Source organism: Microcebus murinus, chromosome 7 (genome assembly GCF_040939455.1).
Source record: "Microcebus murinus isolate Inina chromosome 7, M.murinus_Inina_mat1.0, whole genome shotgun sequence".
In the NCBI taxonomy this organism is placed as follows: Eukaryota; Metazoa; Chordata; class Mammalia; order Primates; family Cheirogaleidae; genus Microcebus; species Microcebus murinus.
This window is the reverse complement of record NC_134110.1, coordinates 65,146,398-65,290,576: the sequence shown is the minus strand read 5'-3', so window position 1 is coordinate 65,290,576 and position 144,179 is coordinate 65,146,398. Positions and strand designations below refer to the sequence as shown.

Genomic DNA, 144,179 nt, shown 5'->3' with positions numbered 1-144,179 from the left:
AGGATTGAATGAGGTTTTAACATGCCAACAGCAAAAAAAGAGTTGGCATGAGCTTGCTGGGAGGTTTAGCAGGGTTGAGGAAGTGAAAATAGGGAATATATAAAACAATTAGACAACAATCAATGACAACTATTATTTACAAATAAATAATATCAATACTTACATCAATGGTTAGTTTTTATTAATTTTTATTTTAAAAATTATACGGTAAACTTGACCTTTTTCTATGGTGCTTAGTGCTGTGAAGTTTAACATATGTATGGATTCATGTAATCACCACCACAATCAGGATACAGAATAATTCCATCACCCCACAAAACTCCTTCATGCCACCCATTTGTAGTCACCTGGCCACTGGTTCAGTTCTCTGTCACTATAGCTTTGTCTTTTAGAGAATGTTTCATGAATGGATCATACACTACATGATCTTTTGAGACTGACTTCTTCACTCTGCATAATTCCTTTTAAATTCATCCAAGTTGTTGCATATATTAATAGTTTGCTCCTTTTTATTGCTGGAGTAATAAATACAGTTTATTCCACTGTATGCATGTAACACAGTTTTTATGCATCCACTGTTGAAGGATATTGGCAATTTTTGGCAATTGAGAATAGAGCTGCTATAAATATGTGTGTAAAGATTTTGTATGAATATGTTTCCATTTCTCTAGGGTAAATATTCAGGAATAGGATTGTTGGGTCATATGGTAAGTCTATATTTAACTTTTTATGGAAGTATCAGAATGGATGTACTCTTACTGGCACTCAGTATGGTCAGTATTTTTTTATTCTGACCATTGTACTAGGCGTGTAATGGTATCTCATTGTGATTTTGATTTGTATTTCCCTAACACTTAAAGATGTTAAACATCTTTTTATGGGTTATTTGCCATCCTTATATGCTCTTTAGTGAAGTTTTCTGTGAAAGTTGTTTGCCTATTTTTAATTGGTTGGTTTTCTTACTGTGGACTTTTGAAGATTCTTATATATTCTAGATATAAGTCATTTGTGGAATATTTAATTGGCAAATATTTTCTCTCAGTGTGACTTTTCATTCTCTTAACAGTGTATTTCACAGGCAAAAAATTTGATGAAGTCTAATTTATGATTGTCGTCTTTTATGAATCATCCTTTTATATCATGTCTAAGAACTAACCCCAGGTTATATTTTCTCTTGTGGTTTTTTAAAGTTTTATCATTTTAGGTTTTTCATATAGATCTTTATCTACTTTAAGCTTTATATAAGGTATAAAGTTAGGTCAAAGTTCATTTTCTTGCCTATGGATGTCCAATTATTTCAATACCATTTGTTGAAAAGACCATCCTTTCTCCACTGAATTGCATTTGCACCTTTGTAAAAAATTAATTGGCTATATTTGTGTAGGTCTATTTCTGGACTTTTATTCTCTTCCATTGATCTATATGTCTATATTCTTTCACCAATACCCCACTGTCTTGATTACTGTAGTAAGTCTTAAAATCAAATAGTGTGATTCTTCCAACTGTATTCTTCTTTCTCAAAATTTCAGTGAGCTCATTGTCAATGAGCTTTTGCTATGAATCCAACATCATGCCAAACACTTTACATGAATGATCTCACTTACATCCTCAAAATTCTGCTGTGAAGATTATATCAGTTCAGGTCCACTAAGAAGCAGGTGGATTCAGCAGTGCAATGCATTAATCAGAGGAAATGACTGTGGAGGATAAGGGGAAGGGGGAGTTGGGCTAAGCGGGGAAAGCCTTCAGCTGGTGAGGCTGATCTGACACCAGTGAAAGGAGAGGTGACAGAAGAGAGTTCAAGTAGGAGGAAACTTAGACTGTAGCACTGCTCTGAGACAGCCTCAGCCAAGGTTATAGGGGAATTCCAGAGCAAAAGTTTCCCATTAGAAGAGTTCCATGTTGGGCAGGACTCACCAGGCTTGGTGAGTACTCACTGGGCTTGGTCATTGCCTGCAAACAGTCTGGGGAAAGGATGGCTTCGATATAAATGCTACAGAGAAATTAAAATCCAGATCTATGTGATTCTATCAATATTTACCCAAATGCACATTTCATCTCATGATTAGATATAATTATGACATTACAAATATGTAAAATAATTTGAATCTTCCTGGCTCAAAAATGAATATATTAAGTATAAGTAATCTAGAGATGATTTAAAGTATACAGGAGGGTATGCACAGGTGCAAATACTACCCTATTTTATATAAGGGACTTGAGCATGCATGGATTTAGGTATCCATAGGAGATCCTGGAACCACTGTAGCTCAATATAGTGTTTTTGTGGTGGAATTTAGATCAATTCCCCTGGACAGAAACAGTGAACTGGACTGAATCTTTTTCTTGTCCTGGATCCTTGTTAGTTAATGTTTTTTTTTCCTTAATATTCTTGCTCATTCCCCTTCTTCCTTTCTTATCCCTCTCTATAAATTTCTCCAGAGATCAAAGTCATCATCCACTCATGTCCTCCTGTCTGGTTAACAGAGGCCAGCTGTCTTCTGCTTTATTCAAATGCTACATTCAGAATCTCTTTAATCAACGGTCCCATTTAGCGTCTGTAATAAAGTGCTATATTCTTGCATAGACGAGGCCTCCATGCAAAGCCTATCACTGGCAGCTGTTTCACTGCCCTCTGGTACTCTAGGCACATCCTCATTACACATTTTACAGCATCTCAGTTTGTGTAAGATGTTTTTCAGTGTGTCCTAAGCCTGCATACTGACAAGCAGCAAAGAATCATTTCTCCATTGATTTTTCACTGATCTTTTCTATTCTTTGAGAAACAGTGACAGATTTAAAAGGTATTCTTTTTTTTTTTTATTTTGGCATATTATGGGGGTACAGATTTTAAGGTTTTAATAAATGCCCATTTCCCCCCTCCCCCCAAAAGTCTGAGTCTCCATCATGACCATCCCCCAGATGGTGCACATCTACATCATTATGTATGTATATACCCGCCCCCCTCCCCCCTCCCACCTCCCCAATACCCTATTACTGTAGCACCTATGTGTCCACTTAGGTGCTACTCAGGTATTCTTTTTAGTAATAACAATAGCATCAACTTAAATGTATATAGTTCTCTTTATTTTGGAATGTATTTCCTTCTTTTAATCCTGAGATGAGTCTGGGAGGGAGGCAGGACCAGTGGTATCACTCCCTTTGTACAGATGAGAGAGCACTATTGCGCAGAAAGTTCAAGGGACACGCAAGGCTCTAATCATGCTCTCCTCTCTACACACGGAAGCCTGTATACAGCATCATAATATGTAAACATAGAAAATATACAAACCTTTAAAAAAGGAAATAGTTGACAGAAGGGTTTGAGTGTTTGTGAACATGGAACACGCTAGGCATATACATGTTTACATAGGAGCCCTGTGACTCATGCTAAAGAGAGAGTGACCCAGAGGTGTTCACTCTCTGTGTGGATGAGTGAATGAATGAACGAGGGACTGCTCCAGACCCACAGCCACGGCCAGCATAGGGGGTCAGAGGGTAACTACAGGGTACTGCTGTTCCAGAACATCTGTTCCTGTGTCACGATCTTACCTTTCCCTCCTACTTTCCCTGAAAGCCCTGCAAGGAAGCCCCTGCTAACAGTCCAACAATGTAGGTAGAGTGTTTTCCCCAGCCGTAGACAAAACACACTTTGTGATCTGGAAGGAAAGGAAATGGTGGATCAGCCTTTCCAGTGAGCATATTTATGGCCATTCAAGTCATCCAGAAAATGTATTGACTTCCTTCTACCCTTTTCCCTGCATCACCACCCCTATCGTTTAACTTACCACACTGCCTGGGTGTCTGTCTCCTTCATCATTTACTGATCAACATGATTATAGGAATGCATTCACTCATCTTTATATTCTAAAGGGCCTATCACAGTCCTAGTGCAGTTGGCACTCAATAAGGAATTGTCCAAATGAAGAAATAAGAATTATATGCTAAGTGTTAGGGCTATATATATATTTAGCATTCAGATGAGGAGGAAAAGCAGGAGGAAGAAGAAGAGGAGAAAGACAATATCATAATAAATATTTATCAGAACTTACTATACACCAGGAACCCTGCTACATTTTTTTACATACATGATCTTACTGAATTCTCATACCAACTCTCAAGAGGTAGGAATTTTTATTAGTCACATACACATGTTAGGAAACTCAGGCTTATTGGGCATACATAATCTGCCTGAGTATGTGGCAGAATTATGTCTGTTGGATCCAGAGAATATAGTCTTAACTTATATGTTATTCTGCTGGCCAACCTGTCCATTTTCAGAAAGCTGATGCATGGTCCATACCAAGATCTTTCAAAGAGGACAGGAAAGATTCCCTGGAAAATCTTAGAACCAAGTCACTTACCTATTGGGCAGCAATCTTAAGTAAAAGGCAGAGTGCCATATTCAAAAAGCTTACAGCTGTACTAAGGAGATGAGGCCTGCACACACATTAATGAAAGAATGAACATGAAACTGTCTAGATATCCACTCATTTATCTAGACAGTGGTCCCTCTACCAGTTGGTGAGTGTAACCTATGTGTCCCATGCTAAGTGCTTTACATCTGTTATCTTAATAATCCTTCCAAAAATCTTTAAAGTATGTATTCTCAATTTACAAATGAAGAAATTGGAATTGGGAAAAGTAAGTAATTTGCCTCGGATCACAGAGGTAAGAATGAGTGGTGGATTTGGGCTTCCAAGAAAGGCCACGTGACTACAGAACCCAGCTCACACACCCCATCCTTCCTATACTCTGAACCAGAAGGAGTGACGGAGATCTGGCAATGATGCTATAAGAGGATAGTGTCTCCAAAACATACTGCTAAATGGAGACATCTTTATGAAAAATGAGGATCCTTAGCAAAGACTTGTGGATCTGGTATAGATTAGCTTTTTCAGAATAGCCAGTAATTTAATCAGAATCTTATGGCAACAAGACACAGGTTAATATTTTATCTTCTGTCCAAAGATGGTAGGCCTGTAAAAAGGCCACATGAGGCATGCTTTGTAAATGGGGTGATGAACTATGAAGGGATTGGGGTACAGATGGTCTAGTCCCATGGGCCCTGGAAGTTTGAAGGGAGCAGGTCTACAAGTGGAGAGGGAATGATGAAGACCAAGTCTATGTTTCACCAGGGGCTGGCTCTGCCTAAGGGAGTTGAAGAACTGTATCTTAGAGACTTATTCTGCTTATTTTATCATAAAATGTATTTTCAACTTATTATTTATAAATGCATAATTTTTTAAATTTATAAATATAAAATTTTATGTTTTTATAAAATAAGCACAATATTATCTAGTAAATAGCTAACATTTGAGGCACTTAACATGTGCTGGGCCATGTTCTAAGTAAGCTTTACATGAATTATACCTCATTAAATCCTTACAACTATTAGGGGGTTGACTCTCAACAAAGAAGGGTTGAATAAATGAGTACTATATGGACTAATCTGTGGCTTTCTTTTGATTTAACATAATATATTTGGAGCTATTTCCAATAGCTCCAAATGAGGATATAGTGATCTGCTACATTCTTTCAAATGGTCACACATTATTCTGTAGTATCAATGTACCATGATTTATACAACCATTATCCCATTGTTGGATGTTTAAGACATTTCTATTTTCTTTATACAAACAGTAAATCAATGAATATCTTTGTTCATACAACCCTGTGTACATTTGCCAATATTTCTATAGGATGGATGCCAAAAGTGAAGCGTCATAGTTCTTTTTTAAAAAATCAAAATCCAGGCTTTATTAATTATTGAGTTGATGAACTCAGTAATTGAACTCTAACTTCTGATCTATATTAGCTTTTGAAACATTATTTTTCTGGTTTAATGTAAAGATGAAAAATATCTTTTTAAATATAGGAGGTATAAATTACAGGCCTTCTCTTTGAGATAATAGACCAAAAAGCTATGTGTAATCAAAATTCAGCCATAAAATTCTATTCTTTTTTTAGCATGAGGCAAATAAAAATTTTCAGAGTAATGAATATAATTTTGTATGTTTTGATACCAACTTCAAGCTTTATATTTCATAATAATGCTCTTCACTACCCATATTTTCATTTTTTTGTAGATTTGTTTTTTCCACATCATACCAAAATATGGGAAAAATGTACTAGCAAAAACTCAAGCACTTTTATACCTTACTTTGCCTTACCTGTGCATGCATGGATTCAACTATCCTCTAAATACCCGAATATGCCATTGCAGAATTAGAATGCAGTTGGTGGGGTGGGGAGCTATTTGGAGATGGAAAAATAAAGGGCTGACCCAAAATGTTATCTGTGGGGCCCTGCTCTTGTAAAGAAGGCTCCTGGACTCTGAAAGAATTACAGATAAACAGACCAAGTGTCCATCAATGGATGAATGGATAAACTAAATGTGGTAAACACATACAATGGAATAGCGTTCAGCCTTAAAAAGGAAAGAAATTCTGACACATGCTACAACATGGATAAGCGTCAAGTACATTATGCTAAGTGAAATAAGCCAGTCACAAAAAAGGAAACTACTCTGAGTCCACTTATACTCAAATTCATAGAGACAGAGAGTAAAATGGTGGTTGCTAGGAGCTGGGAGGAGGAGGAAATGGGAAACTCTTAATGGATATAGGGTTTCGGTTTTGCCAGATGAAAAAGTTCTGGAGATCGTGTGCACAAAGATGTGAATATAGTTAACAGTACTGAGTTGTATACTTAAAAATGGTTAAGATGGTAAACTCTGTTATGTGTATTTTACCAAAATTTTTAGAAATTCCAAATAATCTGACTCGAATGACAAGGAATCTGCTGACAGAGATGCCTTGACTTTGGGTAACTGACCTCACCTGAGCACACCTTTAAATGAGTACACTGAGCACACCTTTAAATGTGTGCTCACATTTAAAATCGCATTCTCAAATTTAGTTCTATCAGTTGGGGTAGCCTACATCTCAGTAGCAAGTTGGCCCCCAAAATTAAAATGGCTAAAACACAATAGAAGATATTAATAATTTCTCTCTTATGGTACACTCTATGGTATGTGGTAAATAAATGTGTACTAAATGAATGAATGAATAAACAAATGAATATGGCTTATAAGACATGTATACATGCCATAGCACCAGATGTGAACCTCAAGTTACCAACGCATATGTGAAAGAAATGTAAGTTTATTCTTTCATAATTAAACTTAAAATATATTTTGACTCTTCCTTCTTCTGGGTCAAGTGGCCAAAATTAAATGTGAGACAACTTGCCACCCTATGGTAGGCAAAAGATTGGTCCCCCCCCCCAAAGCAGTCCACATCCTAATTCCCAGAAACTGTGAATATGTTACCTTACATGGCAAAAGGGATTTTGTAGATGTGATTAAGTTGAAGATTTTGAGATGGGGACATTATCCTGGATTATCCAGGTGGGCCCGATACAGGTGCAAGAGCTGGGGAGATAGATAGGAGAGTCAGAGAAGAAATGACAACAGAAGCAAAAGTCAGAGGCAGAAAGATGTGAAGATGCTACACTGCTGGCCTTGAAGGAGGAGGAAGGGCCCATTAGCCAAAGATTGCAGGCAGCTTCTAGAAGCTGGAAAAAGCAAGGAAACTGAGGCTCTCTTAGAGCTTCCGGTAGGAACAGTGTCCTGCTGACACCGTGAGATTAGTCCAGTGGAATCCATTTCAGACTTCTGACCTTCAAAACTGTAAGACAATAAATCTGTATTGTTTTAAGCCACTGTGTTTGTGGTAATTTGTTGCAGAAGCCACAGGAAGCTATTATACACCCCACCCTCACTTTCTTGGCCATGGTAGCTGGATTCTGGATCAGGGAGGAAATAGGGAAACAGAGGCCAGAGAGTGTAGGGACTCGGAGTAGACACCGCCTGAATTCAAACACACCTGCTTGTTTGGTGTGTACCCTTAGTGAAGTTACATGACCTCCCTCTGTGTTAAGTTCCTCATCTGTAAATTGGGAATAAGAACAGTAAGTACCTATCTCATTGTGCTATTGTGAGGATTAAATATGCTTAGTTAAGTAAAGGGCTTAATACAGTGCTGGCATGCAGTAAGCACTATGTAAGTATTAGCTATTGTTGTGGTTACTCTATTATCATCTGGTCTTAGGCCTTGATTAGTCTATCCTAGCAAACTCTGTTCCTTAGTCACAAGCCCATGCAGGTTTCTGCCAAGTGTACCCTCACCCCAAACCATGGGCGGTCTCAGGTCTGCTTGTATTTCAGTGAATGCTGCTGCAGAAATGCTTCCCCATTCTGGAAACATGATGCTGATTCCCATGCAACCTGGAGGCAGATGTTGCTGCCCCATCTGTATCCGGTGGAAACCCTCTTACTTGCTGTTGGTTGGTGTGTCTCCCCCCACCCCCCAGCTTTTGCAGATGCTTTGGCTGAAGGCTCATGTTGCAGCCATGGCCAGGGGATCGCCTTTTGGCAATGGAAGCTACCTTGCCTAGAGTTGACACATCCTGATCTGTGTTCAGGAACTGCTGGGGGAGGATGTGAAAGTCCTGCTCCCTGTCTGAAGGCAGCACAGACAGTGCAATTTATGCTCCAGAGCGTAGGAGGACCTGGTGGAAACTACACTGTTTCCCCACATCCTGCTTCCTTACTACCCTACAGGTGTCTCCTGAGACAGCTTCCTTGATAGGTCACTTGCACAAAAAGTTTTGTTGTGGGATCTGTTTTTAGGGAACGTGACCTAAAACATGGCCTTAGAGGCCTCAAGACACTTAGTGGGAGCTGTTTAGGCTCATGATAGGTAGCCCAGGGGACAAAAGGGCCTGCAGGATTGCAGAGGGGAAGGAAAGATTCGGGCTGAAAGGAGAGATTTGAGCAGGGAAAGCCTCCTGGAATGGGCTGAGCCAACATTAGGCACAGGTGTGCACACCTAATCAAAAACACACATTTAGACTAGGCTTTGTTCTTTCGGCCACCTTCAGATGTCATTGTGTCCTATGGACACAGAATGTGTAATACTATTTTCAACCCAGCCTTAATTGTCACAAAGTTAATTTTTTCCTCAAAAAAAAAAAAAAAAAGCAATATTACTTCTACCCCTTCAGGCCTCCTTTTGTCCTAGATCTTAAAAGTAAAACTTAAAAGTTCAAATTTTTGGTGCACTTAGAAACCCAATAAAAAGTTTCTAAGAAAAGTAAAATTATATTTGTAGTTTTTCCTGAAGAGAGAGAAAAAGAAAAAGATCAAATAAAACCATTACATTTGAGACATCTCAGCAATTCATACTATTATCTTTTTGTTTTATTTTTCCTTTAGGTGATATACTGCTTAATATGTAAGCATTTACTGCCATAGTGTCTCAGTACTTTATGATTTGACTTCATTACATTTTCTGTAGTCTATGTGTTTATGTTCCTTCCTGACTTCCCCCACTATTCAACTCATGCCCCAATTTCAACTCTTCTCTCTCACATCATCCATACAAATGCTGCTCCTCCTTCTCCCCTATATACCTTTTTCTTTAAAAAACAAAAACAAAAGCAAAAGAACTATGGCCATTGGCAAGCTACCCTGGGAGCTGTTAGAACATCACTTCTTGGATTCACTGAAAAATTGGACAGATTCACTGAAAAGGACACTGACTATATATTCCAGTGGGGGTTCAGATAATAGATCTAAGGGACAGCATCCGCCCCAGGATATAAAAGTGTTTGAAGAAAGGAGCTACCGACAACAACCATCATCTGCCACTGAAGAGGGCAAGAAAAATGGTAATTAGTGACTCCCTACCACCCATTCGCTTTTTACCCCCTTCTTTTCCACTGCCTTCCTATCTTTTCTGGACAGATGCCAGGAATCAAACACAAACCAAACTGAACTGTGGGAGCTGTCCTGAGCTGACCTGGGGAGGGACATGGCTCCTGCAGGCCTGCCAGGTGACCAGGGGCGACAACCCTGCCTGGAGAGGCTGCCACAGTTAGGGTGGCTGAGGGGTGCCAGTCCTCCCGGGGACGGAGGTGCCCATGCATCAAAGGTGGAACTTGTAAGGGACGAAAGAGAAGTCCTGCCCTCTGTCAATTTCCAACTTAGAGACACACTGGTATATTTGTTGACACTTTTACATCAAAAATCCCCATTGTGTCCATCCCCCAAATGTTGCACATCTTACTCATTGTGGTTGTATATACCCCCCCTCCTCTCCCCCCTCCCACTCTCCGGACACCCGATAAATGTTACTCCTATATGTCCACTTAGGTGTTGATCCGTTAATACCAATTTGCTGGTGAGTACACGTGGTGCTTGTTTTTCCATTCTTGGGATACTTCACTTAGTAGAATGGGTTCCAGCTCTATCCAGGAATATACAAGAGGTGCTATATCACCATTGTTTCTTAGAGTTGAGTAGTACTCCATGGTATACACATACCACATTTTATTAATCCACTCATGAATTGATGGGCACTTGGGTTGTTTCCACAGCTTTGTAGTTGTGAATTGTGCTGCTATAAACATTCGAGTGCAGGTATCTTTTTCATAAAGTGACTTTTGATCTTTTGGGTAGATGCCCAGTAGTGGAATTGTTGGATCAAATGGTAGATCTACTCGTATCGCTTTGAGGTATCTCCATATTGCTTTCCACAGAGGTTGAACTAGTTTGCAGTCCCACCAGCAGTGTAGAGTGTTCCTCTCTCTCTGCATCCACGCCAGCATTTGTTGTTTGGGGACTTTTTGATAAAGGCCATTCTCACTGGAGTTAAGTGATATCTCATTGTGGTTTTGATTTGCATTTCCCTGATAATTAGAGATGTTGAGCATTGTTTCATATGTTTCTTGGCAATTATTCTTTCTTCTTTTGACAAGTTTCTGTTCATGTCCTTTGCCCATTTTTTGATAGGGTTATTTGATTTTTTTCTTGCTGATTTTCCTGAGTTCTAAATAGATTCTAGTTATCAGCCCTTTATCAGATATGTAGCTTGCAAAAATTTTCTCCCATTCTGTGGGTTGTCTGTTTGCTTTCTTGACAGTTTCTTTGGCACACTTGAAGCTCTTACTCGAGGGGAGAGGGGGGCATGGGCAATATATATAACCTTAACACTTGTACCCCCATAATACACTAACATAAAAAAATAATAATAAAAAAAGAAAAATCATTTCATTAATAGTATGTTCATTACACAAGTAAAAATTTAAAAATAAAAAAGATATGCTGTCAATATATATATCTGTTGTAGATTTTGAATAATTAGTATAAAAAAAGAATGTAAAATATCTGAAAAATTTTAATATTGATTACATACTGAAATGAAAATATTTTCTACATATTGGCTTAAATTAATTATATTAATAAAATTATTTTTCCCTGTTAAAAAAAAATCCCCATTGTAATTATTTGACTTTTGCCTTTTAGAGTATAAAGTTGAAATTTGAAACAAAGAAAACTCCTTCCTCTCATTTCTTTCTTTAAAATGTACAGTAATATATGCTTTGGGGCTTTCATTTACAGAATCTTCTCTATAATTCTTTGCTTTACCCTTTTTAGTTCTGAACTGAGAATGGTGATAGACTAGACCCCAGATGCCTTACAAATTGCTTCAAGGGAAATGAGGAATTGCACTAGTAAACATAGCATTTAGTACTTAATCATACCAAACTATTTTTACTTCTAACAAAGGCTTATAAAATATGTCGGTAATCTCCATTTACTATATTAGCAAAACAGAATTAAGACTCATCATATTCATGGCATAGGGCATAGGCAAAGATATCAAGAACTCTTTGATCTGAACCCAAAAGAGCTTATATAGCTTCTAATTTAAGGGGGGAAAAGTTGTGAGTACACATGTTTGAACATAAAATGAAAACAGAAATATAACTTCTAGTCCATTGACTAATTCTCAGAGAATATAACCTTCAGTGTTAGAGTTTAAATCTATTTCAACATTTGAATGGTTTTACCACCAGCCTCAATTGAGCCTTCTTTTAAATTGACATTAGCAACATTACTGTAAAAGAAATTTTCTAACAAAAAATAAATTAAATGCTTATATATCTCCTTCTTCTCCCTATTCCTAAATGTTCATTACTATTTCCTATTGTACATAAAAGCAATAAAACCATCATCAACAATTTCTACCTACACTGATGAGTGCCTTTATGATTCACCTCTTGGGTATCTACTTTGAGCCCACTAAAGAGGTACAGAAGAATTCTAACTGAACCCCTACCCTTTAAAAAAAAAGTACCCTTTAGCCTGCAGACAAAGGGTCTGTAGTAAGAATGTTAAAGGCAAGCAAACTGAGAAAGACTAAGAAGAAAATCTTACCAGGGAAGAACATCAGAATATATGTAGCAGGAAGAGATGAAAGAATTTATGGCCTTTCCTAAAATTATCACGTTTGGGTAGGTTTCCAGGCTTATGTTTATTTTAATATTTTACAGATAAGATATTTATCACATTTATTATCAGATAAAATATCTGTCCAAGAGAATGATCTCGTATTTAAGTTATAAGAAGGGCTGCTTTTTCTATTTTTGGCATGTAATTGGTTAAAATAGAACCTATTTAATTATTTTTGCCCCTTCTTTTCCTGTTATCTAAAAACCTATGAATTCAATTTAAATTCATAATTTGTAATTCAGTTTTTGGTTGTCATCGCTATTATTGTTTGTTTCTGATTCCATCAGTGTATTCATAGTCTTGTCTAGGTTCATTATGGTTAAAAATAAGTTGGGTTAGTCTTAAATAAAATTAAACTGAATGTAATATTTTTCACTTAAAAAAAAGAACCACCTATATTCTCTATGCTATTAATGACCCCTACTATCAGCACATCAAAGCTATGACATAGTCCAAAAGAGAAGTAAATGTTTTATAGGCCAGTAAAAGTTTTTATGGAGTCAGGTTCAAAACCTTTATCTGAAATAATTTAAACTAAGGTGAATTTATTATCTTTGGAGATAGTGTGATACACATGCAAATTATTATTCCAATAAATTATTTCCCTATAGGGGTTAATGTAAAGGAAATGAGCATGCTTTTATGACTAGGCAGAGAGGAAACTTTCTAACAAAAACAATCAAAGGTTGGAATGAGAAATCTTTTCCCAGTGACATCTTAAAATAAGTCAGATACTTATTTGTCCTGAGTGATTTAGTTGAAGCTTCTCTGGAGGCTGAGTGATGAATTCGGTAACTCTAAAGGCTCTTCCCATTCCTACAATTCAGTGATAAATCTCTGGATGGTACATTAGATTTGTGTTCTCATAGATGGATGACATGGCCTTCGCCCCTTTGACTCTAATGAGAAAAATATAAATTGAAAAGTTTCCTTCTTAGGCTCTCTGTCACTCTTTCTACTTGAAAGGAAAGAAGACAGACACATTATTTATAAAGAAAAAAAGACAATAAATGAAATTGGATCCCTACCTCATACCAAACACAAAAATCAATTCTAAATGGATTAAGGATTTACACGTCAAACACAAACTTTAAAACTTTTAGGTAAATACCTTTCTGACCATGGATCTTTTAAACAATATATCAAAATGTGCTGGCCATAAAATAAAAGCTTGGTAAATCCAACTGCATTAAAATAAAGAACTTCTGCTCATCAAAAGAGACCTTCCAAACATGAAAAGCAAGCTACATGCTGAGATAAGGTTATTTGTAATATGATAGACAATATTATTGTTATAGTATATAGAGAACTCTAAGTTAATAATAAAAAGACAAATAACATAATAGAAAAATAGGCAAAAGAAATGAACAGGCATGTCACAGAAGAGATAATATACATGGCTCAAAAACATTTGAAGAGATACTCAAGTTTATTAGTAAAAAGGGAAATGCAAATGAAGACCAGGGTAAAATACCATTTTATATCCTTTCAGTTGGCAAAAATTAAGAAATCTAACAATACCAAATATTGGAAAAGATGTGAAGTAACAAGATTGCAGGTAGGGCTGTATATTGCTACATCCAATTTGGAAAGCAGTTTGCTAACTAACAATGCAAAGTTGAACATTCTCATATCTTATGACCTGGCAATTCTACTCCTAAACATGTACTTGTGTACTACCTGAAGATTCATATTGCTAGGAACACCAAAAACTGATCTTTACACTAGCAGAATAAATAAATTATTCTGTGGCATATCCACCCAGTAGAATGAATGAACTATTGCCACCTACAACATGTATGAATTTTATTAACATAATATTGAGTGAGAACAGCAAGTCTGAGATATAAATAAAACTAAACAACATATGGTTTAAGTACATACAAAAAACTGATAAGCACAAAACTAATGATGGTGGTGGTTTCTGTAGTTCAGGAAGATAGCATATAGGTAATTCAAAATCATGAGATAGTTATAATTTCAGATTGAATGGTAGGTTCATAGGTTTTAATTTAATAATTAAACAAAAAAAATAGAAAAATAAATAAATGGAAAGAAGAGACAGCTTACCTGGACCAAGGTGATGTTTGGGAACCAAGAATTGATTACAATTAATATAATTTTGTATATGTGAGGTCTTCCTATATATAATTCCTAAGAGATAAATAAAAAAACTAGTGATCTTATAATTGGTTTATTTGTGCTTTTATATTTCAAGGACTATTAAGTATTTTACAAGTTTTAGTTCATAAAAATCTATGCTACTTGAAGTTCTTGTACCCCTTTCCCCTGCTTTTTCTGTTTTTCCTTTTTGGCTTATGGTTGAAGAAAGAGGCAAAAAAAAAAAAAAATGCTTGAATGTTATCCTCAAAAATCAATGGTAAACCTAGAAAAATGACTTCCTAAGCTTTTATCTCTGTACCCAATAATTCACCAGTGCATATCTCACCCTAATAGCAGCAAGTGACATGCACAGGTTTTTTTTTTTGTTTTTTTTCTTTTTTGAGTTTTTCATTTTTGCCTGTGGGGCTACTTAGATTTTAGCTTGTTTCCTCTAGGCTCTGACATTTACCTTACCACTAGAAATCAAAATGGTCTTTGAAAGCTGTTGGTATCTGAGGCACTATTAGGACTTGAAGAGGTCATTACTAAGACTTGGAGGGACTAGACATAGCAAAATGTTATATTTTGAAGCTTAGTGGCTACTGCCTCCCAACCTTCTACCCACTGGGAACTGGGATGGGACCCAGTCTGGCACCTGACTCAGACTCCAAAGGCAGGCAGGTATTTTACCTGCAGCAGTCTGAACAGGTGGAGCAAGAGGTGAGTAGGATCCAGGTTTTCAGAGTGTCTTACACAGTCAAAATTGGCAAGTCTGAGTTCAGCCACCAAATCCAAGGCTGAATGGAACCAAAAGAAAAGGAACACAAAGTCAATAGCTCAGGAACCAGTAGAACTCAGGTTGGAAATAAAGTTAGAGTCCTGGACCATCACAAGGAAAAGGGTTAAAGTACCCTAAAATGTGAGAATGAGTCATTTTAGTTCAGTTTAGGTTAGTTTTGAGGCATAAAATTGGGGCTGATATTAACAAAACACTCAATGTTTTAAGTAAATTCTCTTAGTTCCCTTTTCCAGGACTGCTTATCAACATAATTCAGACCTCGATTAGCAGCTAGTTTTTCATCTTCAAGTATTTCCAAGCAGACGCCATTGTATATGAAAAGAGGAGGGAAGATTCTATGATTGAAGCAAGTTAGTCAGGAAATACTAGAAAAACAAAAAATGCTATATGGACTCATGCCAATGCTTCAACCAAATATTACATTGTTAAGGACCATTTTGGGACATATATTTAATTTTTCCTAGGAAAAGAAACTCTCAGTATTCAAAGAAAAATTAAAGGTAATTCACTGTAAGCATTTAGACAAATATCCAATGTTTCCAACAGCAGTGTGAAGGTTCTGACTTATTCACATCCTCACTAACTCTTGTCATTGTTTGCCTTTTTGATTGTAGCCATTGTGGTGGACACCTCATTGTGATTTTGATTTGTATTTCCATAATGATTAATGAAGTTGCCTCTTAATGCCTTATTCCTGGTTGTCTTAGCCTGCTATAACAGAATGTCACAGACTGGGTGGCTTACAAACAACAGAGGTTTATTTTTCATAATATGGGGGCTGGGAAATCCAAGATTAGGGTGCCAGCAGATTCAGTGTCTGGTGAGGGTCCACCTCCTGGTTCATAAACAGCAGTCTTCTCTCTGTGTCCTTACATGGCAGAAGAGGCAAGGGACCTCTTTGGAGTCCCTTTCATAAGGGCACTACTCCCATTCATGAGGGCCCTGCCCTAACGACCTAATCATCTCCCAAAGGCCATACCTCCAAATACCACCACACAGGGGATTAGATTGGAACATATGAATTTTGAGGGGACACAATCAGTCTATAGCACTAATCTTAGAAGGAAAGCACTTAATATTTCATAATTAATACTTGTGTTTGCTGAAGGTCTTTCAAAGCTATTGTGGCAGATATTTTTCAAAGATGGCTGCAACAATATATTTTTGTCCTTCATGTTTTCCCAGAACTCTGCCACTTTACCAGTAAAAGGTGGAGTTTATTTCCCCTTCCCTTGAACTTGGGCAGCCCTTCGTGACAGTCTCAAGTAATAGAGTATGATGGAAGTAAAGGATGTGACTTCTGAGGGTTGGTCATAAAAATGGTCATGCTCTTCTCCCTTACCACTCTTGGGACACTCATTCTCAGAACCCCACTACCACGCTGTGAGGAAGCCCAAGAAGCCAGTGTTGGGTTCCATGTGGGAAGGAAACAAGGCCCCTAGCTCACAGTTCAGCTGAGTTTCTACAGCCAGCCAGTAACAACTTGAGAACCATGTGACTGAACCAGCTTGAAAGAAGAGCCCCCAGCCTTGAGTCAAACTGCCCCTGCTTACATTGCATGAAGCAAAAATGAATCATATCCACTGAGTCTTACTCAAATTGTAGATTTGTGAGTAAAAAAAATTGGCTGTTGTGTTTTTAAGCCAATGAGTGTTGGGGTGGTTTGTAATGCTGTAATAAATAACTGAAACAATGCTCATTATTATACTGAGAAAGTTACTTTCTATTGTTCATTTGCTGAGAGTTTCTATGATAATGAAGATAATAATGATGGCTATTTTACTTAGAAGACATATCCAAAGAACCTGCTTTTAAAGAACTGATTACTATTACATCAGAAAGTTTATCTTTAGCTCTGATTTCCAGCTTCTCTCCTAACTTGCATATGCCAATCAACTTATTTTATTAGCTTTTTTGTTTGCTTGTTTTAGAATAGTATGGGGGTACAAATGCTTTGGTTACATAAATTGTCTTTGCAATGTATACTTTAATTATTATTTCAGAATACAACAGGGCACTAGCATTAAATAAATAGTTGATAAAAAAAGATAAATTCATATTTAAAATGTATCAAATACTTTTGCTTCATCTATTGAAATGATAAAATGTTTTTCTCCTTTTTTGTAATAGGGTAAAATGTTGATTTTTTAAAAATATAAAGCCATCCTTGCATTCCTTATTCTTTTATTATATTGCTAGATTTAATTTTCTAATATTTTGTAAAGATTTTTGTGTTGATATCATGAGCAATATTGGTTTGTAGTTTTCTTTGCTTGTAATATCTTTACTGGGTTTTGTTACCAGGAATATTCTAGCCTCATAAAATGAGTCAAGAAATGGTTCCTTCTATTTTCTTTTATTTGTTTTAATAAGACTGAAATTTTCTGAGTTTCTATAAGATAGATATGAATTATTTAAAGGTTTGATAACATTTACTAGTCAAACAATCTAGGCCTGAATTTTCTTTGTGGGGAAGTTTTTTTTTTTTTTAATTTTGTAATAATTCAATTTCTTTAATAAATATAGGCCTACTCACATTTTCTCTTTCTTCTTGAGTCTATCTTAGTAACTTGTTTTTCAAAGAATTTTCTTATTTTTCTAAATTAATGAATTTACTGAGATAAAATTATTCATATTTTCTTGTCCTTTTATTATCTACAGAATCTGTGGGGTACCTTTTTTTGGGGCCATTTGTGTTTTTTTCTCTTTTTTTCTTAATCAATTTTGGTAGAGGGTTAATATTTTTACTTGTCAAAGAACTGATTTTTTTGCTTGTTAGTTTTCTCTACTGTTGTCTATTTCCTGTGTTACTAATCTTGACTTTATTATTTCTTTCCTTCTACCTATTTAAGTTTAATGTGTTTACATTTTTTTAAGTTGGAAATTTAGGGAGTTGATTTGAAACTCTTCTTTGTTTCTAATATAAGCATTTAAAATTTTATAAAGTTTAATATAGTATTTTCATTTTCATTGAGTTCAAAAAACTTTCAATACACTTTATGATTTCCTCTTGATCTATTGGTTATTTAAAATTATGTTGTTTAATCTCTAAATATTTGGGCCTTTTCTAAGTTTCATACTTGTTGTCACTTTCTAATATATTATTAGTTTCTAATTAGTTTCTTCTGTAATCAGAGAACATATTCTGTAAGATTTAAATCTTCTAAAATTTATGGAGGCTTATTTTATGACATAGCTTACAGTATACTTTTGTGAATATTCCATGTGCACTTCAAAAGAATATGTCTTCTAGAGTTGTTGGGTGCAGAGTTCTATAAATGTCAATAAAGTTAAGTTGATCAGTAGTTTTGTTTATATCTTCTATATCCATACTGGTTTTTAAAATCTATTTATTAATTACTCAGAAAAAGGTATCCAAATATTGTCTTCCATAAGTTTTCTCAGTATTTGCTTCATATCTTTTGAAGCTCTGTCATTAGGTGTATATATATTTAGCATTATTTTATATTCCTGATGAATTGACATTTTAACTTACAAAATTCTTCTTTTTATCTTTTGTAATACTTTTTGTCTTGAAATCTACTTTGTTTGATATTACTATAGTGATACAAGCTTTTTTTGGCTGTTTATGAGGGTTTTTAAAAAAATTCTTTTACTTTCAGCCTGTTCGATTCTTTATATAAAAAACTAATTTCTTTAAACTGCATATAGGTCAGTCTTGTTTTTTTAATACAGACTGACACTTTCTGCTTTTAATTGCTACAGGTAGTCCATTTGTATTTAATGTAAGTATTGCTATAATGAGGTTTAATTCTACCATCTTGCCAATTTTATTCCATTTGCCTTAAATGTGAGATGGGACAACCAACCATTCTGGGAAAAACATTGGTCCTAGGAAAACGATCATAGTTAGTCTCCCTCAGATCACAATATGCACCCTTACCTTATAAAACTCTAATTCAAATTAATATGGTACAACTTTACATAAAATGTAAGAAGCTTTCTGTAATTTCATTTACTTTTCCCTTCATTCTTTTTTCTATTGATCTCCTTGATTTTACTAACACATACATTATAAACTCCAAACTAAAAATGTAATTACTTTTTCTCTAAATAGTCAGGTGTCTGTTTTAAAAATTAAGAGAAGAAAAAAAGTTGTTTTTTTTTTTTAAATTATGTTCCCACTAAGATCAGGAATAAGGTAAGATGTCCTCTCTCTTCACTACTTTGCAACATCATACTGTAAGTCTTAGCTAATATAAGAAGACAATAAAAGGAAATATAAGGTGTACTGATTGGGAAGGAAGAAATAAAATTTTCTCTGTTTTCAGATGACACAACCATCTATTGAAAAAATCCAAAATGTTTGACAAAAAACTCCTGAACTAATAAGTGATTATAGCAAGGTTGCAGGATACAAGGTTAATATATAAAAGTCACTTTCCTATATCCCAGCAATGAATAAGTGGAATATGAACTTAAAAATATAATACCACTTACATTAGCACCCTAAAATTAAATATTTATGTATAAAGTTAGCAAAATATGTCTAAGATCTATATGAAACTCTGATGAAAGAAATCAAAGAAGAACCAAATAGGTAGAGAGATATCTTCCATGTTCATGGATGGGAAGACTCAATATTGTCAAGATATCATTCTTCCCAATCTGATCTATAGATTCATTGAAATCCCAATAAAAATCCTAGCAATTTATTTTGTGGATATTGACAAATGATTAATAATTCTAAAGTTTATATAAAGAGGCAAAATACTCAGAATAGTGAACACAATATTGAAGGAAAAGAACAAGTTGGAGGACTGGCACCACCTGACTTTAATACTTATGATAAAGTATTTAAGCTACAGTAATCAAGACAGTATGGTATTGGCAAAAGAACAGACAAATAGATAAATGAAACAGAATATAAAGCCCAGAAATAGACACACATAAATACAGTCAACTTATCTTTGGCAAAGGAGCAAAGGCAATAAAATGGAGAAAAAATAGTTTTTTCAACAACTGGTGCTAGAACAACTAGACATCCACATGCAAAAAGAAATGAATCAGGTGTAAGACTCAGGCCTTATACCTTTCATATGAATTAACTAAAAAATGTATCACAAAACTAAATGTAAAATACAAAATTATAAAACTCCTAGACAATAATATTGGAGAAAATCTAGGTCTGTGGTCCCCAACCCCTGGTATCAGTTCATGGCCTATTAGGATCCAGGCTACACAACAGGAGGTGAGCAGCAGTGTGAGCTAGTGAAGCTTCATCTGTATTTATAGCCGCTTCCCATGACTTGCATCACTGCCTGAGCTCCACCTCCTGTCAGATCAGCGGTGGCATCAGATTCTCATAGGAGCACAAACCCTACTGTAAACTGCTCACGTGAGAGATCCAGACAATGAAATATGATGTAGCACTAAAAAGAAAAGAGCTATCAAGCATGAAAACAGGTGAAAGAAACTTAAATGCATATTACTAAATGAAAGAAGCTAATCTGAAAAAGCTACATACTGTATATGATTCCAACTGTTTGACATTCTGGAAAAGCCAAAACTATGGAGACAGTAAAAAAAAAATAGTGGTTTCTAGGGGTTGCAGAGAGGGAAGGATGAATAGTCTGAGCACATATGATTTTTAGAGCAGTGAAAATATTCCATATGATGCTATAATGGCAGACACATGTCATAAATTTGTCCAAATCCATAGAATGTACGATACCAAGAGCAAACTCTGCACTTATTTTTGCTGCTTTTCTGTAGGACCTGCAAACTGCCTTTATGCCTCTTTCTGAACCACAGCCAACCCCAGCTGCATCTGGTGCTCCAGGTGAGGATCCATTATAGATATATCCAAGAAGAAAAGAAACATCACATAGCAAAGATATGCTGAGTTTATACCTTAAGATACTCTTTTGCTCAAAACACACAGTGATGCCAGATAGAAATATCAAAATTATGTTCTCTAATGGCAATACAAGTCATTTAGCATGTGATAATAAAAAGATTTAAAAATCTACAACTGGGGAAACTAAAAATCACATTATAAAACAAAACTGGAAATACCCTCGGTGAAATATTTATAAATTTTGCTTGAGCCTTTAAAAAGCTAACAGGTAGGTAATGACTCCAATTTCTGACCAAGAAGGATTTATGGAAGAGATTTCAGAAAACTTTTAAAGCTCCAGATACATTGGCTGGGAATCTTGGCTCTAAAACTGACTAGTTGGGTCAATTGAGGCAACTCCCTGAGCCATAGTTTTTAGTGCCTTAAATGCAGACATTCTTTGGTTTGCATAGGTTTTCCCTGATGTACTCACCTTACAAAGGATTCTTGCTATTTGCACTTTCTCTGTTCTCACTAAATGGGCTTCAAGCCCAGATCTATTTGTCTCAGTCCACAGCCCTTTCCATTCACCCTGCCATCATTTTGTTAGTGTATTTCCTTTTTAAAAATATAAAATAAAAGATAGCTTTGAGGGGTCTACAGTAGTGGTAGTCCTGAGCACATCTCCCTTTCCCCCCCATGTATACCTTTGATTTCCCTAACAAAGATCCAGAAGAGAAATGTGCCATGGAGTGTCTATGACGTAGGAGACACTAAATCTTCTTGAACCCCTCTGCAAAGCCCAAGGAAGGGCAAATGTTCCCTGCCCTTGAGGCTGAGAACCTGGGAAGGGAGAGGCTTTCTCCAGGTAACTGGCAGGGAGGCAAGAGAACTGGCAGCAGACCTGCTTATTGGGGCAGAGACTCTTAGGAAGACCCCCTTTGCCATACACCACCTGTGCATCCCATCGCAGGGACACTCCATCAACCAGATCTGAGACCAGATCAGTCAACAAAGAAATATGACACATCATCAGATAGTACCCAGCAGAGAGAGAAAAAACAGAACAATTAGAACACACAGCTGGAGAAATAAAAGTGCTAGAGGAGACAAATGAAAACATAAGTTTAAAGAAAAAAATACAAAGCCAGGTGCAGTGGTTCACAGCTATAATCCTAGTGCTTTGGAAGGCCACAGAGGGATGATCCCTTGAGGCCAGGAGTTTGGGACCAATCTGGACAACACAGTGAGACCTTGTCTCTACAAAAAAATAATTTTTTTTAATTAGCCTAAACAAAATTTTAAAAAATTTTGCTGGACATGGTGGCATGTGCCTGTAATCTTAGCTACTTGGGAGGCTGTGGCCAGAGGATTGATTGCTTGAGCTCAAAAGTTTGAGGTTACAGTGAGCTATGACTGAGCCACTGCAATCTACCCTAGGTAGCAAAGCAAGACCCTGTCTCTAACAAATAAATAAATATAAGCACTTAAAAAGCCCAAGTGCATCTACAAAATAAAGAAATAAAATTGATTCATTAATAATAAAAACCCATGATTTCCCATAAAACAATTCAGAAGGTTAATTAAAAGAGAGAATGGCCAGTGCTGTTAAGATCTGAATTAGTGGTGGGGAAATTCATGAATAGGATCAACAAATAATATGAGAAGTTGGAAATCATGACAGAAAAGATAGGAGATTTGGAGGATATCTATTCAGGACATTTAACATACAAATAATAGGAGTTCCAGAAAGAGAAAAATATATTGAAGGAGAGAAAACAATTTAAAAATATTAAACAAACAAGAAATCTTTTACTTGAGGGAAGACCTGAGTCTAGTAAACTAACAAATAAATAGTCATATCATAGTAAAACTCCCAAAGTCTAAAGATAATTGGAATATATTAAAAGCCCCTAAGCAGAAAAGATACATTATCTACAAGGGAAAATGCATAGCCTCAAATGCTTTTATTATTAAAGAAAGACAAAATTAAAAGGACTTGCAATTTCATTTAAGAAATTATAAAGAGATCAATCTTAAAAATAGACAAAAGGAATAAGAATTAACAAAGATAAAAGAGAAGGCAAACAAATACAAAAAGAGTTAAGGATAAGTAAATGTGAAAGCTTCTTTTAAAATAGATTAATAATAGAAGAAATAAATCCCTCAGGAGCTTGATGAGAAAGAAGAGAAAGACAGTCAAAGAGACAAGGTAAGGAATGAGGAAAATATGCAGAATTAAATAAAAAAATAGAAGAAGATTTATCTCTCTAAAAGCAGATGTATGACAACAAATTTTAAAGCTTAGAGGATAATAATGATTTTCTGGTAAAATACAAATGGCTAAAATTGATCCAAGAAGAAATAATAAACTTGAATAGAGCAATTACGACAGAAGAAAGAGTAGTGAAAGAGCTACCATTTAAACAGGCACCAAGACCAAATGGGTCTCTAGGCTGGGTGATCTCTAAAGAACTGATCATTGCAATGCTATTCAAATTAGTCCAGGACAGAGAGGAAATACAGATAACTCCCCAACTCATTTTATATAGTCAGCATGACTTTAATGCCACAACCTGATTTAGTAGAAAACAGAATGAAAAAAATTATAGACCTATGTCAGTTTTAAGTAAGATGCAAAAAATTCTAAACAAAATATTAGCAAATAGATCTCAAAGTTCTCAAAAACCGGTGTACTGAGATCAAGCAAGTTTTATTCAAGGAATGTGGGAGTGACTTGCTGTCAGAAAACCACTCTCAGTTAACATCAACACAATCTATTACATCAACAAACTGAAGGATAAAATCCATAGGATTATATACCACTAGATTCTGAAAGGGCTTTGATAAAATTCAACAACCAGTTCTAACTCAAAATAAATAATGAAACTTTTTAATCTAAAGAATATTCCCAAACCAATCATAACTGTCATTGCAAATTATAAAACACAATACACTAAACCATTTCCATTAAAACCAGGAACTTGTTATTAAAACTTCTATTATTAAGTAACTGGCATAGACATTAGAAAAGATACTATAACCACATATTTTGCTGATGATGTAATTGTATACTTAGAAATCTATGAGACTCTAGTAAAAAAAAATGCACTTGATTCATTAAAAGATTTGGGAAGATGGTAGTTTATGAAATACATATTATAAGATAGACAGTTTTTCTTTAGCTATAAGTTCCTAAATGAAAATGTGGGAAATTCACTATTTACAATAGTGACACAGTATATATAAATAATGGGAATATATTTAATAAGAAGTTTATCGGATCTATAGAAAGACTATAAAATCTTATGAACAGACATTTCAAAAAAATATGTGAACAAAGTTGAATATAACATTTTTTTGGTTTCAGATGACTTACTATCATAAAAAATGTGACTTGTCCCCAAACCAATACATAAACTTAGTTTAATTCCAAACTGAATCCTAAAATAGTTTAGTTTAATTGTCTAAAATATTCTTAGAATTTGTATGCTGAAAAAAAATGCCCCAAAATATCCAAGAAAGGCATGGGAAGAAAACAACAATAACCAGTGCATGGTTAGGGGGAGCATGGAGGCTGGTTTTGCGAATATCAGAGGGTACTATAGAGTGTGATAATCAAATAGATACTCTATGATATGGAAACAGATCAGTGGTTACAATAGAGAATTGGAAATGACTGCAGTACATATAAGAATATAAGATGTATTAATAGAACAATAATATTAATACCCATCCTATAAGAGCTCTTCTAAAAAAAAAGGTCACATTACCTTGTAGAAAGATGAGGAAAGGATATGAACAGACAATTCACAGAAGACCAGCTCCAAATATAACAAACATGTGAAAATATGCTCTAAAGTACTAGCAGTCAGGAAAATGTATATAACACGAGCAATGAGCTGTCACTTCATACTCACCCAACTGGCTGACAAGAAAGCTAACACCTGTTGCTGATTGGGTTATGGAGAAAGGAAGAGGATATTCTCAACGTCACTGGTGCGAGTGTGAGAACTTTTTGTTGTTGTTGTAAAACTGTCAAGCAACATCTCATAAAATTACAAATATTTATACCTTTCAACCCAACAGTCCCACTCTTGGGAATCCAGCCCACGGAAAGAAAATCACCAGCAATTAGGGAAATATGTAAAAAGTATTTCCTGTAATACAGTTTGTAGTAGGGGTGGAAAATCTCCACTGGAAACACAAGGGATGCTCATTATAGGGAAATGTCTGGATTGAGTATGACATGCCCATTCCAAGGGGTATTTTACCATTAAAAACATGAATGAAGCTCTGTCAGGTGAGTTGGAAGAACTTCTACAAGATGAAGAAAGTGTGTTCAAGGGAATCTCATTTTTGTAAAACAAGAACAAAGCAAGCATAAAAGTTCAAGTGTGTCGCATATGTGTGAGCGTATACACACAGGGTTACGGAGGAGAGAGGGAAAAGGGGTCAACTCATACTGGGCTGTTCACTAGGTCACATTGGGGCGTGGGTGTGCCTGTGGTGGACAGGGATTGGAAAGTGTGGGAGAGACCTGTTTTTATAATGTCACACTGGAATAAAGTGTGACTGTCCTTTGTCATTTGCATTACTAATAGCTACCAGAAAAAGAGCAGAAAAAGTGGACATTTTGAGTACTGATTTCATGATAGATTATGTTTTTCCTTCTCAGAAGCATTTTTCCTCTTTCTATCTGAACTCAAAGGTGTGTTTTTGTTGTTGTTGTTGTTTTAACATTTCCATACTCTTTACTGCTACTTCAGAATTTGCCATTTTGGAATTTTATACTCTTTTCTGGGTTTTTATTTGTGTTTAAACATGTTATGGTGCATTTTTTTAAAAGATAGAATGGTGTGTATTCTTGTTTTCTTTGCCCTTCCTAATGCTATTCAGTTTTTTATTTATAGTTTTAGCCATAACAGAGTTTGTTTCTAAGAGCCAATTTGACAATGACTGAAATATTCTATCCTAGGTTATAATTAATAGGTGAGAATTATCTTAAAGGTCTGTAGTCCAGTCTAGGAGGACCAGGGAAGGCTTCCTGGAGGAGGTATGCAACACATAGTAGATGTTCAGATATTTGCTAATGAGGACACTTAAACTGACATTTAAGGGACAAGTAGAAGTTAGGCAGGGAAAGAGAGTTGAGAGAACACATAGTTATTCCAGGCAGAGAAAATTCTAAACATAACTGATATTTATAAGTGAGATTTATTAATAGAAAATACTAATCACCACAACTGGCATTTATAACAACTAGCATTTATGATTAATAAAAGTTCACTATGTGCAAAGTAACTTGCTAAATACTTTATATATATTATTAGCTCATAGGCTCCACATGTTAACACTATTATCTCCAATCTACAGATGAGGAAACTGAGGCTTAGATTTAGTGGCCTGCTCAGGTGTCAAGGCCTCTAAGAACACTATAAGATGTAGAACTGGGATTCACACCCCAGTCTGTCTGTTGTCAAAGCCTACAGTTTTAACCACTGTAGGGCACAGCCTGCCCTAATAGCAGGTGTAAGAGCCTACATTATGGCTCACTAACATATTGGGTTACTTAACAATTCACCCAGGCATGACCATCCTACCTGTTTCTCATTTCACTAGCTGTAAGAATTTAGTAACATTTTCACACCTGGTCATTTGTGTACTTTGCCTTTTCCATCTTTTAGAAACATGTTCAATGAAGCAATTTCTGGCATTAGCTTGTAGGTGTTGTTAATACTATTTTATTAGGATATTCTTAACATCACAGAGTATCCTAATATGCTATTTATACCATTTTATTCAGAGAAGTATCTATGTATTTTACTCTGCTTTTAGAATTTTTAAGATACCTAACTTTACATGGAAACCATTTCTCCAAATGTAATTCAATAATTAAGTCATCTTTTTCTTTAAACTTTTTTCCCTGAAAATCTAAATAATTTTAATAGAAGTTTATTTCATTAATTCTCTTCTGTACCAATATATGCTTCATAAAGTACTAAATGGCAAGCTTCCCATTCTACCCAGAGTAAGGATAAGGTAGTCATAACTCTTTCCTTCATTTTCATCTGTCTTTGTCTGGGATCATTTGTTCACCAGGAACAAAAGCCCTCTTAAACTAGCTAAAGAAAAATGAGGAATTTACCTTAAGGATACCAGAATATCTTGTAGATCCTAAAGGAAGAAAGTTGATCTGGGTCTCAAAAGAGGCTAGAAAAAGAACTAGAAAAAAAATATCAGAACCCTATACTATTCTGCAGTCACATGCCCTCTGTTGCTGCTACTGTCTGTTCACATGCTTTACTCTTCCCACTGCAGATCAATCTTTCCTATTTCAGCACACAAGTATCCCTTCCCAGTTTTGGATGATTCCCAGGTCAACATACAATCGAGTTAAGACTCCGAGTTCAAATGATCTGAAAGGTGAATCTCATTGGCCACAGGGCCGCTCATAAATTGCCTCCTCCACTTCCAGCCCTGGTCTACATAACTGTGAACAAGGAGGTATCAAACCATTTAGTATGTAGCATGCAGGGCTCCCTTCCACGGCCTTGGAGAGGACAATTTGCTAAGAACACTGAATGAGGTTAGAGCTAGCAGCCATTAAAGCAACAGTCTACAGATAGTAGTAATAAGAGTAGTACTGTCCATCAACAGATGAATGGATAAAGAAAATGTGGTACACACACACACACACACACACACACACACAAGGAATACCATTTATCCTTTAAAAAAAAGGAAATCTTGTCATTTTTTATGACATCGGTAAACCTGGAGGATACTAGGTGATATTAGCCGGGCACAGAAGGACAAATAACACATCATCCCACTTATATGTGCAATCTAAAAAAGTTGAACGCATAGACTCAGAGTAGAATAAGGAGTTAGGGGTGGGGATTGGGGAGATGTTGGGGAAAGGATATAAAATTTCAGTTAGACAAGATGAATAAGTTCAAGAAATCTATTGTACATCATAGTGATTATAGTTAATAACAATATATTGTATCCTTGCAAATTGCTAAGAGAATAGATTTTAAGTGTTCTCACCACAAAAAAATAATGAGTTTGTGAGGTAGCGCACATGTTAATTAGTTGATTTAGCCACTCTACATGCAATGTATAAATATTTTTAAACAGCATGCTATATACCATAAATATATATAATTTTCAATTGTCAATTTTAAAAAGTACCATTTTACATAAAATCAATCAAGATTAGATTTTTTTTTCTGTTTAATTGGATATATACAAATGCAATGCAAATAACTTGAAGATACCTCTGTGGTACCTTCCTAAATTTATATATCCAAATGTTTGATGCCCAAGAACAATGTTATTCTATAATGTTTTTCATTAAAATGTATCTGATTTTAGGATGAAATTCATCATGTACCTTAGTCAAAGACTTATGATTTGAGAACAACTCAGGTTAAGAATGTATTAAATCTAACATGTCCAAGAAAATTCATATGCCTACCTAGTGAGAGTACCTGGCACACAACAGGTGATTCATACACGTTTGCTCATGGAATGAATGTCAAGTTTTGTCAGCCTTTTAAGAACCATATCACCTGGTTATATGGTTATGTTGAGGAAACTGATGTCAATGTTTTGTCTCTTGTCTTATTCAGGTGATAATTTATGTATTATACAGTTCCTTGACTTTCCTGTCTGTGTCCTGCTGTCCAAAATGTGACAGTTTTGTTCAACATCACCACCACGGCAATTTATAAAACTCAAATAGGCCAACTTCCCCAGCAAAGAGTTGATGGAGGGGAATAAAGAGAACAGTGGAAAGTCTGAGGCTAAAAAGGTGTTTTTGGATTGCCTGCAGATTTTCATCATGGCTTCAACTCACTTGCCATTATTAGCAATGGGTCATTAATAGTTGGCTTGCTGGATTTCCTCTTACTCTCAGGTGTTATCATCTTTCAAGTGAATTTAGTCAGGGCTGATCCTACCAAATTGATTTCTAGCCTAGACCCATAGTAACATTCCAGAAAGTGGTGAGTGGAACAACAACCAAGAATAGCAAAGTGGCATTTTTTTCCTTTTGCAGTTTCCCCTACTCTGACAGCTCACCTTGGGACAAAGCACCTGCTTGTCCATGGTTATAATGTGATATAATTAGATACCATAATGACAGAGTCCAATATGTCTGCTTAGATTAAAAACTGTCTTCAGTAGCTTTCATTTCTATTTTTTTATTTGTCTGGTCCTCTTTAATTCCTATTTTTTTTTTTTACATTTCTCCATCTTAGTCTATATTCTGTTCAATTTTTTTTACATTTTCTTCCTAGAGTTTTGAATTAGGGTGTTTATTCTTTCAGCAATCAATGAAGCTATTCAGGGAGTGATTGGTTAAGCTGTACCCTTGAAAGTGAGGCCCTCAAACTGGAGGACATGAAAACATATTAGCAAAGAACCTTTGGTTCTAGGCACAAGCTGTACTTAGCGTATTAGATATACTCTACAAAATTCTACCAAATTTTGGTGCCTACCAGTTTTAAAAAAATTTTCCAATTAGCAAAACACACAAACAGGATTTTTTTTTCCTCTGTCAAATTTAGACATATTCCTGACCAACACTAGTGGCCATCCCCTGCCTTCCACTCTCACCCCTCTCGGCAAAGGTGACCTATTTGCAGCCAGCTCTTGTGTAAGTACTTTTTACACTGACGGATTATCCTTCTTGCCACACCTGTTAATATGTCTGAACATTAGATCTTGAATATTTATTTGTTTTCATACACTTGATAATGTGTGAGTTTCAAAATGGTACCAATTCCCTTATTACATACACTCTCGATGATGCATCTTTAAAGGACACAAGTCACTGAGAGATTCATACCCGCCAAGAACCTAGGGGTATGCCTTCAGGGCAGCAGACAGATGCATCCCTCCAACTCTTGTATCGACTTGTTCGTTTTTATCACTGTCTGCCCAAGCTGAATCAGAATCACCATGCTTCTTATTAGGTGTATGCCTCAATAAACAGCAGTAACTGTGAGATTCAGCGAATGAGTGCGTTTTCCTGTTTTACTAGAATTCTAATTTATTTGGTGAATTCTTCACTGCTGGGGACCACGAGGGTGTGTGTGACCTTGCCTGAGGGCTGGTGAGAAGACCAGGTCCCCTCTGGGAATAGAAGGCACATTTTGTGGTTCTTTGCATTTCTCCCAGATTATTCATTTTCCTTTGGAACCTCTTTCAGAAGTCTTCCCATCTCATGAAATGCTTCAACCCACCAAAAAATCCATCTTAAAAAGATGGCCATAGTTCATTCTTTCAACAACCAATCGGAACTCACATTAGCACATGTGCCAGCTCACTGTCAGTGGAAGGAGGGGCATCCACTTGATCTTACAGCTCCAGCCTCCTGCTCTTTTCTTAGTTTCATTCCCCCTTTGCCCACCCTTCTAGTTCTCTGTTTTACCTTTTTGGTTGTCAGTGGCACTTGCAGATTTGCTCATGTGCACTTGTAGCTTATAAGTTAGCACACAAAACCAAAGAGCTGGATATCTCTAATTTTGAGTTGTAATTCTCCAGTTAAATTTCTTTCTTTGAGATTTATTACAGTAATAGGTTACTAAGACATTGTAATTCTCACTTAGGGTACAACTGTATTTTATTCTAATACTGAGTTCAAAAATTACCATGGCCTCATATCTATATATCTAGATTTGTGTTTTAAAGGCTCACAACTCCTATTTCTCGTATAGATTGAGCCTTAGAGAATAATTTATTCAAGATATATTTATTGTGTGTCTTTACATACCAGGTATGCGAATACAGCCAGCGGTGAACAAAACAGAAAGGTCCCTAGTCTCCTGTAGTGGGCATTCTAGGAGTAGAATAGCTCCATAATTTATTCCACAAGTCAGAGGAAAAAAATGTTGGTAGAAACTGGAAGGGAATATGCATTTGCCATGTTCTATCCTATGTCACAGACAGTGAATTGAAAGAGGACAAGTAACTTCCTAGCCAAATATTTCAGATCAGTGACTTCCATCCAGTAAATACATGTTCATTATTTTCTTCAAACTAGAAATTACTTTATCCTTCTTTTCTTTGAAGTTCTCTTAAATCTGTCATTATTAGGGGTCTCTATCCAATTTCTCATCAAATTACCCCATTCATAGCTTCCAAACGTTAACACTTCTATGCTGAAATGGAGCCTATAAAATGCCTTTGGGGCATAAACCACATGTGAGGCAAAAATGGTATTTAAGCCCTGATTGAAATTATGAGCTTTGAAACTGCTGTACTTGGGTTTATGGGAGCCTTCCTCCACTTCCCTTTATTTTGGGGGGTGGGGAGATTCAGAAGGGTGGAAAATAGTCTTACCACACATTCGCTACATTTATTGTCTTCTCTTTTAAAATGCAATTTTCATCAACTGGCGGTTTATGAACACCGAACCCTTCACATGGCTTGAAGGCATCTATAAACTTTTTTTTTTGTTTGTTTTTTTCCCTGAACTCACAAAGCGGTTTCTTTCTACTGGTCTAATTCTCGAAGGCAGAAAGGGTAAATATGTGTGCCGTTTCTTCACCACTCTCTTCTCCAGAAATGTGAAAATGAAGAAAAAGAGAAAGAGAAAAGAAAATAGGGAAGAAAAGAGCGTGGAGGAAGAGAGAGGAAACGGGGGAAGAGAAGGGGGAAAGGGAGCAGGAAAATGAAGGCGCACTGGTTTGCGGATGAGCAGACCGAGAGCAGCCACCGCGCGGAGCCGCCGGCGCCCACTGGTCCTCGGCGCTGCCAATCCGGGGTGTAATCCTGTAGGAATTTCTCCCGGGTTTATCTGGGAGTCACACTGCCGCCTCCTCTCCCCAGTCGCCCGGTGGAGCCCGGAGTAGCAGGCTCGGGCGGGAGGAGGGAGGGAGCCGCCGGAGGAGAGGAGGAGGAGGAGGAGGACCCGGGGAGGGAGGCGGCGGCGCGGGAGGAGGAGGGGCGCAGCCGGGAGCCACTAGCCCCGCTCGGACGCGCTTCTCTCCAGATACTCCAGGAGCTGCAGCCGCGCGGATCGCGCGCCCCTCCGCTCTGCCCCCAAACTTTTGCCGCAGCTCCATTTCAAGCCATCGATTTTTATTCCTTAAAATCAGAAACTGAGCCGCCGCACGGAGAAGGAGTCCGTGGAGGAGTAAAACCACAGCAGAGCAAGAAGAGCTCCAGCGAGCAGCCTCCCCGGAGCCCCAACTCCGTGTCGGGAGTGCAGAAACCAACAAGTGAGAAGGCGCCGCGTTCCCGGGGCGCAGCCGCGGCCGGCGGGAGCAGGCGCAGGAGGAGCAAGCGAGCGCCCGGATCCCCCAGCCCGAGCCCCCGAGCCGGAGCCGCAGTCGTGCGGTGACCCCGCTCGGGATTGCTCTGCGCGTGCCGCGCTGAGCGCTAGGCAGGAGGCTTCGTCTCGCCCTCGTCTCCAGCAAGCGGCGGCTGGGAGCAGCCGGTCCCCGGGGAATATGCGGCGCGCGTGGATCCTGCTCACCTTGGGCTTGGTGGCCTGCGTGTCGGCGGAGTCGGTGAGTGGGCCAGGCGGGGGACGTGCGCGCTGTTTGGGGTGCACGAAACCACGAGAGGAGCCCGTGGCGCCCGCGGGGGACCGAGGAGCGCCACCTGGGGGACCCCCGCCCCACGGCACTCAGCCCCGGGGATCTGCCGGGACAAATGCGCTCACTCTTCCACCCCTTTCCCCCTTCCCTTCCGCAGAAAATTGCTGCTCGCTGGAATTGCCCCGCGGTCCCCAGGGATGGGGGCACGAGAATTACAGTTTTGCCTAAACCGCAGAGGCCCCTGAAGTCACTCCCAACTTCTTCGTCCTCGGGGTGGGGGGGTCTCGCAGCTTGGTCCGGGAAGGATGGAGGGGAAAGGGTGGCCGGGGAGGGAGCCCGTGAGGGGCTGCGAGGGAACAGCTCCGCTCTGCGCGCTCTGCGAGCCCCAGGGATGACCTGGAAACTTTGGGACCCTTCCTCCGCACACCTTCCTTCCACGTCAGCTTTCCCAGTCGACTGAATGCACATTCTGGGGAAATGGGGCCCTGATTTGAGAGACTCGCGAGTGTTCGGAGAGAAAAGTTTGCAAAAGTTCTTTTGTTTGGTGCTCCCCGTGGCTGGGGCGAGGTGGCCGACACTGCGTGGAAACGCAGTCCGCGGTCCCCGAGGGCGGCGCGGCGGGTGCGCGGAACGTGCCCGAAAATGCCGGGGCGCGGGCCGCTGCAGTCCCAGTCCTGCGGCTGCCCCTCCTGGATGAGGGGCAGAGGGCGGCCCGCGGGGCCCTGGGGGCAGGAGGACATTTTACCACTGCGCGCGGCGGGCAGGGCCGGGCGGTGCGTGGGACACTGCGCTCGGCCTCGGGCCGCGGGGCCCCGGAGGACGGGGGCTTCCCTCCCGCCACTCGTGCTCTCGGGCCCTGGCGGGGCGCTCCTTGGCCCCGGGCAGTCTCTCCTCCGGCGGGGCCGGCTCCGGGCACTTTGCTTCCCTCCCCCGCTCTGGCAGTGAGAACTTGATTTTTCCTTTGGGTCGCGTTTCTGGGGCCAGAGCTTGTTTCCCTGCGTCGCCCAGTGAGCGCCCTCTAAAGGGAACTGCCTCCTGGGCCTCCTCTCGTCCGCGGCTGCCCCTACCTGGTCGCCGGGAGCTCTGTCCGGCCAGGTGGAAGCCCCAGCACCCCCATTCCGTCTGCAGCCTCTGTGCCCTAACGGGGTCTGGGTTAGGGAGTACGGACGGCTGTTTCTGCCCTTTCTGGTTCCCCATGTCCCTCCTTTTGCCACCTAATAACGTGTCCATTGCTAATTAACTGTCTCTTCCAAGACAAATTATGTTATCTTTAGGTGGTTTTGTTTGTCCCCCCCCCTTTTTTTAATTGAGGCAAATTTAGGATTGGGAAACCTCTTTGGCAGTGAGCAGCAGAGGGGCATTTTTAGTCAATGTGGGTGTCTCTGTGTGTGCTAGCAGGTCCCTATACGTTGCTTGAGGTTGGAAAGCACGTAGAATTGGAAACTGTACGGAGGAGGTGAGTATTTGGATGCTCAGGCTGTAAAATAGAACCCCCAGCCTTATCAGTATTTCTCTTTGGCAAATGATGGTTTAATCCGTTGGGATTAGTAATCTACCAGCCAGTTTATGAACTTTGGCCTGTTGGACACAGAAAGGGAGCGATTCTGTGTTTATTTCAGAAAAACATTATTGCTCATCTTCTTGCAAAACAGGGCAAAGGGACAACTTTTATCTAACAAATTTCAAGAGAAGCTTGCCTAAAAAAATGTGTAGGGTTAAGGAGGCCCCCCCCCACTCCCCAGTCTTGTTTGGGGATTTGCTAGGAAATGTTACTGTGTTGGTATTCTGGAGAAAGAGTCTTGTCTTCTGCTCCTCTGGGTTTTCACATAAATCTGACAGTGCTTCTTAAGGAAGTTTTTTGGCTGAACTGTACCTGTCCTCCCTGGTGACATCTTTGCCATGAAATGTGTATCTTTGGGCTTCTAATATTTCTCACTTCAAACCAGAATTGGGTGCTTTCCGAGTGAACTGCTTCATTGTGGTAGATACCGTTTTTGGAAATTGGAATATTATTCAAAAGGGTGATTAGATATTTTGAAAATGTCAACTTGGAGACTTGCAGAGAGCCTTTGTTAGGCAGTGAGTCAGTCTTTCTCAGTAGAGGCTGTTTCAAGGCCCTGGACGGCCAACAGTCCATTTAAATTGCTTTTCAGTTTCTATTTGTTTCATGTATAGCAGCATAAATATACATGAAGTTGAAAGGCTCAATTTTTAAAAAATTTAGCCCGTATAGAATATTGTTTCCAGTACTTTGCATTTTAATTTGAAGATGGCAACTGTTTCCTGGGGTTAGAAGTGTAGTGATCTGTGTTTAAAGCCTCTCTTTAAAAGGAAGAAAGGAAAAATGCCTGCAGTTAGTGAATTCTTGAGTTTTATACTTAGCTCTGGGGAAGAAAAGAGGTTCTCAGGGACTGAGGCTCAAAGCTGCCTGTGAAAAGGAACTGGTAGCCCTTTCTCTATGGATGCTGTAGAAAGCCTGTTCCTAGTGATCCATTCATACTTTCCACTGGCAGGTTAGGACTTTCACTGCGGGAGTGCCGGGCAAGGGGAAAGACCGACTGAGTGTGGCAGCAGTGATATGTTGCTGGTTTCCTATCCATTTTTTTACATGACTGTTTATCTTTAGAAATAATATATTGCAGACTGCTGTAAGCACATTATTTGAACTGGAAATATGTTTAAGAAAAGGAAGCGTTTTGAACTAGAGGAATTTTATAAACATACTTAGATGTCTGTGAATTAAAAGAAAACTGTCAAGTCATTTGAACCCATGCATCATCTCTTCCTATGTTATGAAAGGGAGCTCTGGAAAGTTTGTATTAGAAGGGGTAGTGAAACTGAAATCATGTAACCTTTTGCAGTTTTTTAAAAAAATATAGTTTGGAGGCCGGGGCTGTGGCTCATGCCTATAATCCTAGCACTTTGGGAAGAGGATTGCTTGAGGCCAGGAGTTCAAGACCAGCCTGAGCAACATAGCGAGACCTCCTCTCTACAAAAAATAGAAAAATTAGCCAGGTGTGGTGGTGCCAGCTACGTGGGTGGCTGAGTCCGGAGGCTTGCTTGAGCCCAGGAGTTTGAGGTTGTAGTGAGATATGATGACGCCACTGCACTCTAGCCTGGGCGACAGAATGAGACCCTATCTCAAAAAAAAAAAAAAAAATGTATATATATAGTTTGTTGTTTTCTAATAATGAAATTACTTTTGGTAGGGAATTTTATAGAAACAAGGGCTCTCTCTTAGTTGGATATTAGCAGTACACAGACATCATTTAAGAAGGAAAGATTTTATAAGATCAGGCTTGCATAACACGAGTGTCCAAGAAGGAATTTGAACATGCCTTTCAACTCCTGCTTCTGGGACCTAGTATTATCTAGTTCTGATGGTATCCACCATTCAAAGGGCAGACTGTTGGGGACTGTATAACATGATCATTCAAATGGCACTTTGGATAATCATTAGTTCGGACAGGATTTCAAAAGGTGAGCTAGTTTTTCTTTAGGCAGAACTAGTTTTCAAGTCTTCAGAGACCTGATTGGCCAACTAAGAGGTGGTTTGGAGTCTCCTTAGGTGACCCATCCACCCAGAGCCTGAACAGTTCTGTCATTAATGTTTATAGGGAGTCTAGTCAAGCCACAGTGCCATTGGCATGTCTGCTGGCAGTGATCCAGTGGGACCTATGAGAAATGCCATGTGAGTTTAGATTCTCACTAGATTGTCCCTTCTCCATTGCCAAAAATCAAACTAAGAGATCTCGCCCATCCTTTTCTTCTTCCCAAGTCAGAAGACCTGCCATTCATGCCACTGTCAGCAGTGTATTCCAATATTTCAAAATCACCTAATCATTTCATTGACTAGAAGCCAAAATAAAGTCTTAGAGAAAAGCCAGAAGTAATGAAGAAGAGCCTTTGCTGAAAATAAGCCACTCTTTATCTAACTTTTTAGTCAACTGTGCCAGTACTGTTTTGTTTTGTTTTATTTTATTTCTAAATCTGTCATGAGACAGTACTGTTGTTTTAATTCTGGTCCTTTGGATTTGAATCTTGAAGAAATCCTTGACTCATTCATCTTTGTTGACTTCCATGTCCAGCCTCTAAATCCACCTGTGCGTTCATTCCGCAAGTATTTATTTAGCACCTACTAGGTGCTTGGGGATAAAGCAGTGAGCAAAGCAGGCAAATCCCCCCTGCCTTCTTAGGCTTGCATTCTGGTGATCTAGATAGCTTTCCCTTCAGTTTTTTCTTTCTTGGGGACTTGCCAGCTTGTGGCTCTATGTCAGTAGCCCTGTAGATGTCATTCCTAGCCCAGATGCTTGCCTGCTGTTTGGTTTGTCCCCCGCTACTTTGATCATGTTGCCCATGATCCAGAAAGCACTGTATATCCTTGTTATCATGGTGTGGAGTCTGTATGCCTCTGCCGGATTTGTAAGCTGCTCCTTAATAGTGCTCCTTTCTGATTATCCCTTCAGTCACTCTCCATCGTGTCTCCCAGCCCCTGCTGACTGGTGTCATCGTCATGAACACTCCTAGTCATAGCCACCTTTTCATTGTTTCTCCTTTTAATTTCTGTTGATTAAATCCAAGCTCCAAATAGCTTTTCATGGCTGATCCAGCCCCCCCCCCTTTTTTTTTTAATCTTTCTGTAAATAGGCACACTGATGATCAGAGTCACTGGAAGTAGGTAAAATTATAGATTTCAAGCCTTATCGCAGACCTGTACAATCTGAAGCCTGAATGGGGCTGGGAGTTTGGGGGGAATCTGCATTTTTATAAAGCATCTAAGATGATTCTAACGAATCAACCACATTTGGGAATCACTGGTCTAGATGATAATGTTACCTCTTATGTTTGTGCTATTGTGTATTACTGCTAGGGCCTCAGCAGTAGCTAGGCTGAGAGCACAGAGGGCTTGGGCTTGGGAGTAGACAAATCTGGGTTCAAATGCTGGTAATTTGTCACATAATGTGTCAGAACTTGGGCGAGATACTAAAGCTCTGAGTCACTTAAAAATATGTGTGTGTGTGTGTGTGTGTATAAATTGGACTCAGGAATGCCTTTATAACACGACTGTTGGGAAATTAAATTGAGAGAGCATATGAATGGTGTTTGAGACACAGAGGTACTAAATGTTTTTTGTTTATTTTTTCTTCCTTTCCCCTCTTGGCCTCTGTTTTTTGGTAATGAAATGAGGAAGCTGTATAAGATGTTCTTTAGGGCCTCTTACCCCTCTGACATTCTAGAGAGGTCATTTTTCTCTGGCAACAAGACTGACGCTGAGGGAAGGGACCACCCCTGGCCCCTGTGCAGTGCTGAGCCCAGGTCGGGAGCTGGGTGAACACCTGTTGGCGCAGGTACCGGTGGCCTGGGGCAGTCCAGGGTGGGCCGGCACTCCTGGAGAAGCTCAGGTTTGTGTTGAAGACCACTGAAGGCAGTATGTATGGTCTGGAGTCCACAGAATACACCAGCCTCCAGTGAACCTGGGCTAGTTTGCCAGTTTTGACACCTCTGGAACGCAGTCTAGTCAACATTGCAGGGTTGGTGTGAAAAATAAACAAGATGTTGCTATAAAGTCCCCAGCACATCAGCAGGGCACATTCTTGCTTTCTCCTGTTTCCTGCAGCTGGGTTGAGATTCTGGCCCATTGGAAGGAGAGAGTTTAGGTCTGCATCACGTGCTGGCGTGCCACTGGTCATCTAGAATGGGTGGCAGGGGTGGTACCTGAATGTTGGGGAACCTGGGGGCAGAGAAAGGGAGTATTTGTATTTTTTTAAGGCAGAAATACATGAAATTTCTCCTTTTAGTCATTTGAGCTTCAGGGCTTACTCTTAAAAATCTCAATCGCATTTTGATAAGCCTGTTTCTAGGGCAGCATTAGCTTTAGCAACAAGGCTAGAGGGGTGACTCTGCCTCTGAATAGGAAAGAACACTGTTGAAATAGAATTGTGAATGTCTGTTTTTCTTGAGTATCTCAAAGAATTGGTGTGACTGAGAGAAGCCCTTAAGTCTTTGGAGATTTCCCATTTGAATTTCACATCAGTGAAGTGAGGCCATCTAGCAGGCAGCCAGTGATGGGATAGCCAATCCCTGGTCTTGGACTCTAAGCTGTAGAAATGTGTTATTAAAGACAAGATAACATTTTCACATTTTTTCCTCTACCATTGAATCTATTTCATGAAAAATATCACAAAGATGCAGTAAACATGCCCTTTTATGAAGCTTTTTTTCTTTTTTTTTTGAGACAGGGTCTCACTCTGTTGCCCAGGCTGGAGTGCAATAGTGTAATTATAGCTCACTGTAGCCTTGAACTCCTGGATGCAGGCAATCCTCCCACCTCAGTCTCCTGAGTAGTTGGGAGAATGGGCAAGCACCACCATACCCACATAATTTTTTTGAATTTTTTGTAGAGGTGAGGTTTTGCCATGTTGTCTAAGCTGGTCTCAAACTCCTGGCCTTGAGTGATCCTCCCACCTTGGCCTCTTAAAGTGCTAGGATTATAGATGTGAGCCACCTGTACCTGGCCCTACAAAGCATTTTGATGTTTATTTTTCTTTCCTTATGATTATACAGGTATGTTAAATACAAGTAGTACTGATATTTAAGAGGTATGTGCAATTAATAGAATTTAGTCTCATGGTAAGAATGACACATGAAACAAGATATACAATTATTAAAGGAAAATTGTTTTTTCAAGCTCTAAAAAAGGAAAAGTTAAATATGTATTTTTATGTAATTTATTATTAAATATAAATACAGTGGAATAAACGTACAACATTTTAATTCAAGGTAAAAGTATGATTTTACACATATAATTAACTGTCTTAACCCTTTTGGGACCTCAGTTTCCCCATCTCTCAAATGATGGAGTTGAACTAGAGGAACTTTCTGTCTTTAATATTTACTTTTTCTGTGCTTCATAGTATGGTTGGAGAAATGTTAAGATTAACCTAATCAATAAGTAATTATGAAGCCCTTGTCAAATACTTCTGATTTTATTATTGAAGCAAGAAATTCATTCACATTAAAGAAAGGCTGATCATTTCTAAATGCTGTTGGTAACTTGTTTTCTCGAACTGGGTATTCATCATGTACTAGGATCATATGCATTGTTGTGAATATCCACGATCTAATGTCTAGTGTTTTCCGGTATCTTTTCTGAGATAAGCCACTGTAGCTTCAAGAACAGTTGATGTCGTGCACTTCTCTTTCACTATAGAGAGAAGACAATGTGACTTGTTGATGTCATTGGGGGGGCTTTTTAAGGCATCAGTCTCATAAAGCGTCTAAGGCTCCTCATTTGGTTTCTGGCCTGGACCTCCATTTCCAGAGTGGAGGTTTAAACTGGTGGCTTCCATTTGGTTCCTCTCCAGAGCACTGGAGCCTGGTCTGAGTGCTGTGGAGCCCACAAGATAGTGTCTAAATCAGCAAGGACTATGGTAGTGTTGTCTAAGTTTGAACACACTTACTGCGTGACCCTGGGCAAGTTTGTTTCTTAACCTTTCTGGGCTTAATTGTCTCATATGTAAAATGGAATATCCTAAAATAAGTTCTTAGGTAGGATTATGTAAGAGAAAATAGCTAGGGGTTTTGGGCACAATGGCGTATTCCTGCTGTGTGTCACATGTTAGTTACGATTCCTGGCTTTCTGCTTCCCTAAAAGAGTAGGTGCTTGGCACATACAATACATGGTTCATCAGATGAGCTCTAGCCCCAAGGGTGGTTTAGGATATATGTATGATAGAGCCTGCTTTGTCATATCTGGAGCTTTCTTCCCTGCTTTGAGGTAGACTAGCTCTCTGTTCAGATAGTGGACATATGTTTGTAGTCATCCTTTCTTGAAAAGTGGGTGATGTGAGAAAATACACCATTTATTATTTCTGGCTGATGAAAGGTTCCTTACAGGGACAGGAAGAGTCTGTAAGTGTTAAGATGTGAAAAGCTCATCTTTTCCAGTAATTTTACCTCTACAAATCTGTCCAAAGGAAATAATCATAGCCAGATAAACAGTGTTTATAAATGTATTTATTGAAGCCTAACTTAATGATGGTTAACAAAAGGGGAAACAACCTGAGTGTACAAGAATAGAATAATGGTTAAATAAAAGCTTCTAATTCATATATTAAATATCATATAGCTGTTAAAAATGTATTTGAAGGATATTTATAGCTTGAAAATGCTTTATAATAGATAAAAAGTTGGATATAAAACTATATAAATATATATATAACAATATATAAAACCTTGGTTATATTAAAAAGTTTACATGTATATATATGTATATACAAATGTAAACCTAAAGATAATATGTATATGGACACCTGCACCTGTGATAGAATTGTGTAGAACTAAATACACACACAGACACACACATATGAATACAAGTAAAACTGGGAAACCATAAGAATAAGATTGGTGGATTGTATCAATGCCACCATCCTGGTTGTGATATTTGCCATGGTTTTTATAAAATGTTACCATTGGGGGAAATCAGGTAAAAGGCACAAGAGATCTCTCTGTATCATTTCGTACAACTGCATATGAATCTACAATTACCACTGTAAAAATCTCCGTTAAAAATGGCACCTGAGCTAGATGGTTTTATAAATAAGTTCTGCTGATCCATCAAGGAATAAGTAATTGTTGTTCCAGAACTTAGAGAATGATAGAAGGCTGTTCCTTTTCATTTTATGTGGTTAGCATTACTCTTTGTCAAAACCAGACAAAAAGAGAACAAAAACCAAATCTACAGGATAGTTTCATTTATCATAGATGTCAAAATGTTAAATATATAGAGTATTATCAAATTGAATACAGTAGCTTATTAAAAGAATAATAATAAGTCCAAGTAGGATTTATCCAAGGAATGCTTTAATATCAGAAAAGCGATACAACTATTAACAGTTTAAGGGAAATAATAATATGATTGCCTCAAAAGATGCAGGAAAAACATCTGATAAAAGTATATGAAAGTTTAATATAAAGGTCCCTAAATTCTAGTTAACTAAAATTTTACTATATTAGGGTTAGTACATCTGTGCTGGTGACTCAATTCACTTGACATGTTTAGGAACCAAAGGCTACTGTTTACCGAGTTGTTAGGCAACAGTCTCTAGTTGCATGGGTGACAGGTGTGTGACAGCCCAATAAAGTATGGGTCATAACATATATAGATTCCAATTCACATGGAGTTGTAGTTCTAGTGTTGCCAAGGTTCAGTTTTGTGCCCTTCCAAATTAAGATAATGCAGGTGATGATCTTCAATATTTCAGAATTAGGTAAATTGGGGTTCAGTTTCTGGTATTACCACTTAAAAGACATGTGACCTTGGGGAAGTTTCTTGTCATTTCCAGACTTATTTCTTCAAATGTGGAGATTATAATATTTTGCTTTTTGGTTGTGTTAAAGATTAGCTTCATAATGACTAAAAATGTCTTACGCAAAGCCTGACCTGACCCTTAGTAGGTGTTTTAAACATGTTTCTCTTTTCTTCTAGCTTTAGGCTTTGTGATTCTGGAATATATTATGTGTGTGTGTGTGTGTATATATATATATATAAATATGTATGCATATGTTTTGTGTTTCTCACTTGCATTTTGACCCTTGACACCAAGGGATATGTATTTTAGGACCAGTTTATTTTTTAATCAGGCAGAGTGTGATGCTGAATTACACTTTTTCTTTCTCACATCACCCATATTTCCTGGGTTACACTTAGCTAAAACTTGCGTACAAGTTGGAAATTTAGGTAAGACTGGAAAATCTGTGGTAGTACTTGGGACTGTAATTGTAAAATCCTTAAAAATGTCAACATTGAAACCATAAATGATGAACACCCATTTAAGTTTACTAATGAATTCAGATCTTAACTTTATGTATGTCATACTTCTGAACTCATTTAGTAAGAGTGGTGTTTTGATTTGATTATATTAGATTTGATTAGATTTTGTACTTATCCTGATTAGTTATTGAATTAAGTTTTATGTTCAGTAAGTCAGTTAACAGTTGGCACAAAGCTCTTTGCTGTTCTTTCATGTTAAAAAAATTATTGCATGGTACCTACCTTCAGGCAACTGTTATCTATCTTTTGATTACTTAGGGTAATTGAAGATGTTTTGGGCCCATATTTAATACATGCATTATATATAAAGTCTGTGTTGGTTTTTCCCTGAATCTAGTTGTTCATATCTGCAATCAAAACTGCCCCCAAAAAACTACAACTGAGGAGGATAAGAAGAGCCCCTTGTAGAAGAGAAGTCACTGCTTTCCTGGAGAAACAAAGACAAATTCTTCCTGGAAGTGGCATGGTGTGTTAGAGAAAAATCAGAATTCTATGGATGACTTGAAAACATTCGATTTTCATATTTTTGTCTTTTTCCCTATCTGCTTCCCAAGGAAAAACTTCAGAATAGTAAAATATACAAAAGGTACAAAGAACAAGTACTCGTTTAGTAACTGAATAATCTGTTGATGTTTATATCAGGGGAGAAAGAAACCTTACATCTCTAGTCTGATTCTCCATATTCTGTGTAAGCTTTGGGCTCTTAAGGCTGAGAACCAGCTCTCACTTGCTCAGTTAAGATCAAATAGTTTTAGCTGAGGAATGAAAGCAGTATAAAAGTGTTGGGATAATTCTCGTATTCTTTTGGATTCAGATTTTTCAGGCCTTCTAACAGTGGATTTTAGAGCTAGAATTGATTTTTTTCCATTTTTTTTTAAAATTTCAGCATATTACGGGGTTACAAATGTTTAGGTTAGGTTCGTACCCTGTGGGGGATGGACACACTGGAATTGACTTTTAAAAGGAAACACATCCGGAGAGGTTAAGCGATTTGTCCAAAATCACATAGCTAATTAGTACTGGCAGAGTTATAAGATAGCTTAGGCTATCTGATGTATTAGTATATTTTTGACCATAACACATTCCTTTTCAGGGTCCTTCTTCTTCCTCATTCCCCCCATTAATGATTAGCACATAATACACTTATTTCTGGCACATGTTTTGTGAATAAATGAAATACCAGATGGAGCATACAATATATGGTACACACTAGCATCAATATGGTTCATGTGTTTAACACAAAATGACTAATTTAAGGTAATGTTTAGATCATTTCTCAATTTCTAGCAAAACTGCTCCAGCTAATTCCTTTACTTGTTCATGAACCCTCTGGCTAATTATGGGAGGAGAGCTGAGCTTGCTGGGAGTTGGGAGACCCAGAGAGATCAGGACTGAAATAAAGTTGATTTGTAAATCTTAGGAAGATTGTGGAGACTTGTAGGCAGAAAAGGAGATAAAAAGCTTCCTGGAGATAAGAATCAAGACTAGAAGCAAAATACTCACAAATTAATACTGCATATTCTGGGAGGAGAAAGGCTGCTATTGTAGATTGAGGGAAAAAGAGCATTCCTTGGATTTTTATACTAAAAATATATCAGGGCCTTCCAGGAGGAGAGTCTGGGGCACTTGTGGCCCAGGTAGAAGTGCTTTTTTTGTCCAGTCCTTTTGCCAGCATTAGATGTACGTTAATCTTTTCTCCCAAAAGTTTCCTCTTGAATACTGCTTTTACAAATCTTAGCATAATAAATATATTTGAGTCTAGCTTTTTCAGAAAAATAAGTCTATGGGATGAAATTTTTAAGAAAAGAATTTTATTAAAAGGCAATAATATTAGAAATTACCATACTGCTTCTCCTACTATGTAGTTAGAACTATGATAGGCATTTTCCATTCATTATTTATAATTGTCTCACAACTGCTAGATGGTATTACTTGCCAAGGCTGCATTTTATGTAGCCCAGCACAAATTAGATCCTCAGTTTTTCTAGCTTTAAATAGTCCTGCCATGATACTATAATCTTTCAAGAGGGCAGTGAAAGTGTTTAATATAGCCTAATGGGGGCAGCCCCAAATAATGAAGTGTCAGTCTCTTCCTTTGCATTGGTTGGGTGTAATACTCCAGGCTACTCATATTCTGATTTCTTTACCAACATTTAGCATATTGCTTTGAGGGGTTCTCTCTACAGGCTTCAGTCTGGTAATGGGAGAACCAAGGGGTAAAATTAATGGGAACCTTTTTAAATCCCAGCTCTCCCAGTTTCATGGTGTATGACTTGGGCAGGTTATTAATACTTAATCTCTGTATGCCTCAATTTTCACATCTGCAAAAAGGAGATTAGTCATAGTAGCCACCTCATGGAGATGGCTGTGCGTGTTAATGAGTTAACGGGTGTCAGCACTTAGAAGAGTGCCCAGTATAGAGCCTGCACCTTAGTCTCAGTGTTCACGATGATCGGAATGGATGGCTCATTAGATGTGCTGATCAAAGAAGACAGGGTAGTCTTTCGAGATTTTGAACTTGAGAAAGAAGAGTGATGGTGCCACTGACCAGACAGTAAAGTCAGAAAGAGAGGCTGAATTTTTCTGTTTTTTTTTTTTTCATTTCTTTTTGTGGCTGTTATGTTTTGGTAAAAGGAGGAAGCATTTCAGCCTCTCTGGCTTTCTCACCTGGATAGTGGAGGGGCTGTTCTAGATCAGTGGTTCTCAACCCTTGCTGCAGATTACATTCACCTGGGGAGCCTTCAGAACACTATTCCTGCCTTGGCCTGGCCCTACCTCAGGCTATTAAAATCCGAGTCCCTGGGGTTGGGGGCCCAGCTGGCTGTAAAAGCCCCCCAGGTGATTCTGCCTTCCAGAAGGTTTGAGAACCACTGCGCTAAGATGTCTTCTCCAGCTTAGAGAGCTGTCTAGCAGGTAAAATTTTGTATTCCTAAAGCATCTCTCTGTTGCTGTGGCCAACCCCCATGGAATGACTTGGCTTTACAGCACTCATTTGCTGCCTGCCACAGTAGAAGCTGTGTAGAATTGGGAAATGTTTTCTCCTTTCCGGCTTCTTCATTTTTACCCTACTCTCCAATCTCTTTTCTGCTGGGTCATACTTTTTAGATAATTATTTTGGTGGATTATGATACATTTGAGAGCTCTTCAGACAAAAGACTATATTCTATAAGTTTATCTGAGGGTGTCTTAAAAAAAAACATGGAAACATTTCCCTTTCCGAAGGAAGACTTTCTTTAGTGGAACAAAGGATACTTGTCCTCTTGGTCTGGTTGCAGAAAAGCATGTTTGGTCAGCTTATTAGATTTGCCTGAGCTCATGCTTTGAACAGAGAAATTGTGTTTTACTGACTGGGAATGTATTCTAGGATTTGTCTGAATTTAGTGATCATGTGTAGGTCATACACATGTGTCTTAATGATGGCTCTCTTATCACATCTGCACTTAAATTTGACAATTTGGGCCTGGTTCAAGTCGCATTAATTCCATGGAGCTATATTGTTTCTGGTTGAAGTAGGAAGAGAGAGCGCTTTAAGCTGTCCTGTGAACAAGACATCTGAGTTGTCTTTAGTTCATGCTTAAACAAAAAAGCAGCAGCCCATTGTCTAATCTATTCATAGTTTACTTTGTTCAGATATCTAATTTGGGAGCATGTTTGCCTTCACTCAACTCTAAAACACATGATTTTCCATCTGTTGAATAAAGGAGACTATCTTTAATTGACTCAGGGAACAAAGCCTTGTTGAAGAATTCTGGATTTCCCAAAGCTTTTAAAAACTGCTCTGCAGGATAACATTAAAATGCTGACCCTTTAGAAACTGCCACTCAACATGTATCTGTCCTACGATAGAATCAGAAGAGGCATTATTCTGAAAAAACTGTTAAAATGAACCATTTGCTATGATTCATAGGCTTTTAAACCCTTCAAATCTGTAATATCTGGAAAAAAATTCAACATCACTGTTTATTATTTTGGTGATGATAGGGTTAAATGTGTCTTTACAAAGCATTAAGCATGCACATAGACTAATCTTATAAATTAAGAGACTAGAAATGTGAAACTTCTCCCCTCTCCTCCCTGTCGGGAGTGTACCCTTGGTAGATAAATATTCCAGAGTATTGATATAATACAATTAGTAGATAGAAAGTGTTTTCTCCATGGAAATTGAGGTCTATTACAAGAAGTCATTAATTCTAGCATCAGGCCGATGATTCCCAAAGTGTGGCCTGATCATCTTCTGCATCACCTAGAAATTTGTTAAAAATGAAGATTTGGGGCCTCAATCCAGATCAGCCATTCAAAAATTCTGCAGGTGGGGCTCTGCAGTCTTGAGTTTTAAAAAGCCCTCCAGGGGATTCTTTCGCATGCTGGAGTTTGAGAACCACTAAGCCATGTTTTTCATCTCTGACAGCACAGGCACTATTAAATCAGAGTCCCTGGTTGTGGGGCCCAGATGTCAGTATTTGTATTTTTATTTTTTAAGCTGCCTTGGTGATTCTCATATGCAGTTCGGCTTGGAGGCTGCTGCTGTAGCACGTTGCTGCTCAAAAGCTGGGCCCCAGACCAGCAGCATGGACATCACCTGGCAGCTCATTAGAAATCCGAGTCTAGGCCCCACCTAAGACTGAATCATAGTTTGCATTTTACCAAGATGTGACTCGTAAGCACATCAAAGTTTGTGAAACACTGATTTATAGAAATAGTGAGTTTCCTTTGTAGAAGTCAGTTGCTAGAATGCCCTTAATTGAAAAGTTTTGTGAACAGCTGATTGGGCTTCTGCCTGGTGGTGACTCAGGGAAACAACTTTGAGGGGAAAGGGGCGGCTCCAATAGCTAAGGCTTAGAAGGACTCAAGGTCATTTGGCATAACAACAGCCCCCGTAAGCCATCAAGTGAGTGATGGCAGTTAAGACACTTGTACAGATCCAAGTAACAAAAATTCCAACTTAAATTGGCTTAAGCAATAAAAAGAAACTTTTTGGCTCAGATAGTGGAGAAGGTCAGGAATAGATCTGTCTTCAGGTCTGGCTGCATCAAAGGGCTTATGTGATTTTTATGAGGCCTCAAGTCTTACATAACTCTCAGCTCAACCCTTCTTTGTTGGATTCACTTCCAGGCCTTATAGAATGAAGGTAACAGTTGTTATTAAAAGGAGATCCCCGAAGCTAGTGGTTTACAATGGATTTTTCTTAGACTTAACAGCCCCAAGCCAGGACTGGTGGGATAGCCCCGACGTGCTCACATGCAGCTCTTACCTGTCCGTCCACGGTGGCTTGTCCGCCCTTACTGTCATCCAGCCAGGAGAAAGACAGTGGGAGAACATACCCACTCCCTTTAAGGCCGTAACCCCCAAGTGTGACACATCACATTCAGGTATATCCCACTGGTCATGTGGTCACACAAGGTGCATGCAGGCTAGGAAATGTCTCTACATGGGTGGGGTGTGCCCAATTAAAATCTGGGGAGGTTATATTTACTAAAAAAGGGAAGATTTTAGATACTGATGACAGCCAGGAGAGACTTCTACCCTGGTGGTGGCGAGATGGAACTCCAGGTTAACAGCCTGTCTTCTCAGCAGTTTTAGTAGAAAGAGCTTCTCTTTTCCAACTCTTCCAGTAAGAGTTTCAGAATAGCTTCCTGGTTCCTAAGAACTACAGGTGGGTGGAAGAAGCATCACCTGAATCCCATGGACCAATTAGTAGGAATGGATTGGTTTCCCAAAGAGAACTATTTGGTGATACATTAAATAGCAGGCATAGTACCGAAAGGGTGTAACCTTGCTCCTTTGTTAATTGGCATTTAGAACTACACAAGAAAGGGAAGTGGAGAGGGTGGGGGTGCTAAAGCCAGGGGTGGGGGTTTTGGGGGGTATTTACTATCTTTCGACTTAGATGACTAAAGAATATTTGAAGATTATTGGTACATTAGGTAAAAGGCATTTAGGAACAAATTTATTTGTAGAGTTTAATAAACATAGATTGTAGCAGTGTACTTTTGATCTTCTGATCTTACTTTAATGGCTGGTAAATATGCATAAAGTAAACGATAAATTTGTTTATCTTTGATTGGTAAATGCTTTTTAAAAATGTTGTAAATTAAATGGTTTGTATCTTTAACTGCTAAAGATTGTCTAGATGCCTGCAGTGCATCAAACGATGAGTGTTAGAGAAATTTACTGAATGTGTTTACCATCTCCTTTTCAAGATTTTGTTTCCTTTATTATGTTTTTTATATCTTATTGTACAGAGGATTTGAGGTGATTTCTAAGATAGAAGACCTTTTCCACAAACTTTAGAAGAAATGATGTAGATGATGGAATTATACTCATGCAAACAGCATTCTAAAAGCATACTAGGTAATGCCGTTTAAAAAAAGTTTTGAGTCTTACATGATAGAAAAATAATATGTAATATTCAAAACAACATGGTGTTTCCAAGCCTCTCAACTGAATGCCTATTGTCCTTTTAATAAAAATGGGGATTGTAGGCACATCTGATATAAATGTATTAAAATTCATTTGCCCAGAACTTTGTGTATTCCGGTAATAAGATTTACCCAAAACACTATTGTTGGCTTAATAAATATTAAGAGAGCATTTGTGATATGCCTCCTGGCGTTTCTCTTCTTTGAGCATTAACTACTCTTGTGAGTCTTTACTAAGCTGCTTTTGTTGTTTTGTGCCTTGAGGTATAAATAGAGACAGAAAACCCAGAAGATTCAAACAAATTTCATGCTATAAACTGTTTACAGATGTGTTTAGTATTCATTTAATAGGACCTTTTAGTTTATTTAATATAAAACTATTTTCTTTTAGTATTCTACATGTACAAGGAGTTCAGTTCTTATTTTACTGAAAATGTAAAAACAATAAAAACATCTTCTGGAAGTATCATCATCTGACAAGCAACAAGAAAGAGAATGACTTGTATTTGACCCTTTGTCTTCCTGGATCTTCTTTTGGACAGTCAGAAGGGGCGGGGGTGGGATGGGGTGGAGAGGGGTGGAAACTTTGAAGGAGACTGATTTTAATTGATTAAAGGGAAGACCTGCCTTGAAAGGCAGTCAGAGGTAGAACAGCCGCTCCAGCAGAAGAGAGGACCTGTGCCTAGAGGTAGGCAGCCATGTGTTTGGATGGCCGTGTTTTGGGGGATCTTTAGAGGAGCTTCATACCATCACCTAGTTGGGGAGATTAGGTGACCTTTACAGTTTTCTTCTAGCCTTAGAAGATTGTCTTTCTTAATAATATTTTGGAGTGCTGAGCATCTTAAAATATATTTTCTTTTCTGATAACTTGGTTTGACTGAAACTAGAAATCTTTTGTTACCTTTAGTTGAAGGAGTATGGCATTCTAGGACCAATTTCCTGTTAAAATGCTGGCAGAACCTACATTTGTCAAAATTAGGGGACTATGTAACCATTGCCTCAAACTTCAAGGGAGCGTGACAGGTACTTAACCAGATAGAGTAGCCAACTTGACTGCCTGGTGTGAACTAGAGAGGGGTACCTGGAAGGAGGAGGCAAAGTCAAGACTCCGGCAGTGGCCTTGAGGGGGCAAGAGGAGAGCCTTCAGAGGAGGAGAGGGGGCATGAAGAGTATAAAGGGACAGGGGTCACTGTCCCAACCTGTCAGGTGTTTGGGAGGCACTCTTAGTTTCCAAAGCGTTCCCTTATCCACACTTTGCTGCATGGACTAGGTAACCCTTCTTAGACTGGGCAGGGATGGTCTTGCCATGCCTTGATCACCCATGACTCATGGGTCATTGTGCAGAGCTTTCCTCATGAGGCTCAAGTGTACCGGTGTGAAAAGCACCACGGAAACAATGATAGGCAGAAGGATTCGAGTTTATAAACCTTTTCCCCACCTCTTTATTGTTCCCCTAATAGCACTCACTTGCACGTTTCCTTCATCATTCTGGGTGAGGCTAAAGAATGGTAGAGAGATAATCAGAAGACTTGGGTTCTTAGAGGCTGGCCTTTTGCTGCCAGTAGCCAGCTGTGACTTCTGACAAATCCCTCAATCTTTTCCCTCAGTTTCCCTATTTGTAAAATCAATTGGTGTCTGAAGTCATGCATTTTTTTCTTTAGAGACAGGGTCTCACTCTGTTGTCCAGGCTGGGGTGCAGTGGTATGATCATAGCTCACTGTAACTGTAACTTCAAACTCCTGGCCTCAAGCAGTCTTCTTTCCTGATCCCCCAAACTGCTGGGATTAGAGGCATGAGCCACCACACCTAGCCTGCTTTATCTTTTCTTAAGGAAATAACTATTTTTTTTTCCTACTTTCTGCCTATTGCCTGGGAATAAAAATTTTTAAATTCCAGTCCAGACTTCAACATTGTGCACTGCCCTCCTGTCTTCTCCTTTGCCAGCCAAGTAAGTTGGTTACAGTTGTCATTTAGAATGCAGTAATCTTTCATGACTAACCATTTCCTCTCTTATGGATGCCACTTCATCTAGCTGCCATAGCTCAGATTTCTTCCTCCCAGATAGGAGAATGGAGCTTGCTTTTGGTATGGGAAATAGAAGTAGGAGAAGGAGGTAAAGTTCTCAGTGTAGAGGGAAAATGTCCACCTGTTAGAGACAGGAAACAACTGGGGTGTGAAAGACAGCTGTCCCTGTTCTATAGATGAAAATTCCCAGCAGATTTTTTTCTGCACTTTAGGCTCTGAATATTATACATTGGGTACATGGTCTTGTTGTCCAGGAATCTAATAGTTTGCTTAAAAACTAGGCAAGTGAATGTACTCCAGAAAGGTCATGAGGCCACAAATGTTGTATTCTGCAGGTCTTAGGAGTTGATGAATATCCTCTTTCAAAGGCTAATATTCCACCTAGCATGATCGACCCAGAAACTTTTAAATTTGAAAATCTACCAAATGCCTGTGAGATTGATGGCAAGAATTATTAGAGGCAGGTGAAAAATGCTGCCCAAGTGTGATCATGACACTCGACAGCTTAGGGGCCCATAGCCTCAGGACTGACTGCAGAACTTGGCTCTGGGCAGAACCTAGCTCCCTCCAAGCCCATTGATGGTTCTCCTTGCCCCAAGAGCTGTCCTCACACTGCTGTGTTAGGTTGTCTTGGGGCAGGCTGGTTTGTTTAAAAATGTACATTCTCGGTTCCCAACCTAGCCCCTGCATTTTAATGTAGCCTAAACATACTGAAGTTACAGAATCACTGCTTTAGGGTGAGAAACTAGAAAGCTTGGAATGACTTTCTGTGGATCCCACCTCTCTGCTAACCTCAGAGTTTTTAGTTCCAGCTTTAAGGACCTCTATAAAATGCAAAACTTGACGCTGAGCTAAGGGTCAAAACATACCTAGAATTATCTGGAAGTTATTTCTTCCTCTAAGAAATTAGTTTATTTAGTCATGCAATAGGGCAACTGTTAAATAATATTTTATGGTACTTACAGTTGATGTATATACATGTATTAATATTTAATAGCTTTGAGATATAATTCACCTACCATAAAAAGTCACTATTTAAAGTGTACAGTTCAGTGGTTTTTAGTGTATTCAGAGTTGTGAAATAGTCATCACGGTCCAATTTTAGAATACTTTCATCACCCCTCCCCACCCCTCAAGAAAGCCTGTACCATTAGCAATCACTTCCCATTCCACCCCCCACCAGGTCCTAGGCAACCACTAATCTACCTTCTATCTCTATAGATTTGCTTATTCTGGACGTTTCATACAAGTGGAATCATATAGTATATGGTCTTTTGTGATTGACTTCTTTCACCTAGCATGTTTTCAAGGTTCATCCATGTTGTAGTATAGGACTTCATTTCTCTCTATTTCTGAATAATATTTCATTGTACACACATATACCCCCTTTGTTTATCCATTTGTTGATGGAAATTTGGGTGGTTTCAACTTTATCTATTATAAATAATGCTGCTACCATAAGCATTCATGTACAAGTTTTGTGGGGATATATGTTTGTATGTTTTCATTTTTCTTGGGTATATACCCAGGAGTGGAATTTCTAGGTCATATGGTAGAATAACTCTGTGTAACATTTTGAGAGACTACCACACTGTTTTCCAAGGTAGCTGTGCCATTTTTCATTTCCAGCAGCAATGCACAAGGGTTCCAGTTTTTCCACATCTTCATCAATACTATTTTCTGTCCTTTTGATTGTAGTCATTCTGTTGGGTATGAAATGGTATCTCCTTTGTGGTTCGGGTTTTCATTTACCTACCAGTGATGTTGAGCAAGATGTCTGTGTGTGTGTTTTATCAGCCGTTTGTATTTCTTCTTTGAAGAAATGTCTATTCAAGCCCCTGGCCCATTTTTAAATTGGGCTATGTGTCTTGTTAATTGAGTTTTAAGAATTCTTTATATATTCTGGATAAAAGTCCCTTATCAGATACATGAATTGTAAATATTTCACTCATTCTGTGGGTTGTCTTTTCATTCTCTTGATATACTGTCCTCTGAATAGTGTCCTTTTAAATTTTTATGAAGTCTGATTTATCTGCTTTTTCTTCTGTTGCTTGTGTTTTTGGTGTCATATGTAAGAAACACTGTCTGACTGAAGGTCGCAAAGGTTTATTTCTGTTTTCTTCTAGGACTTTTATGGTTTTAGTTCTTGTATTTAGTTGTATAATCCATTTTGAATTAGTTTTTTTGTATATATTGTGTGGCAGGGCTGCAACTTCACTTATTTTTTATTTATTTTTGCTTGTGATATCCAGTTGTTCCAGTACCTTTTCTTAAAAAGTCTATTCTTATCCACTGAATCATTGAATTGTCTTAGCACCCTTGTTGAAAATCAGTTGACCGTAAATGTAAGCATTTATTTCCGGACTCTCAATTCTATTTCATTTATCTCTATGACTTATATGCAGTACTGTGTTTACGTGTGTGTGTGTGTGTGTGTGTATAAAATCTTGGTGATTGGCATTTTTCCCTTGGCCTTAATTTAGGTGGTTAGGGAAATGGGACAAATTAAAAAATAGGAATTTGAGACTGCATCAGGGATATGTCCATGAGGTCCCTCCTACCTCCATTGAACCCACTTATCAGGGATATAAAGAGTAAGTAGTCGTAGTCATTGGTTTGCTGTTAGTTTTTGTTCTTTTTCTCTTCCTCCCAGAAATGGAATGCATTACGGAATCTTTTGGAGTGGAGCACATTTGAGATGTCTCTGGTCCTTGGCCTGGCCTGCTAGTAAAGACTTGGCTAAGTTACTTAATGAGTTTTGAATGTCCTCCCCCTTTACGTGGCCAATTCTCTGAGTTATTTAGTTTCATGGTATGAAAAGCCTAGTCTTGATCTTTGTAATGTTTCCTGGCTATTTTAATTTTTAATAATAAAAAATGCATGACATAGAAAAAAATGCAAAACTTGGCTATGACACTGCATCTGCCTGAGAAACATAGTTGGAGAGACTGCCTTACCTTGAGAGCCTTTAGCTGTTGATAAATAGCTGCAACTTCTCACAAAAATGTCTTAATTTTATTCTTGGATCCGTGGGAATTTAGAAATATAGGCTTTTAATTGTTCACAGCTGGTGCATGAATATAGCGGTAATAATAATTAGGAATAACATGGTTCACCTCTTAAGCTGTTAGTTTTAATCCACTAAATTGTTTTGATCTGAAGTCTGGCAAAGTCTTCAAGTGAAACCATTTGGAGGAGGTCCATGCTAGTTTTCAATCAGGAAGTGTGCAAGGCTGTCTTGTCCTGCTAATTTGTTAGAATGATTTCGATGGTTTGATTTTAATGTCTTCCACCTAAACACACACACTCAACCCACCTACTCTCAATCCACCGAGTATCCTCACTGCAGAGCCCTTGAACAGAAACAACTAGACCTATCAGCCTGCATCCAGCCTTTTAGGGAGCTTGCAGCCTCTGGCTGGCCCTCTGCAGGGAGAGGAGCCTTGTTAGGGGGAGAGGGTGTTTGCTCTGAGTCTATTGTGAATGGAGGCTGAACAAGAGTGCGGTGCTCACTGGAATTCCCCAGATTGTAGTCATGGAAATCTTAAAGCTGATTTGTAAAGTTATTTATTTCCCCTCCTCCACCATTTTTTGGAAAATTCTCAAATTTCAAAATATTAATACAATTTTTTTTTTGGTGGAGTTTATGTACCATGGTTTCTTAATGCTCTACAATTTCAAAATGCTTCATAGTAATATTTATTATAGAGTAAGTATAAAAAAAGATAGTGTCATCACTGTCTTGGAGAATGATTTGAATGGAGGTTGTATTCTGGGAAACTTTAGCGACAACAACAAAATAGATGTGATATGAGAACATGTATTTATATCAAATTATTAAAAGATACCTCTATTCCCTTAGGTAACCTGGGTAGGAAAAAAATCCTAAATTTACACTTTAGGTGGAAAAAAAAATTAAAATCTCAATTAACTTTATTTTGTAGAAGTAGTAGTATAAAGTTAATGATATCAACAAGTTGATAGCTTCTTATAACTTACGCTAGCAATGAATTTGACTAATTTATTAAACATTTGTTACCTGGAACTAAACAATTCCCAGCATCCTCTTCGACTTTCTCACAGGACTTGGAACAAGGTTACTTCTGCCAGGTATAGTGGATATAAAAACCTAGCCAGGAAAATTTTGCAGTGACAACCTTTTTACTTTTCAAAGTATATAATGTAAAGAGCTTTCTTAAAACTGCAGATGAGAACCCATTCTACTAAAGGTAGGCTGTCACATTGTAGTTCCAAGAAAACATAGTATAATTCTTTTTACTTTAGAGGACCATGAGATTGAAGTGGAGAGAGGTTGTGACTTCATGCAAACACCAGATCAGTATTAGAAGTTACTGTGAGATCTATAAATTTGCCAGTTTCTAAAAGTGATTTTTGGTGCTTCACTCGCAGTTTCCTGAAGTACTGCTTGTCAGGGGAACAGAGAAGTGGTAATAATTCTGTTACTAGGGAGTCTTACATCCCTGCCCCTCAAAGAGCCTCTTTTCCCATCCCAGGCCGTTTATGCATGACGTTCAGCATGTGCACACCGTGAGTGCTTACGTTTTAAGTATTTGCTTCTGGAGAGCCAGCTTGAAAAAGCAAAACAGAAAAATCCATTGGCATTTTGAGAGTTGAATCCACAGAAGATGTTGTTTGCAATGTGCCGAAAACATAAGGTCCAAACAGCCGGAACAGGCCTGGTGCCAGGCAATTTCACTTGGAGAGAAAGAGGAGGTCTAAAGCAGTCCTCTAAGGATTATCTCCAACTCAGCAGCTGCTGTCTGAGTTTGATTATGCACATCCTGCTCTAGGAGACCTGCATTAACCCTTGGGCCCCTGGGGAATTTAGGGACTGTCTTTTAAACAAAAGACTCTTCCCATGGACACCCAGGGGCAAAAGCCAAAACTGTGTGGAGGTTAAAAGAAGGTGGTGCTCTTGAAGACTGGATTTAAGGGAACAATCTAGGAAGGAAACCGATTGCACAGTTCCCTAGTTGCAAGTGCCTTTTAAGACCCTTTAATTTTATAGATCAGAAAACAGAGGCTCAGAGAAGTTAAGTGACTTGCCCAGAGAGAACCAGCAGGACTGAAATCCAGGTCTCCTCATTCCCAGCATGGAGCTGTTTTATATAGTACCACATCCCTGATGGCACGATTTTTATATCACTTGTAAATATTAATAGTATGTTGTATGTTTTTAAAAATCAAGCCGAGAGGGAAGAAACTTTAAAGAAGCCTTTTGGAAATATGCGTTAACAACTTTTTATAGACTGTCCAGGCATTTGAGATTTTTCATTGAAGTAGTGTTTTATCCGTGTATAAATCTTAACAAGTGACCAGTAAACAAATCATTCCAGTACATTCTCTGTATGATTTTTTTAAAGGCAGAACTGGCATACTAGGAAGGTGTTGGGAGGGAAAGCTTGAATCTAGGAACACTGCTCTGAAAACAAGGAAGGGTGTTTATGGAATGAACTCTTTTGTTCACCCACGGTGGTGTCTGGATCAGGGCAACCTTGGAGGATTTACGGCCTCCAATCTGGAGAAGGTAGGTGGGCTCAGTTATCTGTGTTGAAGAATGTGTGTGGGGTCTTTGAGCCTAAGGCTGTCCAGGTAACAAAAGGCTTTGTCAAAGAAGCTGTCTATCTAGAGGAGTACTTTGAGAGTAATATGTTGCTGTTTATTTCACATCTTTGTTGGGTATTGAGAATTTCCTTGCTTTGTGGCTGTAACAAGATCCCCAGCTTTCTTCCTTTTAAAGCAGGCGTCCTCAAACTATGGCCCTTGGGCCACACGTGAGTGTTTTTGCCCCTTTGTTTATTTACTTCAATATAAGATACGTGCAGTGTGCATAGGAATTTGTTTATAGTTTTTTTAAAACTGTAGTCCGGCCCTCCACCGGTCTGAGGGACAGTGAACTGGCCCCCTGTTTAAAAAGTTTGAGGGACCCCTGTTTTAAAGGTTGGGATGCCGATTTCTTGTAGGAAATAACCTATTAAATCCAAGGATATCACTAAAACATGTGTGCTTTTCTCTTTTTTGCCCAGTTAAAGGATTGAGCTGTTAGGGTTTTGTTGATATAATGAACATTGTTGACCTGAAGGGTTTTGACTAACCGAGAGAGAAAAATCAGGATGGTCTTATTCACTAAAATTTCAAGGAAATTTGGAATCTAATTTTATACTTTCTAATGTGGGATTTTTAATTGCTTTATTCATTTTTAAAGGTTGAGTGTAAGCTGAGTCTGTATCTTTTTCTGCAGTCCCGTGATCCTTTCTGTGAAACGTAAAAAAAAAAAAAAAAAAAAATGCTTCAGTTAGGATGCTCTATTGAGACACAGTGGAATGTCTTTCTTTGATTGCAGTTATTCTTTTTCTAAGATTTTGGTTATATCTATGGCTGTAAATAAAGGGGAAAGCGGGGCTTTGAGCACACAGTAGAATGAGAGGTCCCAAACAGGACAAAAGAGTCTTCTCTTAGAGCTATGCTTTGGAAGTGGTTGTTTTTTTTTTTTTGTTGTTTTTTTTTTAGTAGCCTAATCAGGACATGCATGTGTCTGTTTATTGATTGATGAGCTTTTGAAGTACCTGTTGCCTGAAAGTGATTTTTCTAGTGGTTACCTGATTTTTGTCTCTAGAAAAGTTAGGGCAGAAAGAAAAAGCTTTGCATTATTTTTGTAGTTCTTAACTAAAAACATAGTCTTGGGTACTTTGGAAAGAAGGTTGGTAATCCCTTCCTCCTTTTTTCCCTTAATTGGCGGCAGTGTCTCTTCACCCCACTGAGAAGCACTTTCTTAATGCTGTCACTGTGCCGCGATGACATCAGAGAAGGCAACTACAGTGATTTTCTCTGTAGGCAGTTATTCTAGTTTATGTGTTGTATTATGAAGCTTTTGGGGGAAATCACTGTTTGGACTGCTAAGGTAAGGAAAATAGCTTAAGAATCTATGATCTATATTTGAAATAGGTATTAAGCTATGTCATTGGATTTTTTGAGTGTAAAATGAGCAGGTTCAGGATGTAAAGTATGAGCTCCTTTCAAATTGTCACGTCGACTAGAAGTAACATTCCTCAGGTGGTGGCTTTATCTAGAAAGGGGATATGTCTATTTCTGGATTAGCTTCACAGAAGTGAAGTGTATTTCCCACCTGCTGCTTTTGCCTGGGGTTGGAATTTTTCCTTTTCACTGCGTGTTACTTGGTGTTTGGATGGAAATGTTGTCTCCCTTTCATAGCCAGAAAGTTTCTATGTGATTCATCAGGAAAAGTTCCTCTAAGGAGTTATTAATCCATTTGCTCCATAGTAAATGGCTCCTACTGCAGTGATAAACCTCTGGATTTGACATGTTTTTTTTTTTTTTTTCTCAAATCTTTTTCTTCCAGCAAAAAAATGCATACAATGGATTGCTGAGCATCTAAAATCTCACACTGTTTAGCACTGTCATTCTTTGTAATCGCTTTTAAGCAGATTTGGTGTTGTTTTGCTGCTTAAGCTTAAAACCATGTTAATATGAAGTTTAGACTTTTGTAGTGTAGAAGTAGCTCATGAATAATAACGGGGGGTCTTTCAGATTTCTTTGAAGAAGAAAGATGAATGTATGGTGAATATATATGCATTTCAAGTATTTGAAAGTGTTACTTACTAATTTTGGTTGGAAGTTAAGCTTGTCCCTGATGGTTTGGGCTTTGTCCAGTGGTAGCTCTTGGAGTCCTAGGTGCTGTTGGAGAGGAGCCTTTCATTCTCTGCATTCTGGGGGAGATTTACATCTGTAAGCCGGATAAAAATATGTGGAAAGGTGATTAGTTTAATTGGCCCACTATTATAATTATTCAGTAGGAGGTGACTGTGGGACTACTATTATAGCCTTAAATGCCTGGTAGGAAGGGGAGGAGACTCATTGAAAGTAAATAGCAGCAACATTAAAAAAGTTGATGTAAACGTGTATTTAATAACACATTACAGGGAGGAGGGGAGGCAAGGGCAATATACGTAACCTTAACATTTGTACCCTGTTCATATGCTGACATAAGAAAAAAATAAATAAAAGGTAGATCTAATAACAAAACAATATATAAATAAGAAAATAACAAATTACCCTGGCACTTTAAAAACAGAGGAATTTCTAACTATTTGGTACAAGAATCCATCCAAAAAAGGCAAATTTTTTTCTTTCTTTTTTTTGGGAAATTCTGCTAGTGATTTCTTTTCTCTTAAAATATTATAGGGGAGAACAGGATTTAGGTAGATGTAAACTCACCCAGTATGTTTGTAACTAAGTTTTTTCTAAGGTTGTTGCTATAGACACTCAGGGTGGCCACAATGGTGGTGGTGGTTTAGCTTCTTTCAAAAAAGGAAGACCAGTCCAGGGTATCATTGTAAAGTGGAGTATTTTTCTTTCACATCAAAGGGCAGGGAATGTTTTACAGACAGTGAGCTAAGAAGTAGGGCACAGGCATTTCAGTACTTGCATTGGGAAACTATGTGTGGAATGTCATAGTTCATGGACCAGAGACCCTGAAGTGAATCCAGGTGCCTGCACGGTGCTAACTTTTCTTGCAGCGAAATGACTGTAGGCAGAAGTTGCAGCCAGATGAACCCAAAATAAAATTGATGGCTTTATTGGACATTCTTTTCATGAGATTTAACTTTCTAATGTGCCCATATATCACTCTGGGGATGTCATTATAAATGGCTGACCTTTTGTTTATGAGAGCTGCTGCTCGCTGCCTGTGTAGCTCTGATCAGCTCAGCTTTGATTCCCACCCACATCTGTTGAACATGAGATATATATATATATATAATTTTTTTTCCACCTCTGTAGCACACTGACAACTGGCTAAAAAGATTCAATGAAAACCATTCAGAACTAATTTCAGTTAGATATTCCAGTTTAGGATATCAGCTTGTATGGATTCAGAGGTAGAGGTTAAGGCTTCCTAAAAGTCCTTGTTTGTTGAAGGCAGCATCAGGAAATCTCCTTGGGCAGGGCACTGGCTTTCTTTGTCTTAGCTCCCCCAACTGCTGCCCAGGGTTAATGATTGTAGGATGGCTGGGAATAATGAACTAGGGCTGCAAAGCTTGTTTTCAACATGCTCAAGTAATATTTAAAAACCATTCCTCCTCCTTTTTTCCCTCTTTCCAAGAGAAGTCAGAGCACTGCTGTGGTTACACCTAATAAATACTGCAGGCTTCATTGAGCTATTTAATGGGACCTAATGTAGTGTCATTTGTGCACTTCAATAGGTGGTGCCTATTTTTTTTGTGTGTGGTTTACTGCTCAATCTTAGAAAGATGTGGGATTTGAGGACTTTCCAGTTATAGTCTTTTATGGAACCAGAATTTGAGACAGTTAAGACTTTGGCCATTATTGAATAGGTAACCTGGATTTCCATGTGAGCTATGAGGCTACTGGAGGAATTGGGTCACAATAACATAAAATTGTACTTTGCCCCTCCAGCTCATTCCAGAGAAATAATTGGAATCGCTGCTCTCCCTCCCTTCTGCATGCAAAAACCCAGTCATGATTTCAGCCTCTGCCCACGGGTTCCTGAATGTTCATGGCTGCCCACTCACCCTCCCCGTGGCATTCTCTAGCACGTCTTTTGCTGTTCTGGAGGTGAGAAGTGGTGAGGCTTTTGGTCATTGTGAGATGTCATTTAGGGCAGAAGATGGCACTGCCTCGATCCTGATCATCCTGGAGAAGCTCCTGTGCCTATTCTTGGAAAGCCACCCTGCTTGGTGCTGCTGCAGCCTCCTCTGCTCCTCTTCCAACACCCCCCCCCCTTCCTGTGGTCACTTTAACTTGCAGGTCTTGCTTCCTATTGCACTGGAATGCTGTGCATGTCACTGGACGCATTCCTTATCAGATCCCATTCCTGAGGGAGTGAGGCTGCACCCCAGCCCAACTTTTCCATCCTCCTTGGGCTGCCATTGTTTGTGAGCTGGCAGAGGGCATGGAGAAGGTTCTTGTCCTGGGGGCTAGAAGTTAGGCCCAGTTCCTCCAGTGTTTATCTTCTCCTATAAAGCTTTTTGGTGACAAAACCTTCCTCAGCTGGTCTACCCTCCAGGCAGGTTAGTTGAACTCAGACTGGTGCTTGGAAGGATTAGAGGACTTGTGTGAGAAGGTACCTTACCGGTGAACTGTTAATACATTGCTAAGTCTGTTGATTTCTGAGGGCTTTCTCTTGATTTGTTGGATTTTTTTTTTTTTTTTTGATCCTTGTAAAAGTACTTCTTGGACTCCAGTTTCTCTACATGTAAGATCAGAATAAGACCACTAACTCATGTAATTTAAGGATTAAGGGGACAGTCCCAAGAAGAAAACTGAGATGATGAGAGCCTCCAAAGGAAAGGATCTGGGATGACATTTTTGGAGCCCTTTCCATACATTGTCAGGGTTGGTCTGCACAGTAGGCCTGTAGGGCAGGCATCATTGGCCTACTTCACAGATGATCAAAGTAAGTCCCAGAGGGGTTTATGGGGTGCCCCTTTGAATGCTTAATCAAAACTAAATATTCGGTTTGAAGTTTGCTTAGTGTCAAATGATAGAGGTAGTCATGGCTTTTGGATATGACTACCAGACATATTTTTGCCTTGGGGTTCTTTTCTGATATTTTGGTCCTATAGACATCCCCAACATGGATTTGTACCTATTTTTGTTATGGATTTAAGGAGGTTAGTATTCTGTGAATATGTACTAATTATTTGTGATTCTGGATTTAAACAGGCATCATTAAAGGTAATGCAGACTTTAAGTTTTATAGTAAATGAAGCTTCAAAAATTTTACGTAGGCAAAAGAAAATAATTAGAAGTTTATATACTTGATATATAGAGCTGATATCCTTAAAGCAATTGTAAAAATTACTCAGTTATAAGAATATTGCTTATTATGTAGCATATTGTGAGTAAATGACAGGACCAAATACTTTATAGTTAACAGAAATTTCTCTTCTTTCTTTCTTGAAGTTTAAAAAGGTGGATCAGATGTCTCTAGCGTATTTTCAAGGAGTTGGGAGGGACACAGGAAGGTCTTTCTGGATTGCAGGAGTGCCAACATAGGTTGTGGCAAGAGAGCTATGGAAACCCTTGGAATGAAGGAATTAAGTGAGTGAAAAATGAAAAAGGCCTTTCCGTCTTCTTTTTGAGAATTTTTAAGGGTCTTCATAGGTACTTGGTTACCTAAGCAGAGAGCACGTGCTGAAGGGTCAAGTCAGGGAACCAAAAATTGAATCCTGTATTGACCCCCGTGTAGCTGAGGCCAGGGCTCCTGATTTTCTTCAGTCTCCAGTGATCCATCTGAGAAACCAGGACAGTTGATGCTGCTGTCTGGTGTGGGGCTCAGACCTGCAGGGGAGTTAGGAGACTGGTCACTGGCCTGCAAGGGCAAGGCAAGTGCTCTCTATAGTGGGGATAGCTTCATGTAACAATCTGTTCCCAATGTCTGGGTGACTCCCTTTGCCATTATTTGGCTCCAGTTTTGGATGTCAGGGTCATATTCTTCATTCTTTATGACTCCTACTGATTTTTGGCATTGACTCATACAGGATTTATTTCAGCAGCTAGCATGGCGCCTGGCCCATAGTAGGTGCTCAGTAAATACTTGTTGAATGAATGCACCCCCTGGGGGAAGAGGGCAGGCTGTTTTACCTATCAGCATGGTGGTGGCGGGTAGTGGTAAGAGACCATGCTCCAGGGACAGGTTCGAGAACTTCATTATTTCTGCCTTGGGAGCATGAATGTACCCTCTGTTGCAATAGGGCAGTGCTGCAACATGATAAATTCCACTTGAATCATTCTTTGTTCTTCATCATCACTGCCTTGTCACTGCTCTTGTAGGACAGACACTACAAGAGACTCCTAATGTTCTCCCTGCCTTTGGTGGGTGCTTGGGCACTGACCTAGCCTTCTAGTCTCACAGCTCTGTCTTTCTAAAAGAGAAATCTGATTGTGTCACACTCCTGCTGACATGCCCTTCAGTGGCTCCCCAGTGCCTTCAGTAAAATCCATACTCTTTACCGTCGTGGTGCACAGAACCCGCCATGATCGGATCCCGCTTGCCTCTGCAGCGGCAAGTCCCAGGGCCTCGTTGTCCAGGCTGTTCAGTGGGGTGTCTTAGCCTACCAGATGGAGTTAGATTTGTTGGGTTTTAAAACCAGGCTACTTTGAGTTGGGTCTTCAAATGAGCTGAGAATCAACATGTTTGGGACAGATCTGCGGGGTACATTTAAAAAATGGCAATGAATGTTCAGAGTAAGGGTGTAACAATTCACATTAAATAACCAGAGATAATTGAGGTATTAAGGGATCTTTGCATATAGTTTTTAAAAAAATCAATTTAATAAAGTCTGTTTTTCAACTGACTCTGTAGTTCATGTGGATAATATCTGAGGTATATAGCACATACATTGTATACTCACCTATGTATGATATGTATTAATTTAGAAAGGAAAAAGAATGAGGCAGAAACTTGTACTACAAGAGGTTAAAACATATTATAAAGCTATGATAATAAAAGATGATGATATAGGTATAAAAAAATAAGCAAACAATCCAATAAAACAACACTTTTCAAATTTTCTAATGTATTGAATAATTATATGATGAATCATTGGATAAGGAGCAGATTATTTGCTAAAGGGGGTTGTCAAAATGAATATTAAAAAAATCTATTTAGATTCTTCTCTCAGATCAGATACCAGAATATCATCCATGTGGATTGGATTTAAATACATATATTTAAAGCCCTAAACTTAAGAAAAAAAAGCGGAGGATATTTGATTTCCAAAAAGATTTTTTTAAAAGACCTGAAAGCAAGAAATTATAAGTGATTGTTCAACTTTAGTACATAACAGTATTCATTTTACTGAAGAATTACAAATAGCTAATGATCACTAGAATAAAAAAAATGAAAAATAGAAAAACCCTCAAATATTTATTGTCCTATCATCAAATTAGGAAAGACTTAGAAAATGCAAATACTCAGTGCTTACAAGGATATGGTTAGACACTCTAGAAAGAAATGTGAGTTAAAATACATATTAAATACAAATATTTTTAAGTAGTTTGGTTTTTACATATACTAGAAAAACTTAACTGTTTAAAGACTAAATTATTTTAAAATGAAAATAATCTCTAATTTTAGTTTATAATCTTGGTCTTTAATCTTTGTTTCTTTTTTTTAAACAAACTTTTAGTCTTTGGGCTGTACAGAATTATAGATTACATATCTATAATTTGCTACTTTTAACCACACAGTTCTCCATTTAAAAAATGACTGATAAACTGGGAAAATAGGTTCTATGAAGGGGATGTATTATCCTTAACATCCGGGAAGACCGTAATGAGGCATTGTATGTAAAAGGGAAGTGATATTAGACTCCAGTTTCTGAAATGCTCAGATTGTAATTCATGGTGTGGCTTTGAAGAAGCTACTTTACCTCTCTGGGTCCCAGTGTCCACATCTGTGAAATGAGAGGGTTGAGTCAGACCAGTTTCCCAGCTTAGATGTCTTGGCACAGCTGTGCCAAAATTCTGATGCCCCATGGCCCTCGGGTCTCCTGGACAGAGCCCAGGGTGGAGGCCCCAGGTCAGTCACTTCCAGCCAAGAGCAGCCATTTATTTTCCTCAAGAAGCTGTGAAAATACTACCACAAATCACATTCAGTGCACTCATATGCATTGAGTTGTTTTACTCCTGAATTCAAGAGGTAAAAGCTAGGTGAGAGAGGAGATGATTTCAAATCCCACTCAATATTCAGTAGCTGTGTCGACAAATGAATGGAAGAAAAGACATCAAAATGTTATCAGTAAGTAATTATCTCTGGTGATTGGCTTATGGATCATTTTCATTTTCTTATTTATAATCTGTATCTTTCAGATTTACTGTGCTAAGAATGTTAGGTTTAAAAAAGGAGTGTTATTAAAAGTAAATCCTCCATCGTAGCCATCCTTGCATTCCAAAACTGGAGTACAAGTGACATTGCGGTTGTCTAACAAAAATAAAGCAGCAAACGTGGGCCCACTTCTCCTCCTGGAGATGACCTGGGGCATTTCCCTGGGGGGTTCTCCTCCAGTGCCTGTTTCCAGACCGGTTGAGGTATGAGGAAGGACCTTTGAGCAAAAGGCCTGTCTGTAGGGTGAGTCACCTTCTTACTTGGGAAAGCTTATTCCCAATGTCTTGTCTTTCCCATTTCCTTCCCTAAAATGCTTTCATTCCTCTTTTTCCTTCCTTGTGATCCCTGGAATTGCTGAATAATTTTGTTCTTCTCAATCCCCTGTGTGTACATAGATGTCCCTGATGCCCACTTATCTAAGCAAGGGAGATTCTGTTTTTAACTTGCTCTTCTCATATGCCAGCCTGTCTGGTTCCTTGGTTATTACTGTTTTTTCCCTCTCCCAGCTCTCTCCTGCTTATTTACATCTTTCTGCTAGCAAGATGCCTAGAACTCTCCAACCTATTAGTTGAAACTAGATTTAGAAAAAAGGTGGACTGTTCTGCCCTTTGTTGGTTTTGTTTTATTTTGAGATAAATATACATTAAAGGTGTTTAAACCCCATTTCCTCTGACTTCTTAAGGGATTACCTTTCATTGACTCCTAACATTTTAATTCTCTGCAGTGCGATTGTTTTGTCTAAATGGTGGGAGTGGAGGACATGTGGAGAATTAGAAGTGCCATTATAATTCTTCAGCAAAATCGTAGAATGATTAATAGCTAGGTTAACATGTCATATAGTAATTACCTATAAAAATCAGAGTAATACTACAATATTGTTAGTATTAAAACTGTGCTAAACATAGATTACTTTCTTTTATGTAACACTTCAGGATCTCACAATGTGCCTTAACATTCTGAGCGTAGGTAATAAATTAAGATAATAAGTAATACAAATTTCCAGTTGTTAGAGTATTAGTCAATAACATTGTAATTATATGTTTAATTTTTTAAAAGTAATGTCGATTGCTTAGTGATGCCATTGCAATTAGAGCCATCCTAATGAATTTTTGAGTGCCTTATATTTATAAAGCACCATGCTCTACAATACAGATGATGGAACCACGTAGTAGTTGGCCATGGGCAATGTCTCCAGGAAGGCTTACAGTTATAAAGTGACAAAATGTCAGAGCTATGACCTCAGGGTCAGAGTATGGACCTCAGGGTCACCCAATCCAGTGCTTCTCAACCATTTTCACATCAAGGCTCACATTGAAAAGTTGCATAGCACCCTGAGGGGAAACAAATGGTCACTCTTGGCTAGAAGTGATGGATCTGAGACCTCCATTGTGAGCTCTATCTAGCTGCCTTGATGGCTGAGATGTATTAGAATCTTGGCACAGCTGTGCTAGGGCATTCTAGTTGGGGAACTGAGGACTAATCCAACCCTCACATTTTACATATGAGGCACATCTGTATATATGCATCAAGACCCAGAGAGATAAAGTAGCTTTTTCAAGTCACACAGTGAATTAGTGATGCTATAGTAGATAGAATTTGAGCATTTCAGAAACTAGAGTTTAATATGACTTCTGTTTTCTATGATGCCTCATATTGTTCTTCTAGGACATTAATGTCATAAACCCCTTTTATGGGGCATGTTTTCACAAAAGGTTTCTCTTTGCCATATTTTATATGGAGAAGTGTGTGATTAATAGTAATAAATTATAAATATCTCTCTTTTGGACTACTCTTTGGAAGAATAAAAAGCTGTTAAAAAAACAAAATTTAAGTTAAAATTTAAGATTACAAAGCTAAAAATAGTCTAGTATATATAAAAAGAAAAAGTAGAACTATTTTAAAATATTTTATCTACACAAATGAAGAAGGTACTCAATCTATAAAACCTGTATGCTTGGAGTTGCCTTGCTTTTAAAAATTCAAGAGGTAAAAGTAAGATGGAAAATGAGATTAAAATTTTAAACATCTTAATTGTACCATCACTACACCCATTCTTAGATTTCTTAGCCATCAACTATTGAAACCCTTTAAGAATACTAGGAAACTGGTCACTTGGCATGGTTTTATAAAGCAGTTCTAGTGACTTCTAAATTCTCATTCACCCCTATGATGATTCACTGATTCTAGTATAATTGTGGCTTGCTTCAGCCTTACATTTGTATACCAAGATCAAGATGTGCATGGAAACATGGCATCTTATCTTTAGTTTTCTGTTTGAACCATAAACTTTATGTGCCAATTCAGGACAATTATAGCGTCCTAGGGTTGTGACATCAAATTGACTTGTTCCACCATTACCTTAAGGTAGGTAGGTCTAGACTAGCATCACCTACCATTAGCAGCTGTGTGACCTTGGAGAAGTTCCATAATCTCTTTCTTTGCCTTCATTTTCTCATCTGTGAATTGGAGGATAAGAGTACCCATCTGCTGAGGTTTTTGTGTGTATTAAATATATTAATAATAAATGCAATGCCTTAATAACATCTGGCACAAAGAAATAATACCTATAATAAATGTGAGCCATTTTCATCATCATTGTTAATAGCCACCTTGGGTTGTCATTGGGTATGGGGCAGTGAGGGGTTTTCCACATATAGCCAAGACCAACCCTACTTTGCCAGTGTCAGACTTAGATCTTTTATAAAAACAGTCACCTGAGTTCTTGAGGTGCCATGGACTATGATTATTACCAGATGTCCTTGAGTCTCTGCCTATGGAAGGGGCTTTTTGTTGACCTTCTTCTTTGGGGGGGGGGAAAAAGAAAGTCTGCCCCCTGGGCCATGTGTAAAACATTATTTTTTCCCCTTAGTTAGCATTAAATTCTAATCATACTTTTGAAGAAATGTTGTGAAACAGAAGGGAGGGATAAAGATCCCAATTTTGGACTTCAGACTAAGATTGCATGTGATGAATACCCAGATAGCGTGGTGCTTACTCAGTAACATCCCCTCCCACCTTTGAAGCCCCCCAAAACCAACCACAGTGCAAAGAAAAGAGCAGGAGCTGTGAATGCAGCCAGACAAGCTGGGTTTGGCGCCTGCACTACACTTAATGGCTGAGTGCGTCCTGGGCTGTGCCTTCACCTTCTCTGATAAGTTTTCTAGGTTGGAGCCAGCTTCCAGAGGTGCTGCGGCTGCCAGGGATCTTGTATAAGAGACTGGTGAGGTGCCTGGAACCTAGGCCATGATGTAAATGTGCCCTTCCTTTTCCAAGTTCATCTTTGCTAAAGGGATTTTTTTTTTTTTTTTTTTTTTTTTTTTTTTTGAGACAGAGTCTTACTTTGTTGCCCAGGCTAGAGTTAGTGCTGTGGCATCAGCCTAGCTCACAGCAACCTCAAACTCCTGGGCTCAAGCAATCCTCCTGCCTCAGCCTCCTGAGTAGCTGGGACTACAGGCATGCGCCACCATGCCCAGCTTATTTTTTCTATATATATTAGTTGGCCAATTAATTTCTTTCTATTTATAGTAGAGACGGGGTCTTGCCCTTGCTCAGGCTGGTTTTGAACTCCTGACCTCAAGCAATCTGCCCGCCTCGGCCTCCCAGAGTGCTAGGATTACAGGCATGAGCCACCGCGCCCGGCCTAAAGGGATTTTTTAAAGCCATACTTCAGGCAGTTTCTTGTGGCCCATTTGAGGCTGTTTTGAGCCAGTGGTGTTTTCACTTTCGATTATTGATGGTTCCCAAGCTTGACCCTTTCTTCCCTCCTTTGGGAACATTTTAGCATCCCTTTATTTCAGCTCCTTTAGTTTTGTCACCCAAGTCTTGCTCCCCACCCCCATCACAGTCCAAAGCCGTGCTGTGCTTGCCCTCTCACTGATGCATTAGCCTTTTTTCCTTCCACCACAAACAGGGTTGCCAGGTAAAACACAGGATGGATGCCCAGTTAAAATGGGATTTCAGATAAACACCAAATAATTTTTTAGCATAAGTGTGGCCTATACATTATTTGGGATATACTTATAGTAAAAATTATTTGTTGTTATCTGAAATTCAGATTTAACTGGGCATTCTGTATTTTTAAGTCTGATAACCTTCTAAATATCTATACCAGTTATACTATGAAAACTTTTACTTCTACAACAGCATGTTTTGGCCAAGAGGAATAAGAGAGGCTTCCCAGGTACTTCCTAAAGTCCTGTTTTGACTAACTTAAAAAGACAGTGCCTGCAGGTTAATGGAAGATTCTGACAACTGAGTGGGATTTCTGTGATTTCAGGGTATGAGATATATATTGACTTTGATTTGGGAGATCACTTGGTAAATGTGAGGTGTCTGCATTTTAGGCTGAATTGTCAACTCTGGAAGTAGGTGAAAGTTAACAGTTTTATATCCACATACCATTCCACATTCATTCAAAACTGAGAAAAATCTTGTCTTCTAAACATAATTCACAATCCTGATGATCAAGCATTAACAGAACAGAACAAAAAAATCTGCCTTTGAAGTATGTTTGAATGAGTCTTGGGGATGGAGACTCGAGACACAACATCAAAAGGTGCTCATACCAGTTAAGTAAAACATTAGGCAGTTTTATGGAATGTAGAAATGGCTTTTTCATGCAGCTCAAAGGAGGCATGATGTTGAAGGGGAAAACCCAAAGAGGAATGATTTGTGTTTGTCAACCCACTAACATTTATGGAAAAATGTCCATGGGGAATACCGAAGTAATCGGATGACATGGGCTTGCCCCTGGAGGAATTAATTTATGGGTGAGAAATTTGAAAATAGAATGACTTATCTCAACTTTTCTTTTCCTTCCTTTTGTTTCTTTTTAAAATTTCTTCTGTGAAAGAAATAGGCGTGCCACAGCTGTAGATAGGAATAGTCAAGTGAAGAGTGACAATGACGTAGATACCCCAGGGGAGGCTGCACTGATGATTCAGTAGTATTTTTTGAGCACCTTCTAGAGTGTGTAATCATCATATTTGAGTGCCTTGTGTATGCCTGGCATGGTGTTAGGTGCTGAGGATGCAGCAGTGAACCACACAGGCCTGGCTGTGTGTAGCTTGTGCATTGTCATTGTAGGTAGGTACTTTGAGAAATACAAAGATAAACCAGGTAGGAAGGAAATTCTGGCCTTTAGGAGCTTACTTAGGGTTGATTACCTGTGCTGTTTCCCCCTGATGATTAGAGACACCACCTGCCGTTGGCCAGAATATTGGATACTTGGCAGATGACCGTGCATTATTACTTGAAAAGCTTATCAGACCTCAGGTCCGCCATTGAGTTTTTATATCAGAATCTTAAGTAGCCAGTCCAAGCTGACAGTGCAAGCTTCAGTATGTACCTATCTTCATAAAATCATAAAGGCATGCTCCATCTCATGTCAGATAGAATGTCTCCTAATACGGGTGCACTTTCTATAGCTTTGGGGGAGCTGTTATGAAAACTAGTAGAACTTGATTAACCCTAATGATATTTTGATCAGTTTTAGGCGGGGTAAAAAAAGAATGTACTATGGCAGTAAGATTTTTCCTCCTTTCCAAAAGAATTTATATTAATAAATGGTGTAGAAAAAGAGGGAAGGCTAGTGGTTTTGGCAATTCTGCTTTAAAAATAATAGTAAGGAAAACACCCTGATTCTGAAACCTCATAGTATTTGAACTCTTGCTTACGTTGTAAAAGCTGCTTGCGTTGCTTGGGATCCCTAGCCTGACATTTATGGGATGTCATAGTGTCTAGGTATTTGAGAGCAGTCATAAAGTTCTCAGAAAATTCTGAATACAATATATTTAAGGAACAGATGCATTCAGTGGAGTATTCTTTAGGGGTAGCAGTGTTCTCTTTTGGGAAAAAATAGTAACTCAGACATTAATGAGGAATTGTGTTTCCATAACAATCAGTGGCTTTAGGTGTTCAGAGAAGTTAAAAGAAATGAATAACTTTCCTTCAGGGTTTTTGCTTTGGGATATTTTGGTTGTTACTTTTTTTTTTTTTTTTTTTTTACTGATTTCAAATGCTGTTTTAATGAGCACATTATTTTGTGGTGGGACCATGAATTTTAAGGATAACATAGAAAAACATTCATTCTTCTATTCCTTAAGGGCTAATGGACTTAAAAATATCTGTCAGCTTTGTCTTTAAAATCTTCTTATTTATAAGCATCCCCTAACATCAAACCTAATTGGCTCATGAGAATTTATTCTTGAGGCATGGCCATAACACAAATTCTTATTTCCTGTCGGTTGTGTTATATATAAAGCTTGTGTTATATATTGGGCTTCCATTCCTGGAAGTCTGTTTTATAATATAAAAATAACAAAGTCGATATGAAAATGTATGAAAAATATAAATGCACTTTTTTTTTTTTTTTAAAGACAGGCTTTTGCTCTGTTGCCCAGTACAGTGGTTTCATCATAGCTCGCTGCAACCTCAAACTCTTGGACTCAAGTGATCCTCTTGCCTCAGCTTCTCAAGAGGCTGGAACTACAGGTGCACGCCACCATGCCCAGCTTATTTTTAGTTTTGTTTTTGTAGAGACACAGTCTCACTATTGCTCAGGCTGGTCTTGAACTCCTGGCCTCAAATGATCCTCCTGTCTTGGCCTCCCAAAGTGCTAGGATCACAGGTGTGAGCCACTACGCTTAGCCCAAATGCATTTGATGCAAATATTTATTAGATACTTCAGACCAAAGATACTAAAGATAAAAAAGTTACTGTAAATGTTACTTTTGGGGAATTTTTTTCTGTTAGGCCGAATTGACTGTTGTTAAATCTCCCTAAAGCATATAAAGGTATTTTTTCTAGTGTTTTGAGGACCTTCAAATTGTGTTAAATAGGGTTATCTGCTTCAATTCTATTGAGTATAAAAGTGTAGAAATAACTGCTAGGTTTCTTAATTGCTGAAAGTTGAAGGAGGGGCAGTTTCCATGGCAACTTCTTCAGCAACTCATGCTCTGATATTTCAGAAGGATCTTTGCTGAGCTGTGAGTGCAATACTAAGAATTCAATCAAGTCTTCAGAATGTGAAGAGCAATTGCTAAAGAAATTCATTTGCCCTAACACAATTAGAGCAAACAGCTAGCTGTGTCTGTACTGTCCTCAACTGAGTCAGCCTTGCTGGTCCACTTACCAAGGCATTACCTTTGGACATAGTCCTTAGTTGGTCTGATAGTTACTTGGTTTGAGTCATGTCTGTGAAAATCTTATATAAGAGAGGCAGTCAGAAGTTGAGCTTTTTGGGGTTGGTTCTGATACCTGAACATCATACATTAGGGTGTATTACTTTATATGTGTTTGGAAATGATTTGTTGGTCTGTCTCAAGAAAGTAAGCAAAACATAAATTTTGGCTAAAAACTCAAATTTATTCTGTAATCCTTTTCTGGTTTTCTTTTTAAATAAGGGGACAGAGCAGGACCTGACATTATCTTGCAATAACCAGTGGTGACCATAGACTTTTATGTCTGTCTATGCCTACACGAACTGTAGGAGTTCCTGCAGAAATAACATTAAAGGAAGATCTTTTATCTCCCATGTTTTCAAAGATGAAACACATCTAAGTGTGAATGAGATGATATGAAAGTATTTTCTTCAAACATTTTTGGATAGTTATTTTTTCCTACTGATCTTCCCAACTAGACTTTGTGCTTTGTAGGGTTGCATACATAGTAAAGTTCTTAAGTATTTGTGGATTTGTAATTTGTCCATTCTTAACTCATTTTCTGGTTGGATTTGTATTTTTTAAAAAATCATTAAATTGTGTTGAGAAAGGAAGAGAAACAGCAATCTTGCATTATTCCTAATAATCAGATGAACATCAATCTATAAATCAACACATATTATTAAGTACAGTAGGTACTTGCCTAGCACTATACCACAGGGATCAGAGGTAATGTAGAAAATAATCCCTGCATCTTTAAGTTGCCTTATTTTGTGACCACTCATTCATGGTTAAAAAGCAGTATGATGGTGAGTTTAATTGGTTTTCACTACAATGCAGTCTACTCACATTTTTTTCATTCATTCTGTATTCTTTGTTAGATAACATTTCTGGTATTTGTAATCTTTGTTGATCCCCTTCTCAGGTTTTCCAATTTTCTAAAGGTCATTTCTGGAGCAAAGTATAGTTTAACCCTCTCCTATCCTTAGAACACCTAATGATAGAAATTAACACAAGCAGTTCTGGCCAGTTAACTTGGTTGGGAAAATGGGACCATATTGACAGAAGAAACAAATCAAGCCTCCAAGAAGTTCCAAGGAACAGGAAGAAAAAGTGTAGTGTTCCTTATAAAAATCATATGTGATTATGCCTTTCTGATGCCTGTTCAAAATCTCAAGATTAGGAGAGGAAGGAAAAGAAAGCCACTATGGGTACAGCCTTGACTATCAGAATTGTACAGTGACTTTTCTAGGGCCTACCTGTGCTCACCTGCCCATCTTTGGGAAGTCACTCTTGTGGAGACAGTGTCTGCCCTAGGTCTCCTGTCTTCTGCACACTTTTTTTTTTTTTTTTTCAAACCTCTGGGGTTATTGAAGCCAGAAATCAAAAAGATTTAGCAATGTTTTTTCATCATATAGTGTTTTTCTCTTTCCAGATGAAGAGGCCTATCCAATTGGCCTTTATGAAGTAGGTTTTACTACAGCATTGAAACGGAAGCATTAAAATATAAGCTGATAAAAAGCAAAGTATTAATAGTTTACCATAAAAATTTCAAGTCACACAGGCCAAGTAGGTTATTTATTTTTATTTATTTATTTTTTTTTTGAGACAGAGTCTCGCTTTGTTGTCCAGGCTAGAGTGAGTGCCATGGCGTCAGCCTAGCTCACAGCAACCTCAAACTCCTGGGCTCCAGCGATCCTTCTGCCTCAGCCTCCCGAGTAGCTGGGACTACAGGCATTTGCCACCATGCCCGGCTAATTTTTTTTTTTTATATATATATATATATCAGTTGGCCAATTAATTTCTTTCTATTTATAGTAGAGACGGGGTCTCGCTCTTGCTCAGGCTGGTTTTGAACTCCTGACCTTGAGCAATCCGCCCGCCTCGGCCTCCCAGAGAGCTAGGATTACAGGCGTGAGCCACCGCGCCCGGCCTCAAGTGGGTTATTGACGTAAGCATTCTCCTTGAGTGGCAGGAAATAGAAGAGAGCCTTGTGGAAGCAATTCTTCCTTGATTTTTTTTTTTTTTTTTTTTGAATTGTCAGTTCATCTGTGTTTCTCTAAGATTTCAAATATTCCAATCCAAGAGAGATTTGAAATTCTGTCAAATTAAGGAGATGGTGTTTCAGTCTCTGAAGTATAATTACTTCATTGATAAGGTATTTATTATGAATAAACAAAAGGGTATTTATTATAGACATATACAGATATTTATTATGGATACATACAATGAAATATTTTTCAGCCTTAAAAAAAGGGAATTCTGACATATGCTACAACATGGGTGAACCTTGAAGACACTATGCTAAGTGAAAGAAGCCAGGCACAAAAAGACAAATGTTGTGTGATTCCGTTTATATATACGCTACCTAGACTAGTCAAATTCACGAAGGCAGAAGGTAAAGTGGTGGCAACCAGGGGATGGGGGGAATTGGGAGTTAGTGTTTAGTGGGTACAGGGTTTCAGTTTCTCCAGGTAAAGAGAGTTCTGGAGATGGAAGTGGTGATGGTTGGACAACAGTGTGAATATACTTCATGCTGCTGAGCTGTAGACTTAAAAATGGTTAAGATGGTAAATTCATGTTACGTGTACTTTACCACAATCTTTTAAAAAGGTGTTTATTGAGCATCTGTTTTTTGGTTCCAGCTGGAGTCCAGGGACTGAAACAAAAGCCCCCAGGGAGGGAGCTTACAGGTCCGTAAGAGGTGAGAGTGTGATGCTGCTGGAATGGGTAACACAAGCTCATGTCATGGTGAAGGATCCTTTGGTTCTCAACGCAGGTGAACCCACACCTAGCCATGAAAAAGGGCCAGAAATGGTTCTCTTTGTAACTCTCACTTCTACCCAGCTTCCTCATCACAGTATGGAGTTCCCGCCTCACTGCTGCGTCCCAAAGCCAGTGCCTTGGGATCTTTTTAACCAGCTTCTCCTTGAACTGGCTTGTCTTCTGCTCTCTTCCCAAATCCAGCTCTGCTCTTCCTCCTTGGCCTGCCCTTTTTAATCCCTTATTTGATGTGTGTATAGCTCCCATTTTATAGACCACATCATTTTCCATCTTGAACTATAAATTTAGAGAGGACGTGGGCTATGCACTTTGACCTCTGCAGCACCAGCACAGTAAATCATACTTAATGAACGTTTTGGACGAGGATGAGGCTCTGAAGTTGGAAGCCGACATGCTAATGCCTATTTAATTGAAGGTTATTAATGCCTCTTTAGCACTGAAAGATAGTCTTCTGTTTACATCAGAGGACGAACAAGCCCTCAAGCTTTTTCCAGTGGTCCTGAAGAATTCTGAGTCAGGGATTGCCACAGTACACACTGACCTGGACTCAGCATCCCAGACAGAATGAGAGAGACGCTTGGAGCATTGGGGCAGCTTCCATAGAGAAGACAAGGGTCTTTTCCTCTTATGCATGGTTCCAAGGTGGGAGTTCAGGGCTAGGGTAAGGCAGAATATTTAAATAGTAGTTCAGCTTATTAAATAGGAGATTTTCTTTCTCTTCCTCAGTGAATAGACTTTGCCCTCAGCCCAGAGTAATAGTTGTAAGTGGGGTGACCATGCATCCCAGTTTTTAATACCCGTTTGCCTGGATTAATTATTGATAGCTCCCCCTTTCAATCTCAAAAGCACCCTGGTTTGGATTGGTAAATGTTATTGCTACCCGGGTTATAAGAGGAACATGTAGAGAGAACCAGTTATAAGCGGTGGGTGGGGAGAAAGTGCAAGGGAAACAGGCTACTAGAGATTGAGGAAGTAAGGAATTTCATAAATAGCGGTATAGTCTGGCGTGTTAGAGATTCTTTGGACAGAAAAAAATTGTTTGGCTTTTAAACTATAAGCATCCTAGTCTATTGTTAGAATTTGAAAGTCTTGAAAGCTGCATGGTATCGAAGATTTATTTTAATTAGTGTAGGATCTTTCAGCACAGGTTAAGAGGTTAATATATTTACTTAGAGCTTCAAGTATTTTTATGGCTAATGGCAAAAGAGTTCACCGTAAGGTACAAATGTGTGTATATATCTTGCATTTGTTTACAAAAATGAATTTGGTCTCTTAAAATTCTGTTTATGTGTATGTACTTAGATAATTGTATGGTGGATATTCAATATTGATTAACCTTGGCTATTAGGAAAAGCCACACTGGTAATGAAGGAAATTTGATAGGACCATATAAAGGGAACATCATATAATCTGAACAAAATAATCAAGTATCATTAGGAATTTTTGTGTTCAAAGTTTCCATATAAACCAGTTTGAGCTGGTTTTCTGTGAAGGGCATGTGTCAGTTTAAATAAATGGAAAGTCTAGATGTAGGGTGCTTTTAGGGTTAGTTCTTCCAGCAACCCAATAATCCCAACCTCATCCTACATCTTTCTATTTCTCTGGTCTGGCACCGCTGGTATCTGCTTCAACCAGAGCCTACTGCTCTCCTTGCTGTGGAGAGCCATCACATTTGAGTTTGTCATCACAGTATGTGCGTGTGAGTATGTATTATGTGCATGTGTGCGTGTATCACTTGTGCACTTAACTTTTGAATTATTTTTTAAATATATTTTATCTGGTGATACTGCTTTACATTCTGAAAGAGCTTTACAGTTTTAGAAAGGACTGCTTATCTCACTAGATCAGCAAGTAGTTTTACAGAGTGGAGAAATTGTCATTTGTATTTTGCATGTGAAGGAATAGAAGTGTGAGTGAGTGACTTGATGTGTATTAACACCAGCAGGATGAACTTGAACACAAGCCCAGGTCTTCTGATTTGATGTCCATTGCTCTTGCCATGATGTTGCCTCTCAAATTTCTTCTTGCCCAGTATATTTCAGAATTTTTTTCCCCAATTTCCTTTTTATGTAGGCTTGATTTGAGGTGGTGCCACACTATTCATCATTAGGAAAGAAAGAATCTGGATGCCTTTGGGCTAATTGGACATGGCTTTCCTGTTTGCAAAGTGTGCTTACTGATGCTGAATTATCACCATCTTACAGGTGTACCCAAGAAAGGACGAAGGATTCCCAGTTCAAACATCCTTTTGACAGCTCTATCCCAGTTGCCATCTCATTACATTTGCAGCGTAAGAATTTTTCTGTGTTCCTTAGCTCGTGGCCTTCCTTTTATGTTCAGAGTTTCCATGTAAACCAGTTTGAGCTGCTTTTCTGTGAAGGGGATGTCAGTTTAAATAAGTGGAAAGTCTAGATGTAGGGTGCTTTTAGGGTTGGTCCATGCAGCAACTTACTGACTGGCTTCTCTATTCTAACCTCCACTTGAAAGACGTAGGCTCATCTCTCAAGAGCCAGCTGAAATGCTGCCGCCCCAGTGATGTTTTCTCTATTTATTCTAGTAATTGCCCTTTTTTTTTTCCCTCTGAGTTCCTGTAGTACCTCGAATTTCTCTTATGGCCCTTATCACACTCTGCTTTATCCCAGAGCTATTTGTCTTTATTATATTCCTACCTACAGGATTGTGGTGAGCTCCTTAAAGGCGATGACCATTTCTCATCCGTCTTGGTGTCCCCTTGGCACGTAGCACATTGCAATATTCCCTAGGAAACTTTGCAGTCCATTTTTTTGAATAAATGAATGGGTTTAGAAATGTTTACACTCACTTATAAGATACGAGGCGATTGTAGATTTTTTTTTTTTTTTTTTTTGGCACGTGGATATTACTGGGAACTTTGTATTGGTATAATTATCGCCTGGTTTATGCATAATTAAAAAACGTAATTGTATATTTTTATGCAGTAGGTTATCATGTCCTGTTTTAAGTCTGTACAGTTTTTTATGGGCCTACCATTTAACTAAATTGCATGGGCGCTCTTGAGAAGGCTGCTGTGAGGAACTGCAGAGCGGAGATCTTTCTCGGAAGCTCCGTGAGTGGGCTCCTCGTGCTGTCTGTCTGTCCTGTTAGGCTAAGCCGCAGCACAGCTGTCCCCACTGGACTGGCTTTCCTCTTGTAGCTCTTGCTGCATTGCACTAGCTGAGAAAATAGGTTTTAAGATTTTAACTCTTCTCTGCCTAGCCTGGATGTCAGAAATATTTTAGAGGGTTTTTGGACAGTCGAAATTCAATAGACATGACTTTTGGGTTTTGAGAGTTTTCTTTGGGTTTTTTTTTGTTTGTTTTTTAATGTTTACATTTCACTCCATTTTCTTCCAGTTCTGTAAATCTTGGACTGGCCTAGGAGCTGGCATTTTTATTAACCTTTTCACCACTCCCCGTCCCCAACAAGGTACTTCTGATGTCAGGGGTCCAGAGAAAACTTCATGTCACATGACACCAGAATAAATCAGTGAGGGAATGAAGGATTTTGAGATTGGCCCTTTATTTTATTTTATTTTTTTTTTTTGAGACAGAGTCTCGCTTTTTGTTGCCCAGGCTAGAGTGAGTGCCATGGCGTCAGCCTAGCTCACAGCAACCTCAAACTCCTGGGCTCAAGCGATCCTCCTGCCTCAGCCTCCCAAGTAGCTGGGACTACAGGCATGCGCCACCATGCCCGGCTAATTTTTTGTATATATTTTTAGTTCGCCAATTAATTTCTTTCCATTTATAGTAGAGAAGGGGTCTCGCTCTTGCTCAGGCTGGTTTCGAACTCCTGAACTCGAGCAATCCGCCCTCCTCGGCCTCCCAGAGAGCTAGGACTACAGGCGTGAGCCACCGCGCCCGGCCGAGATTGGCCCTTTAAAATGAACAAGATTTAGGCAGGTGGAGAAGAGACTATTTCCTTGTAGAGGTAAGAAAAAATAGCAAAGTCGAAGGTGAGAATGAGCATGTAATGTTAGGAGGGAAGGCTGGCAAGGAGGATCCTAACCAGGTTTCAGTGGAAGATTACTTTAGAGCAATGCTCTCAAACTGTGGGTGCATTAGAAGTGTCCATTGAGCTTGTTAAACATCCACATTCCTGCATTCTACCCCATCCTGAAATTCTTTCTGTTTGGGGCGTTCTATATGTTTAGGGTATGGCCTGGCCATCTGCATTTCTAACAGATACTCAGTTGAACTTGGAGTGATAGACTTCCTGCCTTATGGTTACTCTGACAAGGCGGCAGGGTTTACGACTTGGCACCCCTTAGATTTGGATAAGGTTTTTGGATTTAAGATGGGGAGGGTAGAGCTCTAGCTGGGGGATCAGTTCCACCGCTGCTGAGTGATTCTGGTGAGATGCATGCAGTGAGGGGACAGCTATCAGGAATTAAAGGGTAGAACTTGGATGAAGGTACGGACACCTGAGAAAGGAATTTATTTACTCTTCTGTAAACTGCTAAGAACTTGCAAAGACATTTTCCATTTGTAGTCCGCTGACATATTTAAGAGAGGTAACCTTTTTAATCCACCCCTCTAAAGGCCTGACAGTGGTCCCTTGTAGACATCCAAAAGAGCCTCAGATCAGAGTTGGTCTAGTTGGAGGGTCTCACTTGGGATCCATGGCCGTGAATGGATTTGGGGGCTAGTGAACCAGCTCCCTGAAACTGTAGTTTCTGTGGACATGTGTTCTGGAGAGAAAGTCCATGGTCTTGACCACATCCTCAAAGGTGCTTTTACTGGGATTTAGGATAAGATGATTTAGTACTTGGGTGATTGGCTGGCTTGCTTTCTCACTCTTTTAACAAATCCAGAACAAATTCTTTTTAGTGGGGAAAAAAAAATACCTGAAAGTACAAAGACAGCCCCAATCTATAAGATGGAATAGTAAAAGAGCCCTGGATTTCCCTAAGAAGACCCTTCGTAGGTTTTTGCATGGTGGGTGTGCCATCAATCATGAACTGGGGGATCACTTCTTGGCCTTTTGGCTAAGACCAAGTGTAATAATAAACTGGGGAAATAGGGGATCAGGAAGCTTTTTGTAGGATGTGTGATGAATTTTTGTTTTGTTCCTTGTGGAGCAATTTCAGTGATCTCTGCTGAAGTACACACAGAAGGGCTATTTTAACGGCAAAGGGGTAAATTACTAGTTATTGCTACCAAGTTTGGAGCTGAGGGGAAAAGCCCATGAGTGAAACAGGACAACGTGTGAATGGATTTCTCAAGTGTTTCATTACAGCTTCTTCAGAACAGCTAGCCCTCTAACCCTGCTATAGTCTCTGGCTTCTGAGTCCTTTGTGGAATTAAAAATGCTCTTGGGAAGAGGGGCTAAACGAGGCTTTTGTTTGGATTTCCATCTATTGATTAATGGACCCCATAGAGCATCCTGCTGTGAATTTAGTCTGCTGATGGTGACCATCACAGTGAGCAAAGCTTTTCCGAACTGGCACTTTCCATGTAGCCTGTAGGCTGCTACATTAGGTATGACAATTTTTAAACAGCCACAGTGCTAGAACGAAGACGGGCCATTTCTAAATGGCCAATTGACTTGGCAAAATCTTTTTGTGTCAGATTGATGGTTTCATATCTGAGTTAAGGAAGAAAATGCAGGCTATTTTAAATTTATTATTATTGTGTTTTAGAGGTTTGAGTTAACAATGTTTTGGTGGTAGTGTTTACCTCCTGTTGAAAGGTCTACTTGCATCTTATGCCTTGGTTATACATGTAGAAATCTGGTTCATTAGCTTACACTATAAAAGACTTGCACAGCTCCATTTAGTGTGAGTCACAGTCCGTAAATATGGATCTAGAAGGCCTAATTATGACTCAAGCTCAGCCATAAACTTGGGGACCACCTCCCCACCAACGCTCTCCACCAGGCTATTTATGGAATAAGTCACCAGGAGTTGGGAGGTGGCTCTGTGTGCCTGGCCGACAGGGTCTGTATTCATTTGCTTCATCACAGTGTTCAATCTTGAAGCTAGTGTGGGCTCTGCAAAAGAGTTACAGATGGTAATAAACTGTGTCTGGGTGTACCTGGGGAGTATATGTTTTTGCCTGCTGATATAGGATATCACGATAGCTCTTAGGCAAAAATCAGGGGGTCTGGGTTTAAAGGATTTTTTTTTTTTTTGGTCTTAATATCTGGGCTGACTTGATATGGGTCCTGGTTTGCTTTTTTTTTTTTTTTTTTTTTTTTTTTAACCCCTTGATGCAGCTTTTGTAGCTGTTTCTTAACTTTCAATAATAATGGTGAATAATAAAGGTAGTTGAAATAACTACTGTTTGCTAGATGTTTCCCCAAACTTGAAGGATCAAAGGGAAAGAAAGTTCTAAGCATCATAAATGCTTTTTGCTGCAGTTATGTGATATGATTTATATTGACAGAGGGATTCTTCTCATTTTCAGGAAATCCTCAGGTAAGAGAGAATGAGGGGGCCACCCTTTTAATTGTTTTTTAACTTGTATTTTACTCCGTCATTTCAGTACTTCCTTTTACTCTTGTTGAGGTGTCACAAATCTTAGTGAAAGGTGAGCTAGAAATAGCTCTGACCAGAAATGGACCCATGTAATTGCTGGTCTGAGCCTTCTGTTTAAACTCCCAATGTTGACATCTAGAATCTGTTTTGCAGTGAATGTGAAACAATGAATTTGTAGCCTCGAGGGCTGTGTGCTTCACTGACTTGATGTTGGTGGTAGTGGTAAGTAGAACCCTGGCAGTAAAAAAGCTTTGACCCCAGATTCTGCGTGAGACAGAACTTCTCGGAGCATCCTAGGAAACTGCATGCAGAGTAGACGCCATATTTAATGCAGCGTAGCAGCATGTTAGAACATTCCCTCTGACCACTGTGTTCCAGTAAATTGAACTCCAGTGTGCCCATGTCCTCTTTATCTCTCGTATAGCAAATTGTATCTGTCAGAAACATTTCTTGGGTAGTCTGAGTATAGGAATCTAAAAACTGAATGTTTAACCAGAACACTCTGTACTGAAATTGAGAAATGTAGTTTCTCAGACTTAGGAAGATGTGTTATTTAAAAACGGTTTTGGGTATTTCTAAACTTTCCCATTTTTTTCTCCTTTACATTTTTTCCCCTCAATCAGAGGTCTTGGCTTGGAGAAAATAAGCAAACAAAACCTTTGTTACTTATATTTCCTACTCTGGAATTACAGCCCCTCTGGGTGGTTGAGGCTCCCCTGCAAGGTATGGGATAGGTAGAGGGTAAATAACAAAAACCTTATCATGTTGATGGCCCTGCAAATGGGACTGAAGTCTTTATCTTTGAGAATTGTCAGTGGACTGCTGTGAACTGAGCTGCTTTATCAGAAATGAGTATCCTCTGAGCTGTCGGGAAAGGGGAATGTTTGGTCCTAGCAAAACGAACACCATGACATACTGATGCAGCTGATAGAGCCAGTTGTCCTTCACCTAGGAGACTAATTGTGCCAATAATTTGGGGGATATTTATTAATTGGCCTTGGTGTGTTTCTTTGTTTAGAGTAACTTGATCCAGCTATCTTACTGTGACACTCCCATCAAGGAAAATGTGGTTTAAAAAGACTTTGTATCAGTTTCTTTTCCAAGGGTAGGGAATAACAACTCATATGTGTGCATACCTTCAAATGCCTTTTTTAGGGAGTCAGTAAATATTCACTATTGAGTTTTAGTTTTTAATTGAATGAACATGTTTAAAACAAAAATTATTTCCTTATTAAAAAAAAAATTGTAGAGATGTGGTGTCTTCTATGTTGCACAGGCTGGTCTCAAACTCCTGACCTCAAGCGACCCCCTGGCCTCAGCCTCCCAAAGCATTGGGATTATGGGCGTGAGCCATAGTGCCTGCCCCTTCCTTATTTTGAACCAGAGCCTAGAAACTGTTATAATGAAGTGACATATATACTCTTCTTTTAGCCGAAAAAATAGTTAGAATAACCTTTTAAATTCATCAGTTTTGAGTGTTGAACCTGAAATCCAGCTCACCTTTGAGACTGCTCTCTCTTCTACATTTAGAATTTTAATCTTGGAATTTTGGGGTCTTCCTAGTAGTATATAGTACTTCAAAATATAGACAACATAGGTAGGCTGGTATCTCTTTTTGAAAATGGGAACTCAAAAGTTTGTCAAATGTCTCATATTTACAAATGAGTAAGTATAATGTAAAATGTAAAAATTAAAATCAAAATGAAAAACAAGATGGTTGCTCCCGTCTCAATCTAGAATTTTGAGTAGAATACAGTTACAAGTTGGGCATCCCAAATCCTAAAATCTGAAATCCAAAATGCTCTAAAATTTAAAATTTTAAATGCCAGCATGACACTCAAAGGAAATGCTCATTGGAGCATTTTGGATCTTGGATTTTTGGATTTGGGATGCTTAACCAGTAAGAATAATACAAATATTCCGAAATCCAAAACACTTCTGGTCCCAAGCATTTTGGGTAAGGGATACTCAACCTGTATAATCCAGGCACTTGACAGAGAATGCTGACGGTCATTCCCAGAGGTAGATGAATTCCACTGGAAAGTTTAATGACTTGACAGTATTATCATTGCTGACTCATCACTATTGTCCAAAGTGCTCATGAATCGAGGAGTTCTGATATTCTCCGATGAGTCCATTGACTTTAGTTGGTTCCTACCCAGCACACAGACCCCCAGAACGCTGGGGAAATGATAGTAAGGAAGCCCAAAATAAGATGCCTGGCCTCTGTTCTCTAGGCACATTTTATTAACAAATAATTTTTAAAAAATGTATGTAGCATAGGATGCTCTGTGAAGTTTTCTCATGTGGAATTGAGGTCTCTGGATTTGGGCAAACAAATCACTTTAAATGGTGCCCATTTAAAGTTTCCTACAGTGATTCTTAGATTAACTGATAAATCCTGACAGTCCAGTGCCCTTCTGTGACTGTCATCAGCATCTGGAGCCCCAGGGGGTGACAAGTTAGATCACAGCCCGCTGAGGGGTGTCCTGATCTTTTTTTTTTTCTAGGTTTGGTATTATCAGCTCTTGGTTCCTTCTTGCAGTCTCTGTGATCATCTGTCTCGAAAGGTCTCCGGGTGCCCCCAGCTCACAGTTACTGTTGAGGAAGATCTGAAGCTTGCCCCCAGCTCAACCAGAAATTAGTGTGTTCACACAAGTCCCCACTGGCAAACATGGCTGCCAGGTTAGTAGGTGGCTGTCCCTGGGAAGCTCCACCTGCTCCATGCAACATTATACTGTGGGGAGGATTTCTCTGGCCCACACCTGGGCAGGTTGGTGTAGGTGCAGAGATAACCGTAATGCTCTGGCAATGGGTTGCATCACATTCCTACTATGAGCCCCAAGAAGTTCACTTGTCACCTACTAAATGGGATTGAGAGAAAATCTGTCCATGATTATAATTTTCCTGGTCAAAACCCACCTCTTCTTCAATAGGACAGTTTAAAACAGGCCACTTCCTCAGTGAATAATGACTAGTGACTTATATATTGCCTCTGCTAAGCGCCAAGCACCTATTCTAAGCATTCTGTGTATTTTAAGCCAGTGAGTCCTCACGGCAAGCTCCTGAGGCAGGTGTACTACCTTAGCCTCGCTTTACCAGCCGGGTGACCAGAGACACACAGAGCATTTTAGTAACTTGCTCCAGGTCACCGGGCCTGTGGAACCATGAATAACTCATCTTGCCCCACAGTCCTGCTCCTAACCTCTCATGCCTCTCTTCACTGAATATAGTAATGTTGGATTCTGATACACTTTTCAGGTGAATTAATAATTTCTGAGAGCAGGCAGGTCATTTTCTAAATCTGTGGTAGACATATACCAAGAAAGAGACCTTGCTAACTGAGTGCATTTGGCAGGTCTCAGTATTCTGAGACTTTCTCTGCTTCCCCTGTGTACTTGGGTGGGTGCCACATCCTCTTGTGCCCATTTCCTTTTTCTTGGAATAGATTTTCTCAGATAATCTCAGTCTTTCTCCCAATCTTTTCTTCTCTTCCTCCTTCCTTTTCCTTAACACGTTGACTGCTACACTAGAAACAAAAAATTTTTCCCCTAGGGCCACAGTGTTTTATTAAAACAACAATTTTTTCTAATTTGTTGTTTTTTGTTGTTTTTCTGTGCATGAGTTATATGCAGTGCCATCTGCGTTTTTAGAATTAAACTGTCAATATTAATTGTAACAACGAGAGCGTCAACAGTAAGACTTTCATGAACCAGCTGCAGGGTTTTGCTTTGTGAGGCCCTGGGGTCAAAACTAGCATGAGTTAAATACAACTCACATGGCAGTCAGTGTTTTAAGCCCAGCCTGTTTATTTCTGGGGCAGGGTACATGTACCCGAGAGTCCAGGACTTGATTGGCAGGCGAGGTACCAGTTCATGCTGCCTCCCTGGATGCCTTGAACTTAAATGTCTCTGGATTTGGGCAAACAAATCGCATCATTCTACAACAGAAGGAGCAACACATTGGTGTGCATTTGTCTCACATCTGATTGCTCTTCTCTCGATAGGTTGGCCAAAACCTCTGCTTTACCCAGGTCATGTTGGAGTTAACATCTCAGCCTCCAGGTGAAATGAGGAATGAAATACAGATTCTAGTATTCAGTATAAAACCATAACTTGTTTTTACTCTGAGCTCTATCTTGGAACTATATTCTTTCCAGAGACCCTGAGGGACTTCTCTCCCTCCTTTGTTTTGATATATTAAAGTTCTCGAATTATATCCCGTATTATTGATCTTGGCAATTGTGGGTTACAAAATTGAGAGAGAAGTAAATGGTGCTGTGTTGTTACTGTGTATTTGGCTGAATTCTATTCAACCTCTAAAGGAAAGGAATTATATCGGGACGCAAACCGCAGCCTTTTAACATAAAATCAATTTACACTTTGCCTTTCAAAAAATTGATCGGTTCAGTACATTTGATGTGTGATGTGAGTTTACTCTGATTCAGTATCGTTGTATAGTCCTAAATTTTACTTCAACAAAAATTTTAAATCACTTTCAGACTATCTTCCTCTGTATTCAGGACTGAAGGGGACAAAGGAGTTTTTAGATTTTTGTCACTGATATATAGCATATAATTAAAGTAGTTTTATACTGTTTTGAAGACTCAGTTTTTTCTTAGTTATATTATTCTTTTAGAGGGAATTTTTTACAATCATTTAGTGTATTTAACTATTCATATAGAGTGGTATCTACCTCTACCCCCTCTCCAAGCTAGGAGAATGAATGATGAAATTCCTCTGGTGTCTTGAAGCATCTTGTTAGAGAGTAATGTTTCTCCAATTCATTAAGCTTCTAAGAGTTTTCTGGTATTGAATGAGAAAGAATTGTAGGTATTTCAGGAATTCCTGAATAGCTGTTTTATAATCAGACTGATGAAAAGAAAGCAGTTTTAGGCATGAGATTATATGTAATACAAGTTTCAAATTTTAAAAATGATGCAAAAGTCTGACACTTATTTTACAAAATGCTTCTTTACAATGAGGGAGAAATTGCTGAAAGACATAAAATTTCATCTGATAAATATTTGAAATAGAAATGTATTTGTGAAGCATAACTTTTAAAATAGATGCAACCCCTGTAAACCAATATTTCTGTTGGTACTAATGTCAGAAAATATTAATAATAGTCATCTGATTTTGATAGCTGATCTATAAACATATATTGTATCCATGCAGGTTGTATATAAGAATGGATTTTTATTTTAATGAGAACAAATTTTAGTATTTTATTTTGATTTTTAAAACAATTTCTGAAGATTCCTACAGTATATTGTAACTATAAATGACTCAGAAGTTATACTTTTTTAAAAGAATTTTATTTTATGGTTTTTGGTCTACTAAGTTTGATTGCTTTAATAGCTTCCTTTTAGGAAGAGATAAGGGTTAATGACAAGTTGTAGAAATAAGCTAAACTTGTACTAACATAGGTTTTAGAGCACCTCTCTGGCTCTTTTTTTTTCTTGCTATTTTTTGGCAATAAGACTGCATGCACCAATAATCTAATAGATAATACAGCAATTTATATATCTTAAAGAACCACAAGTGTTATTCTTTTCTTTATGCTTTTCTTTATTCAACTTCAGAATACTGCCTTGAGACTGTCAGAGCCACTTGTACTTGTGTTTAATTTTATATAAAGATTCTTAAATCTGTCTAGTATAGCTCTAAGCTCTATATAATAGATGACATACAGTTCTAGATTAATGCCACGGATAGTTTTTTGTCTTAGGAAGTTTACATGGTGATTACTTAAAATATAAGATTCTGATATATTGAAATATGTAAGCATCTGAGAAGCCTGCCATCTGCAAAGTAATAACGCAGGTTGACTTCTAAATTTTAATAAAGTTTTGCATTTTGTGAATATCATTCCCTTCGGTGAGCTCAAGTATTAGGGTACTCTTAAAACTGTGACTGCTTTGGTCACATGTTTTTTAATTTGCCTTTTACTTTAAAAGGAAAACAGGTTTTAAGCAGGTCATGATTTATGTTCCAGCATTTAGTTAAAAAAAAAATCTGTAAATTTATAATGCTATTAATTTGCTGAACACTTTATCTTTACAAAGCAATTTCACATACTTTTTATCTAGTTCATTCCTCACAGCCAGGCTCCGAGCAGGGTATTACTATCTGCAGTGAACACACTGCTGGGGTGAAGATTGGGCCTAAGGATGCCAGGCACCCGTCAGTGGTTGAACTGGCACTTGGGACTCGGGCTCCGGTTTTCTGATTTGGGATCCAGTCCACTTTGTCCTAGGTCACAGCTAGCTTTTTGGTTTTATTTTCCTTTTTTATTTTTATTTTATTTTTATTATTTTTTTTTTGTAAGAGTCCCACCCTCATAACCTATATTTTCCTTTTTTTATGGTAAGATAAAGACAAGTCCTTAACTTGGACTGCAGGTCTGGCCACTGCCCGCTTCTGCTCCCGCTCTGTCCTCTCACTTGTGTTCCCTGACCTCCTGCCTTCTGCAGCACAGGCTGCTTTGTGGCTTTGCCCCCGGGCCCAGCTTCCTCCCTCCAGGGGCTTTTGCTTACGCTTCTGTTACTGCATGGAACTCTCTTCCCTCCTCTTACCCTTCTTCCTTCCTTTCCTTCTTCCCAGTTTAAGCCTAATTTACCCTCAGGTCAAAGCAAAAATCTTCATGATCCATCCTCGAGCTTCCCACACTGCACATTCTCATGACTCTATTTCCCCCTCCTTGGAAGCACTTTTTTCTGCAGTTTATTTTTGTGGCACTTGCTGGTCCCCCTCACTATACCATTCTCTGGAAGGATGGGGTCTTTGACCAGTTTTTCTCCCATTGTATTCTCTGCCCCCAGCGTGATGCCTGACATGTAAGAGGTACCTACATATTTGGATGCATGGATGATGCAGATTCTTCAATTATACAGACTTAGTTTTGTCTCCTTTCTTAGACATTAGAATCCTGGGGAGCCCTTGGAATTCAGTTAGCATCCATTAAGAGTAGCTGGTATAGCACTGGGCTACATTTGAACAAATTAGGAATCCTTTGTTTTGTTTAGTTCCAGTTCCAATCAATTAACCAATATTTATTGAGCACAGGGCAAGGCGTGAAGTGCTGTAGCTCTGTTGTCTTTATTTCTCTATCTTTCATGTTCACAGAGCAGTAAGGATGATTCAAATAGCTGTTGGAAGCCACCAGGTCAAAGTGCACAGATAATAAATATCAGTACAAGGGGAGCTACACAAGTATTTAACACAAACTGTGTATCCTCGGTAGAATTTAATAAACTAGGCTAGATTTACAGTCTCTCCCTTTGTGTAATGCTTCACGGTTTTCAGAGTTTTCAGAAAATGGAGCCACTTCTCAGTTGTTCCAGATAAAACTTACTCTTCAAATGTAACAGCATTTTCTTCACCAATGTCTTTGCATTGTTCCTCTTCAAACTCCCTTAATTGACCCTGGGTGCAGACTGAGGCACCCATATGAATCCATAGATTTAACTTCTTTGCCTGCTGCAGGGACGGTTTGAGATGGTGTAAATTTTCTTAGTCTAAGAATAGTCTGTTTCTAGCCTGAACTATAATAAATTGGTAAACTTAGTGAAAGTTAAACCTTTCAACTTCTTCTTTAGCTTTGGTTGCTAAAATATGGCTTGTTTGGAGTGAATTCTCAAAATATCACATATACACACACATGTAAAGGTGATAAAATGACATACTTGAAAGTCAAACTTGAGTAAGTTTATGATTTGGATTATTTTTTTCATGTTTTTTCCTATTTCCCACCCTTATATTCCCTTCTTTGGGGCTGATACTTTGAGAAGTTATCTAATTACATGTTAGCTTTAGTTAGAAATTTTATTATGTTTAAAAGAAAATAAACATAGAAATTATTCCTCCTTAACACCCCCCCCCATCACTTTAACGAGTTTTAGGATTTTATAAATTAAACATTTTGCCACATGTCTGGTCAGTTGGTGTATTTATATAAGAATGATGCCATTTCTTAGTGACCAGTATTTTTATCTCTTTGATGACTTGCCCTAAACCAAGGAACACACTGTTGTGTAGTCGGAATGTCCTAGAATGCCAGGCTGAGGATTTTTTTTTTAAGAAAGATAGATGTGTACAGCAGGAACACACGTACATTAAACTCATCCTGAGGATAGATGTTAGGGTGTGTCTAAACCATGTCTACATTCAGGGTACTTTGTAAATAAAGCCCATAATTGGTACGCATGAGTAGTTAGAGCAGTTCTAATTGCATGAAACCCGTCTGAGAGAAGGATCCATTCTGTTCTTGGCGGTTGAGAAGATTATAAGTGTAGGGTAGAGCTGTGTGTCATTTAGAAATGGTTTGGTAGGGTTCAGACATGCTGTTTTTCTGGTGGGTGGAGATGGGGTGGAAGGAAAGGAGCTGAATTTACGCTGGTTCTTGGGAAAGGAAGGGATTTGTGATTCTGGCTCAAGATTTGGGTAACCAGGAACAATGTTTAAGCAAAGGAGGTGTGGCTAATGGTGGTTTTGTGGCAAGCAGGTCTTCGTTAATAGGTATGCTGCCTTTATAGGTGTTTTCAGTTACATCTTGAAATATATGGAGAAAATCTTTTAAAGGTAAACCTACAACAAAGAACTTTTGAATTTCACCTCTTGAGATAGGCACAGGGTTCTATGACAAAGTTCTTGACACCTAGTAAGCACTAAGAAATAGTTATTAAATGAATGAGTAAATGTGACTTTTAAATGGATTAAGTCCCTGTAAATCAAGATCCATTTATGAAGCATTTTAATAAATCAGAGCTTTGGTGGCAGGGCATGGTGGCTCATGACGGTATTCTCAACATTTTGGAAGGCCGAGGCAGGATGATAGCTTGAGGCTAGGAGTTGGAGACCAGCCTGGAAAACATAGACCCTCTCTCTGAAAAACAAATTAGCCAGGTATGGTCGTATGTGCCTGTAGTCCCAGCTACTTGGGAGGCTGAGGCAGGAGGATCTCTTGGGCCTAGGAGTTAGAGGTTATAATGACCTATGATTACACCACTGCATTCCAGCCTTGATGGCAAAGTGAGACCCTTTCTTTTAGGAAATTTTTTTTTTCGATAAATCAAAGCTTTGGTGAACCAGATTGTGTAATAGTAAACTAAGTGGTACACACTAGTTAAGTACCCGAGTGAAAATCTCTTAATGCAAACATTATCTTAAAAGTCATAAATGAAGATAATTTCCAGATTATTCATGGATTGTTAGTGGAAGAACTGGCTTATTTGGGACCTCTTTTGCATAGTGTAATTAGGGAATAAATTTACAGTAATTTACTGACTCAGTCTACTTTCTGCTCACTTCTGGGCTGGGTGCTTGCTATGTGGGATCTCCCCAAGGATTAATGATGGAAACAAAATTGCCATATTTGATGCGAGGACCAGTGGGGACTGTGTGGGATGTGATAACATGAGAGAGGAGAGTCAGGGCTGAGTGGTCCAGCAGGTGAAACTTGAGGAAGGGCTTGAAAGATTTAGAATTTCGACAGCTAGAGGAGAGAAAGGAAGGGGTTGCTGGGGAATCTCCACTAACCTGGAGTTGAGTGGGAGACAGAGAAGTGGGTGACCCACCTTGTGGAGGAAGTCTGATGGTAAAGGGTGGGAAATGACATGGGGTTGTGGGGCCGGGCACAGGGCATGGGGTCTAATAGAATAAGTAGTAATAGGAAGCCATCGACGATTTCTGAAGAGAACAATGAAGCTGTAGTTTAAAGAAGCTTGATTCGCTATGTTCATGAGTATGTCTCATGATATTGGTATAATTTGCTATTTACATAGCCTGTAGACCAAATAGTGCTTCCGATAGGCCTTGCCCCTCCTACCTTGTTTTAGTGGACAGCCAGTGATGATTTAGTGATGAAAGCTTAAGTATTAAGTTTTGTCTTGATTTTTTTTTTTTTTTTTTTTTTTTTTTACCTCTGTGAGTTATAGAGTGCTAGTACGTATTGTAATCCCCATTCTGCAGAAAGGGATAGATGAAACTCGAGTTCTTCAGCAGAATTCTCAGCAAGTTGGAATCATTCCAGGGTTGGTAAGCCAGCTCTTCTCTTCCAGGTAGTACTGAGCTTCCTAATGGGAAATGAATTGTAAATACCTGGGGCAACAAAACACCTAGGCCCAATGTTTGAGCTGATATTACTACTTTTAAAGATGACTAAACATCGAGAATTTATTTTCCCCCTCAATTTTCAACTGATTTTTAAAATAGATTTATTGATGTAATTTACATACCATATAGTTCATCCATTTAAAAAGGGTACATTTCAATGGTTTTTAGTATATGCAGAGTTGAGTGACCATCGCCACAATATAATGTTAGAACTTTTTCATCACCCCCCTGAAAAACTTGTGTCCATTAGCAGTCACCCCTCCCTGCCCTAGGCCACCACTGATCTAGTTTTTCTCTGTAGTCCAACTGGTATTTTTCTAAACTGGTATTTTACAGAATGTAACCATGGATTTTGGCATCAGAAGATGGTTCAAACCTCAGCCTGCTAGTACTGTGACCTTGAGAAAATTTCTTAACTCTATAGAGTCTGTCTCTGTATTTGTACAACATAGATGATATTCAGTTTATTGTGAAGATTAAGTGATATCTATTGAAAAGTGTTTTGTTAAGTGCTATGACTTAATTGTACCATAACAGGTATATAGCTGAATTATTAAATGATCTTATAGTGGAACATAATAAAATGCATAATAAATGTTTGGATAGGAAAGGACAGATTTTATGTTTTTAAGACCATGGTTTTATTATGTATATGATTTTTATGGTTTGACTTTTAAGATGGAAGGAGTTTTTCAGGATTTCCCTGTGGAACTTAGTATAGTCGTATTTATTGCTATTTATAGATCATAAACCCCCTTGAGAATCTAAGGAAAGATATAAACATCCACTTGATTTAAAAAAAAAAATTAGGAGGTTCGTGGATCCCTTGAAACTATACCTACAGTCCCTATACCAGGTCAAGAGCCCCTTGATCTAAAAAGAGAGAGAAAATAGGAAAATAGCTCTCCAAAACTGGGCCAAGCAGTTCCACACATTGGCAGGAAAATACAGCCAATCAGCCTGAGGTGTGTTTGTTTACTCTTTAATCTTCCAGTATGTCGTGTTGTCTGTGTAAAAGTGTGCCCAGTATGTGCTTGCCCAAGCAAAGGTGATTTTCTTCTAGGCATGAAATTGTATGTATATCTAACATGCAGGAGACATGAAGACTGGTACCCCTTCACAACAGAGCTGGAGAGAGGAACACATAACCAGGGTACCTTTCGTGCTGTGGCAATACCCCCGGGCATGCACATTGTGGAACCCTCGTATAAACAAGCACTGGGTTCCCCAAGGACGTGGGGGAGTGGGAATTCTCAGCAGCCTCACTGCATAGGGTGTGTGGGGTGGCCTTGATTGAGTTTATTCTCCAGATGGCTGTTGTTCACAGGCCACTCGATTACCACCGTTGTTTATTTCATAGTTGTTAAATGGCCCAGCGGTGCAGCATCCCTTAATAGATATGACAAAATTGTTCTAACCGTGTCTAAAAAGCAAATTTCTTCCTTACCAAATCTGTTCTCCCAGTTGTTTCTCTTAATTTGAGATGCGTTGTTGTGGGAAATATTTGAGTGTCAGTGGTGAAAGGATCCTGTAAGAGCAAAGCTCATGGGGCTGGGAAAGGGAGGAAAGATGAAGCGAAAGCCAAATAAATAGTAGTTAGAGTGGCCAGGTGGCCTCATCAAGTAAGAGGGCAGACCACCTGCTATACAACCTTTGGAAAACAGTTCTTTGTCAAATATGTTTTTTGCAAATATTTTCTCCAAGTCTGGTTTGCCTTCTCATTTTCTTGGCACTGTCTTTTGCAGAGAAGTTTTTAATTTTAATGAAGTCTAGTTCATCAATTATTTCATCCATGGATTGTGCTTTTGGGATTGTATCTCAAAAGTAATTGCCATACCCAAGTCATTTATATTTTCTCCTATGTTCATTTCCTAGGAGTTTTATACTTCTGCCTTCTACACGTGGGTCTCTGATCCATTTTGGGTTAATTTTTGTGAAGGGTGTAAAGTTTGAATCTAGATTCACTTCCTTTTTGCATGTGGATACTCAGTTGTTCCAGCACCATTTGTTGAAAAGACTATCTTTTCTCTCTTGAACGACTTTTGCTTCTTTGTCAAAGATCAGTTGTCTGTCCTTGGTCCACAACCTATTTGTGACTTAAGGATGCACAGAGGTGGCCTCTTTTACTGGAGCTGCCTCCCTTGCTTGCCCTTGGCCAGTCTTCCGAAGGCCATGGTCCGCTGGGGAAGACTGGCTGGCAGGGAGCTGGCACAGAGGGCTCTCCCGTGGGTTTTGATCACTGTGGGAGTGAGCACTTTTCTCATCTTCTCCTCTTCTGCAGCCTCCTCATTTCCAACACGCTCATTCTCACTGACAAGGTAAAGCAACCTTTTGTGTAACTACTAGAACCAGGGATTCCACTGAAACAATTATGATTGGTAATCCCCACCTTCAATTCTTAATTCTAGTGAAAACTGGATTAAAATCAGTATTGTTTCAAGCAAAGGTTTTGTGCTTAAATTAACCCATTTCTCTTCCATAACTCCATGCTAACCTATGTTCCTTCCTGATTTCCCATTTGGGGATGTGGATGGTTCTGTTGTGGAGGCCACGGTTAATTTAGGGACAGGGTAGTGACTGAGAGAGGAGATATGTTCACAGTAGAATTCTGTTCGTTTTTTTTTCCCCCTTTACATTCTTTCCCTCCTGGCAGTGTCACCCGACTTCCTGGCTTCAGACTGTCATTTTCACACACTTCACCTATAATTTGTTTTTCTGGCTCCCTGTCTTCTCTCTGTAGTTACTGTCCCATTATTCCAGCCACCTGATGGACAGTTTCCTTTGACACGTGTTGTTGGTTCCTCATACACTCCAGTGAGATGTCTGTGTTGCCAGGTCCTGGTGAACATTCCAGTTCGAGAACCTCCCGAACCCCTGCCTTGGCCGTGTGCAGCCTGCTCGGATCAGCTTTATTCCACCTGATCTTCCCAGCTCTTCCTAACCCGCCATTCTGACAATTTCACTTCCTGCCTCTTTTCAGGAGCTCCCAATTTTCACTTAGAGTTTGGGCTTCCCAGGCTAGCACTTAATGTCTTGAATTTCCTGGCTTTTACCTGCCTTTTATCTTTATTTCTAGTACATCCTCTTACACTCTTTGTTACCTAACTAAGCTGAGTGCTCTCCATTCCTTGTTTCCTATAAATATCTTGTACTTTTCCACTTGAATGTCTTTGTTCTCAGACTTCTAAGCTAGCAGTCCTCAAACTTAAGTATGTATCACACTCCACCTGGAGGGCTTGTTTCCATACAGTCACTGGGCCCAACTCCCAGCATTTCTGATTCCTTTGGTCTGGGGTGGGGCCTGAGAATTTATATTCCTACCAAGTGTGCAGGTGCTGCTGCTGCTGCTGCTGCTGCTGGCCCCAGGAGCGCCACCTTGAGAACCATTCATCTAAGCAATTCTCTTCTGGTGCATTTTGCTTAAAAAGACACATCAAATTCATAAGGAGGCCATTGGTTATTCATACCTGTGCAATGGATTTATGTACAACAGTGCTAAAATTGTTTTGAGCATAAATACATTTTAGTTTTTTTGAGATGAGTTTCGCTCTGTTACCTTGACTAGAGAGCAGTTGTGACATCTTAAGTTCACTGAAACCTCAAAGTCCTGGGCTCGAGCCATCATCCTGCCTCTCAGCCTCCCTAGTAGCTGGGACATCACCATGCCATGTCTCTATTTTTTGTAGAGAACGGGGGTCTTGCTTTTGGTTAGGCTGGTCTTGAACTCCTGAGCTCAAGCTGTCGTCCTGCCTTGGCTTCCTGCAGTGCTAGGATTACAGGCGTGAGCCACCATTCCCAGCCCACAAATTTTGAGCTCCTATTTTGTGCCAGCTGACAGGCCCTTTATTTGTAAAACTAGTGTTGAATTGAGGGTTAAACTTCTATTTCCTCTCCGCATGTTGGATGAGGACACTTACCATATTTAGCTATGAGCCTCTGATGGCCACACTGTTATTACAGACCAACAGGCCCTACAGCCTGTCAACTGCCAATTACCAAACTACAGGCCTGTATTCCAAAGGCAGTTGAGCCAAGGCATGCCAGCATCTTGGTTGTTCCTGCTGTTACCAGATCTAGACATAGTCTTGTAACTTGATGGCTTGGTAATTGTACCCTTTTAAAGACTCAGGTGTCCCCAGTTATACTGGTGGAAGGTTTTACACTTTCGTCCTACTGTTCAATGTAGAGATCATTCCCTCATCCCATTCAAAATGGAAATATTGGCCACATATACCATCAGTGGTGGTAGGGAAGGAGGAGTGGGAAGTCATTGTGGACATGGCCTCTGCCCAGGCCTATAGCCTAGTAGAGGCACTTTAGTACTTTTTACTTTGCAAGGGAATGGAATGCCCAAGGGTGAATGTGATTTGAATAGGGCATTGGGAATTTTTAAATAAGATAATCATTACCTAATAGATTTTTCACTTCTCATTGTGCTTACATTTTGCTAGTCTAGGCTGTAGCCCGTTGAGCATAGAGCTGTGTTGGTTGCAGGTGGATTAGCCTCAGAGAGAGAGGTAAGGGGCCTCTAATTTAATGGAACTTCTCTTGTGAAGGATTCAAAATGAAAGTGTGTAGAATGCTCTCTGGTGACTGCACCTAAAATGTTTTCCTACATACCTCTGAACTTTTTATGTCTGACTTGAAATAAAACTTTCCAAGGAAATGCTGTGAGATTCCAGATTTTTTTTCTGCAGTTCATTTTAAAAGTGTTGTTCCTTCCTATAGGTAAGTGATGAAGTCTGCCCTTGATTGGAAAGCACCTTACCCACTGTTTTGGGAGTTGAACTTTGTGATCATTTAGAAAACTAACTTAATTGTCTGCTGTTGCATTTTAGTCAATCTCTGTACAGTCTTTACTTCGCTTCATAAATTTTAATAAGTTAGCAACGGGGTATCCCTACCGGCCCAGGCATACATATTTATTCTTTAAAAATTGTGCATTGAGGAAAGTAATATTTAGGAAAATTACAGTATGTTAAGCATGTGCATTAAAGGCATGAAATATAACAAGTATTTTAGTTACAGTTTATTATCCTCAAATGAGAATACACATGAATACATTTAGCTCTTATTTCTAAAGTTTGTTTTAGAAATGGGATATCTGTTTACTATTAGCCTGGTTAGGTGAGTTTATAAATGTCGTTTGTGAATTAATCAATTTTTAAAAGTTAACTATTTTTGTAAGGTAAAAACTTTATTAGAGGTATTCAAGTCCAATCTCATTGTATAGGTGGAGTACAATGAGGTTCTGATAAATCACACTATCACTGAGGCCATCTTAAATCTGACTTAATCTTTGATAAGAAGGTATCTCAGGGTCTTACAGGATCATTGTACCGAAAAGAATCTTCTGTATGCTGAAGAAATGAATTTAGTTTGAGTCTTCATAGGGTTTTAGATAAATATTTTAACATACCTAAACCCTATATGTGTCCATGGTCTTGTATTAGGGTAGAAACATGGTGGGAAGTATTGTGTGGGGGGACAGAGAATTGAAAATCTGGGACCCCAACAGCAGTTGCTACCATGGCTATAGTGTTGACCATGTTACCTTTGTGTTTGTGTCTCAGTGTCCCCTGTCACTAGTCATACCTACATTACACGTAGATTGAGAAGGACTGCATTCCCTTTTGTAAGCCTTGCTTATCTGATTGGAAAGGCTGCAGTGAAGAAATTAGATACAATCTGGATGCAGTGGCCTTCCTCCTGGGGTGGGAGTTGAAGGGTCCAGGGATAGGCAGTTGAGTGATCAATGATCGGGGAGTTGTGGTGTTTAGAGTTTTGCAACCAGATGACAAAGCTGAGTTGTTAACCCCACAGAAGATTGATCCTGTTAGTGGACGTGCCACTCAGAAGACCTGAGTTTAAGTCTTCCTCTTTTCCTGCCCTACACACCACTTACTAGCTGTAAGGTCTTGGGCAGGACCTTAAACTCAAAGTCCTTTTCCCACCTGTAAAATGTTGATGATCACTGCTGCCCTGCCTGCCAAGGAGGCATTAACTGGGATGATATGAAAGCATGTCCTGGATGGAAAGCAACAACTTGAAAGGTCTGGTGATTTATCATGGTTATTGTCCTTGTTGGCCGACTTTATCGTGGACTTCTTAGATGCGTCTCTTAAAGAAATGTAGAATTTAAATTTGAAAATGCATGTCATGTAAGCACATTGGAGTTGACCTTGGGAAATTCATGAATTTAAACACTTAAGCTCTCTCATGGCCTTTAAATATTTTTTAATTATTTAAGAGTGTTTAATTTGTTATAATGCTATGGAGTTATAAGACCATTAATGGTGTGATATTTCTGGAAGCAAACACTACAGCTAATTCATTAGAATGATAAGGAATATTGTGCAAGAATTTTCAAGCATTCTGTGTACAACATATCTGGGCAAATAATGAAATGTTAACCATAACAGATTTTATTGGGGCATATTTTCATGTCTAAAGGAGCTCTTGGGATAACTGTCTTACTTTTCACAGTTTTATGTGAAATACAACTGGTGAGCATATATACATACCAAAAATATTTTGCTGATTGTTCTTAGTTTCCCTATGATTGGTCTTTTTTTTTTTTTTTAATCACTCTGACCTTATAATTTGAGAAGCATGGGCCCTGTTTTCATACTTTAATCCCATTTTAAGCATTTGTATTGTATTTACGGAGGGTTGTATTTATGTGTATGTTCAAGTATATCTTTATTTTATGTGTATGTTCAAGTATATCTTTATTAGTAAGCTTTCATGGCTGTAACAGTTTCTATTCAAAATGTAATCAAAGCCAAACTTCAAGAATTCTGGTAGCAAAAAGATAAGGAAGGCTTCTCATTTCTCAATGGCAGTTTGAAGAGAAAATGGCATCTTATTATAAGAGTCTTAAGTTTTGGCATGTGCTGCCACCTTTAATCTGATTAAGAATTCACAAGACTAATTTAGTTGTCATAGATATTTTTTCCTAAATTTATTTTTACTGTAAAAGCTTCATTACCCACCGATTATCTGAGAAGTGAAGTGGAAGTCACGTCTGTTGAGCACCTATTGGGTGCCAGGCCCTGCTGGACACATACTGTGCCCGCAGTTGCCATAACCACCATGGAAGGCAGTGGCTATTATCTTCACTTCTTAGAAGAGGAAACTCCTATGAAGTGTTGATGTTGTTCAAACCCAGGTCTGGTGCACATTAGAAGGTCCATATTTTCCCCTGTGTTTCCTTATATTAAATAATGACTGGCTCCTTACCTAGTGCATGGCAGTAAAGCTTATTGTTGTGTTTTGGCATTGGTGAACTTAAAGGAGAATTGCCTCAATTTTGTTTGTTTTGTATTACAAAGTTAGGCAAGGTTTGAGCCAGGTAAATCCTCTGTCTCCAATAAAGCCTGTGGGTTTTTCCTCTCTTCCTCAGAAGTTCTTAAATTGTGGCGAAAGAATATATATCTTGTGGGGATGAGAAATGAAATGCTAACTATAATGAATAAAATTGCTGGCCAACCCCAGATTGTTCATTTTAAACAAAAAGGAGGAATAGCTTGAATGAATCTTGTTTTCATAAGATTCCTTTAAAACATAACCAAAACCTGTGAGAGATACTATAAGCAACTGTTCGATTGTTAAAATGGTTGCGTTAGGGCTTGGTGATGGAGTCCCAAAGCTCTGTATGAATTAGCTAGATAGGTAAGGTAGTTGGAGGGGTGATGGATGTGAGTCAGAGAGGTGCAGTAACTTGCCTCGTGATCATACCTCAAACTCCTGGGCTCAAGCAACCCTCCCACCTCAGCCTCCTGAGTAGCTGGGACTTTGGATGTGTGCCACCATACCGAGCTAATTTTTTAACTTTTTGTGGAGATGGGGTCTTGCTGTGTTGCCTACGCTGGTCTCAAACTCCTGGCCTCAAGGGCTCTTCCCACCTTAGCCTCCCAAAGTGCTGGGATTACAGACGTGAGCACCATGCCAGCCTTGCTTGGAGTTCTTGATTCATAGGCAAAAGTGAATACCACAGAGACAAAGTTAGGGCCATCCTTTCTTGTATCTGCAAGTTTGGACAGTGTGAACTGGTCAGACACTGTAAACTGAGCGTGGGCCTGCTGAATCTGGGAGTTGATTAGCACAGTCCTGGTCCCAGAGCTGAGGCCACCATTTTGGATATGTGAGTCTTTAGTCCCGAGAGGAACTAGGGAAAGAGTAAATTTATTCAGTAAACACTTACTGCTTTGTGGTAGGGGAACAGGTAAATGGGGAGCTGTCAGGCACACACAAGTCAGTACAATTCAGGTAAGAGGTATGAAAAGTCACTGGGTGTCAGGGAAGGAAAATTTCATATGGCTGGTAGTTGGGTAAGAGTGACAGAGTGTTCTTTCATGCTCACTCCACCTTCTTTCTTCCTTCTTGTACTCTCAGTCTAGATAACCTTTCCTCCATGAAACGCCTTCCCTGAGCGCCACCCCAGAACTGGATTATGTTCCCTTGCTGTGGGGTCCTAGAGTACAATGTCCCACCCTTAGTGGAGCATCTCCCCCTGGCTTATTATTGGCTCTTACCTGTCTCACCCACCTGACTGTAAGCCCCTGGAAGAGCAAGAACCACATAGACACAGTGCTTAGTAGATAGTAAGTGCTTAAATATTTGCTAAATGAATTTAGGTGAAGCTATAAAAGTTGAAATCCAGTTGTGGAGGGCCCTTTAATAATACTGGATGATGTTTATGGAGCACTCACCATGTGTTAGCCAACGTGAAAGTACTTGGCAGATATTAATTTTTCAACAACCCATGAAATAGGTACTATTATTACTCTATTGCATGGGTCCTCAAACTTTTTAAACAGGGGGCCAGTTCACTGTCCCTCAGACCATTGGAGGGCCAGACTATAGTTTAAAAAAACTATGAACAAATTCCTATGCACACTGCACATATCTTATTTTGAAGTAAAAAAACAAACGGGCAAAAACACCTGCATGTGGCTCGTGGGCTGTAGTTTGAGGACGCCTGCTCTATTGTGTAGGTGAAGAACCTGAGGCATGGGAAGGTGTGTGTCTGCTCACAGGTGTTCACTTTACTCCCTGCCTCTGGCTGCCCTGCTGGGGTGGGGGGGGTGGTTCAGGCTGGGTCCTGGAGGCAGTGAGGGCTGTTATGCTATAGAGGGTGGAGGTGGGGTGGACATGTGTGATTCCTGGGAAAGGAATCCTGACGCTGCTGTGTAGATGGACTTGTACACAAGGGAGAGCTGCCCACAGCAGTACAAAGTCACCCTTGAAATGGCAACAGGAAAACATTAGTGTGATTTATTGATCTGATGAGCACTCGGGGCACTTAAGTGGTAGTTACTGATCAAAGTATTTTATAAATATTAACTGATTTAATGCTCTTGGCAGCTCTGTGAGGTAGGCACTATTCCTATTATCCCCACTTTATAGATGAGGAGCCTGAGGTTCAGAGAGATCCCACAGATGGTAAGTGGCAGAACCAGGCAGGTCTGGTGCCAGGCTCTCAAGTCCTGTCCCAAGCTGCTGCTTAGTCTTCCTGTACAAAGGGAATGATTACTAATAGCCTGCAGTGATGCTTCTGTTCAGGATAGTACAGGATCACAGGGATATTTTGGAGACGGAGCCATTTCCGAAAGCATCTGCTTTAAAGACATTTGTTTAGAAATATTTATATGATTATACTTAATACATGCTTGGCTTAGAGGAGGGGCAAAGACACTCACAAGTTCTGCCCTTGGGGAACTTACAGTTGGCTGAGGGGAGATAGAGAGGTATGTAGACGTATAAAGAAAAATGCCATTTCAGATGGAGAAAGGCAAACGAGGAAAACAAAACAAACGAATGGAACAGACCTGTGCTGTCCACTGGGATAGCCACTAAGCCACATGTATTCACTGAGTACTTGAAATGTAGTCGGTCCAAATTGAGGAATGTAAAGTATAAAATATATACGGGGACTTGAACATCATATGAAAAATATAAAATGTCTCATTGATAATTTTTACAATGAGTACATCTTAAAATAGATTTGTATGTATTCAGTTAAATAGCATTCATTTTGATAATATATTCTAAGTAAAATAAGCTAGACACAAAAGAACAAGTACTATATTATTCCACTTATGAGGTACCTGGGATAGTCAAGTTCACAGAGACATGGGATGGGGGTTACCAGGAACTGAGGGGAGGGAGAATAGCACATTATGGTTTCCTGAGCACAGAGTGTTGGTTTGGGATGAGGAGGAGGTCTGCAGATGGGTGCTGTTGGTGTTGCACAACGTGTGAATATACTTAATGCCACTGAACTGCGTGCTTAAAACTAGATAAAATAGCCGGGCGCGGTGGCTCACGCCTGTAATCCTAGCACTTTGGGAGGCCGAGGCGGGCGGATTGCTCAAGGTCAGGAGTTCGAAACCAGCCTGAGCGAGACCCCGTCTCTACCAAAAATAGAAATAAATTAATTGACCAACTAAAAATATATATACAAAAAAAAATTAGCCGGGCATGGTGGCGCATGCTTGTAGTCCCAGCTACTCGGGAGGCTGAGGCAGTAGGATCGCTGAGCCCCGGAGATTGAGGTTGCTGTGAGCCAGGCTGACGCCACGGCACTCACTCTAGCCTGGGCAACAAAGTGAGACTCTGTCTCAAAAAAAAAAAAATAAAAATAAAAAAAAAACTAGATAAAATGACAAACTTTAGGCTTAGTTTACCACAACTTTAAAAAGAGCCAAAAAAGAAAGATTTCACTTTAAAAAAATGTGACTACTAGAAAATAATAAATTACATATGGGGTTCACATTACATTCCTGTTGGGTGGCACTGGGCCAGAAAGTGGCGGGTAGGATGGTCAGGACAAACCTCTTTTGAGGGGGTCACATTTGTGTCCTGTGACATGAGAAGAAACTAACCACACAAGAGGCTTGAGGGAAGAGTTTCGGGCAGAGGAAGAGCTGTGCAAAGGCCCTGTGCAAAGGCGGGCACGCGTTTGTACGCTCGGGAAGGTGGGAGGAGGTAAGGATGGGAGGGGCCGGGGCCCGGATCATGCAGGGTCTATGGGTCAGAGTAGACACTTTGGATACTATTGCTCTGCATTTAACTTGGGACTAGAAACAGAGCAATAAAAAACTCCAGTTCCCCTATAGATTAAACTATATGAAATTGCTGGTATTTCTGACCTATAAAATGGCACTTTCTTACGATTCAGCCTAATATTGTGTTTGTAGTGTGGGGATCTGATCATTTCCCCAGTGATATGCCCGGTCTGCTAGCAGAGAACACACTGCATTGCTTTTAATTATTTGTTCGTTGCTGGTACCTCGGAGGACAGCATTCCCTCCTGCTGGCTTGCATAACACAACACCCCAAAACAAATCTGTGTTGAAATGGAAGGAAACCTTGCTGTTCACAAACCAAAACTGTCACAAGTAATAAAAAAAAAAATCCCGAAGGCAGTACCTCAAACATTTCCTATTTCATAAACCTCTGTCTTTGTCAGTTTGGAGGCTTTTGGAAGCCAGAGGGAGAGATAATAGTATCATTAGCACCTTTGGATCTTGGCTCTGTAAAGTCACTGGGGCATTTATTATTATTGCCCAGGTAGACTTTTCTTTCTGGAAAGGTCTTGGCTCAGGACAGGTAAATTGAAGGGTTGGCTTTCTCAGCAGGGAAGGGTTGTTAGGAAGGTAAATGGGAGTTTGTTTATCCTTCTTTTGAAGGCCTTCGGCGCTGGCTCAGGCAGTCTTGTGGCAGCAGCTGCGACCCCGTTCTGTTCCCCAAGTCCACCTTGGTGGCCTCATTGTATGTTATTACTGCTTTTCCTGGACAATGAATGAGAGGCGACCCCAGAGGGAAGTACTGCAGAATGAGTCTTTTTCTTAATGGTTTTTGACTCTCGAGCCCCTGGTGGAAAATGTTTGTTCATATTAAAGGGGAAGACGGTTAATACCCAAAACCTTTCATTTCATGGAAATATTTTCTGGGATTTGAAACATCTCTGGCCGCCTGCCGGGGACCAGTGAGTCCAGCCGGCGATAATGCTCCTGCCTTGCATGCTGGTCTTTTGTGAAGGTTGTTCTGTGTCACATTTGAACTCCCCAATCAAACGGTTCTAGTGGCGTCTCGGGGGCATAAAATGGAAAGGTGACTGCAGGTGGTTTCCTCAGGCTGTGTTGAGTTTAAAAGTTGACTGGATACTTTGTGCCCTCGGGGGATAACTAGATATTTCCTCATAGCCTAGGCGCTGTGTAAGCTAATTGGCTAAAATCAAAAAAAGGCTTGTTCTACCCCATATTATGTAATTGGTATCTGCGCCACAAACCAGAAATCTATGCCCAGTAACCATCCCACAATTTCTAGAAGATTTCTCAGCTCCGTACATACTGTGGTCTATTTCTGTAGGATCACTGTTGTGTCATTTGTGTTCACTGTCAAAGAGCCAGCGAAGATGTCATTAACTACAGTAATTGAGCACTTTCTAACTTAAAGGAGCTCCTTATTGCTGTAGACTTGTATGAAGGTGGGGCTAGGTTTGGGATTAGCTACAGATCCTTTCTTCATTTATTTTTTCAGTCCTGATTATCTTAATTTGTTTTTGTTCATGTCAAGATTGGCCAGATCACTGTGACCACCTGACTTAGGTATAACAGACTAAGAAAGCTGTGTGACCTCCACAGAGGCGGCTTGAGTTTGAGGAACTGTCACTTTTTTTTTTTTAACATTTCCCCTTACCTGCCTAATAGAGCAAATACATCTACACAAATGTAAATAGTTGTATTTTTTTAGGGTTTACATGAACTGTTTCCCACATTTTATCTCTTTACTCTTCACGTGAAATTCAGGAGATGGACCTTATTATTTTCTCATTTTATTGATGAACTCAACCTCAGAGTTTCAGTCCCAGATGTTTTGATTTCAGGTTGGATTCTCTTCTCTGCACCTCCCAACTACCATGTTAGTAACCTCTGGCAAGTGGCCAGAAGGACTGCAAGAATCCAGTCATTCAACGTAAGTGGAGAAAATGGTCCTCTATCAGGTGTCATTTCTGTTTTTTCACTTTAGTAACTCCCACTGGTAGGTCCTGCTTTCTCATTCTTCCAACTCATTATGTCTAAATCTCAACTTACGAAGGACTCTGCCCCTCAGCCGGGAGCCCAAATTGGAAATGTGGGTGCTGTGCTCGGACTTCATGTGTGGGTGATGATGGGCAAACAGTGTGATCACTAAAGGCTCAGGTTCCACTCTGTAACGTGGGGCTGAGACCTGCATTGTTGGCGGATTTGGGGGTGGGTGGTCTCATCCATGTAAAGTGCTAACAGTTCCCGACACACAAATACTCTATAAGGACAACAGTGACAGATCTCATTAAAAAAAAAATCATTTCTTCCTATACTCATACCTCATTCAGTTGGTTGACAGGACATGTAGATTTTACCTACTTCAATACACCATTGACTCTGTCCTGGCCGTTTCATTCCTTCTTACGCAGTTCCTGACATAATTTGACATCATCCCACCTCTAGACAAGCCCCTCTCAGCCTAATCTTTCCAGACACACACGTTTGAGCTTCTCCTTGAAGTCTCCCATTTGCTTACAGGATAAAACTAAATTCCCCAGCTATTCACCAAAGGTCCTTCACGATCAGCCTGATCTCACACCATCATTTCTGAACACACACCTTACCCTCGACCATGCAGAACTAGGACTCCTCTGAGTCCTTCATCCCGTCTCGGCCTCCTAAATACCTACATTCCCTGTGCTTCATTTCCCCCTGCCCTTCACAATTCCTCCTCTCTGCATCAACTCATCTTGGGCTTTGTGATCTTAGCACCTTGCACACACCCTGCGCATAATAGGTGCTCAGTGAGTTAAATAGATACAGAGTGGCTAGCATCTTTAGCCTAGGGGAGTCTCAAGTCTCTAGCCTTTCTGAGGGGTGGAAAGGCTGGACACAGAGTAGATTTTCAGGGGGAGACCCTGGTTTATTAGCAGAGCCACCAGAAGACCTGGAGCCTGCACCTGGAAACCTGAAATGAAGAGAAATAAGATCACTGTCACCACCAGTGTTCTGCTTATTAGCAGCAAGAAAGCCTACCTGTGGTTTATGTGAGTTCAACTCTGTAGCAGCATCTGTCTCATCAGGAACTTACCTAGAGCTACCATTTGGCTATTCAGAATTTAAACCATAATTGCCTCCTAAATATTCTCTGCAAAAGTGTAACTATCCTTCTCTCCAAGCAACAACCAGGTAAGTGTGGTTATCTGTGGCTACCAGGTGCAAAACCTCCATTAGCTGAAAAATAACACAGCCAGGCCTGCTATCCATACAGTCTGTAGGACCTGTTCTGTGAGATAGGAGTCACACCTGTCCGTAGTTACCTGACAGCTTTCTAGTGAAGACTTTGAGACTCTCTTCCAGTCTTACTGTTGTTCTGTGAGAAAGACATTTAGAACCTCCCATCTTTATTTTGTGCTTTACTTCTTTGGAAAACCCAAGAACCATGGAAATTTATTGCATTACATGTGTTTTCTAGACTACTAGAAATCAAAGCCTTTCTCCTTCATGAAAACTGAGGATTTGGCTTTGCTCATAAAAGATGCAAAGCCTTCTAAATATATTCCTAAATGAGTATTGACATCTCTTTGACTTCAGTGCTCAGATACATAGATGTTCCTGGAAAAGAACCACAAGATCCACCTGCTGTGTGTCTTGGAAATGTATGTAATTGAAAACCTATATTAACACATTAACTGCCATGACCGTTGTATTAATATTTAACTCTAGTTTTGACCCCAGGGCCATGTGAAGCATATATATTAATAAAATCTTACTTGTTGATGTTCTTATTGTTACAATTAATATTGAGAATTTAATTCTTAAAACGTGAATTAATAGAGGTCTATAAATTTCATCTTTCTATTTATGTTTACCTTTAAATTACACTTGACGTTTTTATTCTATTTTCGTAATAAAACACTATGGCCCCAAGGAAAAGTTTGTGTGTTTTTTTGTGGCAGTCAATGTGTTAAAGAGCATACTGTGATGAGGAAACAAGTGTTTGTTTTCTAAGACTCTCTTTATGTTTGTTTTTAGTCCACTCTTCACTGAAATATAATACAATCAGAAAAGTACACAAATCATAAGTGTACAGCTTGAATTTTCAGGTTGTCCTTTTAATATGTTAATATATAATACATGAATAATGTAGATATTGATGCTACCACCAATTTCTTGTTTAATTAAATTAAGAGGATAGAAACAGGAGGGAAGTTCCGAATGCCATTCTCTTAACACAGCTGTTTAATAACTTCCCCCTTCCCTGCCTCAAGGAGGCAATGTTTTGTTTTCCTGGTGGTAATATTTGAGCCTGTAATGTTTACCTCCAATTCTGTCTCTTTAGCCTTTTGAATACATACGTGAATTTCATTATATTGTTGACATATAAATTGTTCCTCTTCTGTGTGTCAGATACTTGTTACAATGAAAGGGCGCAGAAGAGTTTGCTCCCTGTGTGGTTCTGAGAAGGAAACAAGTCCTTGACTGGGTTTGTTTTCTCCCCCTTACGAAGACGCCTCTTTGCTTACCTTTATGTCTTCCTCCTTCCTCTTAGGGCCCTGGCTTATCTGTCAAGTCCATAGCTACCATTTCTCCTAGAAGATTATCTGATCATCCACCATCACTGTCATGCAGTCTTTTGTGGGCCCAGTTTGTTGAAGCCAGCTCGCCACGCGCTAGTATAATTTTTAGTGAAGTTCAGTTCTTCTGTCTCCATTCTCTTAATTAAATAAGAAATTGGTGGTAGCATCAATATCTAAATCAATCATGTATCATAAATTAACACATTAAAAGGACAACCTGAAAATTCAAGCTGTATGCTTATGATTTGAGTATTTTTCTGATTGTTATATTTTAGTGGACTAAAACAAGCTGAGCTGAACTGGTGTGAAGACAGCACTTTGTGGTCCCATTAGTGATATAAACTCTTTACCTTATAATCAGCTTTGTTGTCACCTGAGATTTTTTCCACTAGAGTTCTCCCTAACCCCCCTCCAACTTTTAAATTATGAATTTTCAAATATACAGAAAAGCTGAAAGAGGACAATATCCTTCACCTAAATTTGATAATTGGTAGTATTTTACCAGTTATTTGCTTTATTCTCTCATATATATATATATATATATATATATATATATATATATATGTTTTATACCATTGACAGTAAATTTTGGTCATCAAGATACTTCACCACTAAAGACCTCAGCATTCATCCCTATGAGTAATGACAACACACAATCTCACCTAAGAAAGTTAATGATTCCCTAGTATTTCCAAATATCTAGTCCATATTTAGATTTCTCAGTTGTCTCAAGAATGTCTTAAGATCTACTAGAGTTTTTATCCCCTACAGTTTATTAATGCATCGGGGAATATCCCAGCAATTGCACTGGCTGCATGGATAGAACAGTGGTGCAACCTTGACAAATGAGCCATTTTTAGGAGAAGACTGCTCTTTATCTGTTGTTGGCAGTTTCCTTTCTTGATGTAGCAGTGTAGGCAAAAATGAATGAATCACACCCATCACAACTGTAAATGGGCCTCTTATAACTTCTAGAAGTTCAGAATGTGCCATTTATTTGGTGAAGCTAATTGAGCATGATGCCAGGGAGGTGAGGCAGTAGGGTGCACCTTATTAGTGATCAGGAATCATCTCTTGTGTGCTGGTTTGTCAAAAACCTGTTGTCACTTGTAGAAGGGACCATCACTCAGGGCAGAATATATGGGCAGACCCTCAGGAGTTCAGGGATTTGGACTCAGTGATAATTAATGCTTTTTTTGGTATAGTCTTAGATTTATAGGATCTACAATTTGTAAATCTTAGATTTACAGAATCTAGTTGAGCAGATAGTAAGTACATAATGTTCCATATACCCACTCCAGCCCACCACTTCCCCTATTATCAAGTACTAACACATCTTGTATTAGTGTGGTACATTTGCTGCAATTAATGAACCAAATACTGACACATTATTATTAACTGTAGTGCATGGTTATAGTAGGGTTCACACTTTGTACAATTCTGTGAGTTTCAACAAATGCATAAAGGCACCGATCCACTATTACGTATCATACAGAATTTTTTCACTGCCCTAAAACTCCCCTTTGCTCTACTTATCCTTCCCTCTGAACCCCTGACAATTACTCATCTTTTTACTGTCTAGTTTTGCCTTTTCCAAAATGTCATATACTTGGAATCATACAGTGTGAAGGCTTTTCAGATTGGCTTCTTTCACTTAGCAATGTGCATTTGAAGTTCCTCCATGTCTTTTGGTGGCTCATATCTTTTTATTGCCCAGTAATATTCCATCAGATGGCTGTACCACAGTTGGTCTATTCACAAGGCTTGCTCTTTTACTTTTAAACAAATGATAGAACATTTCAGCACGTAGCTGTTGTCTGATAAATAGTCATTAAATGACCCAGTTAGATAGACTCCTTAATTTTTCTGCCAGGTATATAGTGTCAAGGGAGAGTTGTGATGGAAAAGGCAATTATGTTGTTAGGCACAGACTTCTGCTATTGTGCAGTTATTGTTTATGGAGAGAGCATTTAACCTTGTGGTGGCTTAGGCCAGCAGAGGTAGGTGGCTTTGATGTATCCAGGCTTCCAACAAGAGTTTAAGAATTCTCTTTAGACCTGCACTGTGTGGTGTGGTAGCCACTAGCCAGCCACATGTAGCTAGCTATTCGAACTTGCCTAAAAGTAAGTAAAAATTCAGTGCCTCAGTTGTACTAACCACATTTCAACTACTGGATAGCCGTATGTGGCTAGTGGCTATTAATTTGGAGAATGTAGCGTGGAACATTTCCTATATCACAGAAAATTTTATTGGCTTGCCCTGGTTCAAATAGAAGCATTCAGATGGAAGGATGGGATTGAAATCAGTTGACCAAGCTGATTCTGGTTTCTCTTTAATGCTTAGCTCTTTTGTGCCACAACAATTTTACAGTGGAAGAGATGAAGCCCAAAGATCTGTTTGCTGGAAGCTGTGAAACTACTCTATGGGACAGCCCCAGGCAGTCTGGCTTGAGGACATTTTAGGCCCTTGATTAGTGTTAAGGAGTTTTACAGAGCTCTCTGCTCTTGCTTATTTATTAATAGTTTGATTTAAAAAAAGAAAAAGAAAAACAAGGGGCTTCTCTAATTTGAGGGGACGAGTGGCTGTGGAAAGGGAGCTAAACTTCTCAACTAATAAATTTGCAAATTGTCTACCCATCCCCTCGGTGAACTCCTGCGGTTGTTGGATACCAGGAATGTGAAACCTGAATAAATATCAGATATTTGCTACAGAAAGTGGAGTTCACTCCCTTGGAATTGAGATTGCTCTTATTTAGGAGCAAAGCAAATCACAGTTTTTTGCTTTTTTTTTTTGCCAGCTCTTTGGATTTGATCAGATCTGATTTCATCCACGTGGTAGGTGCCCATGCTGACACAAAGTACTAGGGGCTGTCGATCTATTTAAATTTCAGTTCTGTATTCTGAAATTTTATGTATGGCATCTTAATAAAGTCTTTTTTTTTTCTTCTAAACAGAAGTACAGATAACAGACATTACCTTAAATTGTGCTTTTCCTTAATGTCTAATCTGGAAATTGGCCGTTGATGCTGACAAGGGTTTTTAATATACTTTTTAAGTGAAAGTGGCAAATTGTTCTGTCTGCACATTATAGCTTTAAATATTGACTTTTTGCCTTTTGGAATGCTTGAATTTCTAAGAGGCCTAGTGTGAAAAGGCAAATTTGACAGAATAATTTATCTACCATAATTCCTGTGAAAAGACTTAAAATATTCTGGTGTTTGGAAGTTCAGTTAGGATGTGACCACTTGGAATCATGACTGTCCTTAAGCACAGGCTTAGAATTGATAATTTTCTCCAAGAATAGGCATAGAGAAAATTGTGTATTATTTTATACATTAAAAATTGGAAATGCCAGATGTCAAATGAAGAGATTCTCCCCAATCTTGTCAGATTTCACCTTACAAGAGTCATTGAGTTTTAACAAGTATTTAATAATTCCTGAATTTGTTCAACTGACATTTGCTTTTTTAAAAAAAAGCAAACATGTTGTTCCTTAAGTGAACAGCAGGATAATGGATGGGTTTCTTATACCTGCTATGATTTTGCATAATTTAGAAAAAATAAATTTTAGTTTAGTTACTGTTTCATGTTAGTGAAGTCTAGAAAAATTGATTATGGTTTTTAGCATGGGATTGGTTTCTTAAAAGCCGTGAAAGGGGGAAGAATCAATATCAGGGCTTTCCGAATGGCAGCTTTGTAGAGAGCACCCCAGCACGATTGATTACAGCTGCTTTTGTAAAGGATTTTAAAAAGAACAATCTGTATTAAAAACATCATTCTTTGGTATGAGCTTGAACAGTTCCAAATGGGTTTCCATGGGGGCTGCCCTGCAATGTGACCACTTGAAGGGATTGTGGCCATCGCCGGTGGGCCCTGCAGCCCGGCAGGGGAAGGCTCTTAGGTGAGGAGTTGCTGGCATGCATGCCAAAGGGGTTACCTTGGCAGCTGCAATCATTCAGCCACATTCTTCAGCCTCCAAAGCAGGAGGGGCAAGAGAGATGTCATTTTTCTGCGGCAGTGTGTTAAGGTTAAGCAGCAGGAAGGGAGTGTCAGAAGGATGTCTTTGTTCCAGAGCACTGGCCAAAGCCAGGTATGTCCTGTCAGAGTTAGGGATGATAGCAGGGGATAGCTCCCAAGCCTCTGTGTCCTCAGCTGTTGTCTTGAGGCCAGTGAGGAGCGGACATGTCTTCATTTAGCATCTTACATGTGAGCACTGTGACCAGGTTCTTAGGCCGCATGCTGATCTCATACCAATTAAATAAACTCTGCTCTGGGGTAGAGGCACTGTTTGGAAGCCGTTTAAATCTTTTATATTAGAAACTGGTCCCATCCCCACAAGGCACGTGACAGAGCCCAAGTGGGAGACCATTAATGCGGACTGGGCTCTTGAGTGTAATTCTTAGCAAGACTCTGCATGCTTTAGAAAATTGAGATGTGACAGGTGGTCCAGGTGGCTTTCATTCTAAACAAAAGGGGGGGGGCGAGGGTTCATATTGACCTTGCCACTAGCTGCTTTAAGGAGGGCATTTGCAGGAACAGAGTGGCCAGTTAATAACTTGAGGGTTGACGATCCCGGAGAGTGCAGGGATTTTTAGAAATAGTTTAGAGTTTCGCATCATCACTTTTTATTTAGCATGATGCTTGGGCGCTGAATCACCACGGAGGCCTGCGGTATGGCTTGCCACAGTGCTGGTGGAATCAGCTGATGAGCCTCTTTTATTACTGGACTGAGTTGGGAAAAAGACAATTCCTGAGATGATCTGATATATTTTTGACTCAAAACTATTTGCTTTTCTTTATCTCCCGTATTTTTAGAAAACTAAATGTTACATCTCTTATGAAATGGTGCTTGCTAGTGTTCCGGCTGAGCCTTTTAATTATCACTAGTGAATTACTATAAATCAGCTTCCTTTGAGGACAAAAATAATGATACATGCTATTTTATTTACAGATTCTCAAAAATGCTTTTTAAATATTATTTTTTAATTGAGCATGTAATTTTACCATCTTGCAAGTTCTCTCCTTCCTCCCATCGTCCACGGCCCTCGTAAGGATGAGAGTATACTATACGGTTCCATCAGCAGAAGGTCATATCAGCAGAAGGTCATTATCTTCATATATAGATTCTGATGAGGTGGATCAGAAAGACAGAAGGTAGCACTGGGATGTATTAGGTGACCTTTTGGATTTTTGAGGGCTTTGGTCTTATGTCAGTTTGTACAGCTGATGAAGGGTTTGTCATAGGTGGAGAAAATATTACTGTCCGCAGCTTTCTTTTCTCATTTAGCAAGACCCTAAATGTTATCTTCAGATAAAGTACTTGTATAGGACACTTGAGGACACCAATGGAAGTGCTTTCTGAAATGTGTTTGCTTTGATGGCACAGGTCGTGTGGACATCGGCACACTCTGTGTGAAGGACGTGCATTTGCCTGGAGCTCAGGCTCCCGCCCCAGTGCCGTGGTGAGCTGGGTGGAGGGGATGGGGTTCATTCCCTGGGGAATTTCTTGCAGTGTCTTTGATGAATTTCATAATAGATTCTAGTTATCTTTAACTCTTTTCCTGGTTCTTTCAAGGAAGCTGTTTCTTTAAAAGCTGGTTGGCTATCATTGTTTATTTTACTTGGTTAAAAAGTTTGGTCAAGAACATTTCCTTTATGTAACAAAAAGAAACGTGGGGCCTGGGGCTATGAGTTTTGGACAGAATCAGAGTGCTTTTCCACTAGGTACCAGGAATGTGAATAATCCGTTGGGCACACAGTGTAGCCCGCCATGGTCACTTGACACTAGGTATTGAAAGCGTGCCGTTCAGAACAGAATTTTTAACTCCAGCTTTAAAATCAGTGATGTTATCACCTTTGATTTATCCCCTCTTTTCTAGCTTTGTTGCTTTTGTTTAGATTTTTACATTTTTTAAAGATTTTTTTTTTTTTTTTAAAGTGCTGACACCTTTCAGTCTCTATTATAAGGAACCAGCTGCAGTTGTTACCTTCTTCATTTAAAAAGCTCTCCTAGGCTGGGCACAGTGGCTCACACCTGTAATCCTAGCACTTTCGGAGGCTGAGGTAAGAGGATCGCTTGAGGCCAGGAGTTTAGATCAGCCAGAGTAACATAGCAAGACCCATTCTCCACAAAAAATAGACATGTGCCTGTAGTCCCAGCTACTCGGGAGGCTGAGGCAGGAGGATCTCTGGACCCCAGGAGTTAGAAGTTGCAGTGATCTGTGACGATACCACTGCACTCTAGCCTGGGAAACAGAGTGAGACTCTGTCTCAAAAAATAAAATAAAATAAAATCCTCCTAGATCAGGTAGTCGCTGTGTCAAGTCAAAGTCTTTCCTGTAATTAGCAAAAGCAGAGGCTCCCATTACAAACAGAGGAGGTAAGTATAATAGAAGAAATGCTGAAAACCAGAAGCAGTGTGGAACATCTGCCCAGCTCACTGTCAGGTCAGCCCTGCAGATGTGTCGGGGCACAGGGCTTGAGCAGGCCTGACGCCCACTGGCTGGGGCTAAGCAGATGGGAGTTTACACACAGGAAACTGAGTAGCCTTCCCTTGACTTGGAGTGGCTGCTTCTGCTTGACATAACCCCCAGGAGCAAGGGGTAGCTAATGAGATGGGTAATTAGACCTAGGACTTTTTAGAACCTGGGGTCTTGCAATTAAATACCCATTGTATTAGACCCTTTTGCCTTTGTGACCTTGGATGAAATGGATCAGGAGTGGCCCAAGCACTATTCTGTGATTCAGTGACACTTTCCTGAAGTGTGATTTTTTTTTTCTTTTTTTAGTACTTATCACTTACACACCCATTTATTTCCATATTGCTTTCTTTAGAGTCTTTATACATAGATGCACATGTCTATGTTTACATGTATTAACTATTAGTAAGTAAGCCTGTTTTCAGAACTTCATTTGCACTGTCGATGTATAGAAGCTGGTGCCTGGTCATTTGTGGCCATGGCTCTTTGGTCTTGTGCCTTCCATACCTTTGGCAACATACATACATTGTAAAAATGTAATAGTAATATGCCAGTTAGGAAAGAAATGGCCCTCAAACCCACCACACTAACCGGTTACCTTTGTTCATTTTCCATTCCCTTTTCAGTGCTTGGCCAAATGTATATGAAATGTTAATAAATGGTTTATAATATTAGAAAACATTTTAAAAGTATATGCTTTTTAAATTGAATGTGTTGTCATAAACATTTGTTCCTTATTGCTGTTAGTATATGACTTTTAATGCTTTGTTGAGAAAACAATGTATTAGGTGTCATAAAGTAGCAGACATAACCACCCCACCATAGTTGGTATTTAGGTTGTCTCAGTGATTTTGCCTTAACGCAGTAGTAAACACCCCAACTTTACTTGTTTTTAGAATCTTTCCTTAGCATAATTCCTGGGAGAGTAAATGTCTGGTCAAATCACATAAAAGATTTCACAACTTCTGAAAGCACATAAGCAATGCGATTTCCAAAGGTTCTGTGCCAATTTCTTTTAGTTTGCATCTTTTCAATAGTCAAAACTTCTCTTTACAGACCAGAAGTAGAGTATCCCATACTGACATTGAAACTCAGTTCTAGCTTAGACCTCTGAACTGCAGGTTCAGTTGGAAATTCCAGCCATTGACTACGGCAAACCTCAGCACTCAGGTCCTGGAGTGCACTCAGCTGGGGCCTGGAAGGTGTAGTCTGCCCTTCGGACCCCAGCTCTTTCCCATTTTCCTGTCCCATAAGCTTCCTGTAGCATTCTGTCAGCCCCTGTGTAGGGTGGAGAATATATGTGGTTATGCCTTGGGGCCTAGAATTATAGCAGTTGAAACACTCTTACAGTGAATTATTAAATCTAAACAAGAGCCTGTTGGCTTCCTGTGCTTGACTTGGAGTCTGTTCCATTATGGTAGTTTTTACAAAACATTTCTGAATAAGAAATAAATTCCAAATATCTTTTTCCCCCCTTCTCCTGCCAGACTCCACCAGGAAACAGAATCTCATTACTTCAGTTAGAATTTATTAATACTGACCCTCTCCAGCACTTGGAACTTCTCAGGTTAGGCTCACACGGCTTCTATTTTTACTCTAGTCTAAACTGCGGTCATATGGATAGCAAAATAAATACTGGAATATTCTAGTTTGGGAGGGGGAGAGGCAGCCTTGCTTATAATAACATGGCTGCAAACCTCTTGCTTCCCTCTGTTTGATATTCCAAAAAAGGAAGAAAGCACAATGTGGAGCACATCTGTAAGTAATGAACATTTTCCTTTTGTGTGTCATGCATATTCAACATAATCCCACTCAGAGTCCCAGGCGTTGTTTTGGTATACATTGCTTCGTAGATCCCTATTTTTGTTGCCAAAAAATTTAATTCAAGGCAAAGGTTGTTTCTTTTCTCTCTATGGAACAGGAATCTGAACACATTACTACAAACAGCAGTAAGAATTGTCAGTGTGTTTTTGCTCTTGGTTTTTTTTTTTTTCCCCCCTCCTGGTTGCCTTTTTCCTTGTTGCCGAGGAGGAAGGCTTTTTGTTTAGTGTGAGCAATAAACCCATTTCAGCAAGGGTATTTAAAAAAAAAAAAAAAAAAAACAACATATCGATTGAATTTTGTAATGCAAGTGTTTCAAAATTCAAAAAAGTTACAAAAGAGCATAAAGTGAAAATTCTCTCCAGGTGGGATATTTTGCTTTTAATGAGATGTCTCTGTAATTATTCTAGGTTACAAAGTATGGAACATGTCCAGAATTTGGGTGCAGGGGTTTAGATTTCTTTCAGCTGGTTTTATTCAGTTATGAGATGAGATGGTGGCAGTAACCCCCAGATCATGGGGGTTTGTAGAATGATTTGTTGGTTATGGGATGATTGGTAGATGAGCATTATCTCTTGAGTGTGTGTATCAATGAGTGTGTGTTATCAGGCTGCTCATTGGTACCAAGTTCTAGATTAAAGGGAAATGAGATGGGGGGACTTGCATCCTGTTTTGTGTGTTGTAATGCTTGGGAGCAAAGGAAGGGTACATCATTCAGTTAAATAAGCATACAAGATCTTTCTGGATCATATCCAAGATGCTGTTTTAAATTTACTCAACCAAACCACTTATTGAACCAGATATTCTTCTTTAGAATCAACACCTTAGGAAGAAAAATCATTTTGTAGCACCACATGCACCAGTCTTCATATAGTGAGGCACCTTTTCTGAAAATATTGATTATATTAAATCATAAATAAAAGTTTATGTGATCCAAACAATCCTCTGGAAAGATTGTTTGGGGATGAGGAGGGTCGATGCTGATTATTACACTGAGCATTTTATTAAACAAAGATTTTGTTCCAGCTCTGTTGGCTTGGGAAATCTAACTGCTCTGAACCAAATTTAGTTTTTTTGTTTTAAAACAAAGAGGAGAATTTCTGCAGTTAAGTATACTAACTCAGTGTTACTTTTTAAAACATTTTTGTGCCATTTAAATGTTCTGCAAAGACTGGTGGTGCGCCTGGCTCCTTGGAGCATTCTTAATGAGCCAGAGGTTTCTTCCAAGGTCACACCTTCCCTGGCAGTCCTCTTCACAGAGTAAGGCCAAATTCTAGCTTGTCCTTTAAAAAAAGAAAATCAGGCCGGGCGCTGTGGCTCACGCCTGTAATCCTAGCTCTTGGGAGGCCGAGGCGGGCGGATTGCTCAAGGTCAGGAGTTCGAAACCAGCCTGAGCAAGAGCGAGACCCCGTCTCTACTATAAATAGAAAGAAATTAATTGGCCAACTGATATATATATAAAAAATTAGCCGGGCATGGTGGCACATGCCTGTAGTCCCAGCTACCCGGGAGGCTGAGGCAGAAGGATCACTCGAGCCCAGGAGTTTGAGGTTGCTGTGAGCTAGGCTGACGCCACGGCACTCACTCTAGCCTGGGCAACAAAGCGAGACTCTGTCTCAAAAAAAAAAAAAAAAAAAATCATGTACGAGAATATTGATCTATTTCTCCCAGATTTTGGGGTAACCAGGTAATGTCTTTAAAAGGCATGGTTCTTTCCTTTCATCAGGTGGCTTAAAGCTGGGATTCAGCCCATCAGAAAAATTTGACTTCTTCCACTCTTTGTCGAGCCTTTGCCATATACTGGTTCCAAGAGAACAATGGTAGGGAAAGAAAAGGACACAGGAAGTAGTAGGCCTGCTCCTTGTTGGGCCACTTAAAGGAATATACCTTACAAATGGTGAGATAAGACCCCTCACTCTGTAGGAGGCATCCAACAGTAAAACCCAGCATCAGTGGTCAGTTCCAAGTGGGTAGTTCAGACCTGAAGGACTGTAAGTAAATACAGTAGGGATTCTGTCATCTCCCAGGCCTTGGGTCATTTCAAAAGCTTCATGGAGCTCGTGAAATTTTTCCAAAGTTGTCTATGATTGGACATTCTTATGATCAGCCTAGTCATCCTTTTAATTCACATTTCATACCCAAATGTGATTCCACCTTTTATAACCTGATTTTTATTTTTTGGAAGTGGGTTTATTTTCCTAAGACACATGAGTAAATCATTTAAATTTATTCCCCACTTTGTGGAATATGTTGAAGTATTTCTTAAAGGAGGTTAACTTTGTATGTAACTAATTAAGGACTATAATAGACATTTGAAGCCATTCTGAACTAAAGACTTTAGCATTTAAGTGGGGGTACTTAAGACTCTTCTCTTGTGTGTGACCTCACCTTTGACCTCAGCTTTTTTCCATGAATGGTTTGTATGTAGTATATACAGGATAGTAAGACAAGCCTGGGAAGTTGTTAGGTACCAGATAGTTCTCTATAAAATTTTGTATATGTTTTCAAACTCTATAGAAAAGTAAACTTAAAATGTGTTCATAAAGACACGTTGTAAAGTTTGTAAAGAGTATGTGCTTATAACTGAGCCATATCTAACATGTTTAAGGACAAGGGGTATCTTTTTCTAACAATGAGTATAGGCTTCTTTCTTTCTGTTACGTTTTTAGTTTGGATGGGGCACCTGCTTGCAAGAGATGAAGGTGTTACTAAAAATTAATGAATGGCAATTGGTGTGTTGGCTCTAGGCATCCTCCATGTAGGAAATTTGCAGGACATTATACAGAGAAGAAACTGTTAAACCAGAACTCTGAACTGTTGATGTTATTTTTTTTCCCCATCTATGATGCCAAGAATGCTAGGTCTGAATGATGTTAAGTAGATATTCTGGGGAAAGAATTTCCATGGTCAAAGTTGGAAACCACTGGATTAAGCATAGTTCAACATGGTTCTTTATTGCAGTTCTTTTCAGGGCCTTTGTTATGATTATGTGTGAATCACAGGAACAGAGAGGGGAGGAGGCAGATGAAGCATGTTGAACATTCTCAATGGTACACACTTTGAAGTCCAGACTCAACACTTCTGAGCTGTCTGACTCCAAGCAAGTGTCAGTTCTTTGGTCTGTACTGGAGATTGTCAAGATGATTAGATGAGCCAATGCTTATAAAATGCTTAGTACAAAATGCCTGGTACATAACAAACACTTAACAGTTAGCTACAGCTAATCCTTTTGAACCTGAGGCTGAATGGTCTGATGTCACTCATGTTATGGGGTACTACGGTGCAGCAGAAAGAGCCCAAAATTGGGTGTCAAGAGCTGTGGGCTCCAGTTCGGCCACCAGCTAGACCAGATGATGTTGAGCTACTTAGCCACGGTGGTCTGTTTCTTCATTTTTGAAGTAGATGATCTTGGTGTCTATAGTTTTCAGTCAAGCTCTAAAATTATATATTCCTTTGGGCCATACCTAAGCCAGAATTGGCAAGTTCAGCTTACCCACAGGTATGTCATCTCTGAATGATTGTGTGGGTGAGAGAGATTTTTAGCTAATTATTATTTCCCTTATGTGTTAGCTAGTAATAGTTTACTAAGTCATCTATGGAAAGATAAGCTTAAGTTACAGCCTGTCTGGCACTTTGTAATCACCATAAAATTTAATTTACATTTTAGTCTAAATTAGGGCTTGGATGTGCCTTTATCCTAAAACTAAGAGGCATCATCTAAGTGTTGTTTCTGATGTGATACAGAAATGTATTAGGCCACATGGATATTTTATGTTCAAAGGCTACTTTTCTGAAAGTTGGTTCTGGGAATCTAGGGTAGCCATAAATGGTTAGGTTTTCTCCTTTCTGATTTTGTTAACCCAAGTTTAAACCATGAAGTTTAAACACCTATTGTTTTGAGCTTTAATTACTTCGATGATCACTGTGTCAGTTGCGCTAACTAGTTTACAGCATTTGGAGGACATTCACTCTGTAGGTAAGGCTGTATCTTTCCAGGAAGGCCTTGTATTTCTAAATAACAGATTTCTACACCGGCAGTCTGAAGCACGGTATTTGTTCAATGTAGGCTTTACCTCTGTAAGAAAAATCAAAGTCGATTTGTACAGTTGCTGTCACACAGATTGTCTTTGCTGAGAAAATGGAAAGGTTGGCAATGTTTCTCACTGAAACCAAGACTGGTGCACTTGGTCTTTTATGCATCAACTCAACATTTTCTCTTGTCATTTTTGTTACAGATATCATAAGTTTGGGCTGAATCATTTTATCAAAATCTAGTTTTTATCATCAAGTACAGAAGACCCTGATCACCATTGCTTTCCTCAATTTTCCATTCTCAAAGGAGTTTATTCCCTCTTAGGAGTTTTATATGAAGGAAATTGGTGTCACCATGGCTCTTTGTGATGCTTTTTGTCTTGGAGCCTAGGGTTTGAGTGGAGCAAGTAGCAGCAGCTGACACTGCAGGTGAGGCCATATGGTAGAAGAACTACCAAGCAGAGGAATTTTTATGTCATCCTGTAGGTAACAAGGCACCAGTAAAGGGTTTTTAGCAGGGTAGTGATATGATTGTGTTTCAGAATGGTCCTTTTGCAGAGAATGGCTTCAAAGACAAGGCCCTGGGCAGTGACCAATTCAGGAGGCCTTAGTCCAGGCCCAATATGACGAGGTTGCTGACGTAGGGGGCCTAGAGAAGGAGGGATGGAGTTAGAGACAAACATTTATCTTGCCTTCCTTCTAGGTATTGTGGGTATAGAAAACTGAACCAGAAGGGCATTTTCCTCTGGAAATTTAGTCTGTGGAGGCAATGTAGTGCTTCAGTTTCCCTGGCTAAACGTTGCATTAAGCAGAACCTTCTATCTCTGTCTGTGGCAGATTTTCCTCTTCATTGTACCGTGTTGCTTTCCACGGCTTCCCTTTGCTCTCCTGCCTTCACGTCTTGCATCAGTCAGAGGGAAAGTTCTGAAAGACCAGCTTTGTTTTTCTTCCAGCTCGTACTCTGGACCGTGTTAGCTAACAGGACTGGCACTGCCTCACAGCCATGGTCGTTCCCAAACCAAACAACCTCGTTGTGAAACCCTGCACTGGGGTGGCGGCTCTGGACCTCTGCTGTGTGCCTCCGTGCGTTTCCTTCCAGTTTACTCTTGTACAGTGAGCAAGGGAGCGTGCAGAGTGTGTCCTAGGGTTTTTCTGCCCAGCGAGTCACCTTTGGCCAGGTATAAAATCAATAGTTTCCAGTCACCCCTTTTCATGGCTGTCAAGAGATGCACGTCCTCTTGTTCCAAGGGAACGTTGGTGCGTGATCCATTTTCCTCTCCAAACACGTTCACTGCAAAAGTCCTTTGAGCACAGAGTGTGGAATTTGTCATGTTTGAAAAGGTCGTGTTTTTTCTTTTTTTTTTTCTCCAGGGAAAGACAATGGAGGTATTTTTTGAGCATTATGTGCTACAGAGTGAAAAGGGCCCGGCTCATTATTAAATTGGAAGGAAGGATTTTGGTAGTTTCTCTTATGTTCTTGGTACCCCTAAATCAGAGTGGGAGAAAACTTTTAGCATGATGCCAAAATGATTTGCAGCACACTGGCTGACAGAGAAACACGAAGACTTTTGGCTGCCTTCAAACACATTGGACATCCAGTCTGTCCCAGGACCATCCTGGAGCCCTCAAACCACGAGCAGCTGAGGGGTAGCTTGGCTTCTGTAGACACGCTCTGACCTCCACCCCAAGTCTCATACACCTGACGATTGTCCTAAGGAGCTGGTTGTCCCAGGGAAGTCAGTCGGCTTCTGAGGCTGCCCAGTGTGGCTGAACAGCGAGGTGGCTGCAGTTGTCTGGGAGACATTTTTGGCCCCTCTGCCTGTTAGTGTGACAGATGGGTCACTTCAGATAGCTGGGCTAATCTAATGAGTTAGAAGCTCAGTTTACACATGGAGATTAAATATCTCAGTATTACCCTCGCCACATCAAACTTCGTTGACAGAGCCAGGAGGAAAATGAATATCATTCGATGTTAAGAAAAGGGAGACAAGTTTCTAATACATAAAGGGAATTTATTGCTTACTCTCATGACTCTAGGTTGCTTAAGTAGATAACAGCACAAGGCATGAGAGGTTCGGGGCAGATGATCTCCCAGGCTTAAAGTTGTGAGATTTTAACTGTAGGAATCCTGGAGGCCTTGTCACGTGTGTTAACTGTGAAACCGGAGTCCAAGGCCAATTTGGTTTAAGTAATCTCGGTCAACAAATATTTATTGAGTACCCATGCACTTTGAGAGGGCAGAGAGCACACACGGGTCATTTGAGACCTGCCTTCAATGAGTTGTACTCTGCAGAGGGGCAAGACAAATAGATTAATACATGAAACAATTTTCCATGAGAGTTTGTCCTCCACTGTTGCTATTCTACAGAATCCTAGCATAGTACAGTTTATATCTAGGGAACATAGGAGCTGGAGAAGTCAGAGCCTGTTGCATAGTAGACAGGATTTGAGAGCGGAAACCAGAGGGTCCTCCAGATGAAATTAACAGGGCAAACTTCAATACAAGCAGCAGGACTAAGAATGGCTTTTAGGTGGGAGCACAAACAGTGGGTTCAATCCAGGTGGTGTTTACCAAGCCCCTACTGTGTGCCGGGCACTGTGATTGGGGGAGAGAGGCTTCACCCTCAGAAGAGCTGACAGTCTCCTAGGGACCAGATGGTGATAGAGCTATGGAATGAACGAGGGGCTCCTGACACGGTCCTCAAGCTTTGGGATAGTCTGGAATGGTAACACCAGTATAATGCAGGGTGGCCTCAGATTGCAGAGTTAAGCTCTGACCGTTCTAGCAGAAAAGTTCCAGCACGCTCTGGGCTCAGGGTGGACACCCGATGCCAGTCAGCCAGGCCACTGGAGCACCAGTCCCTGAGGTTTCAGTCCTCAGAATCTGCTGGTGTGTGATAGCTCAGACGAAATAGACTCCCATACTTTTCTGTCAGTTGGCACGGGGGCCTGGTGGGGAATGTGGGCTGAAACTTGAGAGCATAAAGTGGTACTGTTATGGAGGTGGGACCTGTCTGTCCTCTGAGGAAGGTTCCAATCACAGTGACTGCTGGAACAGAAAGTTTTATGTTAGGAGGAAATTTAATGAAAGCCAACAAAGGAAGGGAAACATGTTTTATAATTTCTGTTAGGAACAAACATTCAATTTGATTTTTAAAAATAGGACAATGGTGAGTGTCGCCTGTTTCCAAACACAAGTGTCATTTAGAAGCTGCCCGTCTGCTTTATTTGTTTCTGGGATTTGGGGAGATACGGGTGGTAAAATATCAATTTACTAAAAGCATTTTTTTTTTCAAAACTTATACCTCTACTCTGTCTCTAGTTCATGCAAGTTCCTCTTCTGGCAGGATTAGGTTGAATTTTAATACTAAACTGTTATTGAAGAGCTAAGAAGCTGTGGAACTGGTATGCTTAGTGACTGATCCCTCTCCATATTAAGCGTGTGATTTGCTGTTAGCAAGTGCCAGTAATATAAAAAGAATGTGCTCATGTGGGTTTATCTGTATTTGTCATTAAGGCTGTGCTAAGCCAGTGAGCCCTAGAAGCAGGCACGCCGTGGCTTTCACCCACGTCGGGTGAGCCTCGTGGGCACTGCTCCTCGTGGGGCGCCCGGTCTGGCATCAGCATGAACCTGGGCTGCAGCCCAGAGCCCTGCATGGCTGCGGGACTGGGCAGCACTTGTCCGTAGCGATAAAGCTCTGAGCCCAGCCAGGCCTGCGAGCATTCAGTGGGCCTGGATGGATGGATCCCTGGGTGATTTTTATAACCTAAGCACAGTAATATGTTTGTATGTATCCCCAAGAAAGTCTGAAGCGTTTTGTGGCCTTTCCACTAAGAGAGTGACCTTGTGACAAAGAGAATACCTGCGATGGCTTATAACAGCATTGGGACAGGTGAAACGAGCTTAGTGGAATGTAACGAAATAAGCCCGAGATAGGTGCTTAGATCTCCAAGCTGTCTTCATTCTACTGGTTTAAGCTGCATAGGCTTCCCTCGGTGGCATTATTCTGTGGTCAGCCCTTGATTTAATGCAAGTCGTCAAGGTGTTCTGAGGACAACTACGGTCAATTCTGGTCACCGCGGTGTAAACCTGAACAGTAAGATAAATAAGCATGCTTGTTAATCTCTTACCATCCTGAATCCCTTGTTTTTTCCTCTCTCAGAGAGCAGAGCTGACGTCTGATAAAGACATGTACCTTGACAACAGCTCCGTTGAAGACGCCTCGGGAGTGTATCCCATTGACGATGACGACTATGCTTCTGCGTCTGGCTCAGGTGAGGCCGCGGCACCTAGACACCGGACTCCATTCCCCACGCGTGTGTAGGCACGCGTGTTTTGCTGTGCTTACTTCAAGGAAACAGGCAGGATGCGCAGTGGCTGGGAGTGTGATCTATGGGGTCAAAGTGCCTGGGTGCGAATTCTGGCTCTCTACCCACTAAAGCTGTGGGAACTTGGGGATTCAACTCTGTTGAGCCTCAGTTTCCTAATTTATAAAATGGAAAGTAATACTAGTCCTTACCACACAGGGTCGTTGTGCGAATTCAAAGAAGTTGTCACATCTAAAGCTCTTAGAGTGGATTCAAAGGAGTTGTCACATCTAAAGCTGTGAGAGTGATGTATCAATTTCATTATTAAGACTTTCAGAGAGAGGTCGTGGACACCACCCTTAAAGAAATCCCTCGAACACTGGTTTCATAAAACCACCTGTCCTATGTTAAAGATTATAAGTGAGACCAAGAAGTGACACTTTTTTATTCCTAGTGTGTTGCTCAAAACTAGGATGGAAAATGTAGCAGCCAGGCAACTAAAACGATTGCATAGTAACATCCTCTGTGGCCTTGGTATACTAGTTATCTGTTACCTATGTGATGCTGCCTAACAGACCACCCCAAAACTTAGTGGCGTAAAGCAGTGGTCATTCATTTAACTCATTATCCTGTAGGTTGGCAGTTTGAGCTGGGCTCCCTCACGTGTCAGTGGTCAGCTTCAGTTTGGGTAGGCAGTTTGGGGGCTCTCATATCCCGGGGGCAGCTGAGCAGACTTGGCTCTGGTCTACGTGGTGTCTCCTTCTCCAGTAGGCCAGCCGTTTGTTCACGGGCAGGAGGCACAGACCCGAAGATAGCCAGCAAAAGTGTGCAAAGCCTCTTGTGGCCAAGTCTTAGAATGTGGCACCGCATCACTTCTACCACATCTCATTGGTCAGAGCAAGTCAGAGGGCCAGAACAGACTCCACCTCTTAGTGGAAGGAGCTATAAAGTCACATTGCGGAGGATGTGGACACAAGGAGGAATAAAGGGTTCTAGCCACATTTGCAATCTACCTGTGCTAGAAACAGCCCTGAAGAAGCTGAGAAAAAGGAAGAGCTAGTCCACATCTATGGCCAAGTCAGGAATTTGTGGCTAGCAGCATGCTGGGGGAGTCTTACTCAGAACCTTCTTGCTCAGAGTTTTTGTAGATTCAACAGAACAGATGGTAAAATTTATGCTGAACGTAGATGTCTGATAATCAGATTTGCCTGGGCTTCAGAATGATCCAGAACAAATTAAAATCAATTGTGTGTTTGGTTGAGATCTAGTCATATAAAAATGAATGTTTTAAGTTGGAAAACAGTAAGTCTGACAAAGACAAGAGGTGCTGGCTGACCTAGTAACAATGAGCTTACAATGCAATCCTTCTGTAAAAATAACTCTAGTTATTCTTGGGAGAGTGCTATATATCACACACGCAGAATGAGTGTGAAAAGAGTTGTTCTTCATAGCCTACAACTCTATAAATATCTTTCACTCATGGCACCTCTTTTTTCTTTTTAGCACCTCAAAAATGCTTTGTAACTGTCATCTTCAAAATGTCCCAGGAAGTAATAAGTATGGGCGCTTTTTTTTTGTCCCCATTTCACAGATCTTAGCATCCAAAAGTTGTTAGGGATCTGTAGAGGTTGTCCAAGTCATCTTATTGACTTCTGTCAAGATTCCCACTCAGTTTAATTTAAAACAGGTACACAGTTGTCCCCTGTGTGTTTCTTTCCATCCAAGTGAAAAGAGGATTGGAGTGGGTCATCTGAAATCCTGAATGCACTAATCAAATAGATCACACTGATACTTAAACTTGGCCCCTGTTGCTTCTGCTGTGGTTCTAGCCATGGGCATATCACTTCTGTGAAAAAGTAGAATAGCATCATTCTTAACTTTGGAAACCACTTTGTGCTGAGATGAGGGTGTTGTTTTCCAACTTAAAGGTAGCAGTACTTGTGACTAAAATTTGTGAAGCACTTACTATGTGTCAGCCACTATTCCAATCCTTACAACAACCTTCTAAGGATATTATTTCCATTTTTCACATGAGGCACAGAAAGATTAAGTAACTTGCTTGAGGTCAACGCTGTTAGAAAGTAATGGAGCTGGGATAGGGACCAGGGAGTTGGTTCTCTTCCAGGCCTTTGCTGTACTGCCATCATGTGTCATAAAACCCATTGTAGAATTGAGGCCTTGCCTAGCTGATGCCCAGTCCCAGCTGGAAACACCTTGGGTTTTTGGCCAGTGTACCGTCTGTCCCAAATCTTATCCAGCCATCCAGTAGAAAAACGCATGGACTGGGGGAGAATGGCTAAAGGCCTAGATGGGTCTTCCCAGGTGAGGAGATAAGGCCATGTTAATATGTGGGCTCAAGTATGGGCCTTAGCACGTGAAAACCTCCATATGCATTTACACACACTATGCCATGTTCTTGCAACACAGAGATGAGAAAGACTTTGGCCCCTATCCCTAGGAGGCCAAGAATCTAATGAGAAAAACGTAGAAATGAGCAATAATGTTTGTAACACCATGTGCCATAACATGGGAAAGTGCTGTACAACAAAAATTTAAGAGTTAAATGTATGCCTTTGGTAAAGATGGCAGATTGAGCACAACTACCTTCCAATACCTGACTAAATGTGATACCTGACTAAACAATAAAGGATTGGGGCATAAACTCATAAGGGCAAACAAAGCAGTAAAGGAGACAAAAGCCACAGCGTTTTGAAAGCTGGGGAGCAGAGGAGCTAGCATTAATAGTAACGGGCTTGGCCAACCCGAGAAGGCCGAGTTAGCCAGCAGTGGGGGCAACCAGGAAGCAGCCCAGTTAACACAGCAGAATCCCTGGGGGCCCAGGAATTGCTGGCATCAAGTAGAGGGTGGAAGTGGTTCTAAACTCAGGACAGTTGGTTGGAAATCTGTTTAAGAAGCACATAGATTTCTGATTCCTTTCCTCCATCACACAGCAAAGGGACTTAGGCTCCCCGACCTCAGTGGAAAACTGGAGGTTTATTATCTGGAGAGGACGAAACACAGGGCCTTTAGACTGGGATATTTCGGGACCAGATGGGAGAGATAAATTCTTAGATTAAGAGTTATGTAATGCTGAGCTATCCCCAGTTTCTCCTAATCAGCTCCCAGAACTTAGGCAGACTGTCCTTCACCCTCTGGGTAGGGGGCTGGGAGGTCTCTTCTGGGGCATTGGACCAACTCAACAGAAACAATGCAGAGACAGTGGCGTTGGGAGCTCTACAGCACAACACACAGCTCTATCTTAACTGATGATGCCCACATCTGGCAGACCTCTCCTGTGTGCTCAGAGCTTCTAGGCAGCTTTTCAGTGTTTCCCTCTTAAATGTTAAAAGACAACCAAGACGCCCCAGACATTTAGGAAAAACTTGTAAATGAAAGAGAGAGACTGTCCCCAAATCAAAAATTGGGATAGGACAGAAACAGGCAGAAGGGAATTTACAGAAAAACTTATTAAATTGAGAGAGAAAAGATGATGCCTTAACTATGGAACAAGAACAGGATACTATAAAACAGGAACATTCTGAGAGCACAAAAGAGTTCTTGAAGAGTAGAACCGTCCTGACAAAAGTGAAAAACTCATTAGAAGATGAGAAGATGCAGAGAATATTTATTTGTTCATTGAATAAGTATTTATTGACCACTCACTGCATGGGGGACCAAGCAACTTTCTAGGAATACTTAAGTAGATAAAAATCTAACAATATTTTCTCTGGTGGTGGGATAATTCTATTTATTCCTTTATGTATTTTCTGTGTTTCCAAATCTCATTCATGAAAATGTATTTTTTTTAATAAAACATGTTTTTCTTATAAGTTGTCTTAATCCGTTCAGGCTGCTATAACAAAATATTTTAGACCAGGTAATTTATAAAAAGCATAAATTTATTGGTTTGTTTGGAGGGTGGGAAGTCAAGATCAAGACACCAGTGGATTCAGGGGCTGGTGAGGGCTGGCCCTCTGCCTTGTAGATGGTGCCACCGTGCCACATCCTCGCGTGGTAGGAAGGGGCAGACAGCTCTCTCAGGCCTCTTTTATAGGGACACTAAGTCCATTCACCAGTGTTCCGCCCTCATGACCTAATCACCTCCTAAAAGCCCTTCTTAATACTAGCACCTTAGGGATTAGGTTTTAACATACTTTTTTTTGTTGGATGCCAACATTCAGATCATATCATACATAGAAGAAAATGTTATTTTTAAAAAAGAGATACAATGAGCCGTCATAACAGAGAGATAGAAACAGTTTTGTGATAGATCAAGGAAGCCTTCAGAGAGGGCGTGGCATTGATGCTGGAGGTGATTGCATAAGCGTGGAAACAGGTGGAAACAGGCTTTGGGGTGGTGTATTTCATACAGGCAGAACAGCGGGGGCTGAAAGTCAGGGATGAGGGGAGAGGTAATCAGGCTTCTGGTCTGGGCAAGAGGGTTAATCTTTTTAATAAAGATAATGAAAACAGCAGAGCCACCTGAGGCAGATTACTCATCTGTCTCTAACCTAAAAAGTGCTGGCTTGAGGGGCTTTGCTACCTTATAAACCACCTCTTCTAGATTCTCCCCATGCCTAGTTTGATGACTCACTCATATTTGTAACTCTTGTGAAACAAGGGGGTCTCTAAAGCCCTTAATTGAAATTTTTCATTTCTCATTGAAGTTTTATATGTAAGAACATGATTCATGATAGAAACAAATAAAGCATGTTAGGTGTAAAAATTGATGCATAATCAGGTAGGCTGATAGAAAAGAGCATTATGCTTCTGGAGCCATCATTATTAATGACCTGTGTTTATATAAGATTTTACACATTCAGCATGCTTTCAAATATATATAAGTTCTGTGAGAAATATGTATATACACACACATATGTGACATACATGCACCTCTATAGGTTAGTTATTTGTCCCCATTTTAAGGATGAAGAAACAAAGACCCAAATGTCACTTGTAAAAGATTACAAAGCTAATAGATACCAGAACCAGTAATAGCTTAGTTGGTTGCAAAATCTGTATTTTATTCCAATATACCCTGCCATTTCTTCTCCAAAATAGTGTACATGTTCTAAAGTTAAAGGAGATAGTTGACATATTAAATGAGCCACAGCCATTGCACTGTTTCCAGCATGTTACCTCTTACTTCCTGAACTTATCTATTTTCTTTTGTTTGAGGAATTTATGGGTATTCATTCATTCATTCATTCTTATCTGAGGAAGCAGGTTAGTTTGAGTTACAGAGTTTGAGTTTGTTTGAGTTGTTACAAATTTGACAAATGATCAACTTAAAAAGGATGTTGTATTTGAATGTCAGAAATTCTCAAATACTATTCTGGTGAAAAGGACACACAAAAAAAATTGCCCAGATGGAAAGAGTTACTTATTGAACAGATACCAGATCAGAGCCTGTTATATCTTAGATACTGTATCAGGCACTCTGAGAGGAAAACAGATGCAGTCTCTTAGCCTTATGGAGTTTCCAGTTTACACAAATTCACAATTACAAATTTGCGATACATGCAATTAGTGTAAGAAGGGTGGTACTAAAAACCATTTAACAGCTAGTTGGGAAGCTGACGCAGGAGGATTGAGTCCAAGAGTTGGAGGCCGTAAGTGTGCTAAGATTGCATATGTGAATAGCCACTGCACTCCAGCCTGGGTAACAGGGTGAGACTCCGTCTCTTTAAAAAGTAAAATTACATGGAAACAATAAAAATCATTTAACAGAGGACTCTGACGTCATATGGTGGGGAGGTATTCCCCAAGATCAGGGAAGGGGGATTAGGAATTAGCTAGGTGAGGACTTCTGCAGGAGGATCAGGCGCCATGGTTGTAGCACAGCAGAGAGAGAGAATGATGCTCGAGGGAGCTGCCAAGGTGGGCCAGGCCGACCACCCAGGCTGGGTCAAGGCATTTATAATTATCCCAAGAGCAGTGGGAGCCGTTGTAAGAGTTTTAAACAGGGATGATGAGGTCAAAGACAATTTGTGGGCAGTGGACTAGACAGAAAGGGGTCTGTTAGGAAGAAGGCCAGGTACAGTGGTTCATGGAAAGGTCACAGTGGCTTGCATTATGGTGGTAGCCCTGGAGCTGTAGGAAGGTGTTGGAGTGGAGAGAGCTTTAGAGAGTAAAACTGGTAGGACTGAGTGATGGATTCAATGTGGAGGTAAGGAAGAGGGAGTCAGAATTCCACCATTAGAAACAGAAGTTTCTGGACCCTGTCAAGTAACAGGGGAGAAGACCAGGTTTGTGGAGAGACAGGGCGGGATTGTGAGCTCTGTTGGACAAGTTAGAGGTGTGTCGTACCTCTAAGTCATTCTAATGAAAATGTCAGGCCACTGGGTATACGGGCCTTCCTTTGAGTGGGCTGGTGAAAGCTAATGACACAAGTTTTAGGTATCTTCTGTACTTAGGTGGTTAATTGAAGCCCAGAGAAAGAGGATATACCAGGAAGGAGATGGCAGTCGATAGTGTCCAGCAGTGCTAGGAAGTTCCATCAGAGGAAAAATGACTCTGAAAAATGCCATTGGGTATGGTGTTGTGGAGGACATTGGTGACCTTTTAACAGAAAAGTGTCAATATTGTGATGACAGAGAAAATGCACCTGGAAAGGAGTTGCGCATGGAGCGGAGAAGATGGTGAGGACAGGAGCTAGTGAGCATCCACCCGCAGTGGAAAAATCTGCCTATAAAAAGGGGAGAAATGTGGGGCTCACATGAGATAAGGACTCAGCTATGGGAGAGTTTTCCTTTTTTGTATTTTGTTTGTTATGTTTCCCAAATGGGAAATGGAGCATGTTTCTGTGTAGGCAGGAAGAACTCTTGTCAAACAGGAGAGATTGAACATGTAAGTGAAATGAGGGCTACTTGAGAGTGTTTAGAATGATATTATAGAAAAAATTGCCAGGCTACCCACAGATCCCCTTTGAAACCACTTCATTGCAGTGAAGACCACAGGGAAGGTTTGCGCTAGAGTCCTAAGGAGGTGGCACTTTGAAAGAACATGGCTCTGTCAGTATCAATGTTAGACAATATTGCCTGTTAATGGAGAAATCTGTGTTGTGACTCACAAAGATCAGCTCATCTTTGCGTGTTTTTCCAGGAGCTGATGAGGACGTAGAGAGTCCAGAGCTGACAACATCTCGACCAATTCCAAAGATACCGTTCACTAGTGCTGCTCCAAAAGTGGAAACCGTAACACTGAATATACAGAACAAGATACCTGCTCAGACAAAGGTGTGTTTTGCATACATGCTCCTCTCTTCTGATTGTATACAACAGTCCTTTTAAGAGTTAAAACCATATAAGGACAAATGGTCTTTGCATTATATTGTTGAGTGGCTCTTCCTTTCTCTTTGTGATCATTTTAGGATTTACTCACTTATCCCCCAGGCCTAGCTTATGTATGAATATTTTCTACACGGTTCCCTTCTAAAGGAATTTCTTAAGAAATAAAGTCTTGTTTATTTGGTTTAAGCCAAGAACATTTTTTTCACTTTATAGAAAATGTTCTGAGTTCAAACCATTGTGAACTTTACACACACTGAAACGTTATGGAATAAGAAGACTCCAGGTCATGTCTTGATGGTAGTAGTCTCAATAAGTCATTTCTTAAAGTCTCCTTAAACTCACTGTCAGTGGTATATAAACTTTGACCTCTTTCAGTGGTAATGATGAACGTGAGTACATCTGATGTCTTCGGTTCAAGAGCTGACTTAATAAGGTCTTTGGCCTTAGAGCAAAGCTCCCAGCTAATTAAAACTATGAGCTCATGATTTTGGCCTTGTTAATATTGCAATTAGCTGACAGTCCACTAATAGGTAAACCTTTAAGTTGGAAAATGCATATTAAAATCTGGAGAAGGCCTAAGTTTCAAATCCTGGATTCAATCAAGTTTCTTAGCTTCTGAGCCCATTTCTCGTGGGTCCTTACGATGAAGTGTGAGTGCCTGTAGCATGGCACTGAGACCTAGTAAGCAGTCTATACATGTTAATTGAATGTGGTGGAGCAGGAGAGACCAAGCCAATTCGCCAGTGAGGACGGGCCATCACTGCAGTGGTAGACTTTGCAGACGGTTCAGGGGTAGCATGCTGCTTAAGCTCACTCTTCTGTTGATTGGAAATACAGTGCTGCCGGGCTTTCGCAGCACACACGGTATGGAAGGCTGTTTCGTGAAGGTAGTGGCAGGCCTTCTCTGGAGTAGGAAGCACCCCTTCTGCAGGTGGGCTTTCCCTTCCCCTACCAGAGTGCCTTTGTTCTTCCTTCATCCTCCCAGTGCACATGGCCAAAATGGTGAATGACACGGTTGGTTGGGTTTCTGCAGGTGTAGAGCAGCCAGGACGTCAAGGCCTTTCCAGATTGGAGTGCTGTCTGTAGAACTAAGAAGGGTCTGTAACTGTTGGTGGCAGATTGGCTTCACAAGCCAGGTCATAGGAAGGCCAGGAGAAGTACCCCGAGGAGTGAGGCAGACCTGCCTAGAATGTGCTGGCTCCATGTGTGGAAGCAGCTCCATCCGTCCATGGATAAGTAGAATGAATAGAAGAAGGCAGAGGGGAGAAATGAAAAGTACCGGGTGCAATTGATGGTAGGATGGCTGAACACCACAGAGTGTGTGTGGCACAATTATCTAGCAGGGCCATGGAAAGATGCATTTTGCTTTTACTACATTTTTATTTGACCACTTCTCATGACTGTATCTCCTGTAGTCAGCGACCATTAGGATTCACTAGCTTGAGGCAAGAAACTCTCCTGGGTGAGTTTTGGCTTTTAGTGATAAAGAGTTGTAGCCTAAGTAAAACCTAATTTGATGTAGAGTTCTGCTTTGTTGACAATAGTGGATTGAAAATTGATTTAAGTTTTTTTTTAAATTGGCTTTAAGGAAGTTAATTGCATCAGATCAAGACTTTAAAAAAATAAATGTTTGGCAGATAAGTTTAGAAGTTAAGGATCCCCAAAACATTCTAATGTTTATATTCCTACTATCATTTGTGCTCAATGTAATAATAGTAATAATAAAAAGTCCATCCATTCATGGAAGATTTATTGAGTGCTATTCATTATGTGTCGAACGTTGTCATAGGCACTGATAATGATAATATTGATAATAATAATAGCAATTAAATTTTCCATTTTTTAGTTTACATGGTACAGCTGAATTAAACATTGCCTTTAGGATACCATTAGTGTAGATTTTGCTTTTGAATGGATCTCACAGTGGCATTAATGTCACTGTTACAGATACTCTATCTAGTTTGTTGTAAATTTATGACTAAAAAATAAATAAAAGAGTTGTTTAAGCAGAGCATCATTCATAATCTTCCATTCCTTTTCCATGGCATCCAAACAGCCAGGAATTGATGTGACAGATCTTAAATTGGCCTTATTTAATCATTCGTGCTACCTTTTTGTAAATTCATTTTGCACATGTATACACAACAATTAAGGTATTTTAGATTGTAATGTAGATTGGTTTCTTCTTAGTTGAGCCTCTGCTTCCAAACAATAAAACTTTTTGATTTAAAAATATGAATGTTCCCTCCAGAGCAGCTTAAGGCCTGTGCACCCCTCAGTGCAGGGTGGCTCCAGGTCTGTGGAGACCTTCTGTCCCCACACTCTCAGATCCCTGGAATGCACACTTATGTCTGCCTGCTGGGTAAGAAGCTGAGGCAGAGGGAACTGAAAAAGTCAACTCTCTTAAAAGACTTTAGGGACTCAAGAACCCCCAGGTGAAACCATGTGATTAGTAACAATAGTGGAGCATAGTTGATGTGGGTAAGTTCAATTCAGTCTCTAATATTGCAGTAGCCACTCTGTCCAGCTCATGTCCCATAAGAACTTGCTTACTTCTCTCCCTAGAGAGAAAACCTGTTACAAACCTAGTTTGTAGGTTTGTACAAACCTGAGTATTCACCTGCTTGAGATTTTTCTTCCCTTTCCTAACCTGATAGAAAAGCAGTGCTAATGAGCAGTGAAAAGGTTCCTAGATTAGAACCCAGATAATCCATTCTCTAACTGTTGAGTTGTCTGGCCCACTACAAGCAGCCAATTAGAGATGGGCTTTCCATGAGAAGCATGGAGAAAACTCAGGCAGAATGTGCCAGTGAGCTTCTCTCTTCTGCTTTACTTTGGAGCAGAAAGGCCTGGGAAGACTTCATATTTTCTTCTCTCACAGTAATATAGAGAAGAGTGAAATTTGGGGTGCATATGGTGCAACAGGGAAAGGATAATTTCTCTGTGGCTTCTACTATTTGTAAATCATGACAAGTTGAGGTTTAGGCTGTACAGGATTTCTTGTGGGGTGGGTGGGAAAGACAGTCACACTTTATTATAATTTGTTAAATACCATCTTAAGTGGATGCCTAGTGTCTGGTCAGAGAGAAGGACCTATTAATCTCACAGACCCTGGAGTTAAAATGGATCCACTTGATCTAGCTTATGGTCCTTCCTAGAAATGCAGGTGACCTTAAGGCAACCCAAGAGGTGAGGTCTTCTTTTGTCCTTTAACCTTCTAAACTTAAGTAGCAGGCTGCTATTGTGGATGAACCCCAGCATTCAGAAAACAGTCAGTTGTTTTCCTGGGCCACGGCACATTAGACCGTACGCAGTCCTAATGAAGATGGTTGGGGTGCTCTTAGGAAGAGTTGTAGAAAATAGGGATTATTGTCTACAGCCCAGTGGAGTCGACAGTGTTTTTCATCAATAGTGTTGGCCAATAAGAATGTCAGCCTGATTAAGGACAACTCATTTGAACTCAATTTCTCTAGGCCATTGATCTTTAAGCCATTGTCTGGAAAACTCTAAATAAACAACGATAAAAATCAGTGTCAGCTTCCTTGCCCCAGACCAATTGAAACAGAATCTCTAGGCCTAGGACCTTTTTCTTTTTCCAGAATATTATGAGGGTACACATGTTTTGGTTACATGAATTACTTTTGTGCAGTTTGAGTCATAGTTATAAGTATGTCCGTCAACCAGATATCGTGCACTGTACCCGTTAGGTGTGAATTTACTCATCCCCTCCTCCCCCTTCCCACCTGACTGATTTCTGTTGACTTTTACTACCATGTATGCATATGAGTGTTGATGATTTAGTTCCAATTTAATAGTAAATACATGTGGCATTTGTTTTTCCATTCTTGCGATACTCACTTAGAAGGATGGTCTCCAGTTTCATCCAGGTCGTTAGAAAAGCATTTGTTCGCCATTTTGTATGGCTGCATAGTACTCTGTAATATACATAATTCCACATTTTATTAATCCACTCACGTATTGATGGGCACTTGGGTTGTTTCCACATCTTTGCGTTTGTGAATTGTGTTGCTAAAGAAGATGGAACGCTTCACAAATTTGTGTGTCATCCTTGTGCAGGGGCCATGCTAATCTTTATCCTTCCAATTTCAGTATATGTGCTGCCAAAGTGAGCATAGAGCCTTCTTTTTAATGCCCTTCAGGTGATGCAGATTTTCAGGTTTCAGTGTAACCTCATGTGATTCACACAAAATGGCCAGTGATGATGCTGAGTATTAGGCAACAGATAATTTCTGTCTTGGTGTGCTAGACTCTAAAGAGTTCTGGGGTTACAGTGAGGTGAAAGATCAGAGAGGGCTCGTTAAGGAGAAATAGACAGTGGAAGAAGTGAACAGTTTGGACTGGGGATACAAGAACTGCAGGAACCAAGGCACAGATGTTAAGAATCAGTTTGGGTAATGAAGAGGCTATAGAGGCGGTCTCGTCACCGGAGAGTAAGTGGTGGACTGGAAACTGCCCCAGGCATGCATTGCTAAGATTGATGTAGCAACTTCTGTGTGATGTGCTAACGACCTGAACAAAGCTATGGAGGGAAAACTAAGGGGAGGAACCTAATGTCCTAGTCCAGGGTTCACTGAAGGTGCAAGATTAAGTGGAGAGAAGCATTAACGGAGTAAGGCTGGGGAGTTGGGAAGAGCCCAGTTGGACAGGAGAGAATGCCTGAAAAGGAGCTGTCATCACAGTGACCTGTGCAGCAAAGAGGAGGAGGAGTGGGAAGAATGGGGCAATGCTGTTGGGTTGGAGTGTCCAGATGGGGAGATGGTGACCTGAAATCAGAAGAGCGGAGAGGAAGTAGAGATCTTATGAAATGTCAATGAAAACAACCTAGCCATGTCATTAGTGTTATTATAAACTCACTAACTATCCATCTGGCCTGCTCATGTGATGGGTGTTAACACAAAACCATGAACTACATGGGTCCGTCATGGAACTCACCTATTGGTATAAATTTCACACAAAGTGATTATTTCAGTTACTCCCTAAACTCATTCTTTGAAATAAAGGAACTTTCGAATATACTCATGTATTATTTCTTCTTCCAGCACATTTTTAAAAAATCAGTATAATCTTTCCCTTTTTCCCATAACAGTCACCTGAAGAAATTGATAAAGAGAAAGGTCACCGCTCTGACTCAGATAGGAAAGCAGACCCAGGTAAAGAGGATACAAATGTGTATACGGAGAAACACTCAGACAATCTGTTTAAACGAACAGAAGTCCTAGCAGGTGAGTAGCCAGGTAGGGCGTCAGGTGGGAGGATGCTTATATAGGCCTCTGTTTGTCCAGGTGATAGTAGAGCAAAGCTTGCTGTCACCTTTCTACTGAAACAGTCTTCAGGGTCCTTCATTCCACAGTGAGAAGCAAGAGATTAGGCAGACGTTTTTATTTTCTGCCAGTTCCTTCAGTTTACCCATTGGCCTGCCATTGGTAGCTTAGAAGAGGAAAGTTGAGATCTGAATTGTCCCAGAACAATTGGGCATAAGGGAGATGGCGGGGTGTGAAAACCAGTCTTGCTCCAAGTAATCTCTGATTTCAAATTAAACTTAAGGGAAGGAAAAGTTCTTTGGAGTACTGCCCAGGACTTTAAGAATATTGTCTTTAACTTACCTGAAGTGCTAACATTTGATTTTAAAGAGGGGAGATTTTGTAAGCTCTTTGAACCACTAAATCTTTGAAAAGATAATCTCAAATCCAAAACTGGAAAGAAATTTGTGTACTTTTTAAATATTTATTCTTAAAAAGTTTAAGTCAATTGTGTCATGTTTTATGTTTTTATTGAAAAAGCAATTAGAAGATTAGAATATGAAATTTGAGTACTGAAAAGACAAAAGTGGTTTTAAATTATGGAATTAGTTGAGGTTGCAGCCAGATTTTTCTTACTGAGTTTTTTTGGGTGATATTATTAATACAATCAAAGAAAGTTTTTGTGCCTTCCCGAGGAATGTCAGATTTGCATAATTGCCTGGTTACTTCATTGCATCCAGTTTTTGTTTTTTTTTAAATTGACATTTTCAAATTAAACCTTTTATAAAAGTGTAAATAGGTTGGGCTTGGCAAAGCTAATTTCTGCAACCCTTGAATCTCTTCTAAAGTAATCTTCCTTTTGGTGTGTTGCAGCTGTCATTGCTGGCGGAGTTATCGGCTTTCTCTTTGCAATTTTCCTTATCCTGCTGCTGGTGTATCGTATGAGGAAGAAGGATGAAGGGAGCTATGACCTGGGAGAGCGCAAACCATCCAGTGCTGCTTATCAGAAGGCACCTACTAAGGAGTTTTACGCGTAAACCTCCGACTTAGTGTCTCTATTTATGAGATCACTGAACTTTTCAAAATAAAGCTTTTGCATAGAATAATGAAGATCTTTGTTTTTTGTTTTGTTTTTGTTTTTTTTCATTAAAGAGCCATTCTGGCACTTTAATGATGAAAATACCATTGTATTTAAAACTTTTCATGTATTTCTTTAGAACAACATAAAATTAAAATTTAACATCTGCAGTGTTCTGTGAATAGCAGTGGCAAAATATGTTATGAAAACCCTCGATGTTCATGGAATTGGTTGAAACTTTTATGCGCAAATACAAAATGATTGTTTTTATCCTATGGCTCGAAGATGAAAGCTGTTCATTTGTGTCAGCATGTCTCAGATGGACCTTACCAAGTTGGTCTTACTTTGTTAATTTATCTGTTGTCTCCCTCTTCTCTGCCCTCCCCTTTTGTGCCCTTAAAAACAAAACCAAACCCTATGCCTTTTGTAGCTGTCATGGTGCAATTTGTCTTTGGAATAATTCAGATAATGGTAATTTAGTGTATATGTGATTTTCAAATATGTAAACTTTAACCTCCACTTTGTATAAATTTTTAAGTGTCAGACTATCCATTTTACACTTGCTTTATTTTTTCATCACCTGTAGCTTTGGGCAGATTTGCAACAGCAAATTAATGTGTAAAATTGGATTATTACTACAAAACTGTTTAGTCATATCTATTTAATCAGATCTTCTTTTGGGAGGATTTGATGTGAGTTATTGACAAGCCTCAGCAAACCCAAAGATGCTAACAGTATTTTAAGAAGTTGCTGCAGATTCCTTTGGCCACTGTATTTGTTAATTTCTTGCAATTTGAAGGTACGAATAGGGGTTTAAAGAAAAATCGGTTTTTGTTCTTAAAAATGCATTTAAGTTGTAAACGTCTTTTTAAGCCTTTGAAGTGCCTATGATTCTATGTATCTCGTTGCAGACTGGTGTTAATGAGTATATATAACAGTTTAAAAAAAGTTGGTATTTTATAAGCACAGACAATTCTAATGGTAACTTTTGTAGTCTTACAAATAGACATAAATTGTAATTTGGGAACATAAAAACTACTGAATAAATCATGTGGCCTAATATTGAAAATGTCACTGTTATAAATTTTGTACATTTTTGATCAAATGTACATCTCCCCTTTGCTAGCGACCGTCTGCTCTCAAGGATGACATGGGTTTGATTTCTAAGTGTTCCACAGTGTCTGTAAATCAAGACCAAAGAGCAAGTTGATGAGGCTGTTTATTACAGACTCACTTCTGAATTGGCCAGAGGAAATCTGAATGTAGCATCCTGTGTGTGTCTGGATACAGATATTGGAAGGCTGCCAGGGAATTTCAAAGTTTGCAACCTTTATAGAATAGCTGATGGCAATATTGAGACAGATGCCTGCTTTTGCAAATAACTTTTAAGACTATAAATTCCGAGGATCTGAAGGGGGCTTTCCTATAGTCAGTATCCAAGGCTTAGGCCTATAGATTGATTTAGCTTTGAATTGTGTTCCAACTCTCTCCTGAAGCTTAACTGAAGAACTAATAGATGGAATACCATAGCTCACTTTATGGGGAAAGGAGGGAGAGGCAGGGAGGCTCTGTGTGTAAAAATGAGGGCCTCACTGCTTAGGCGTGACATGGTTGGAAAGAGTGATACCTGAGGAGGAGGTAGAGGAATGAGGGTACCTGGCTGGTACTTACTGTACTGAACATTTCCATTTTCTGTTTTATCCATTAGTTTTGTTTTAAACGGTGAGCCGCCAAAGTAGGAAGAAGACAGCAAGAACAGCAACTTTTCCAACATATAATTTACTTTTAATAAAGTGTGAATATTTCATTTAGAGAACATTCCCTGGAATTGCCACAGAATTCAATTTTAAAAATATTTTTTTAAGCAACACTGAAGAGTGTTTACTTAAATCCTTAATGGCCTTAATTCTCAAATTCCTAGCCCATCACAGAATCAATCCACTTTAGAGTGATTAAAAGGAAATGATAGCACCTTTTCAAGCCACACAATGTCCCTCAATCACAGAGGTTAAGAATGTAGTGGGTATACCTCTAACTGTGCAAAGCAGAGTGAAATTCAATTCATAGAATAACAACTGCTTGGAATATCCGTGCCAGGAAAAGAAAATTTCTGGCAAATATTTTGTCACTGCTGTAAAGCAAAATATTTGTTAAAGTGCCAAAATAAAGTCTGTCATGCCGAAAGTAAATCATTGTATAGATTGGCATCCAGTTTTCTTCAACTGTACATTTTCTGCTTATTTTATTTTTAAGGTGCAGTAAATACTATAAAAAGTAATGAGTACTGAGTTCAGGGAAATTTTGGTAAAATATAAATATTAAAGCCAACATGAAAATTTCCTGTTTTCTTAACCACATGTAAATGATTTCCCTTGTGTGAATGTGGCTTTGTGTTTGAGAGACCTGGCAATATTCAAACTGTCCCATTTTCAGCCTATAGGGGGAAATGAGATGAGCTCGTTTTTTTGTTTTTTTTTTTACGTTTTAGCTGCAGGTGCATAGTACCTGAATTTCAGGATTAGGACTTGGTTAATAAAATTAAATTTAGGTTGAACAAGATTGTGGAAATTGCCATCTCTTAATGTTAAAAGTTGATAGTTTCACATGAAATGTTTAATGAGTTGATAATGCACTTCGTTGCAAATTAGACAAAATGCCCCTCCTTGTTGGGTGTGTAGTCTGTTTAGTGTAGAATCTGGAAGCGTAAGCTAAATAACATAATTACTTGGGTGGCCCTAAAGGAACTAATAGTCCTACAAAGGGTTCTTGTTCCTGTAAGAATGGGCACAGTAATAACTTCATAGTTTTATGGAGCTTATTCAATATTTGAGGCATTTTGAAATCTCTAAGAACATGTTTAAGGGAGGAACAAAAATACAAAACCTAAAAATATTCTGGGGTTAACATTGTAAGTGGGATCTTCTTTGTAGGTTTATTACAATTATACAATGGGTTGGTTGAAAAGATAAACTTTTAAATGTATTTGGCGATACCTAAAAAGATAATGACTTTAGAAACACAATCTCTAACATGAGTTTCTAAGTTGTAAGCCTCTGGCAGACAACAGTGAGACCCTAAGAGGTTTCTAATTAAAATTAATCAAACCACATGATAAATGGAGTAGTCTTGAGTTGAGTGATCCCTAAGGTTCTTTTCAGTTCTAATATTTTATGACAAAATTTGAGACTTGGCCATTTCAGGGAATTAGATTGAGCCAGCATAGGAAACTTTAAAAAAGGGTAAAACATATTTTAGTGGTAAAAGCGGTATAAAAATGGATTCTATCCCACTGTCTCCTAACTCTGGGTGACTTCACTCATGATTTATGGTTGTAAGATTTCATTTCTTTTTGTTTATCTGCTCTGTATGGTCGTTAGCAGGGCCTTTTCTGACCATGGAATCGTGGCAGCTTTGGGAGCAATTTGGTTTCCTGTGAATTAGCTGGAAGGGTGTAACCCACGCTGTGGATCCAACCCACAAATAACAGTGAAGCTTTAGGTTTTGGTGTTTCAGATATGCTGAGTGTAAGAGGCATATTTTGCTGGCAAAATAGCATTCAAGAAAGAAATGCTTATATGTGCAAGCCATCAGAAGTTCAATCAACAAATATTTGCCTATGGACTACCCAGTAGACACGAACTTCGAGAAGCTGGAGGTATAGTAGTGAATTACATAGGACCGAGACCATGTTCACATGGTGCTTTCGTGAACTTGGGATGCACAGTGGAAACCAATGAAACTAACAAGTGGGAATTATCAGTTGGTGGTAATTTCCACAGTGGACACGGTACAGGCTGTAGCAGTTCGGATAAGCTAGGTATGCTGTAGTTACGATCCCAAAGTCTCAGCAACCTTAAAACAGCAAATGTTTCTTTCATGTTCCTGCTGCGTACCATGGGTTGTTGTAGAGAATTGTGCTCAGCATAATTGTCATCCTCACTCCAGGGCTCAGGCTGATGGAGTAGCCATTATCTGGAACACTGCCAGTCACTGTGGTGGGAGGAAGAGGGGCTCCTAGAGCATCCACCCACATTTCACTGGCCAAAGCAAGCCATATGGCCAAACCTCACATCCATGGCACAGAGAAGTGCACTTTACTTTGTGCCCAGAAGGAAAGAGATGGGATATTTGTGAACAGCGATGACTTCTATGGCCTGGTCAGGAAAGATGTCAGAGGATATGGTCTGAATGATATGAAGCCAGTCGTGCTACAAGCAGGACAAGCATTCCTGTGGGAAGGCCCTAAAGAGGGAACAAGCTTGGCATATTGGAGGCACAGGGAGAACACCAATAGCTGGCAATTGAGGGGACTACAGTAGAATAGGTGGAAGAAGAGGGCTAAGGCATGTAATCCCCTCCTAATTGGTTTTCCTTCCACTTTATTACCCTCATATTTTACATCCCACGAGGAAGCTAAACTGATTTCATCGAGATTGAAATTAGGCCAGGTGCGGTAGCTCACGCCTGTAATCCTAGCACTTTAAGGGGCTGAGGTGGAGGATCACTTGCTGCCAGGAGTTTGAGACCAGCCTGAGCAAGAGTAAGACTATCTGTACAAAAAATTGAAAAATTGGCTGAGTGTGGTGGTGCACACCTGCAGTCCCAGTTACTTGGGAGGCTGAGGCAGGAGGATCACTTGAACTCAGGAGTTTGAGGTTGCAGTGAGCTATGATGATGCCACTGCACTCTAGCCTGAGAGACAGAGCAAGGCTCTTTTTTTTTTCATAAATACAAAGACAGTTTATGTTCTTCCCTTCAGTGGCTCCTGTAGCACTTGGAATAAAGCCCTGCTTCTTACCCTTCCTTGACCTCAAGGTCTACATGAACTGTCCCCTGAACAATGTATTATGCAGGGACACAGTGGAAGTTGCATGGCCAGTTTGGAGGTCATTATAGTCACCTATGGGAGAAATAGTGGTGGCTTTGCCTGAGGTGCTCATGGTGGAGATGGAGAGGAACTGTTTTGGGTGGTAGAATCAACAGGTCTTGCTGAAAGATTGGGACGAGTAGGGAGTAAGGAAAGAAAGAAATCAAAGATGGCCTCCACATTTTTGACTGAGCAGTGGCTGGTAAATCAAGAGTCCCTTTTGGTCCATGTTAAATTAGAGAGGACCGTTAGACACCCAAGTGAAGGTGTCAGGTAAACAGTTGAAGATAAGAATCTGGAGCTCAGAGAAGAGGTCCGAGTTGGAGATATTAATTTAGGAGTAGTGTTTGTGTCCATCCTTTGCCTGTTGACACTCTCATGCATTTCCTGCTCTTCCCTGCTCTGCTCTGTATTGCTTGGGGGTGGATGGAACCAGGGAGAGTGAGGTGTGCAAGGTTGACCTGTGCAAACTACATTTCCCAAGCTTCCTTGCCAACTAGCCTCTGGGAGAATTGGGACAATAGAAATCACTGGCAAAAGACTGCAGTCAGGACAAGGGGAAAAGCCAGAGTACCTTCCCCTCTCTTTGCTGTGGGAAACATCTCTTGCATTAATGTACCTCTTCTGTGGTTGCATTCCCACTAGACAAGCCCTCCTCCATGTGCTCAGCTCCCACTGAGCTGAGACCTAAACTCATAATCCCGCTTTCCTGTTTTGTCTCTCTAGCCCCAGGGAGGGTGGCAACTCCCAGATGTTGCTATTCTTTGGGTTATCTCAGCATTCCCAGTTTGTTCTTACAGCTGTTCCAACATCTTGGGGACTGGCCCCGGTATTAAATTCTCTCTATTGCACTACCTGACTGACATGGGTTCTATTTTCCTTCCTGGACCCCAACTGATAACAGGGGAATGAACAGCATGAAGATGGTATTAAAAGCCATGGGACTACATGAGGTCATTTGCAGAGATAAGTACAGTAGCCCCCCCTTATCTGCGGGGCATACATTCCAGGACCCCCTGTGGATGCCTGAAACTGAAGAGAATACTGAACCCATATAGTTGGTCATATTGGATCATTGGGTCATTCTTGGCATATACAATTAAGCTAGAGTTGAGGGGCCAGAGAGAAAAAGCACTCAGAGCACATAAAATTGCTACAAGAACGTAATTTACTGCAAGCCTGCCTGCTGAAACTGCCTGTTGTAACCTGAAACTAGTTTTATCTAAAAGCTACGGAAACAGCCTTCTGTGATTGTAAGACTAGTTTTACCGACCACCGTCACTAACCAATCAGAGCTTGCTGGCTCCCCAAAACTTTCCTAGTGCCAATGAACTTTATTTCAAAACAATACATAACATCCCCCCTTTTTATAAAACTTCCAACCTTCTCTTTGTTCTTTGGTCATACCAAAGACCACCCAGTCTGTGTGTATGCCCTGAGTTGCAATTCTTGCTTCTCAAATGTTTTAAGTTTAGAGATTCATCTCTACATTTTATTTGACTTTGACAGCTATATATACTATGTTTTCTTCCTACACATACATACGTATGATAAAGTTTAATTTATAAATTGGGTATGGTACAAATTAACAATAATTTTTAAAAGAACAATTATAACATACTGTTCACAATTTCAATTTCACAGATAAAGATTCATACTACAGATCTTAGCAATCACAGCATATGATTTTTTTATATTAAATCAAGAATTTTCCCTTTTTCACTTAAAGGAAGCTCTTTATGGCTTCTCTTTGGCATATTCAAATTACCAGCATGATTTCTCTTGCACTTTGCGGCCACTATAAAGTAAAATAAGAGTTACTTGAACACAGGCACTGCAATCCCACCAGTCAATCTGATAACCTGTTTGGCTACTAAGTGACTAAGGACAGGTGGTATCTACAGCCTGGAGACACCAGACAAAGGAAAGATTCACATCCCAGTTGGGATGGAACAGGACAGTGTGAAATTTCATCACTCTACTCAGAATGGTGCTCAATTTAAGACTTAAGAATTGTTTATTTCTAGAATTTCTCATTTGATATTTTTGGACGGTAGTTGACTGAGGGTAACTGAACTGTGGAAAGTGA

The 144,179-nt window shown here is 39.6% G+C and overlaps 1 protein-coding gene, 1 long non-coding RNA gene and 1 other non-coding gene across 4 annotated transcripts; 1 reads left to right on the top strand and 2 right to left on the bottom strand.

Moving 5' to 3' along the window:
* Positions 1 to 31,976: 31,976 nt before the first annotated feature.
* Positions 31,977 to 139,412, top strand: SDC2 (syndecan 2). 2 transcript variants are annotated; one of them, XM_012761980.3, is made up of 5 exons: positions 31,977 to 32,588; positions 123,448 to 123,559; positions 130,697 to 130,830; positions 135,992 to 136,127; positions 137,019 to 139,412. In XM_012761980.3, exons 1-5 carry the CDS (start codon positions 32,529 to 32,531, stop codon positions 137,180 to 137,182), a joined length of 606 nt encoding a protein of 201 aa, XP_012617434.1. In that variant the 5' UTR covers positions 31,977 to 32,528; the 3' UTR covers positions 137,183 to 139,412. The 2 variants fall into 2 exon arrangements, with proteins under 2 accessions (XP_012617434.1, XP_075861256.1); XM_076005141.1 differs by lacking the exon at positions 31,977 to 32,588 and adding an exon at positions 112,395 to 112,414 and having other exon boundaries at positions 137,019 to 137,255.
* On the bottom strand, positions 57,085 to 95,333 carry LOC105869861 (uncharacterized). The gene is made up of 4 exons (XR_012920180.1): positions 95,255 to 95,333; positions 91,145 to 91,297; positions 58,536 to 58,659; positions 57,085 to 57,170 (listed from the first exon to the last, which is right to left on the bottom strand). It is a non-coding gene; the product is annotated as an uncharacterized LOC105869861 (long non-coding RNA).
* LOC142872022 (U6 spliceosomal RNA) lies at positions 134,917 to 135,018 on the bottom strand. The gene has a single exon (XR_012920270.1). It is a non-coding gene; the product is annotated as a U6 spliceosomal RNA (small nuclear RNA).
* Positions 139,413 to 144,179: the final 4,767 nt, after the last annotated feature.

Excerpts from the sequence above, each read along its gene's own strand:
- SDC2 (XM_012761980.3), top strand. The coding sequence starts at position 32,529 with ATGCGGCGCGCGTGGATCCTGCTCACCTTGGGCTTGGTGGCCTGCGTG. Across the intron at positions 32,589-123,447 it reads CCTGCGTGTCGGCGGAGTCG|AGAGCAGAGCTGACGTCTGA; the intron begins GTGAGTGGGCCA and ends TTCCTCTCTCAG. Across the intron at positions 130,831-135,991 it reads AGATACCTGCTCAGACAAAG|TCACCTGAAGAAATTGATAA; the intron begins GTGTGTTTTGCA and ends TTCCCATAACAG.